The following is a 144,179-nucleotide window of genomic DNA, read 5'->3' on the forward strand; positions in this document are numbered from 1 at the left end:
TATCATAAATGATTATTAAACTACTGAAAATAAATTCCCAGCTAATATCAAAAAATAACACAACTGCAACTTCACTTATAAAATACGGAAAGAAATGCGCAACACAATGAACACAATATTTTTGGACCAGTTCTATAGATGAGAAATTATATTAAACTTCAAAAAATTAAGAGATACAAAATTCCTTGCCTCTTACTGGCAGAATTCCAATAACCTCCTAATTTATCCTGCTGATATTCCCCACTGCTATTCCCACACTAACACTGCGCCCTTGCTAACATTACAAGACTGTTTGCTAACACTGCAAATGTTTCTCCAAACTTCATGTTCTCCAAATGCCCCCCAGACCTCCTTTTATACTACTCCTGTTGGTAAACCAACGACTGAGATTGATTTACAATTGACGGTTGAGATTAAAACAACTTAACAACCCTAACCAAGTCGATTTCTAGTTGTTTCCATAAGTGGTCAATTAATTAACAAATATTTGTCTCTAATCTAACCAATTAGTTAGCAAAACAATTACTTGCTAAATAATAGCAAATGGACAAACAGCTGTCCAAAGCTAACAAAACTAATATGTATTACAGGCACATGTAATTGGTGTCATTGGTGTCACTAGTGTTATTGGTTCCACTACTGCTATGCCAGTAGAAGGTGTATGACTTGTTTTCTGCCATCAAACATTCAATTATTATGAACACATTAGTTTTACACACTTATCAGGTAGACCATGGCCATATTTGGCTTAAAAAGTCCAAAGTTGCACTCAGTAGTGGAACAAGGCTTGAGATCTTTTTATAAGAGAGCAAAGATGTAAGTTTCAAAGGTCCTATTAGGCATCGACAGAGCCCCCTTGGAAATCAAAAACTTGATGAGATTTCCATTATATGATAGAGCATTCTCCACATTCGCATTAGGCTAGTCAAGATCTCTCACTGAAGTACACACTATTTTTGCCACTACAATATCGACATCTAGAAACCCTAGCAACTTCATAGCCAATTGACCGGAAAACATGTTTTTGTAGGTGATTCTAGTATTTTTGCCAAACATTCTAGGATTTGACTTAAACAGAGCATAGCCCAAGATCTTATCTGTGTACCTTAAGTAGGGGTACGGATTAACCATGAAAGGAGCACTCATGGTTCTAAGAAAGTTCAGCAATGGTTTAATAATAACACTATCATACCCATTGCAAAAATGACCATGACAGGGTTGTTTGATGCCCTTTCTCTGTTGGTTCTTGTTTCTCTTTCAGCTTGAATAAATTTTCATCCCTCCTTTATTTCATAAAAATGACCAATGGAAGTTGGCTCAAAGGCAACCAAAATACCTAGAGAATGAGGAGTTGAAACCTTTATCTATTTGTCTAGGAAGATCCAACCATAGCCAATCCACACTTGTTCTGTTGGTGCAAGATTTCCACATTGGCGCTTAGCACAGTCTGAAATTCATAATGTTTTCAATGTTGTTTCTTCTTTTTCAACATAAGACTGCTAGATTGTTTGAACAATCCCGTCAAAGTCTTTTTCGGAGAGAAGCCTATCAGCTTAACTAGAAGCAAAAATAATATTCTTTGAGGGAGAGTCAAGAAAATATAAATTCCATTGTCAGATTTTGAAAGTTTGAGAGTAACAAGAACATACTAGATGCAATCTTGATTAAGAAAAAAGTTAGGACATGAGATAGAGAAAAGTTATAGAACTAGAGATATGTCAAGACATACACTTGAATTTTTAGCTACAAAGATAGATGAAAAAGAACCGAGCTTTAAGGCTAGAGAAACTCCAAAAAACAAGATAAATCAGAGTGATCATGCTTTTTCTCCTAAGATTGAGGATAAGAAGAAATCAAAAGATAAGATTGATGGTAGTGGAGAGTTCAAGATCATTAATAAGTCTACATGATCTCCATCTACTTGGGAAGATCAATCAATAAGGTAGAATTATTTCTTTCATGGTTATAATTATTCATAAAGAGCTTGGTTGTAGAAAAAAGGTCTAAGAGGAGTGTTACTCGGATAATTTACCCAAGAAGTTAAAAGAAATCTTAGTTTAGGAATGATAGTAAATTTAAAATGCAAAAACCTTCTCTCTCTATGTATTAAAATTTTTCTCTCACCATGTACTCAAACCATCTCTCTCTACGTACTAAAAAATTCTCTCTCCGTGTACTCAAACCATCTCTCTCTACATACTAAATTTTTTATCTCTCTATGTACAAAAATTGACTCTCTTTCTATCAACCTTAACTTTTTGAGAGTTACGGTTAGAAAGTTAGAGCTTGAGAGTTATGGTTAGAAAGTTAGAGTTTGAGAGTTATGGCTAAAAGGTTAGAGCTTGAGAGTTATGGTTAGAAAGTTAGAGTTTGAGAGTTAAGAGTTGTAAAAGTTTGAGTTGGTTACGAACTATCTTCAAGGTAGTCCAAACTCTAACTTTTTGATTGGTTATGAACTTGAAAAGTTGGTTATGCTAGAATAGATTATAATTTTTTGAATCTCATTGTAATAGGGGACTTTTTGGACTTTGAAATAAGGGAACACTTATGCTAAAATTTTGATGAGAAGACAAATTTTGGAAAGTATGTACAAATTTTTTCTTTGAAATTGAAAATGTCTATTATGTTCTTGGTGCAAGAAAATAAAATGAGAAATGTGTTTGAGTTCTTTTTCTAAAGTCTAGCTTCTTGAAGCATAAAGCTATTGATTCTTTCTGTAGTGAATATTTTCATGGTATAGTGTGAATGTTTATGAATAATGAATCAACATGGTTATAATGATCATTTTCAAGCATAGTTCTTGATTGTCTTTATTGTCAAATTATGTTAATTCAAGAATGATGTGAAGTCATATGCCACATTCATCATCAATAACTTTCTATCTATCTTTTGAATTTTAATTCATTTACATTGAAAATCAAATACACCCATCATACGAGGGAGCTGCCCCTCTTAAATGTAGAGGAAGATTGTAATGTGGTACTGATCGATTGCAATCTCTCCAATTGTTGGTACTGTTGTCACTATTCACAGGGAGAACAGGGTCAATTTCAGTAGTAACTTCACAGTGAAAAATTTGTTTACCAATAGATTTTTGGCGACTCTACAAGGGATTCGAACAAGAAAGATTAATTAGTCGCTTGTAATGAAGCAAGATGGTATTGTCACATGAGAATGTGTTTCCAGTTCTACAACCAAATCTTGGCTTCCAGGACACACAAGAAGACATTATTTCAAATTTGAACACTCTAGCCTAGAGGTGTAGACGAAGTGCTCAACAATACCATTAGGTGAATTGAGTTCTAGAAGAAGAAGAAGAATTCGGGGAAATCTTGTGAAGATCTCCTATTGGTCAAAACATTTTGGTTGTTGAAAGAATAGTTGCTATTCTAAGAAGAGATAGGCAAAATCTTTGGTCACATCCAAGACCAAGTGAATAATAATTAGTAACATGGTTGGTAAAAGGTACCTTCCCTGGAATGAAGGTTGGGGGCTCCATTTTAAAGATTGATTATTAGCTACTTTATGTAAAAGTGGAAATTTAGAACCATGGCTTGGTACAAGTGAAAAGTTGAAAGTGAGAATGATACTGACAGTGATGATGAATACTTCTCATATCCCAAGAAACAGATTCGTGACGAGCCTATACAAGTTGATCTCTTGAAGAATTTCTTTGGTGGCAAGAGGCTAGATCCTAGAATGGCTCATGCCTACTTGCTACAAATTTTTCTAAAGATCGAAGAAGATGATGGAAAAGATTATGGGTTTCTTTCTCATGATCATGAGTCTTTATTTGAAAAATGTTCAACATATGAAGATAAAGAAGGTCTTTTCAAAAAATGTCTTTCATTTAAATCAATGATGAAGAATAATAAAAATGTCTCTCTGCACTAGAAAAGATTCATCCATCTTTGCTCCAGACTTTGCAAAAGATAGATGAAGAAGATGGTAAAGATAATCAATTTTTCTCTCACAAGCTCAAATCATTTTCACAAATAAGTTCCACATGCCATTATAAGGAAGCATTTGATCAGAAAAATGATTCATGTGAATCGAGGATGGATAATGGTGGTCAAAAAATTGTCCCAACACTTGCACCTATTTCTCATCAAAATCATACTTCCATTGATCCCAACCATGTTGAGTTTTTAAAAAGCTTCTATGACAATGCACACCTGGATCCTGACAAAGTACATCCTTCTTTACTTCAAACACTACAAGAACTTGAGAAAGAAGACCCATGCAAGAATTATTTTCTTGGTAACATGACATCTCCCAATCCAAATGTTAGAAAGGACTCATCTAAATCTTCATGCATGAAAAAAGATAGGGATTCTATGTCTAATCAAGGAGATTGTTAAGAAATGGAGTCTATAGGAGAAGAAGGGTCTACTAATGTATCAAGACATCACTGTGAAAATTTCATAACCTAGGAGAAAGTATTCAATCATCTTGATCCTAATGAGAAATAAAAAGAAATATCAAAATCTCAAGAAACTACACAACATATGATTGAAGATGGGGGAAATGTGGATCAAGGTGACTTTAATAGTGCTTTTATTCCTACTTGGCACCTTAATGTTTTAGATGATGACTTCCTATGTGGAGAAAATCTTCCTATTAAATCTTCCATGACCATTCAAGGTTATGAAACTATTGAAAACATCAATACTTTAGATGTTATGGCACAATTTGAAACCACTACCATTGATGAAGATAAAAACACCAATGAACCTCTACAAATATCCACTTTCCCTATGGAAATGGAGACCTTTACATTTGATGACATTGATGAACTTGTGATTAAAAGATTAGTTGGTGAAAAAGCTAAAAATCAGCTTCAAGGAGAAGAAGATGAATCATCTAGCCTTCATTTTTTATCATGCACACTACAAGAACATCAACCTTTCACATTTCATGAAAGATGTCATGGAGAAGAATCAATGATTCAAAAAGACATAGATATCATTAAACATGTTGAAAATGAAAGCTATATGGATATGATGACAAGTTCATCTGATCCAATGGAAGTGCAATTAAAATCCTATGGATCATTCAAAGGTCAAAGAAATCCTCTTTTTGAGCCTTCTCATCAAATAGGAAATCCTATGTCAAAGAACTTCTATGAGAAGAAAAACCATGATAAAAAAAAGTAATGAGTTAGCATGGGATCTCATGGAGGAATCTAATGAAGGAAACCCTTATGATGTTTTTATCTCAAGTTTGTTCTCAAAAGGTTTGGATGGTAATTTCCACTGTGGAGAAAGTCTCTACTTTAATCCTTTGTTTCTAGAAAAATATCTATTGATGGTTCTCAAGTAGGTATTCAAAGAAAAGGTCCAATGGATATAGCTCCACAAGTTGCTTCACGTCACAAATTGTATGAAGGCAATCCAATACGAAGTTTGGTATATCCTAGCCTTAACTATCAGAAGGCCCTTTAGATAGAGAATTTTGATATTAATGGGATGAAATTTGAAGTTATGGCTTGCAATTTTGAAGATGATATAAATGTAACTTAGAAGTGCCTAAAGATTCAAGATGATCTTTTGGAAGATGAGGAAGAAGAAATGAAACATAGGAAGATTCAATCCAACATGGATGTGCATCTAAGTTGGAATAATTTTACAGAAGATTTAACCATAATCATGCCCATGGAATAGGGAGAGTGTCTTATATCTAAAATGAGTTTAGGACTTTATGATGACTAATCACTAGAAATTAAAGTAGAGGGCTTGCCAAGTAGAGGAGAAGATCAGAGATGCATTCAGAAACTTTAGAATTTAATTCTACAATTCTTTCAAGATGAGATCATTGATGACATGTGACAGGAAGAAGGTTGGATATATAAGTTGGAGATTTTTAATGAGGCATGGTTATTGGATATATTCCCTTGTCCAAAGCAATGGAGCTTGTTAGGAATCTAAAATTCAGAATCCAAGGAGCAAGCCTACATTTGAGTTTGTTGGAACTTGGGAGTTGCCACTTATTAAGTTGCCATGGCATTTATTTTCCTCATCTTGTGAATGGATTTGCATGATTCATCTAGAGCTAAATCTATTAGAGGTAGGGGTTTCCTACCATGTACATATGTTAGTTAGGAGTTTTTGTTGTGCCTTTCCCTCCCTTTTGTTTGGCTTGTGTTCCCAATTTTGGTGTGCTCAGTCCCTTTTCATGTAATTATCTCCTTTTTCGGGTGACTCTATGGCCCTTGTGATAAAGCAATGCTCTTGTTTTAGTCTAGGTTCATTCAACTTCCTGCATAGTCCTTGTCCCCAGTTAGAGCCAACTGTTAACCTGATAATTTACCCAAGAAGTTAAAAGAAATTTTAGTTCAGGAATGAGAGTAAGTTTAGAATGCAAAAACCTTCTCTCTTTACATACTAAAACCTTCTCTCCCCCTGTACTAAAATGTCATGTCCCCTTTTCAAATAATTAAAAAATAATAATCTTTGCTAAGACAGGCAGGCCCAAGAAAGTGAAGTTTCGAAAAAAGGGAGTTAATCTTTGGAAACCGTTGGACTAATAAATGATAATTATTATTAAAATATGTTTCATTAACCTCTCTTGGACGTGAGTTACAGTTATGCCCTTTTTAAAGAGGTTTGGAGGCATTTTGGGGGGGATTCCAGACTTGATTTTCGCTCATTCTTTGTTATTCTTCAGAGGCTGTCAAACCTGTGGAGAAGGAGACCCAAGAACGGGAGTTTGCAGGTTTCCAGGGAGACCCAAGAACGGGAGTTTGCAGGTTTCCAAGAAGGCTAAGGATGGGATTTTGAAGCCATTCCATGTGCATGCTCATACAGAGTTTGCCTTTGTGCTGAACAGTGTAGATTCGTGGGTTATTGGGTGTGTTTTTTGCATGAGTTTGGTGTTTTCAGTTGAGCATTGCATATCAGTTTTGGTTGCTGCTGTATTTCAGACTTTAAGCTGTTAAAATAGAGCTGAATATATGTATTGGGACGTGATTAAACTTCTGAGATAGTTTATTAGTGTTTTTGTGGTGTTTCCGGGCATTTTGTGTTAATTTCGGGAGCCCGATGAGCATAGTTTTTGTCCTACATTTGTGAGCTGTTGTGTAAAGGCTATATAGATCTAGAAACATCATTTTGTAGGCTGTTATGCTGCTGAAATTTCTGTAAAAATTTTCACTTTCAGATTTATTAATAACAGGTGAAGCTGTGAAGCTTTTTGGCACTATTTTCGGCATACCCGATTTGGGGTTTTTTGAAAAATTTGGTGGATCTTTGTGATATTAGTTGTTTGATCTTAAAGATCTGATTAAAGGTTGGAAATATCATGTAAAATCAGAAAAGGGGACATTTCAGTGGTATCAGAGCCATGATCTTGCCAGCCTGAGGGTTTGTAGAAGTTTGCAGGTCAGTTTTGACAACTACCCAGATCTTGCATTTCAGTTTTGAGAACTACCCAAATCTTGCATGTCATAATTTATGATTGCATGTTGCTTCTAATCAGATGCATGTCAAAATTTATGGTTTCATGCTACTTCTAATCATTTTCATGTTAGTTCTTGGTGAATTTGGTGGTTGTAGAAGTTTGCATTTCAGTTTTGACAAGTACCCAGATCTTGCATGTCAGTTTTGACAACTACCCAGATCTTGCATGTCATAATTTGGTGGTTGCATGTTGCTTCTAATCAGTTGCATGTCCAAATCTATGGTTTCATACTACTTCTAATCATTTTCATGTTAGTTCTTGGTAAATTTGGTGGTTGTAGAAGTTTGCATGTCAGTTTTGACAACTACCCAGATTTTGCATGTCAGTTTTGACAACTACCCAGATCTTGCATGTCATAATTTGGTGGTTGCATGTTGCTTCTAATCAGTTGCATGTCCAAATCTATGGTTTCATGCTACTTCTAATCATTTGCATGTTAGTTCTTGGTGTTTGAAGAAGTTATATCCTATTGGGGTTACACTCTACTTTATCCAGAATGGACAGGTATAGTACAGAGTCTCAGAGGGAACGATCTTGGACAATTGATAGCCAGAGTCAAAATAGTAGAAAGGATGGTTATTTAGACATTCGAGATAAACTTATGAAAATAAGCCATGACATGTCTAAACAGTTGGTTGAGCACCACCGTATAATGAATGACATATTATCTGACCCAGCTAAGGTGGATAAGTTGACTGGATTTCTATTTGGCAGATTTTCTCACAGGACAGATGATACAATTCCCAAGAACTTGCATGAGGAGTTTGAGAAACTAGCTGATAGCCAGGTAGAGGTCTCAGATTCTACTTTGCCACAGGAGGCGGTGGGAAAGGATATTACACAGATTGATAGTAACAGTCAACTTGATACTCAAATTGAGACAATTGTTTACATGTTGTCAAAGGGTGATGCCACAGGTATTCAGGATGGTATAGTTACAACAGGCAGTGACTATAGTGTAGTGGGTTCAGATGATGATTATGAGGATGTTGTTGTGCAGGATGGTGAGATACCTGGTAGAGATGAGCAGACATTGAGCATTCATGACTTTGTTGAGAAAGAGTACCAGGTGCAGTTAGATGCTTCATCACATGAGGTTGAGGCAGGTAGTACTTCACATGATTTATCCCGCCAGCTGAAGGTGAGTGAAGATAGTATTGTGACTTCATTACCTTATCATGACAGGTATGTGGAGTTAGTTGGTATTGGTCATATTACTCAGGTGAGGAGTTTGCTTGAGTTACCAGTTGATTCTAGTTTACGGATATGGACTCGAGATTGTTATATTGGTGTTTGGGATTCAGTTGACTGGAGATCTTTAACACTTTTTGGTAGCAGTGTTTGTTTGGGTGCTATCATGGATTTGATTAGCAGATTACACGGTATTGTCTTTTCTTGTGCTAGTATCTTGTCTGATGTTGGTATTAGTTTTTATACACCGATGTTGGGCTTTGTTCATATATCCAGTCGACCATACTTGTTGGAATGTGTTGATGATCTTTCATATTTGGCAGTGTGTACAGATGAGTCCCAGGATCATATTGGCATTGATGACATCCAGGAGGATGTAGTGGGAAATTTTGAAGACTTAGTTTCTTTGGGTACAGAGGAGTTGGACAGCAGTGCTACAGTTTTTGATACTTTGTATGTTGATATGAGCTTTAGAGTTGATTCACAGGACATGGATGGTAATACTCTAGAGACTAGTAACTTTGAGGATACTCCTTTAGACAGTGCATCAAAGGAGGTTTGTAGGAGACAGTCAAGCCAATGCCATCATGTGTCTAATCAGTTGAGAGTTAGTGACTGAGACATTGCTATCACTTGCCAACATTTTGATGCTGCTCGTCAGTTATTAGCAGTTTATGGATGGGGTTCTCCTACTAGTGATGAGCAGGAAGGAAGTTATCTTTCCTTGACAGAGATCCACTCTTTATGGGAGGCTATTCGGATTTTGAGACATAATTATATGCAATTGGTAGCTGACAGAGATTATCTTATGGAGTGGGGTAGTACACCATATGATGCATTGTTGGCCAAGGAAGATGAGGTGAGTGAGCTTACTGAGCAGCTTGAGGTGACTTATGAGATTCTTGAGAGTACACAGTTGGCTTTCAAGGAGTCACAATTTCATTTGGCTAAGGTGACCATGGAGTTAGAGTGACTACAGTCTTTATCTAATTCTATACAGTCACAAGCTATGGTGTTTGGTGATTCGAGGATGTCCATGGCTGAGATTGTCAGAGATAGTGGAGATGGGGATGCATCCATCCTTGAACTAACATTGGCATATCAGGTTCATTCCCACTAGAGTCAAGTTTAGTTGAGTTGGGTATTGTAGCAGATTATTGTATGCTTGACAGGGTGGTGGCCTCTAGTACTGAAGGCACAGAGACTAGAGATGTATCAAAGGTCATGTGTGATGTTGGTGAGTCGACAATTGGCATGGTTCCTGCTAGTAATACTACTCCTTTGGTGATATCTTTGGAGGTAGTAGTCAGTTCCAACATGGTTGATGATCAATTGCAGTTAGTTTCATCTAGATTACAGTCTGAGCCACTGACTGAGATTGGCACATTCTATCGGCATTACACTGTGAGGTACGCTCATCAATTTACCTTTGATGACCATGTTGATGAGATTATGATATAGAGATGTACTTTGGTTCCTAGTGCTTATCATCAGTTATGGAATAGTTTGATGCCTCAAGATGAGAGTTGTGATGGGTACAACATGGCGACAGGTTCTGTAGTTGATAGCTTGATAATACATGACTTAGAGCAGGAGTTTTGGAGTGATGCTTTAGCAAGTGTTGTTATTGATTCTACTCCTTTGGCTATGACATCTCCTGACTTAGCTAGTGATCAGTCACAGTGGGTTGTATCACTTGTTCATGGTGAGCTGTTGACTAAGGTTGGTTTTTTTAATCAACATTATATTGCAGGGTATGTACATCAATTAACAATTGATCCTTATGCTGAGGAGTTGATGGCAGGAAAATTTGGTTTGGGTTCCATTTCTTGTTGTTTATCTTATGATGGCTTTTCACCATCCGGGGTGCATGGGAGTTATGGTTATGAGATAGTGGCCAATAATCTACAGAGTTGTGTTGACTGCAGGAGTTGTACAGTGTGTGGATTCTCCATACTTGGTATAGTTTCATTTGAGAGCATTCACCATTGTTGCAGAGTTGGATTGTACATTCCATATAGGCCAGTGGAATGCATTGATGGTATTTACTATGTTGGTAGTCCACTTTACTTGGGTTTTGATATTCTAAGAGTTTCTGTCTCATGGGTTTTTGACTGTGGTAATAGTGATTTTGAAGTTTTCTTGAGCTATAATTGCTAGTTTGATTATGAATTCCTCTTGGTCATATTGCAGAGGATCTTGCAGGAGTCTGTGTTAATTGGTAGTAGTATAGTTCATGACTACATTTGGGATCCAGGAGGATTGATTGGTCTATTGTTCAGCCATTGCTTAAGGACAAGCAATGTTTGGGAGGGGAGGACTTGTCATGTCCCCTTTTCAAATAATTAAAAAATAATAATCTTTGCTAAGGCAGGCAGGCCCAAGAAAGTGAAGTTTCGGAAAAAGGGAGTTAATCTTTGGAAACCGTTGGACTAATAAATGATAATTATTATTAAAATATGTTTCATTAACCTCTCTTGGACGTGAGTTACATTTATGCCCTTTTTAAAGAGGTTTGGAGGCATTTTGGGGGGGATTCCAGACTTGATTTTCGCTCATTCTTTGTTATTCTTCAGAGGCTGTCAAACCTGTGGAGAAGGAGACCCAAGAACGGGAGTTTGCAGGTTTCTAGGGAGACCCAAGAATGGGAGTTTGAAAGTTTCCAGGAAGGCTAAGGATGGGAGTTTGAAGCCATTCCATGTGCATGCTCATACAGAGTTTGCCTTTGTGCTGAACAGTGTAGATTCGTGGGTTTTTGGGTGTGTTTTTTGCATGAGTTTGGTGTTTTCAGTTGAGCATTGCATATCAGTTTTGGTTGCTGCTGTATTTCAGACTTTAAGCTATTAAAATAGAGCTGAATATATGTATTGGGACATGATTAAACTTCTGAGATAGTTTATTAGTGTTTTTGTGGTATTTTCGGGCATTTTGTGTTAATTTCGGGAGCCCGATGAGCATAGTTTTTGTCCTACATTTGTGAGCTGTTGTGTAAAGGCTATATAGATCTGGAAACGTCATTTTGTAGGCTGTTATGCTGCTAAACTTTCTGTAAAAATTTCCACTTTCAGATTTATTAATAACAGGTGAAGCTGTGAAGCTTTTTGGCACTATTTTCGGCATACCCGATTTGGGGTTTCTTAAGAAATTTGGTGGATCTTTGTGATATCAGTTGTTTGATCTTAAAGATCTGATTAAAGGTTGGAAATATCATACAAAATCAGAAAAGGGACATTTCAGGCTGAAATGTCCCTTTTCTGATTTTGTATGATATTTCCAACCTTTAATCAGATCTTTAAGATCAAACAACTGATATCACAAAGATCCACCAAATTTCTTAAGAAACCCCAAATCGGGTATGCCGAAAATAGTGCCAAAAAGCTTCACAGCTTCACCTGTTATTAATAAATCTGAAAGTAGACATTTTTACAAAAGTTTGAGCAGCATAATAGCCTATAAAATGTCATTTCCAGATCTATATAGCCTTTACAAAACAGCTCACAAATGTAGGACAAAAACTATGCTCATCGGGCTCCCGAAATTAACACAAAAATGCTCGGAAACACCACAAAAACACTAATAAACTATCTCAAAAGTTTAATCACGTCCCAATACATATATTCAGCTCTATTTTAACAGCTTAAAGTCTGAAATACAGTAGCAACCAAAACTGATATGAAATGCTCAACTGAAAACACCAAACTCATGCAAAAAACCACACCCAAAAACCCACAAATCTACACTGTTTAGCACAAAGGCAAACTCTGTATGAGCATGCACATGGAATAGCTTCAAACTCCCATCCTTAGCCTTCCTGGAAACCTGCAAACTCCCATTCTTGGGTCTCCCTAGAAACCTGCAAACTCCCGTTCTTGGGTCTCCTTCTCCACAGGTTTGGCAGCCTCTGAAGAATAACAAAGAATGAGCAAAAATCAAATTCTGGAATGAGCCCAAAATGCCTCCAAACCCCTTAAAAAAAGGCATAACTATAACTCACGTCCAAGAGAGGTTAATGAAACATATTTTAATAATAATTTTCATTTATTAGTCCAACAGTGTCCAAAGATTAACCCCCTTTTTCTGAAACTTCACTTTCTTGGGCCTGCTTGCCTTAGCAAAGATTATTATTTTTTTAATTATTTGAAAAGGGGACATGACAAGTCCTCCCCTCCCAAACATTGCTTATCCTCAAGCAATGGCTGAACAATAAACCAATCAATCCACCTGGATCCCAAATGTAGTCATGAACTATACTACTACCAATTAACACAGGCTCATGGTAAATACCATCAATGCATCCCACTGGCCTATACGGAATGTAAAATCTAACTCTGCAACAATGGTGAATGCTCTCGAATGAAACTGTACCAAGTATGGAGAATCCACACACTATACAACTCCTGCAGTCAACAGAACTCTGCAAATCACCGACCACTATCTCATAACCATAACTCCCATGCACTGCTGATGGTGAAAAGATATTACAAGATAAAGAGTAAAAAATGGAATCCAAACCAAATTTTCCTGCCATCAAATCCTCAAAACAAGGATCAAATGCTAATTGATGTACATACCCTGCAATATAATGTTGATTAAAAAAACCAACCTCAATCAATAGCTCACCATGAACAAGTGATACAACCCACTGTGACTGATCACTAGCTAAGTCAGGAGATGTCATAGCCAAAGGAGTAGAATCAACAACAACACCCACTGAAGCATCACTCCCAAAATCCTGCTCTAAGTCACATATTATCAAGTTGTCAACTGCAAAACCTATCACCATGTCATGCCCATCACAACTCTCATCTTGAGGCATCAAACTATCCCATAACTGATGATAAGAACTAGGAACCAAAGTACATCTCTGTATCATCATCTCATCAACATGGTCATCAAAGATAAATCGATGAGCGTACCTCACAGTGTAATGCCGATAGAATTTTCCAATCTCAGTAAGTGGCTTAGATTGTAATCTAGATGAAACTAACTGCAATTGATCATTAACCATGTTGGAACTGACTACTACCTCTGAAGATATCACCAAGGGAGTAGTATTACTAGCAGGAACGATGCTAACTGCCGACTCACCAACATCACACATGATCTTTGATACATCTCTAGTCTTTGTGCCATCAGTACTAGAGGCCACCACCATGTCAGGCATACAACAATTTGCTACAACACCCAGCTCAACTGAACTTGACTCTAGTGGGAATGAACCTGATATGCCAATGTTAGTATCAAGGATGGATGCATCCACATCTCCATTGTCTCTGAAAATCTCGGCCATGGACATCCTTGGATCACCAAACACCATAGCTTGTGACTGTATAGAATTAGGTAAAGAATGTAGTCGCTCTAACTCCATAGTCAGCTTAGCCAAATGAAATTGTGACTCCTTGAAAGCCAACTGTGTACTCTCAAGAATTTAATAAGTCACCTCAAGTTGCTCAGTAAGCTCACTCACCTCATCTTCCTTGGCCAACAATGCATCATATGCTGTACTACCCCACTCCATAAGATAATCTCTGTCGGCTACCAACTGCATATAATTCTGTCTCAAAATCCAAATAGCCTCCCATAAAGAGTGGATCTCTGTCAAGGAAAGATAACTGCCTTCCTTCTCATCACTAGTAGGAGAACCCCATCCATAAACTTCTAACAACTGACGAGTAGCATCGAAATGCTGGCAAGTGATAGCAATGTCTCAGTCACTAACTCTCAACTGATTAGACACATGATGGCACTAGCTTGACTGTCTCCTACAAACCTCCTCTGATGCACTGTCTAAAGGAGTATCCTCAAAGTTACTAGTCTCTAGAGTATTACCATCCATGTCCTGTGAATCAACTTTAAAGCTCATATCAACATACAGAGTATCAAAAACTGTAGCACTGCTGTCCAACTCCTCTGTACCCAAAGAAACTAAGTCTTCAAAATTGCCCACTGTATCCTCCTGGATGTCATCAATGCCGATATGATCTTGGGACTCATCTGTACACACTGCCAAATATGAAAGATCATCAACACATTCCAACAAGTATGGTCGACTGGATATATGAACAAAGCCCAACACTGGTGTATAAAAACTAATACCAACATCGGACAAGCTGCTAGCACAAGAAAAGACAACACCATGCAATCTGCTAATCAAATCCATGATAGCACCCAAACAAACACTGCTACCAAAAAGTGTTAAAGATCTCCTATCAACTGAATCCCAAATGCCAATATAACAATCTTGAGTCCATATCTGTAAACTAGAATCAGTTGGTAACTCAAGCAAAATCCTCACTTGAGTAATATGACCAATACCAAATAACTCCACATACCTATCATGATGAGATAATGAATTCAAAATACTATCTTCACTCACCTTTAGCTGGTGGGATAAATCATGTGAAGTACTACCTGCCTCAACCTCATGTGATGAAGCATCTAACTGTGTCTGGTACTCTTTCTTAGCAAAGTCATGAATGCTCAATGTCTGCTCATCTCTACTAGGTATCTCACCATCCTGCACAACAACATCCTCATAATCATCATCTGAACCCACTACACTGTAGTCATTGCCTGTTGTAACTATACCATCTTGAATACTTGTGGCATCACCCTTTGACGACCTGTAAACAATTGTCTCAATTTGAGTATCAAGTTGACCGTTACTATCAATCTGTGTAATATCCTTTCCCACCACCTCCTGTGGCAAAGTAGAATCTAAGACCTCTACCTGGCTATCAGCTAGTTTCTCAAACTCCTCATGCAAGTTCTTGAGAATTGTATCATCTGTCCTGTGAGAAAATCTGCCAAATAGAAATCCAGTCAACTTATCCACCTTAGCTGGGTCAGATAACATGTCATTCATTATACGGTGGTGCTCAACCAACTGTTTAGACATGTCATGGCTTATTTTCATAAGTTTATCTCGAATGTCTAAATAACCATCCTTTCTACTATTTTGACTCTGGCTATCAATTGTCCAAGATCGTTCCCTCTGAGACTCTGTACTATACCTGTCCATTCTGAATAAAGTAGAGTGTAACCCCAATAGGATATAACTTCTTCAAACACCAAGAACTAACATGAAAATGATTAGAAGTAGCATGCAACCATAGATTTGGACATGCAACTGATTAGAAGCAACATGCAACCACCAAATTATGACATGCAAGATCTGGGTAGTTGTCAAAACTGACATGCAAGATTTGGGTAGTTGTCAAAACTGACATGCAAACTTCTACAACCACCAAATTCACCAAGAACTAACATGAAAATGATTAGAAGTAGCATGAAACCATAGATTTGGACATGCAACTGATTAGAAGCATGCAACCACCAAATTATGACATGCAAGATCTGGGTAGTTGTCAACAAGATTTGGGTACTTGTCAAAACTGAAATGCAAACTTCTACAACCACCAAATTCACCAAGAACTAACAGGAAAATGATTAGAAGTAGCATGCAACCATAAATTTTGACATGCAGCTGATTAGAAGCAACATGCAATCATAAATTATGACATGCAAGATTTGGGTAGTTCTCAAAACTGAAATGCAAGATCTGGGTAGTTGTCAAAACTGACCTGCAAACTTCTACAAACCCTCAGGCTGGCAAGATCATGGCTCTGATACCACTGAAATGTCCCTTTTCTGATTTTGTATGATATTTCCAACCTTTAATCAGATCTTTAAGATCAAACAACTGATATCACAAAGATCCACCAAATTTCTTAAGAAACCCCAAATCGGGTATGTCGAAAATAGTGCCAAAAAGCTTCACAACTTCACCTGTTATTAATAAATCTGAAAGTAGACATTTTTACAGAAATTTGAGCAGCATAACAGCCTATAAAATGTGATTTCCAGATCTATATAGCCTTTACAAAACAGCTCACAAATGTAGGACAAAAACTATTCTCATCGGGCTCCTGAAATTAACACAAAAATGCCCAAAAACACCACAAAAACACTAATAAACTATCTCAGAAGTTTAATCAGGTCCCAATACATATATTCAGTTCTATTTTAACAGCTTAAAGTCTGAAATACAGCAGCAACCAAAACTGATATGAAATGCTCAACTGAAAACACCAAACTCATGCAAAAAACCACACCCAAAAACCCACAAATCTACACTGTTCAGCACAAAGGAAAACTCTGTATGAGCATGCACATGGAATGGCTTCAAAATCCTGTCCTTAGCCTTTCTAGAAACCTGCAAACTCCCGTTCTTGGGTCTCCTTCTCCACAGGTTTGGCAGCCTCTGAAGAATAACAAAGAATGAGCAAAAATCAAGTTCTGGAATGAGCCCAAAATGCCTCCAAACCCCTTAAAAAATGGCATAACTGTAACTCACGTCCAAGAGAGGTTAATGAAACATATTTTAATAATAATTTTCATTTATTAGTCCAACAGTGTCCAAAGATTAACCCCCTTTTTCTGAAACTTCACTTTCTTGGGCCTGCCTGCCTTAGCAAAGATTATTATTTTTTAAATTATTTTCGCTCTTGTTTTAGTCTAGGTTCATTCAACTTCCTGCATAGTCCTTGTCCCCAGTTAGAGCCAGCTGTTAACCTGATAATTTACCCAAGAAGTTAAAAGAAATTTTTGTTCGAGAATGAGAGTAAGTTTAGAATGCAAAAACCTTCTCTCTTTACGTACTAAAACCTTCTCTCCCCCTATACTAAAACCTTCTCTCTTTATGTACTAAAAGTTTTCTCTCACCACGTACTCAAACCATCTCTCTCTATGTACTAAATATTTCTCTCTCTAGGTACTCAAATCATCTCTCTCTAAGTACTAAAACTCTTATCTCTCTATGTACTAAAATTTATTCTCTTTCTATCAACCTTAACTTTTTGAGAGTTATAGTTAGAAAGTTAGAGTTTGAGATGTACAATTAGAAAGTTAGAGTTTGAGAGTTACAGTTATAAATTTAGAGCTTGAGAGTTACAGTTAGAAAGTTAGAGTTTGAGAGTTACGATTAGAAAGTTAGAATTTGAGAGTTAAGGTTAGAAAGTTAGAGTTTGAGTGTTAGAGTTGTAAAAGTTTGAGTTGGTTACAAACTATCTTTAGGGTAGTCCAAACTCAACTTTTTGATTGATTATGAACCTGAAAAGTTGGTTATGCTAGAATAGATTATAAATTTTTGAATCTCATTGTAATAGGAAACTTTTTAGACTTTGGAATAAGGGAACACTTATGCTAAAATTTTGATGAGAAGACAAAGTTGAAAAGTATGTACAAATTTTGTCTTTGAAATTGAAAATCTTTGTTATGTTCTTGGTGCAAGAAAATAAAACAAGAAATGTGTTGGGGTTCTTTTTCTAAAATCGAGATTATTGTAGCATAAAACTATTGATTCTTTCTGTAGTAAATATTTTCATGGTATTGTGTAGATGTTTATGAATCACAAATCAACATGTGGTGATAATGATCATTTTCAAGTGTAGTTCTTGATTGTCTTTTGTAAGAATTTTGTATAGCTCTGATACCATGTAAGAATTTGGTATAGCTTTGATACTATGTAAGAATTTTTCTATGGCAAGAATGAAATGCCAAGATCTAGAAGCTCAAGAGATAGCACAAGAGAGACAAAATATGATTAAATGAGAATGGATTAATCAAATAATTGGATGAATACAACATAGAAGTACCTTGTATATAAAGGCAACTGATATGTCTAGGAGTCATACAAGAGATAAGCATAACAACTAAACACATGTCCACCAAGAGTGGATTATCCTCCATTGTTCATGAATGTATATGCAACAATGAGAGGATATAAATACAAAGGTGTATCTCATAAAGAGATGTAGTAGACAACATGTGCTCAATTGGAGTGCAAACTACTATGTTGTCAACATGACAACTCATATGAATATGCAAACTCCTAGGTGTCTACATGACAACTAATATGCTAATGCATTAACCTAAGTAAACTTAAGTGTAAATAGTAAATACTTATTTGCACCAACAACTTTATTGTTAGATTATGTTAATTCAAGTAAGTTGTGAAGTTGTGTGGTGCATTCGTTATTAATAGATTCCTATTTATCTTTTAGATTTTAATTCATTTATGTTGGAAAATCAAATACACCCATAATACAAGGGATTTTCCCCTCTTAAATGAAGAGGAAGATTGTAATGTGGTAGTGATCGATTGCAATCTCTCCAACTATCGGCATGGTTTTCACTATTCACAGGGCGAACAGAGTCAATTTTAATAGTAATTTCATAGTGACAAATCTATTTAGCAACAAGGAGTCAATCTGCATTGTCTAGAAAAATGATTTTAGTGTGTCACAAGTGTTATCATTTCGGTCACATGGTAAGAGTAAGAATAACAAAAAGTGAAAGCCCTTATAGATGGAGATGTAGAAATCACAATGTTATATGCTAGAGGTGCAAAAATTATGGGCATATAACTCAATCATTCAATTATGTTAATGTAGAAAAATGTTAAAAATACAAGACAAAGGAAATCAAGAACATACATAGATTTACAATAGTGCGGAGACAAAAACACAATCAAGATGATGAAAGAGAACAAAAATAGGAAACCATGATATTTGAAGATAGTCTGAGTAAAAAAAAATCTAATGAAATGTCTAGAGATGTCAAGGATTCAAGACAATGAATGTAAATGGCAGTGTAAAAATTAACGACTTGATCAATACTTTGAAAGGAACATTAATGAAAATGCTTTTCTTCTCTTCTATAAACAACAAATGTACACATGAATTTGTTGTAGTAGTAGATTGAGTTAGTGATGTTGATGTACTATATATAATAACCATACTTTTTTTTGAGGAGACTTGCATACTACTAAGTATTATCAATTAGAGTGCTATTTCCAACATGACATTTTGACAAACACTTAGCAAATGTACAACAATAAATAAGAAAAGTTTGGACCTCCTTATTTTTTGATAAAATATTGATTTTGCAATAGAAATGTTTATATACAATTTCTTTATAGGCTACAAAAAATATTCAAACTGGTATTTCACAATTACAATGCCTAAAATGAACAATATGATGGAAGGAACCTGGACATAGATGTCATAGTGATCTACAGATGAAATGACAACCTCCCAACTTTTAACCAACGAGAGTGAACAAGAAACTCAATGCAACACTATTCATGTATTGTAGAAACACTATTCATGAAATTGTAGCAAAAACACTATTCACACATACTATAGCAAAACATTATTCACTTGAACTGTAGCAAAATCACTATTCACGCGCATTGTAGAAAAACACTATTCATGGCTACAAGCAACTTCTAACCTGAACCATAGAGCTCTCTTAAACTATGTGCGAACTCACCAATAAATCCCACTATGTTTCTTGAAAGAAAACACTCAGTAATCCTCCTGATTGTGTCTTTCAACAACGAAGAGAATGCTAGCAAAGAGGGATTTTGTCCTCTAGGCTCAACAATTAGATTTTCCAGAAATCCAATAGCATAATAGTAATGTCATCCAAGCATACCCCAACTCATTCTAGCCAAGAGAATATAAAGGCCTCCAAGAAGTTGACTTCATTTGTTGATGGAGAAGCATCCTAGGTTGCATTGCTATCCTACATGTTTTCAATTTTTTTAGTTTCTACCGAGTTGCAATTTTGCCTTTGCTAAGTTCTCAGTGGTGTCGAGTGTTTAGTGGATGCCGAGATCCCTGGTTGATGCTAAGTTTACAGTTGTTGTTGAGTGTTCCTTTAGACGCCGAGTTCATGTGGTTGTCGAGTTTGTGTGGTTGTCGAGTTCTTGTGGATGTTGAGTGTCAGTATTCTATGGAGCCTTCATTTTCTAAGTTGTTTGTGTGTGGTTTTCTATTAAGGTTGACCTTTACATTTAATTTAGTGTTAGATATCTATTGAGGGCCGACTTTTGGCTTAGCCCAACATTTAATTTGAGAGTTTATTTAGTTGTATTTGCAATAGGCCATCTTGCAGCCATGCATGTATTTGAGAGACCTTGGTTAGAGTCTTTGGAGAGAGAATTTATTGTGTAGGAGTAGAATGCAAAGTTGGATCATCAAAGATTGTAATTGAATTGATACATGATCATAATCCAGAAGGCCTTACAGTTGTGCATGTAAGAGATCTTTGAATGCATATATGAATGAAGTCATTTTCTTCCTCTATCTCTTAAGTTGTTTGTTTTATTGTTATTTCCACTGTGTTGACTCTATGCAGGCAATTTGAATAGATGGGTGTGCCTATGACCCTAGTTATTTGTCCTCCCTACATCATGTGGTATCAGAGTAGAGGTTCATCCTTGTGGAGATTAGATTGTGTAGAACCCTAAGTGAATTTGGGTTGTGGGGTAGCAGATTTGAGGATTTGACCTACAACTTACAGAGGGTTACAATCTTGTAGGAACCTAATTTATAAAGATGGTTCAAGGTAGAGAAAATGTTGATAATGCAATATTAGATACATTGATACAAATTGTAGCCAGATTAGATGTTGTGGAGAGCACCCAGAGGAGAGGAGCACATCTTGATGATGTAAGTGATGATGAAACAATAGCACTAGACCCTAATCTAGAACCTATAAAAGATGAAGATGAGGCAAGGTTGTTGAGAGTATTGTCTAGAGAAAATTCAAAGCCTTTTGTAGAAGTTGTTCCTTATGATGGGAAATTGGATACCAATGCTCTGTTGGTTTGGATCTCTGAAATGGAGAAGTTCTTTGAGTATGAAAACACTCTTGATAATAGGATGGTGAAGATTGTAGTTACTAGACTGAAAGGACATTTCATTGTGGTGAGAGCATTTGCAAATTGATAGACAAAGGAGAGGAAAGGAAAATATCAAAACTTGGGTAAAAATGGTGAACAAGGTAAAGAACAAAATCCTTCCTGCTGATTACCAAATTAATGTGTTGAGAAAGATGCAAAATTTAAGACAAAGAGATATGACTATGAAGGAGTATACTGATGAATTCTATAGATTGGACATCAGATCTAGACATGTGAATGATGATGTTGAGAAAATGGAAAGGTATCTAAATTGATTGAGATCTAGAATTCAAGATGAGATAAGTTTTGTGAAATCGAAAAGTGTGGAAGAAGCATATCAATATGCTTTGAAAGCTAAGGAGATCTTCGCAAAGAAGCATGAACAAAGACAAAGAGGTAAAGGTGGTAGATTCCAGAAGGGTAGAGGTAGATCTTATGGAGAAGGTGGCAAATCTAATAGTTTTGTGCAAGATAAAGAGAAATTCGAATGGAAGAATGATGATAAAGGCAAGACTGAGTGGAAAGGTGGTGATTCCTACGGAGGAGGTATTGATTGTTATCAAGGAAGAGGTAGTTCTTATTCTAGAGGTGGTTTTCATGGTAATTGTTTTAGATGTGGTAAAGAAGGGCATAGATCCTTTGAGTGTAGATCTTATGAAAGTGGGAAAGGTAACAAAAATGTTGTGATTCAAGGAAACATTGAGGGTTCACCAAGTGGATTTGAGGCTGGTGAAAATCTAATGGTAAGAACAACCTTATGTAATAAGGGAAGTGATGAGGAACCTATCCTAAGGAGAAGCCTTTTCAAAACTAGATGTAAGATGGCTAGAAATGTTGCAACATAATCATTGATAGTGGAAGTTCTACAAATTTGGCATCAGAAGAGCTGGTTACAAAGTTGCAGTTGAAGAGGCTAAAGCATCCTAAACTCTATCTTGTTTCATGAATCAAGGATGAACATAAGATATTGGTAAGTGAAAAATGTATTGTGAAGTTCAAGATTGGACATTATTTTGATAAAGTTTTGTGTGATATTATGCCTATGGATTGTTGTCATATTTTGTTGGGTAGACCTTGGAAACATGATAGATATGCTATACATGATGGAAGATTGAATCAATATACTCTTTGGGTGAATGGGAAGAAACAAATATTGCTACCTTTGATTGAAAGTTTAGATGAGTTTAATTGTACTACTGTGAGAATTTGCATGGTTAATGGAAAACAATTTAAAACAGAGATGAAGAAGAATCAAGTCTTTTTTGCTATAATTTTGAAGAGACCGAGTTGTGCCAATAGCAACCGAGTGCCAGTTAGTGGTGACTAAGTGACAGCTGGTAGTATTGATCGAGTGCTAGAAGAAATTGGAAGTTTTTTGAATGAGTATAAATATATTGTTGTAAAGGATATACCTGATGGTTTACCTCCAATGAGAAGTATAAGTCATTGTATGGATTTGATTCCTAGAGATAGTTTTTTGAATAAAGCACCATATAGATTGACACCTATAGAGAATGAAGAACTTAACAGACAATTGCATGAGTTATTGCAGAAGGTTTGATCAGAGAGAGTTTAAGTCCAAGTGATGTACCTGCTATATTACCACTAAAAAGAATGGAGAATGGAGAATGGAGAATGTGTACTAATTCCAGAGCTATCAACAAGATCACAATGAAATATAGGTTTCCTATGCAGAGGATGGATGGCATAATGGACTATTTGAGTGGAGAAATGTATTTTACCAAGATTGATTTAAAGAGTGGCTATCATCATATCAAAATCAGAGAAGGTTATGAGTGGAAGACTACTTTTAAGACAAAAGATGGTTTGTATGAATGGTTGGTTATGCTTTTTGGTTTGACTAATGTGTCTAGTACTTTCATGAGGTTGATGAATGAAGTTCTTAAAAGATTCTTAGGTAAGTTTGTAATTGTTTATTTGGATGAAATTTTGATAGTTAGTAAGACTAAGGAAGAACATGTTGAGCATGTTAGACAAGTATTGCAAAGATTGAAACAAGAGAAGTTGATGATTAATCTGAAAAAGTGTTCTTTTATGCAAGAAGAGATTGTGTACTTGAAATTTGTGATTTTAGATGATGGCTTGAAGATGGATTCTAAGAAGGTAAAAGCAATTTTGGAATGGCCTACACCTAAGAATGTGGGTGAGGTTAGATCATTTCATGGTTTGGCTAGTTTTTGTAGGGAGTTTATAAGAAATGAGAGGAGATAAAAAGGAATTCAAGTGGACACATGGAGCTGATAAGAGTTTTGAGACTTTGAAAAAAAAGGTTGCTGAATTTTCTGTACTAGCTTTTCTTAATTTCAATAAGGTATTTCAAGTTGAATTCAATGCAAGTGGTAATGCAATAGGAGTTGTATTGAGTCAAGAAGGTAAACCAGTTGCTTTCTTTAGTGAAAAGTTGAATGATGCAAAAAGGAAATATTCTATCTATGATCAAGAATTTTATGCTATTGTTTAAGCCTTGAAAAAGTGGAGACATTATTTGATTCCGAAGGAGTTTGTGTTGTATAGTATTTGGGAAGTCAACATAAATTGAATCAAATACATATGAAGTGGGTTGAGTATTTGTAGAGTTTTACATTTGTGATTAAGTATAAGAGTGAAGTTACTAATAGAGTTGCTGATGCATTGAGTAGAAGATGTTCTTTTTTGACTAAAATGAAGGTTGAAGTTCTTAGTTTTGATGACATGAAAGAGTTGTATGATACTGACCCTATTTTTCTAAGGCATGGAGAGAGTGTAGAGAACCAAATTTAATAGATCACATAAGTAAGTATGATTAATATTTCATTCAAGAAGGTATGTTGTTCAAAGGAATTCAGTTATGTATCCCTAGAAGTTCCATGAGAGTTAACTTGATTAAGGAAAAATAGTGGTGGATTGGCTAGACATTTTTTATAAGACATTGCATTTTCTAAAGGATAAGTATTGTTGGCCACAAATGTATAAGGATGTTCAAAAATTTGTAAGGAGTTGTGGAGTTTGTCAAGTTGCAAAAGGAGTAAGTTAGAAGACTAGTTTGCATATACCTATTACTGTTCTTGAGAAACCTTGGAGTGACATTACTATGGATTTTGTTCCTAGATTGCCTAAAACAGTAAAAAGGTATGATTCTATATTTTTTGTTGTGGATAGATTTTCTAAGATGGATCATTTTATACCTTGTAAGAAGACATTAGATACTGAGCATGTTGCTAAACATTTCTTCAAAGAGATTGTGAGGTTGCATGGATTACCAAGAAGTATTATTTCAAATAGAGACAATAAGTTTGTTGGTTATTTTTGGAAGAATTTGTGGAAAAAGATGGGTACTGAGTTGAATTTTAGTTCTACATTCCATCCACAGATAGATGGATAGACAAAGGTTGTCAATAGAAGCTTCGGTAATTTGTTGAGATGTTTAGTTGGAGATAAGCTAAGTAATTGGGAGATAGTACTAGCACAAGCTGAGTTTGCATATAATAATTTTGTGAATAGTAGTACATGGAAGACACCTTTTGAGATTGTTATAGGAATGCAACCTAGAGGAGTATCAAATTTGAGGGATGTTGTTAATGAAGAGAAGAGAAGTGTTGCAGGGGAAGAATTTGTTGATTTTATGAAGTCTTTGCATAAGAAAGTAAAATTGAGAATGGAATAAAGTAATGATGTATAAGGAGAATGCTGACAAGTCTAGAAGACATCATGTTTTTGACATTGGTGATGAGGTGACAGTTCATTTTAAGAAAGAAAGATTTATTGTTGGACCATATAGTAAGCTAAAAATGAAGAAGTTTGGACCTTGTAAGATCTTGAAGAAGTCTGATAGTAGTAATGCATATGAAGTTGAGTTATTTGATGACATGGATATATTTTCTATATTCAATGTTGCTGATTTATAAAAATATCATGAGTCAGAAGATGAAGTAGATGTGTCAGATGATTATCCTAAGAAGAATATTGAAGAAGTTGAATAGATACTAGAGCAAAGAGTTGGTAAGAGCACAAGAGAAAAGGACTACTATGAGTATTTGGTAAAATGGAAAAATAGGCCTAGTGAAGATGCTACATGGATTTCTTAATCTGAGCTAGATTCAGCTCAGGTTCTGACACTTACATGATTCAGGAGAATCATTTTTTTCTACCTTGGTTGTCTAATAAAGGAGCATCCTGGGTCACTCTGCTATCCTATATATTTTCAATTTTCCTAGTTTCTACCAAGTTGTGATTCTACCTTTTCTGAATTCTTAGTGGGTGCCAAGTGTTTAGTGAAGGTCAAGCTCCATGTTTGATGCCAAGTTTACAATTGCTACTGAGTGTTCCTTTGGATGTCGAATTCATGTGGTAGTCGAGTTTGTGTGTTTGCCAAGTTCATTTGGATGTCAAGTGTTAGTATTTCATGGAGCCTTTGATTGCCAAGTTGTCTGTGTGCAATTTTCTATTGAGGCTGACCTTTGCATTTAATTTAGTGTTAGATATCTATTGTGAGCGAACTCATGGCTTAGCCTAGTATTTAATATGAGATTTTATTTAGTTGTATTTACAAAAATCTAACTTGTGGTGATGCATGTATTTAAGAGACTTTGGTTAGAGTCTTTGGAGAGAGAATTTAGAGAGTAGGAGCAGAATGCAAAGTTGGATCATCAAAGATTGTAATTGAATTGATACATGGCCATAACCTAGAAGGCCTTACAACTGGGCATGTAATAGATCTTTGGATGCATATATGAATGAAGGAATTTTCTTCCTCTATCTCCTGAGTTGTTTATTTTGTTGTGTTATATGTGTAGATGACTTGAATAGTTGGGTGTGCTTGTGGCCCTAGTTATTTTTCCTCACTGCGTCATTTGCATAATAAATGTGTGATAAATGAGAAACACCTTTTTAAAACAACTTTATAATAAAGTGACTTAATTGATAATCCTTTTATTTAATTATCACTTTATAAAAAAGTAAGTTAAAAATCATATAAGAGTCAAACTCAAAATACCATGTATGATAGCTTGTCAGAAAGAGCTCAACAAAATATACCAACCTAAACAGCAAAAATTTCCATATCATTTGACACCCACTGACTTACTAAAAATTGTAAAACTTGGAAATACTAGCACATGAGCTCCCTAATCACTTCGTTAGCTATAGAAGCTCCTGTCATAGGCTAATCCATTGACCCTAATGATCACATTAAGTAGGGGATATTACTATCTGTCCCCCTTGAAATTGATTGTCCTCAAGCAATCTTAGTTCTAGATTCTACAATACCTTCTCTTTTTCCCAAGTAGCATCCTCCTCTGGTAGGTTTCTCCACTTATCCAAGTATTCCTTAACTACCCTATTCCTAAGAGTCCTCTCTCTGGTATCCAAAATAGTTTCAGGGACCAACACAAGCTTACCCTCCTCATCCAATAGTGGAAAATCTACATAAGGCACAATTCATTGACCAATGGCTTTCTTAAGTCTCGACACATGAAACACATTATGTACTTGACTACCCACCGAAAGGTCAATCTCATAGGTGACCTTGTCCACTCTAGGAATCACTCTGTAGGGACAATAAAACCTAGGCTTCAACTTCTCGGCTTCTCTCTTCTTGAGAGATGACTATCTATATGGTTGTAGCCTCAAGTAAATCATATACCCCACCTCAAAATTATCCTCTATAGTGTTGATCAACATACAACTTCTGTTGATTTTGAGCCTGATGTATGTTCTCCCTGAGCACTCTCTGGATATCCTAACTATCGTGCAATAAGCCTTTGGCATTGGGCACTCTGTTGTCTCCCAAAACTAAATCAATTAAGCTAGGTGCTTCATAACCATACAATGTTATGAAAGGAGTCATCCTGATGGACATATGATAAGTGGTATTATAACACTACTTTCCCATATGCATCCATCTGACCCAAACTCTTTATTGTGCACTCACGTAGTTCCTCAAATACCCCTCCACCCATTTATTCATAATCTATGTCTACCCATATGTCTATGGATGGTAACTAGTGTTGGGTGTAAGATGTGTACCACACAACCTAAATAATTCCTTCCAAAAAAAACTCATAAATTTACTATCCTTGTCACTAACTATGAATCTAGGTAGTTCATGTAACCAAAATATCTCTTTGAAGAAAAGATTTGCCACCTGTATTGTTGTACATGTTGATGGAATAAAAAAGAAGTGAGTGATTTTTGTCAAGCAGTCTACCACCACATAGATGCAATCTCTCCCCTGTACTCATGGTAATCTAGTGATAAAATCCATCAAAATATTTTCTCATTTCCTGTCGGGAATGGACAAGGACTAAAGCAACCCTGCAGGAAAATTGTGGTCTCCCTTATTTTTCTGACACACTGCACACTTTCTCACATATCTTTGTGTATCATCCTTGATTCCCCTACAGGTGAATCTCTCACGAAATTTCCTATAAGTTTTGAAGACCCTAGGATGTTGAGCTGTAAGTGCATTATGAAATGTCTGCAAGATCTCCTCTCTAAACTGTGACAAAGGAATCAAATAAATCCTATTCTAAAATTTGATCAACATATCCAACACTACATACCTATCATCCTGAATGGTCCCTTCAACTATCTTAGAAGCCCAATCATCTACTACATACTCCACTACAATTTGATCTCTCCAATCTCCTAAAACTTTTGCCAGAGCACATAAGTGAGGTCACCGAGATAAGCCTCACCACATTTTTCTTACCTTTGACAAACTCTATGTCAAAGTCATAAGATTGTAACTTGGTAACCCATTTCTACTATCCGTCATTAAGATCACACTAACCCATGAAGTATTTAATACTATCATGATTAGTCTTGATAATAAAACACCCACTTACCAAAAAGATCAAAATTTGGCCAACGCATGCATTATGGCCAATATTTCCCTATCGTGATAGAATAGCTCCTCTCAACTCCTTAGAGTTTCCTACTCTTGAATGCAATGGGGTGTCTCTCCTAATACTTCCCCTATCCCATCTCCTAAAGCATCACACTAAAGCTCAAATGGTTTCATAAAATCAAGTAGAGATAGAATCAGAGAAGATGACATCACCTATATGAAGTGGTGAAAGCATCTTTGCATTGCCTTTGTCCATGTGAAGGCCCTCTTCTTGGTGAGATTTGTCAAAGGTGCAAAAAATTGCATGAATCCCCTAAAAAACATCGTATAAAAACCATATAAACCAAAGAACCCCTTGTGTTGTGTGAGGTTTGTGAGAGTAGACCAATCCACAATAGCTCTTATCTTTGCAGGATCAACCCGAATACCATCTACACTAATGATATGCCCAAGGTAAAGGAACTCAATCATGCCAAACTCATATTTATATTCCTTAGCATACAATGATTCTCTCTCTAGAATAGATAACACCTCCTCCAGATGTTGTAAGTGCTCCTCCCAAGTCTTACTGAAGACCAAGATGTCATCAAAGAAGATCAAGATGAATTTCCTCATCTACCTCCTGAATAGCTATTTCATATAACTCTAAAATTTAGTAGGTGCATTGGTTAGCCCAAATGACATAACCATAAATTCAAAGTGGTCATGGTGACATCAAAAGGTTATCTTCTAGATGTCCTCTTCTCTCATATGAATCTGATGGCTATATTTGAATCGTAAATCAATTATGGTGAAGACGCATGCTCCATGTAGCTCATCAATCAACTCATCAATCTTAGGAATGGGATACCTATTTTTAGTTGTTTTCTTATTTAGTTCCTTGTAATCAATGCACATGTGCATTGTCCCATCCTTCTTTTTTACCAAAAATACTACCGAAGAAAAAGGGCTTTTGCTAGGCCTAATGTGCCCCATCCTTAACCACTCCTTAATTGCCTTCTCTATCTCATCCTTATGTTTCTTAAAATGATGTTAGGGAGTAATCATAGCTAGTTTGTGTCCCTCATCAAGCTCAATAACATGTTCTATCTCCTTGTTAGGAGGAACCCCACACAAATCTTGCCAAATACTTTATCATGCTTGTGAAGTATCTCTTGGATATCTGGTGGATGACTCTTCACCTGTGAATCCCTTAAAGTTGGCATAGTGAAACATTCTGCCACCTACTCTATGTCATCATGCCAAAAAAGTCTTTGCATTCTCCTTAAGGATATTAATTTACAGCTCCCACCTGAAAGTCCTCTAAGTACAACAGTTCTACCCTCATGCTAGAATCTCATCTCTAATTTTTCTAAGTTGAGTGTGAACTCAACTAGCAAGGCCATCCATGTCATGTTGAAATTGACATCATAATATCCCATGTCTACTACATAGAACTCATCCTCCAACTCATAGCCATCTCCAAACCTTGTGTGAAGATTAGATATCTTTCGAGTGCATAATAATTTGTCCCCATTATCTACCATTACTCTAAACCCAACATGCTCGCTAGTCTATAAACCTCTCTTGGCTACCAATTGTGCATCTATGAAATTATATGTAGCCCTAGTATTAATGAGTGAGATAAATTTTTGCTCCTGGATATTACCCGCAACCTTAAATTTTATTTCCTTTTGAGCCCCTGTTAAATGTACCAACAAACTCATTCTCAAGAATGTTGCTCTCCTATGCAGTGCTACTTTAATCCAAATCAAAGTGTTGATCCTCCCCCTCTAACTATGAATCCTTTGCTAAGAAATACTCCATTTGATTTACCTTAGCCTTGAGAGGGAACTTATGGGATAAGTCTTAGGGCTCTCTACAATGAAAACATAGCTTCTTCCTCCTTAACTCATTCATAGTGTTATTGTCCAACTTATTACCCCTTTTTGGTTTAGCATCCTTGTGAAAGTGTTTTTTGTCCTTCTCCTTATCTTTCTTCATATGTGAATCCCTATGCTAAAGTCTGCTCCTAAAAGAAGAAGGTGCTAAGTCATGAGCCTTTTAGTGACCTCTTGTAATGTAGCTAGGTCATGCCCCTTAACCCAACCTCTCAAGGGATCTAAGAGTTCATCCATAAAAAATGATACTAATATCCTCTCTGAAATATTTGTGATGAATACAACTAACCTTTAAAATTCATGGATATACATCTCAACTAATCTCCATTGCTTGAGCTATGATAACTCCTTAAACTGTAACTTGGGATCTTTTGTATCAAATCTCTCTATGAGTTTCTCAGTGAACTCATAGGATGTGATCTAATTATGCCCTAAGGTTACCATTCTATGGTGCCACCACTCATGTGCTGGACCATCCAAATGAATAGTGGCATACTTGATAGCCTCCTCCTTAGGTATATGATTCAACTAAAAGTATGTATCTACCTTCTACACCCAAGCTTGTGTAGTCATCTTCCTTGAAGCATCGTAATAAGGTAAATAAAGTTTTTCAACTTTCTTTCTCAACTCATTTTTTATTCCTCCATCCCACTCTAGGCATGTGTCTCATCCTCAATTCCATATAATCTTTGAGGGAAATATCCACCTAAAAATTTGGTCTACAAGCCTTCTAGTCCCTCCCAAACTGATCCTACAACTTGATAATTTATGATTCATTTATTGGTTGAACCAGATCTCTGTGTGGGGAAGTGGGTAGAAGAGATCTTTAGCTCACTGCCCGAGATGGGCATGCAATGTGTCTAAATTTATTAGCCTCATTCCTATTTTTCCATGTCCATTATTATTACCATTAATGTTATTTTTAGGGCCATTTTTGTTGCCTTGACCTTCATTATTAACATTTCTCCATTGTTATTGTTTCCATTTTTTGCATCATTTGGATTAATGTCGAGGCTCATCTATCTAGCCATAAGTTGCAACATCATGTCCATTTTCCTATTCTGCTCTTACTACATACACTGCCCCTACTATAATGTATCCAATATTTATCTAAACATTACCTCCCCTTGATCTGTACTAGTATTGCTTCTCCACCTAGTCCCATATTCTTATCATCTTGGTCACCCATATTGTTGTCCCAATCAAAGAATATCTTCTCTACGTATGTATGATTGGATTCTATATCTGCTTGCATGGATGAACTAGACTGTTTGCTCTACAAGATTGAAATCCTATTTTTTCTTACTCTGGTATTGTAGAAGTTTTAAGGTCCCTGTCACATACTCAAACAAACTTTGTTAACCTGATTTTAGCATTTTGACATTTCATCAAATACTTTTCCCTCTCCCTTGTTGTTCTGAATTTCTTGTTATGCCTCCATAGGATGGCCGTTAAAGTAATGAGATATTTTCTTATTAATTAAATCATTTTGATTTAATTATTAAGTTTCTTATTATCTCTAGTTTACTTAAGCTAAACTTTAGGTATATAATAATTAATTATATTATTAATTATTATCATGCAACCTAGGTTTTACCCTATTAGGGTTTTGATCTCCTTTTATAAGGATTGATCTCTTTGTAATTTTATTCGTCCACTTTTGATAATAGCAATTTCTCTTTTTGCTCATCAAGAATGTCTCATCTCTGAAATTGGCAATTCCAGCCTCCATAGCTTTTTTCTTTTCTCTTCTGTGACAAGTGTTTGCATGTAGGAGCTTCTTGGGAGCTGCAGGGTTGATATTTCATCAACTTCGACATGGTATCAAAGCTCTAGATCTTCATGCCGCTATTTTGTTTATGAGAAGTTTGGCTTGGCTTTCATATTTGTGTTTTTTCTTTCAAAGGGTTTCATTCTTCAAAAATAAATTTATATTAAATTTGGGGTGTCCCCATTTTTTGGTGCACTTTGAGCCCAAATGGACATTATTGTTGAGCTCAGAGCCTCCAAAACCCCTTATTTTCATATAAAATTTGTCCAATTTGGGCACAATTGGAATTTGAGGCAAAATTTTTGCTCCCACATTAGACACATTTCTCGAGGTGATGATTCTCTAATTTTTTGTCACATTTTCCAAGGCAAATTTTTTTTGATTTTTGGCAAGAATTTAGAGATATTTCTTAAATAAAGATTTTGACACATTTCTTGAGGCAATGATTTTCTTAAATTTGGCATGTAAATCAAGATTTTTCAAACATTGAGATTTTTGGCATGTTTCCTGAGGCGATGATTTTGTGATTTTTGTCACAAAAATTGAGATTTTTTTACATGCAAATCAAGATTTTTGGGCATGCAAATCTAGATAGTTTTGATACAAAAATGTCACGCTTACCAAGGCAATATCTATTACTGGTAGACACACTTTTCAAGGTATTTTGCATGGATCCCAACGTGGTATTTTTTGTTTTTTTTTCAAGCTTTTTTTACTTGCATGTGGTTTTTTGGCCGTAACTTGCTCATTCGAACTTCATTTTTTGATCCGAAAGAAGCACCAAAAAATATGATTTTGAGGTTGTCATGATGGTGCTATTTATTTAAATTTTTGATGTTGTTTTCTTGTCTATTTTTCTGTCAAAGTCAAAAGTTCTATTTTGCACTCCAAGAGACATATTTTGAGACATTCCATTTCCCAGATTCTGCTTCAGGCACATTCCATTCAATTTTTTTCTTTTCTACATTTTGATGGATATCTTAGTTGTTTTAGGTCTAGGGATCAATTTTTTTGTTTCAGATGATTTTTCATGGGTTGTACTATCTATTGCATCAACCTTATGTTTTTTTACTATCATTGTTGACATCCTTTTGTAGTATTTTTGTAAATGCACTGAGATAAAGTGCCACTCTATTGCATTTCAGGATCTTTCCCATCTTTGTGTTTTGTTGTACTTGCACTACATTATAAAGTGCTTTGGCGGGTTTCATTTTGGCCATATTCACCATCTTCCTTTGTCAAGTGAGTGTTCCTTCTATGACATTAGCCTCATGATGTGTTGATGACACATGCCATTATAGGTGTTTGTACTTCTTTTGCACTTTTGATGTTCTAGGTTCTTTTTTTCTATAGGAGATATTGCATTCAGTTTTACTATTCATATCTTACCTCTCAAAATTATAGGGGTTATGTTGGTTCTATTGCTTTCTTGGTTTGATGGAGTGAGCTATGTATTTAGTATTTGGTCCTATGTACTAGGTGATTGCAGTGGCTGGATACCTATGCACTTCAGTGAGATGGATCATTTACCATATATACATTCTTTCATTCCTATTTTTGGAGACCCTTTCATCTTTGATTGATTAGCTCTTCAAACTTAGTCTTCTCTACATAGTTGTATTCTATATAGTGGAGGTTCTTCAGATCAACAGTTTGGCAGTGTTTGTAGCTTCATGCTTTAGTGGTATTCTTCATGATTATCTTTTGTTCCTATCTTCTAGAACATTCTTTCCATCTCTTTTTGGAGTAGGGTTTTTCCCATGTGGTTTTCTCTATTTCTCCTCTTTACAAAGATTTGGTTGTGCTTGAGTACTTCATTAGGCCTTGTTGTCAGGACCCAATTTGCTTTCAACACTAGTTTCTAAGCTTTTAGCTACTCCCTAAGCTTATCTTAGGGGGGGTGTTAGAGTAATAAGATATTACCTTATTAATTAAATTATTTTGATTTAATTATTAAGTTTCTTATTATCTCTAGTTTACTTAAGCTAAACTTTAGGTATACAATAATTAATTATTTCATTAATTATTATCATGCAGCCTAGGTTTTACCATGTTAGGGTTTTGATCTCCTTTTATAAGGATTGATCTCTTTGTAATTTTATTCATTCACTTTTGATAATAGCAATTTCTCTTTTTGCTCGTCAAGAATGTCTTATCTCTAGATCTGGCAATTTTAGCCTCTATAGCTTTTTTCTTTTCTCTTCTGTGATAGGTGTTTGCATGTAGGTGATTCTTGGGAGTCGTAGGGTTGATATTTCATCAAATTCAACAATGCAAGGACACCCTGGATCTGATAGGTCATTGTAATAATTGCGCTTCTTTTTATTTTTTAGGAGACTTGTATACTACTAAGTATTATCAATTAAAGTGCTATTTTCAACATGGAATTTTGATAAACACTTAGCAAATGTACAACAATAAATAAGCAAAGTTTGGACCTCTGTATTTGCTAATAAAACATTGATTTCGCAATAGAAGTGTTTATATACAATTGTCTTATAGGTTGCAACAAATATTCAGATTGGTATTTAACAATTACAATGCCTAAAATGAACAATACGATGGAAGAAACCTGGAAGTAGATGTCATAGTGATCTGTAGATGAAATGACAGCCTCCCAACCTTTAACTAGTAAGAATGAACAAGAAACTCAATGCAACACTATTTGCATACTGTAGCAGCACTATTCACGACATTGTAGCAAAAATACTATTCATGTGCACTATATAAAAAATACTATTCACATGCACTATAGAAAAAACACTATTTACATGCACTGTAGAAAAGCACTATTCATGGTTGCTAGTAACTTTTGACCTAAAATTTAGAGCCCTCTTAAACTATGTGTGAACATGCCAATAAATCCCATTGTGTTTCGTGAATGAAAACACCCGATAATCCTCTTGATTGTGTCTTTAAACAACAAAGAGAATGCTAGCAAAGAGGGATTTCATTCTCTAAGCTCAATAATTAGATTTCCCATAAATCCAATAGTTAATAGTAATATCATCCAAGCATACCCCAACTCATTCAAGCTAAGAGAATATAAAGTCCTCTAAGAAGTCGACTTCATTTACATAAGCAATGTGGAATAAATGGGAAACACCTTTTTAAAACAACTTTATAATAAAGTGACTTAATTGATAAGTCTTTTATTTAATTATCACTTTATAAAAAAGCAAATTAACTTCGGCATTAAAATCATATAAGAGTAGAACTCAGAATACCATGTATGATATCTCATTGGAAAGAGCTCAACCAAATCCTCCAAGTCAAACAATAGAAATTTCCATATCATGCCACTCCCACTGACTTACTAAAAATAGTAACTCCTAAAAATACTTCAAAATTAACTCCCTAATCACTTCATTAGCCTATGCAAGCTCTTTTCATAGGCTAATCTATTGACCTTGATGGTCACATTAAGAAGGGGACATTACATGTACTATCATCAATATTTTGGAGTTCGTTGATATAGTTTTAACAATTATTACTTATAAGTAATGTTTAGTGTTACGTGTTGCTTGTTTAAGTCACATAGATCAACAATGAGCAGTATTAGTGCCTAAGATCATAGTATTATTGATAGTATGTGTTCCATTTGTAGAAATGTCTACATCAAATCTAGGGGATCACTTGTTAGGAAGAGATGGCTTGATTCAATTCCTAATTCTTTTTTTTAGATTGGTGCCAGTGGTATTGCTTGTTCAGGTGTATGACATAATCCAAACTTTTGACAATCTATATCAAAATGTATCATGCTAAATAAGGTATAGAGAAATCAAGAGCTAAGGTTATATTATGATTCACAACTCTTTTGTGATAGTGTCCTCTAGTCAAGGGGAGTGTAATGTTCCTTGAATTTTAAATAATTATTTTAAAGAGACACATTATTGTTTTGGAGACTAGAGGCATAAATATAAGCCATTTTATATATAGAGAAGAGAGAGGCATTGCAAAGTAGAACCATGCAGAGAAGACAATAATAAGCAACAAAATAAAGGTAATGTTAAAGATAGTAAGACCCATTGAAAAAATTGATCAAGTGATTGTCAAACATTGATTAAACAATGATGTCTCCATGAGAAACAAAGTTTTAATGAAGCACATCAAGAAACTTCCTGATGCTCTTTCTTATTCATTGGACATATCACTTTGAATTTATTCATGTTTGATAGTTTGGTTGAAGTTGTCTCGTGTAGCATAATAGGGCCCAATTGTTGATATGGTTTATATAGATTATCATGGTGTAAAACTTAAACTTGGTATGAGATTAGTCTAATAGTGTTTGATTGATTGATATTTGAGCTTTCAACATTTGAAAGAAAGTGAAAATCAATAGAGTATTGATGTTTAAAGTTTATCTTTGTGTTTATGTAGAATTACATGTGCAACATATTACAACAGGTGTCTTGACAGTGTTGAGGTATGAAATTATTTAATAGTACAATTGGTATTAGTAGTATACATAAAGTTGCAATGGGTTTTGAGTGCATACTTGTTCGATTTTGAGTCCACTTTGAATTGACAGGAGAAAAATAAGGAGCAATTGTGGTAAAAAAATGTACAATCTATATTTTTGTAGAGGGAATCAAAATGTGCTTCAAAGGTTAATTAATAGGAACACATAGAGAAGTCACAATTGTAGTGCACAAATAAATGAAAATTAATATGATGAAAGGTAAATGGTAGCATCAAAATAGTCATGAAGAGTGATGACATTGAAGACATTTTTAGGAAAAAGAGCATGTATACACTTTGTTGAAAAACATAGATCAAGATGTTGTCACATGGACCAAAGATCAAAACCATTCCTTGAAAGGAAGATAGAAATAATTTTATGAAGGAATATTTTTCTTGGCATTTTCTTGTCATTGATGTCAGCAAAGGTGTTTATTGGTAGAGATTACAAACATTGCTTAATCAATTTCTTATTAAAGAAGATGTGGTAGAAGGACAAGTGTATGTGCTTATGCAACACTAACATTATGTATTTATTTTAAGTAAAAAATTGGGTTGATGAATGATCAAATTTGGGACATGTTGAAAAATACAAATGAATACATATATGAGACAATGACCTAGTGCTTTACGTGGATGACATTGTTGTGGTGAGTAAAGTAGTCAAAACTTCATCATTGAAATGAATAATATTGAAAGAAATTAAATATACATTTTTTAATGAGGTTACATGATATAAGCTTCTGCTATATATTTCTTCTCATCAAATAAAAATACAACTTGATCAAAAAGGCCACTAAGAAAATCATAGTTTTCAAGTGTAAAATGTGTTTATAGTGACTTAGTTAATGTTTGTGATCATAAAGGTGAAATAATATGATTATTGAAAAAAGAGTTAGTGAAAGATAAAATTGATTACATATATCTTTGATGTGTTCCTTCACATTTGGGGTGTGATGTATAACAATATGTATTGTAAGTTTTTCAATGTTGTCCTTATGGCAATAGGAGCATAGAAATGTGCAATATGAACTTCAATAGATTAGCATATTGTTGACAAAAAATCTATTATTATTTTTAAGCTAATAGGCTTATTCTTAGGAGACTTTTCATTAGATTATTTTGATATTTCGATGTTGTCAGATGCTTGGAAAGGAGAAAATGTAAGTAGATAAAAGAAACAATGTTGATAGTTTCTTTCTAGAAAATGTGAAAGTCGTTCATTGATGTGGTTGACATTTCCATGCTATCTAGTTAAAGCCACGATAGTGATATCCAAAACATGGAAGGCAAGGTCTTTTAACCTTGGTTTCTATAGATTAAAATACTATTTGTTTTGTAGAAATAAAATTGATTATTCAATTTTTTTTGAAATATACAACTATTTAACAAGACAAAAGTATGGTAATATGATAGCATATAGCGTTAGCAAGGACAAGATATTGTTAGGAAGAATACTTGTGGAAAATGCCTTCCAAATGCCACCTCACAGGGGGAATATAAAAGATTATAAATACTTTAGAACATTGAGATGCACAGGAAAAATGAGAACATTGAAAAACAATATTCATACAAGATTAACACAAAAGACCATATTTAATGTGGGAAACCCTTTCAGGAAAAACTCACCACCCAAATACGCTCGAGAAACTTTGTATTATAGTAAACAATTTACATACAACAAACTCTAGTTTTTCGATAGGCTCACAGGCTCATATTGCCTTTAAAATCAACCTGACTTTCCTAGCCATATAGCCTAATGAATCCCACATACATTTATACACTCTATAATTTGTTATGGAATTTGGTACATTAACTATCAAATAAAAAAAAGGGTAACTAACAATCTTGACAGTCCCAATACTTACTCCTCTAGACGGTAGTCCCTTCAACATCAGATCACTCCCTTTGGCCTCTGAAACTCCATTTGGCATGGGATCACTCCCTTCGGCATCAGGGCCTTAGACACTCCCTTCGGGCCTTGACCACTTGTACCAAATTTGGTGTACTACTTAAGCATACTAAGACGTCACTATGCACATGCCATTCATCATATTAAATACATTTGATAGTATCTCCTACACAGTGACCTTACTTTCACTGCATGGTGATCTCTTCCACCGGTGTCACCATATGGTAACTCACCTCCACTATACAATATTGTGGACCCACCATACGATACTTTGTCATTCCAACAATCTCCCACTTGATGAAGTACAAAGTTAAGACCAAGATAAGAATATTGATCATCAAGATATCCAAGTCTCTAACCAAGACTCAACTAAGAAAATTCTCCTCAATCCATATCAAATGAATGCCTCTGGGACTTCCTTCACCAACCATTCCAACAAACACATCTCTAATCACAAGAGAAAACATCACCATCCTCTCTAAGTATTCATTAGCACCTGTAACTATCAATCAATGCCAACTCCAAATGTAATATTGTAATATCATTAAGTATCCAACAAATGATCATTACACTCAATACAAAGAAATGAAACCAAGATCAATGTCAAAGTTCCAAACATGGCCTCAAGAACCTAAACATGACAACATGATCTAAACCATCTCAAAAAAAGAGATAACATGCTCCAAATGAACATACCATAACCTACACCTTTATCAAAGACTCAGTTGAGCCCTCAAGATGTCAACATCTTCAATCACATGAAGATTAACATCTCCAAATAGTACTTCAACAAATGTGAAAAGATCCTTTTGCCACATCAAAATCTCATGCCTTCAACATCTACAATACCAATGAAGATTAATTACTTTGTCATTGCCAACAACTCCCACTAAACCACGGTGTTGAGTTACACATGACATCCACATCACCACCAATAACTCCCACTATACAATGGTACCAAGTCACACATGGCATCATGACAAACATATTCCATATGAATATTGAAATACTCTAACCTAGTCATCATCAGATGAGCGATTAGCCAAAGAAACACTGCTTGCATCTTCATCATCATTTTGAGAAGACTCAAAATTAGAAGAACTCTCCATTTTCTTCTTCTTTTTCAACTCTTTCCAATCCTTTCAGATATGACCAATCTACTTGCAATTCCAACACTTCATTTTGGGATTCTTCCCATAACATTCAAGCTTCATATCCTTCTTTATTTTTTTCTTCACTTTTCCTTGAATGATGAGAGCCTTCTTAGCCACTTGAGAAGATTTCCTCTACATCTTCTCTTTCAAAAGTGCAATAGCCACTTTTATCCATTTTTAATCAAGTGGTAGTATTTCCAATGACCATCACAAGATGATCCCATGAATCAAGTAATGAGCATAGCAGTAGCAAGCAACACTGATCTTCACTAACAGATACACCAATAGATGTCAATTGTGCAATCACCATATTGAACACATTTAAATGATCTACCATAATTTTTCCTCCATCCATCTTCAAAGAGTACACCTTCTTTCTCAGGAATAGCTTATTTACCAAGGATTTTCCCTAATATATATCTCTCAACTGTTGTGATTTCATAACACATGCCCCATTTTGATTAGAAATGAGGACCCCATACTTTATTTTTTGGTCTTTTAGAACCTTAGTCTAGGGCTCAACTCTTTTTAGGTTTATCTGGTGTCTTAGTTTATGTTCGAGTCCTGACTGGAAAACCCAATTGTCAAAAATCAAAATTTTGAGAAGAGACAAGTCTTTTACAAAATAAGAGGCACACTAATGCACCTCAACTGGTGCACTAGTGCACCAAAGTTCATCAAAGGAGGCATTTCACCTTGTAGATGCGTAGCAGTGTAGTTGTGCACCTACGCAACACTAAAGTTGCTAGCATATAAAACCCCCCACATCCTTCTCCTTGCCATCATTGTTCATTTGCTCATCTTCTCTAGCTTCTAGCCACAACACCGCACTTTTCTAGGTGCACCTTCCAGCCCATTCCTCCCTGCTTAATACTACAAAACACACATAAGAAAAGATTAAAAAACCTAAATTTAAGGTGTGCAGTAGCACACTTAATTAGGTGCACCTACTATGCACCTTCACAATGAAGAAACCTTTAAAAAACCTTTAAAAACTCTAAAAACATAACAAAAACACAAAAATCTAAGGTTGGCATCAGCACACCTAATTAGGTGCACAACATATTAAAAGATTACAAATCATAAGAGGTGCACTAGGTGCCCCTCTGAGGTGCGCAAGGTGTGCCCTTTTTTTTCGCATTTTAGAAATAAATTGTGTTTTTTAGGTGTTTTCATCAATAGGGTTTTTTTGGGTTTCTCCACGTCGTTATTAGGGTGTGTTTTAATTAATATTTTCAACTCCTCAAACTAATGTTTTCTTCCCTGTGTAGATAAAAAAAGGCATCCTCAACTTGTCGGGGTCATAACTTTTGACTAAGAGCTCAGAATTTAGAACCGTTTACATCATTGGAAAGAAGAACTGAAGATCTAATTTTAGTCCCTAAAATAGCGAGCCTTTAGCTACCTAATTTTAGGGACCGATGCAAGTTTCAACTTGATATTTTGAGTAGAAGACCTCTGAAAGAGCCAATTAAAAGGACATAGAAAAACTTGTAAAAAAGTATGAAAAAGTTTCAAACATTTGATCATTTTGTATAATTCTAATCACTTGGTCTCTAATTGGGAAGAATTGGGTAGTTAGAGAGAAGAAAGAATCAAGAAATTTACACTGAAGATCAAAGATACATAGGTTAGATATGTGAACCAAAATAGGTTCTTCATCTTATGCAACCATTAATGACAAGATTTAGCTCAAGTTCCTTGGGATTTTAGAAGTAGAAGGAGTTCAGGTCTATGAAATTTTTTTGCTATAAATAGGGTATAAATCATCAAAAGGATCAAATTAAGTACACAAAAGTGATCTAAAACCCCATTTGAGCAAAACCCAGAAACTGTTTTCAAAAATGAGAACTTTGATTTTTTGTTGATTTGAGCACCTTGCACAAATTTCATCGAGGTGCCCACAGTTGTAGGTGTGCAAGTTCATAGGTGTGTAGGTTCATAGGTGCACATTTTCATAAGTGTTCTGGAAGTCTTTGAAGAGGTGCGCAGGTGTGCAGGTGAGATGGTGCACTTTTTGAGAGGTGTGCCAACAGTTAACTACTAGTTTCAAAAATAGAGCTTTCCATGCATCTAAAACACATTCTGACGGTAGTTTAACTTCGATAGATGCCCAGTGAAGGATCAACTTCTATTTTTGACACTTCTAGACACCTCTACTTTGACTAAAGGCTTTCTTATTCTTTTTCTCTCATAAATTCTTTGTCCTATGACATGTAAAGGCTCATGCATCCAATTAATGAATGTAAAATGGATGGAGTCCTACTAAACACCAGTTAGATTCTTAGTTTGTATATAATTAGTTTGTTTTATTAAATTAAAAGCATTTTATTGCATGAAAATATCTCTCACTCTAAACAAAAATTGAGGAGATGATTTCTTATAAATACTCCATTGTAATATATAATTAGGGTCGTCATTATTTTGCAATAAAATTATGCTTTTGGTGCTTGCATTTGGAGTGTAGTAATTCTTGCCTGAATGTGTCATTGTTTTGTGAATCTTGTTCATGGAATTGTGATTAACCCAAAGGTTTATTGCTTTGTTTTTGGTTGTGCGATTCATTAGTTCTGGTGTTTGCTATGGTTTTGACAAATTTTGACTTTTCATCTCGCATGAGCACACTTTCCATGGCCTTGTGATTTGATGAAGGGTGAAACATCATATGATCAATAAGTTTTCTCATTGACAATTGCATCAGTGGAACCAGGGAAGTGCTACTCCTTCTTTCATTGGTTATTTACCGATCTCTTTGAAAGCTTAATTCACAGACGTGTCATTCTCCATAACTTATGTCCATTAGGAATTTTCAATTTCATGTTATTTGCTTTGCTAACTCCCTTTGTTAGAATAGGAATTCATACTAGTTGCATTGTTAGGTTGCATTCATAAAAAAACATAGTTCTTTTTCTGTGTATTATTTTGAAGTAGCATGCAGATTCTTCATCTCATCCGAAATCAAAATGAACCAGCAAAAGCCTCTTTGTGAAAAATCACATTTATCTTCAACTAAATGAATTCTAGTAGGTTGCAAGATCAACCCAAAACCTTGGAGTTGATTCACAAAATCAACTTTTCAAGAGAGGAGTTCACAAGAATTCCTACCGCTTAGCATCATGCATAATGACAGTTCAACAGAAGTGGTGCTAGAAGGAGGGCCTAAAAACCATTCAGATTGGAAAACCCAAGTTGGTATTTGAAAATTCTACAAAAAAAAAAAATTACTCTAGAAAATTATGAAGTGGAGAAAAAATTCTAACTCTGGAGAATTCTGAAGTTGGAAAAAAATTTAACTCTAGAAAATTTTGAAGTTGAAAAAAATAATCTAACTCTAAAAAATTTTGAAGTTGGAAAAAAATCTAACTCTAGAAAATTCTAAAGTTGGAAAAAATAAATCTAACTCTGGAAAATTCTGAAGTTGAAAAAAAAACTAACTCTAGAAAATTCTAAAGTTGAAGAAAAATTCCAACTCTGGAAAATTGTCACTTGAAGAATTTTTGGATTTTTGGCTCTTGTCACCATGGTGCGCAGGTGTGCAAGGTGTGTTATTTTAAGAAAGTGTTCTTCTTTAGAGGTACATTTTTCCAAAATAAACACAAGTTTATAGAACTTAGTCACTTTCACAAGCATCACAGTGATAAAGGGATACCAAGAACTCTACCCATTCACATTACACATTCCATCATCATCATTTTCTTTACCTTCTACTTCACACATTTCCATCATTATGCACCATGCCTTTCTTCAATGCCCAAAGTTCACCTTTGAACCTAACTAGACCATTACATGACTTGCCCAAAAATCCTGAAAAGTTTTGCCCATGGTTCATCTATGGAGAATCATGAATAGTAGAAGATCATCTTAAATTTTTTAAAAAGATCTGTAAACAAAACCAGATTCAACATATGGACATGGTATGCTACCTTTTCCCTTACACTTTGGGGGAAATATCGTTCAATCGGTACCTCAATCTACTACTAGCATCAATAAGGGATTAAAACTCTTTTGAGATCAAGTTTCTGGAACAATTCAAGATCTATATTGATCCAGCTCTCCTACATCATCAATTCATCTCAATTGAGAGGGATCCCCACAAGAGTATTTCACAGTTTAATCATTGCTTCTATAGGATTTACCAAAGAATGGAGTTTCCATACACTATACCACAAGAGGGTGTCATCCAAATCTATTTTGGAATAATGGATTCATTAACTTCTATTTTTCTAAGAAGGCTCCCACCCAAAGACATTGATACCATTGAAAAGGTCTTCAAAGAGGCTGTTATATTCACAAATTAGGTTATTGTTGCTCTAATGTCAAGAATTACATATTTAGGGTATGAGTCCCAAAAGGCAGCTACATCTGTTGAAGTAGAAAGCAATATGGCTAGAGAGGTTAAGGCCATGAAGGAGACGATGTCTCTTTTAGCTAGTGAACTTGTGAGAATAAAATTGAATTCCTCAAGAAACCAAGGCAATCATCCAAGACAACTTTCTGCCCAAAACAATTATTCTCAAAATCATAGTGGAAATTTTGGCCTTTACAGTAATATCAACAATGAGAATAACAGTATTAGAGTTATGAGACTAAGTGAAAATGGATATAGGTATAACCATGTTTTAGATCAACCTCCCCAAATCATGGAGGAACAACCTTTGCAGTTTAGTGCAATGATGTTTGAATCATATGATAAATCTACAGAAGGACAAAATGATGAAGATGATCAAGAGGAGTTTGTGTTCCCATTCAATGAAGAAATTCTTCCAAGTGTTGATGTTTCAATAAGTGTGGATATGCCAAGAAAATTTGAGGACACAAAAAATTTTGAAGTTCCAAAACTCCATGGAGTTGCAAAAAGTGATGGAAGTGTAGAAGATATCGAGGTTGGTGAGAATTTTGAATCAAGAGGTCATCAAGAAACCAATGCTTCCTATTGTGAGATTGATTTCCCATTGAATAATGATAAGATAGCTCCCTCAAAACAAGATATGTCATTAGAAGAGATGGATAGAGTGCTCAATTTTCTCTCAAGCTTAACTGAGGAAATGTCTATTTGTGGGTATTCTGCACGTATATCAAACCATGCAATAACTAATTCATGTAGAATCCATCCATTTGGGTTCCATTTAGAAGAAAGTTGTCCTAATTTCTTGTTAGCTTGGGAGATAGCAATGGAGGGAAAGTATGATTTTGAACAAGTTTCTTTGGGATATGATGAAGAAAACATCTTGGTCGGTGATAGTAATGAATCCTATAGTTTGAAATGAAGGCTAGTGATTGATTTTTCTAGTTTGAAGGAACCTAAAGTGTTTCCATGTGTATGTGAAGTTGTGTATCATGAGATAAGATTGCCAGAAAGAGAAATTACAATGTGTGACCGTACCCCTATGCTGGGGGACTCGCTAGATTAGGTGATATCTTTCCATTATCCCTTTGATGATTTTTAATTTGAATATGATGCTAAAGGTAAGAGAACTTGTTTGTGGATTAATCATGGTCATGGAGAGCTACCGCAACTTCTGATTTTGTGTGATTTGTGCTCAAAATTTGAACCAAGATCGTCCAAATTTTATTTTTCTAAGTACAAAGACAAATTAGCTTTTCCTAGGACTATATGGGGTGGTTCATTAGTATTGCACATCATGAGAAATATACTAACAACCACCCCATGTTCTTATTATTCAAGGTTTTCTGTAGATAATTTTTTGTTTTTGTTTTTGTTTTTTTTTGTTTTTCTTAGTCTTTTAGCCTTTCTAATTAGGTGTTAGTTTTCTTTGAGTCGAGTCTTTTTGTTTGGACTTCGTTTCTTTTTCTTTTTTAGTCATGTTAGTCTGGGGGTTAGGTGCACTCAAGATTTTATCTTGACGTATCTCATTAAACCACTTTTTGGTTTTTACTTTTGGGAAGAGGTATTTCTTTGTCAAAATATTTTAATGATTATGTGTCTTATACCCACTGAAGAATGGATGTCACTTGCAGTAATAGGGGAATTTTGGTCTTGAATTCAAAATTGTAGATCAAAAAATTCTCAACACTTTGCAAATTTAAAGATCGATTATCTTAGGTGTTTTTGAACTAAGGATGAAAGCAACAAGGGATAGTCCAAACCCCACTGGTTCAAATGGAAGGATTTCTCGAAGGAATTGCTAAGATTGTTGTTTGGTGTGAGAGTTTCTAAATAATTCTTTAAAAGAGGAATGCAAGGGATGTTCACTAAAAGATCAAATCCAAGAAATGACACCAATGTCTTGGCCACACAATCTAAGCATGGTCAGGATATAGAAAGAGAATTTTTAAAAAAGGAAAGAAAGGTGTTAAGAATGAATGATTCTACAAAGTTTGAGAAAGGTGATCTGATTATAGGGATATGCATTAAATGAGCTATCTAGTTTTAAAACCATTGCTTCATTCAAATAATAAAATAATGACATTATGAGCTACATGGAGAAAGTATCCAAAGGTTTCTTAGGACTTCAAATGAAAAAGTGAAAACCCACCAAGAGCCCTCAGAATTGATTCTCTCATTTTGTCAGACAAATGATCGATAAACAACTTTTGTGAAGATTCCTGACGAATGAGCTGGATGGGGTGGAAGATTGTTTCCAAGTTGTCAAAAGCTTTTGATAGACCACGTCCTAAGATTTCAAAGGAAATAAATACTCTAAACACACACTAAACTTGGAGATTCAAGATTCTGAGGTTTTGACTGCAAAATGACTTGAAATACGCTTGGAGTATTCATGATTCAGTTGTTCTTGGGTACATGTCAGAGAAATGTTTGCTAATGAAGAAATGTCTTTGTCATTTCTTCCTTTTTTGTTGGGGCTATTTGTTATAGTTTCACAACACATGCCCCATTTTTATTAGAAATGGGGACCCCATACTTTATTTTTTGGTCTTTTAGAACCCTAGTCTGGGGTTCAAGTCTTTTTTAGGGTTTATCTAGTGTCTTAGCTTATGTTTGAGTCCCAACTGGAAAACCTAGTTGTCAAAAATCAAAATTCTAAGAAGAGACAAATCTTTTACAAAATAAGAGGTGCACTAGCGCACCTCAAGTGGTGCACTAGTGTGCCAAATTTCATTAAAGGAGGCATTTCACCTTCGTAGATGTGCAACAACATAACACTAAAGTTGCCAATGTATAAAACCCCCTACACCCTTCTCCTTGCCATCGTTCTTCATTTTCTCATCGTCTCTAGCTTCTAGCCACAACACCAAACCTGTCTAGGTATGCCTTCCATCCCATTCCTCCCTGCTTAACACTGCAAAAAAAACACAAGAAAACATTAAAAAAACCTAAATTTAAGGTGTGCAAAAACCTTTAAAAAAACCTTAAGAAACTCTAAAAACATAACAAAAACACAAAAATCTAAGGTGCACATCAGCACACCTAATTAGGTGTGATGCTACACACCCATATTAAAATATTGCAAATCATAAGAGGTGCACCAGGTGCCCCTCTGAGGTGCACCCTTTTTTTTTGCATTTCAGGGATAAATTGAGTTTTTTAGGTGTTTTCATCAATAGGGTTTTTTTGGGTTTCTCCATGTTATTATTAGGGTTTGTTTTAATTAATATTTTCAACTCTTCAAACTAATGTTTGCTTCTTTGTGTAGATAAAAGAGGCATCCTCAACTTGTCGGGGTCATAACTTTTGATTGAGAGCTCAGAATTTAGAACCGTTTACACTGTTGGAAAGAAGAACTGAAGATCTAATTTTAGTCCCTAAAATAGCAAGCCTTCGACTACCAAGTTTTAAGGATTGATGAAAGTTTTAAACCTGATATTTTGAGCAAAAAACCTCTGAAAAAGATAGAAAAACTTGTAAAAAAGTATGAAAAAGTTTCAAACATTTGATCATTTTGGATTATCCAGATCACTTGGTCTCTAATTGGGAAGGATCAAACAGTCAAAGAGAAGAAAGAATCAAGAAATTTACACTGAAGATCAAAGATACAGAGGTTGGATATATGAACCAAAATAGGTTCTTCATCTTATGCAACCATTAATGACAAGATTCAACTCAGGTACTTTGGGATTTTAGAAGCATAAGGATTTCGGGTCTATGAATTTTTTTGGCTATAAAGATGGCATAAATCATCAAAAGGATCAAAGTAAGTACACAAAAGTGATCTAAAACCCCATTTGAGCAAAACCCAAAAACTATTTTCAAAACTGAGAACTTTGATTTTTTGTTGATTTGAGCACCTTGCACAAATTTCATTGAGGTGCATAGGTCCACAGGTGCACATTTTCATAAGTGTTTCAGAATTTTTTGAAGAGGTGCGTAGGTGAGTTGGTATACTTTTTCAGAGGTGCACCAACAGTTAACTACTAGTTCCAAAAATAGAGCTTTCCATGCATCAGAAACGCATTTTAATGATAGTTTAACTTCAACAAACGCATAGTGAAGGATCAACTTCTATTTTTGACACTTCTAGACACCTCTACTTTGACTAAAGGGTTTCTTATTCTTTTTCTCTCATAAATTATTTTTCCTATGACATGTAAAGGTTTATGCATCCAATTAATGAATATAAAATGGATGGAGTTCTACTAAGCACGAGTTAGATTCTTAGTATGTATATAATTAGTTTTTTTAAATTAAATTAAAAGTATTTTATTGCATGAAAATATCTCTCACTCTCAACACAAATTGAGGAGACGATTTCTTATAAATACTCCATTGTAATATGTAATTAGGGTCACCATTATTTTGCAATAAAATTATGCTTTTGGTGCTCACATTTGGAGTGTAGTAATTCTTGCCCAAATGTGTCATTGTTTTGTGAATCTTGTTCATAGAATTGTGATTGAGCCAAGGTTTATTGCTTTGTCTCTAGTTGTGTGATTCATTAGTTCTGGTGTTTGTTATGGTTTTGACAAATTCTGCTGTGTAACTAGCTTGAGAAGAAATCATTGAATTCTGCCTACATAACTTTTTGTCTCGCACGAGTGCACTTTTTGTGGCCTTGTGATTTGATGAAGGGTGAAACATCATACAATCACTAATTTTTCTCACTGATGATTGCATTAGTGGAATCAAGGAAGCATCACTCCTTTCATTGGTTATTTATTGATCTCTTTGAAAGCTTAATTCACAAACGTGTCGTTCTCCATAACTTATGTTTGTTAGGAATTTTCAATTTCATGTTATTTTCTTTAAAGTTTTTTATTTTCTTTGCTAACTCCCTTTGTTAGAATAGGAATTCATACTAGTTACATTCATAAAAAACATAAAAATACAAAAACATAGTTTTTTATCTGTGTATTATTTTGAAGCAGCATGCAGATTTGTCATATCATCCGAAATCAAAATGAACCAGCAAAGGCCTCCTTGTGAACAATCACATTTATCTTCAATTGAACAGATTCTAGTAGGTCATGAGATGAACTCAAAACCTTGTAGTTGGTTCACAAAATCAGCTTTTCAAGAGAGGAGTTCGCAAGAATTCCTATCGTTTAGCATCGTGCATAACAATAGCTCAACACCAACTTATTCCATAGAGAATGTGTAGTTTTCTCCTCATGAATATTCAATAGAATGAAATCCAAAAGACATAGCCTTATCAGTCCTTTGGCCTTTTGTTGTGTCCTTGTTACCAAACACAACAACCCATAGATTATGATCAACCAATATATTTTCAATTTTAAGTTTCCACAACTCAAAGTTCATACCACTAAACTTTTGAATCTTTACTCTCCCTAAACCCACCATCTCAATTACTAGATAAATACTTTCCAAATTCCCACTGGAACTAAATTGACATAGAAAATGACCCTACCCAAAAGGGATAACCCAGGCTCTGATACCACTTGTTAGGAAAGGTACTTGCAGAAAATGCCTTCCAAATGCCAATTCATAGGGGAAATATAAAAGATTGTAAATATACTTTAGAACATTGAGATGAACATGAAAAATGAGAACATTGAAGAAAAAAAATATTCACATAAGATAAACACAAAATACCATATTTAATGTGGGAAACCCTTTTGGGAAAAACTCATCACCCAAAACCCCTTGAGAAACTTTGAATTACAATAAATAATTTACATACAATAAACTCTCATTTTTGGACAAGATCATAGGCTCATATTTCCTTTACAATCAAGCTAAATTTCATAGCCATATAGCCTAATGAATTACGTAGATATTTATACACTCTACAACTCATTATACAAGGCCAATTTCATGAAGTTTTTAGTAAACAAAGTTACATTACTAAGAAGCCTAAAATGAAAAAATCGGTGGAAATTGACCTTGTTGATTCTAAATAAGAGAATGATGGTGGTTGTAGGACCTTGTTCATGAAACTTGACATTCTCTTTAAAGAAAAAATATTCTATATGTATTGCATCTAATGTCTTTCTACATGGTATGAAATGAGCCATCTTAGAAAATCTATCAACAAAAAAGAAAGATAGAATTATTAGCTTTTTGATTTCTACGTAATCCAAGAACAAAATCCATATTGATGTCTTCCCAACGTTTTCTAGGAATAAACAATAGTTTGTACAATCCCACATTCTAACTTGTTCCTTTTGCAACTTGACAAATTCTACAACTTCTTATTTCAAATTTCTAAACATCTTTTAACATCTATGGCTTAAAGTATCTCACAGAGATTAAACTCATTGTTTTATCAATTCCAGAAAAATTTGCAAGTCCTCCATTATGTTTATCCTTTGTTATGATATCCATCATTTATCTTCTTGGTATACACAACCATTTGAACAACATGTCTTCTTAAATAAAATAATCAATGTACCTATTTTGATGATCCATTATTTGTATTTTACAAGATTTCCATTGTTATACAAAATCAATATCAGTTGTATACAAAGTCTTCAAACTATCAAGACCAAGTACCTCAACCTTCATTTCTTTTAGAACATTCTTCTTCTTCTTAATGCATTTGTAACTTTGTTTAACTAATAAAGCCTATGTTTCAACACAAATATAAAAATTTGCAAGTACTTTGTTATCTAGTGTGGGGCTTGATCAATCCCCAATTGGGAGATTGTTAGTTTGTGGTGACTGATCATGGAAATATTGTACATACTCCATAATTCTTTGGGGTTCAAGCCCTATTTTATCGCAAATATTTTAGCAATAATTTTGGGCTAACATGTTATAATTAACTATAGCCCTAAAGTGAAAAAAATGCTTGTTTAAAAGGGCTTAGGGTTAGGAATTGTTTCATAAGATACGATGTAAAAATTGCTTTTTGCGGTGGTATTGAGCTATAAGGGATTACATATTGTAATCAGGTTGTAATCACTGGATCATAATAATATTGGACTTGTTGTTTGGTGTACATAGCCCATGGTTTGGGTGAACCACGTTAAATCTTGGTTTCTTGTGTTCTCTTCTATGTGATTTATTATTTTTTGATATTGGTTATATTTGCATGTAATTTTTATTTTTGTTTGTGGTTAATCCTAACAAGTGGTATCCAAGCCAGGTTGTTTTTTTAGTTATCCTATGCAAGAAAGTTTCACAGTTGAGTGGGAGTGATGGAAGATGAGGGTAAGCTGAAGGTTGACAAGTTTAATGGGCGAAACTTTCCATTATGAAAGATGCAAATGGAAGACTATTTCTATTAGAATGAGTTATGGAAGACGCTAGAAGGAAATACCAAGAACCAGGGAACTATGACAAATGAGGACTGTGATCTTTTAGACAGAAAGGAATTTGGAAGCATTTGATTATGTCTGGCACCATTGGTGACATTTAATATTATGAAAGCAAAGACAACAAATGAATTGATGGAAACCCTAGTGAAATTGTATGAAAATCCCTCTGCTTCAAATAAAGTATTTCTCATGAAGCATTTATTTAATATGAAAATGGCAGAAGGTGGATCTATTGTAGATTATTTAAATGAGTTTAATACTATTTCTAGTTAGTTATCTTTATAGGTATTAATTTTGATGAAGAAATTAGGGCTCTCTTGATTTTGTGTTCTTTGCATGAGAGCTAGAATGACTTGGTAATGGCTATGAGAAATTCCATTTCTGGATCTAATACTCTAAAATATGATGATGTGATTAGTGTTATTTTGAGTGAGGAAAAACGTAGGAAAACCTCAGGTGGATCTACATAAGGAAGTGCTTTGAATGCACAAAGTAAAGGTAGAATGACTAATAGAGGAAATAATTTTAGAAATTGTAGAAAATCAAGAGGAAAATCAAAGGTGAAGAGGTCTCAATCTAGAGGACCGAGAGTTTGTTAGTAATGTGGAAAACCAAGGCATAAGAAGAAAGATTGTTGAACTTGAAAGAACAATGAAGGAGATAAACCAGAAGGGAACAAAGAGGAAAATTTGATAAGTAACAAATCTGAAGAGGATTCTTTTCTTCTTTCTTTAGAAAGTGTTGATGATTCATGGGTTTTAGATTCTAGTGCTTTATTTCATGTTACACCTCATAGAGGTTATTTTATTGATTATGTCCAAGGGCATTTTGGGCATGTTTATTTGGGGGATAATGAACCTTTTTAGATTGTTGGAAAGGGAAAGTTAATATTAAGTTACAGAATAGGAATCATTGGCTACTACATGAGGTAAGACATGTTGCAAGGCTAAGTAGAAATTTAATTTCAACAGGGCAACTCGGTGATGGGGGTTGTGTAGTTTCTTTTAATGATAGAAACTAGAAGGTTTCAAAAGGTTCCCTTGAAGTAGAAAAATGTGTGAAAGTAGACACCTTATATCTTTGTACAAGTCATACTGTTCCTTCCACTTTGATTGTTTTAAAGAAAAATGAATGTTTAGGAACAATTACTGCAGTTGAGTAGGGATAAAAAATAGCTACTGTAGATTCTGATACAATGTTGTGGCACAAAAGACTTGGGCACATAAGTGAGAAAGCTATGAAATGAATTTATTCAAAGAAATTTCTACCAATTCTAAAATGTGTTAATATGGACTTTTGTGAAAATTGTGTGTATGGAAAATAAAAGAGAGTGAGTTTTGTGAAGACTAGGTAGGAAAAGAAAAATGAGAAATTTGAGCTTGTGCATACAAATGTATGGGAACCAACTCAGGTATCTTCCCTCTGTGGCTCTCATTATGTTGTTAGATTTATTGATGATGTAACTAGAAAAGTATGAGTTTATTTCCTTAAATAAAATATGATGTATTTCAAACTTTTAAGAAATGGAAATGCTTGGTTGAAAATGAGACTAGTAAGAAATTAAAATGTCTTAGATATGATAATGGTGGTGAGTATTGTAGTCATGAATTTGAAGATTATTGCTCCACTAATGGTATTCATAAACAAAAAATTGTTCCAAGGACTCCATGGGAAAATGGAGTAGCTGAATGCATGAACAAGACTATAATGGAGTGTGCAAGGAGCACGAGGTTACATGCTAGGTTTCCCTTAAAGATGTAGGTGGAGGCTATCACTACTATTGTATATTTGATTAACAGAGGTCCCTTTACTCCTTTGGGATGTGGTATTCCAAAGGAAGCATGGACTAGTAAGAAAGTGGGTTATTCTTTTCTTAGAACCTTCAGTTGTGAAACATATGCTCATATAGATTCTAAAAATAAAATCAATCTAAAAGATAACTCAAAGAAATGTGTATTTTTTGGATATGACATTGATGAATTTTGTTATAGAATTTGGAATTTTAAAAATCATAAAATTGTAAGAAGTAGGGATGTTATATTCAATGAGAAAGTGTTGTACAAAGATTTGTTGTAGCAACATGAGAAGAAAGAAGATGATTATGTAGTGCTAGATGATACTACAAAAGATGATGTTACAACACTTCCTCATGATGCACAAAAATTGCAACAACAAATACCACACACACCAGTGAATATTAGATGATAAACAAGGCTATGTAGACCTCAAGAAATATTTTTTTCCCTCTTTGTATTCTATTTATTTATTGATGCTAGTAAATTAGATTTTTATGATGAAGCTATGTTGGTGGATACTAAGATTTAATGGGAGTTTGGTAAGGAAGACGAAATGGACTCCTTGCTGAAATATAAGACTTGGGATTTATGTAAGTTTCCTGGAAGTAAATGGGCTTTATAGAATAAATGAGTTTACAACATTGAAAGAAGAGGATGAAGGTAAGAAAATATTTAAAGCCAGGTTAGTGGTAAAAGGATTTGCATAGAAAAAAAGGCATTGATTTTGATGAGATATTCCCTCCTATTGTTAAAATGACTTCTATTCATACTGTTTTAAGTATTGTGGCTAATGAAGATTTTGATTTGGAGTAGCTTGATGTTAAAACAACCTTCCTTCATGGTGATTTGGATGAAGATATGTATGGCAGAGCCATAGGGATTTGAGGTCAAAGGTAAGGAGAACTTAAAGTGCAAATTGACAAAAGATTTATATGGCTTGAAGCAAGCACCGTGGCAATGGTATCTGAAATTTATCAGTTTTATGCATGAGCATGGATATAGTAGGTGTCATTTAGATCATTGTGTTTATTTTAAGAGGTTGGATGATGACAACTACATTATTTTATGTTTATATGTTCATGATATGCTTATAGTTGGATCTAACATTGATCACATTAAGGGGCTAAAATGCCAATTAGCACATGCATTTGCTATGAAGGATTTGAGGGTAGCAAAAAAAATCCTTGGTATGAAGATTTGTAAAAATAGGAAGAATAGGAAATTGACATTATCTCAAGTTGATTATATTGCAAAGGCGTTGCAACATTTCTCTATGGAGAATGCTAAAGATGTTAGCACAACATTACCTAGTCATTTGAAGTTGACTAGGAAGATGTATCCAAAGACACAAGAAGAGAAGGATAAGATATCCAAGGTACTTTATGCTTTAGTTTTAGGAAGCTTGATGTATTCTATGGTATATATATGGCCAGATATTGCACATGCAATGGGAGTCCTTAGTAGGTATATGAGTCATCTAGGACTTGAGCATTGGAATGCAATTAAATGGATTCTCAGATATTTGAGAGGAACATCTAGTAAGTGTCTACATTTTGGTGGCTCTACTACTGATTTACAAGGATATGTTGACTCATATTTGGTAGGGGATATTAATACTAGGTGGAGTACTATAGGTTATGTATTTACTATTGGTGGGGCAACAATCAGATGGGTTTTTAGGTTACAGAAGGTGAACACTTTATCCACTATAGAGGCAGAGTATGTCGCTGCTACAGAGGTAGCCAAGGAGATGATATGGCTTCAATTATTCTTGAAAGAATTGGGGCACCCTCAAAAGGATAATTATTTGTTTATAGATAGTCAGAGTGCCACTCATCTTGCAAAGAATTCAGCTATGCATTCAAAGACAAAACACATTAAGTTGCAGTACCATTTTACTCGAACAATTTTGGATGATGGACAATTAAAGCTAGAAAAGATAAATATAGATGAAAAACTAGTAGATATGTTTACAAAGGTAGTGACAAGAGAGAAGTTGAACTCCTCTTTACCTTCAATTGGTCTTCTAGACTAAATAGACTAAAAAAATAACTGAGTCTAGGATGGTTTGATCTAGTGGGAGCCCCATGTGGTAGAGATATTGCTAGAGGATCAATCTCCAAGTGGGAGATTGTTTTCTAGTGTGGAGACTGATCCATCCAAAAGTGGGAGATTGTTAGTTTGTGTTGACTAATCAAGGAAGCATTGTACATACTTCATAATTCTTTGGGGTTTGGGCCCTATTTTATCACAATTTTTTTGTCAATAATTTTGGTTCGACATATTATAATTAACTATAACCCTAAAGTGGCAAAAATACTTGTATAAAAGGGATTATGGTTAGGGATTGTTTCATAAGGTGTAGTGGTATTGAGCTATAAGGGATTACAGATTGTAATCAAGTTGTAATCACTGAATTGTAATAATATTGGACTTGTTGTTTGGTGGGTGTAGCCTAGGGTTGGGGTGAACCATGTTAAATCTTAATTAGTGTCTTGTTTTCACTTTTGTGTAATTTATTATTTTCTAATATTGGTTATATTTACATGTAATTGTTATTTCTGTCTGTGGTTAATCCTAAAACACTGAACCCATTTCATATGTTTCTAATTCAACATATTATAACTATCCAAGTATTACAAGGATTTATGATTGGTATACAAAACAAATTCCTTAGGCATCAAATAATGTCCCCATTTCTTCAAAGCTTGAACAATAGCACAAAACTACTGGTCATAAACTAAGTATTTCTTCTTATCATAATTCAATTTATCATTATAAAAGAAATAGGTTTACCTTCTTGGATCAAAATGGCTCTAGCTGCATTTTGACTTGCTTCACAATCAACATGAATCAACTTAATAAAATTATGCAAATTTAAAATAGATGATTCATTGACCTTTTGTTTTAGGTTCTCAAAGATTTTATCTTCTCAATGTGTCCACTTAAATTATTTTTTATCATCTCTCATTATTTTTTAAATCACATTATGAATCAAAATAATTGTTTTGATGAGCTTCCCATAGAAACTAGTCAATCCATGAAAAGATCTAACTTCACCAACACTCTCTAGTGTAGAACAATCCAAAACAACCTTTATTTTCTCAAGATCCATCTTTAATCCATCAACTAAAATAAAAAAAACCAATATAGACTGTGTCCTCTTTTAGAAAAGAATACTTCTTCAAGTCAATCAACATCATCTCCTTCTTTAGCCTCTATAACACTTGTCTCATGTGTATCAAATGATCTTCTTCAATCTTACTAAATACCATAATATCATCAAGGTAAAAATTTATAAACTTCTCCAAGAAATCTTTTTGAACTTCATTCATTAGCCTCATGAAAGTACTATGTGCATTAGTTAAACCAAAATGCATAACCTACCCTTCATACAAACCTTCATTTTTCTTGAAGTCTTCTACTCATCTCCTTCTCTAGTTTTGATCTAATGATCACCAATCTTCAAATCAATATTAGTGAAAGGCTTTTCTCCACTCAAAGTAACCATGATATTAACCATCCTTAGAAAAAGAATCCTATACTATATTGTGATCCTATTTATATCTCTCGAATAAGTACACATTCTCTATTCTATACTCTTCTTATCTTCCAATACTGTGGGTACCATACAAGGACCCCAACATTCTCTGATCAAACCATTCTACATCAATTCTTGAAATGTTTTATTCAACTCTTCATTTTTTGTAGGTGTCAATATATATTGTGTTTTGTTGGGAAAACTAGCTCCAAGTATAAGATCCATATAATGATTGATACTTCTAACTAGTGTTAATCCATTAGGTATATTATGTGAGACAAAATTTTAGAAATCTATAATGCCCCACTCAAGAATGTAAGAGAAATTAACTTACTATGTTACAATAGTCTACCAAAAAATTATTTTTAAAGGTTTGTACAAATAAGATAACAATGTAGAAGCAATATACACACGCACATCAAGTACACAAGCAGTAAAAAATATAATTTCCATTCCTCAAGGGTTCCTTCATGTTGAGTCACATTTCAGAAAGTTTTATTAATTAGTTTAAATCTTAACAACAATGCCCACAATCATAAATGAATAACAAATACATAATCTCATAAGCAAATGCATAAATACAACTTGTATGATAAAGAACATCCAAATAACAAAATCCACTACACATATCATAGAGTATGTAATAAATACAAGTACATCAAATATAATATATCAACCCCTAGGATCTCAAAATACAAGATACATAGATACAACATCTGAATAGAAATCTTTAGGATGAGAGCAAGAATGATAAAGGTATGACTGCATCAATGAACATCCAACATTGATGCCAATTCATGGAGGACCCAAATCATAAGAAGTCACTACCTCTTGACCATATGGTCACCTAATCAATCTCACACTTCCACTGTGCATGGGAGATAATGTGCGACCTACATACATATATCAAATCATTAAATCAATCCTAGGAAAGGAATCTTAATGACCAAATCCACCTCAAGGATACACAAACTATTGATAAATAAATAGAACCAAATTTGAATAGATACTCAACCAATTCCAACACTACATACCAAAGTCAACAAAAGCTACCAAGTATAAATCAAGTATTGAAATCAAAGAGATACAACACTAAAAGAAAACCACTTCCAACTAAAATGCCAAGTGTCAAATGAATAATAACCAACAAATAAATAACTATCTTCAATGAATGTGTACCACCCATAATAATTAAGATCCAATAATGAGTATCAACAATAAATACATTCAACAAGAGACACTATTAGAGGAATAAATTAAAAAAGCATGAAGGAGAATCAGATTGCATATTACAAAGTGTCATCACATGGTCAAACTACTTGAGTTACCCTACAATGGTCTCTCACTAGGCCTCAGAACCTCAAGTGTTGAGTTACCCTAGATTGGTCACTCTCGATCCCAAACCCTCAATGTTACACATGTGAAACTAGAATACCCTCTCATGAAAATGAGGAAAACTAGTCATATCTCTCACTAGGCATCATCTCATTTTTTTCCTTAGCCTATACAAACACTAAAGGCATGGGCAGTGCAATATCTATAAGTTATCTCTTTAATGTGTGTCTCAATATTTTAATTACTATTTTATCACTTATTAAACAACTTACAATGAGTTACCCTAGTAGCCACTTTGAGCCCCGACCCTCATTGCAAGCCACTCCCACATAAATGCACCTAGACAACCTTCCCAAAGCTCAAACACTATAATTGTGTCATATACCACAAAAGCCATAATGATCAAACTCAATTCCTTGAAACGCAACCCACAAATTAATAATTAATTCTCAAAACCCAAGTTAACTTAAATACTCATTAAAGATAAAACTCATAAACGTAAATCTCAATTTGAATCATAAAATACATCATGTCATCTAATCTAATAATCATAAAATAAATCTCAAAAGCCTCTAATGCACATCCTAGTTTGGCCAACTATACAAGGCACATAAAACCACCATGAAATAAATATCACAAGACTTTAAAAAAATAAAAAAAATACATAGTTTTCAACCATGTGGTTTAATTTCATCATTTATATGTTTAGATTGAGCCATAAGGATTTTTTTAGCAATAAAGTAAGAATATACGTATTTACATAAATTGTCAAGCTAATATACTTATTTAAATGAATAAGTATTTAAATGTCAAATCTCTTTGTGCATATAAAATGTTATGCAATATTATCATGTTATTAATTTAAATAATCTTAAATTATAAATGACTTATCTTGATAGATTAAATATTAATATCAATTTCATTTTTAAAATATTAATCTAACTTCTATTTAAGTCCAATATCAATAATTATTTTTCATTTAACTCATAATGCAACTATAAATAAATCAAACTTGAAATTATAATTATAATTAAATTATTTATAATTTCCCTCATAATACTAAATATTCATAACTAGATGATTACATAGTGAACTTCATCACAACTTCTCTTAAAATATAACAAAATTATATATATAAACTTCCCACTTGCATTAATAAGTATATAATCACTTATATGCAACTAATAGTTTAACTAGACTTGAGAAATTATTAATACTAACATCCACTTTACAAATAAATGAGTAACATTTATTTCTCTTGAAATTAATAAATAATATTTTTTTCCATTTTTAAAAACTTATTATTAATTTCCAAAATTAATAAATAATAATAAAAGATTAACAATTTTTTAGATTTGGGATTCACAATGACAAGATTTATTAGTGTTGATACATAGTCTCTCTAGATGCAGTCTTTCTTCTTCTACATCTTTTTTTGTATCACGCAATGACTAGAATTTTTCTTTTTTGGTTCTTTTCTTTGGGAGCCATTTTTGAACTAGTTATTATTAATATAAATATCAAGTTTTACAAAAATAAATAAAAACAACAATAATAATAAAGTTCTTTTTAAAATCTGAAAAATCAAATTATATATTTTTAAAATAATAATAAGCATACAATTATATTTTCACACGTCTATGATCTTACTATTTTATAATATTTTACTAAACATTTTTATTTTTAAAGTTTGTACATCATAAGATAAAAATGCGGAAGCAATATACACACACATCAAGTTGATCACACAAGCAATTACAAATACACTTTCCATTCGCCAAGGGTTCCTTAATGTCGAGTCACATTTAAGAAAGCTTTTAAAACTAGTTTTAATCTTAAGCACAATGCCTTCAATCATAAATGAAAAAAAATGCATAATCTCATGAGAAAATACATAAATATAACTAATATGATAAATAACATTTAGATAACAAAATCCACTATACATGTCATAGGATATGTAATAATAAATACAAGTACATCAAATACAATACATCAACCCATTGGATCTCAAAATACAAGAAACATAAATACATAGATACAACATATAAATAGGAATCTCCAAGATGAGAACAAGAATGATAAATGTACAATTGCATCAATGAACATCCAACATCGGTGCCAATCTATGGGAGACCTAAATGGTAAGAAGTCAGTACCTCCCAACCAAATGGTTATCTAATCAGGCTCCCACTCCCATCGTGCAAGGGAAATAATGTATGATCCACATACAAACACAAAATCATAAAATTAATCCCAGGAAAGGAATCCTAAAAGTCAAATCTACTTCAAGGGTACACAAACTTTTGATAAAGAAAGATGACCAAATTCAAACAAACACTCAACCAATTCCAATAGTACATACCAAGGTAAAAAAAAAAAAAGTATAAATCAAGTATTGAAATAAAAAAAATACAACACTGAAAAGAAATAATTTTCAAATCAAATTCCAAGTGTCTAAAGAACAAGAACCAACAAATAAATAATTATCTTCAACAAATGTCCACAACCCATAATAATTAATATAAAATAATGAGTATAAACTCACAATAAATGCATCCAACAAGTACACCACTAGAGGCAAAAATAAAAAACCATGAAGGATAATTAGGTTATATACTTGAGAGTGTCATCATATGGTCAAAATACTTGAGTTACCTTGGATTGGTCTCTCACTAGACCCCAGACCCTTAAGCATTGAGTTACCATGGACTAGTCACTCTGGACTGTGTAACCTCAATGTGACACAAGCAGAACTAGAATACCCTCTCATGAAAATGAGGAAAATTAGTCATACCTCTCACTAGGTATCATCACATTCCCATCCTTAACCTATACAAGCACTCAAGGCATGGGTGATGCAATATATCTAACTTATTTTTTTAATGTGTGTCTAAATATTTTGCAATGAGTTACCTTGGCAGCCACTTTGGGCCTTGAATCCCATTACAATATTTTCCCATATAAATGCAGCTAGAGAACCTTCCCAAAGTTCACAACCCATACTTGTGTCCCATACCACAAAAGCCTTAATGATCAAAATCGGTTCCATAATAGCCAACCTGAAAAATAATAGTTGGTTCTCAAAATCCAAGTTAACATAAATTCTCATTAAAGAAGAAACTTATTAATATAAATCTCAACTTGAGTCATAAAATACATCATGACATCTAGTCAAATAATCATTAAAGAAATCAAAAAAGCTTTTGGTGCATATCTTAGTTTGGAAAACTATATAAGTCACATAAACCATCGTGAAATAAATATCATGATAATTTAAACAAAACATAATAAGCATGTAGCTTTCATTCATATGGATTAATTTCCCCATTTTCTATGTTTAGATTGAGCCATAAGGATGTATTTAGCAATAAAGTAAGAATATACTTGTTTACATAATTTTTTCTAATGATAGCCAATCTTCAAATCAATATTGGTGAAATGCTTTTCTCCACTCAAACAATCCATAATATTATCCACCGTCAGAAATAGAAACCTATACTATATTGTGATCCTATTTATTTCTCTCAAATAGGTATACATTCTCCCTTCTACACTCTTCTTAGGTTCCAATATTGTAGGTACCACACAAGGACTCAAATATTATTCAATCAAACTTATTCTGCATCATTCTTGGAATTATTTATTCAACTCTTCATTTTTCGTAGCTGCCATCTATGTTGTGTTTTGTTAGGAAAATTAGCCCCAAGTATAATATCCATATAATGACTAATACTTCTAACTTGTGTTAATCCATTAGGTACATTATGTGAGACAATATTTTAGAAATTTGTAATGCCCTGCTCGAGAACCTAAGAGAAATTAACCTACTATACTAAAATATTCTACCAAACATCTTTTTTTTAAGTTTGTACTATAAGACCTCACGTAGCTAAACACTCAAGAAATCTTATTTATTGAATATGAATCATAGTAATTAAATTAAAATGGCTCTATATTGGTTGTGAGACTATTTCATTAGATGAGTTCTTATATTTACATGCATGCATCTTCTTCAATTATGATAGATGTAATACCTTTTTTTTTCATTTATATTTGTTGTTGACAAATATCAACCAATGATCATGTATGCACACATGTAATTTTGATATGATTTAGATCTAAGACTATATAGATTGACAAATAAATAAATTGCAACTATAATTATTAGAAATCAGATAACTACTATGAATTAAATTATTATTTTCTAATTCTATTGAGGTTTTGTGATGTAGACAACATAACGTGAAAATAAATTCAAGGGAGACAACAATACCAAATCAAATGCCTCAAAGAAAAGGGGGTTGTAAAATTAATATTTTTATGAATAGAAATGGAATATATATATGTATGTATGTGTGTGTGTGTGTGTGTGTGTGTGTGTGTGTGTGTGTGTGTGTGTGTGTGTGTGTGTGTGTATCATGCATATATCTATACATCCATGTATATATATATATATACATATACATATGCATATATATACATACATACATCTATACATATACATATACATATACATATACATATGCATATACATATATATATGTATATGTATATATGTATGTATGTATATATATATATATATATAGAGTCTAGGGCATGGAAACCCATATATATATATATATATATATATATATATGGGTTTCCATGCCCTAGACTCTCTATGGCTTAGAACTATATATATATATATATATATATATATATATATATATATATATATATATATATGGAAACCCTTGTTCTATGCCCTAGATTCTCTATGGCTTAGAACTATGTGTGTGTGTAGTTCTAAGCCATAGAGAGTCTAGGGCATGAAAACCCTTGTCTTATGTTTAAACTCGTATAGATTTTTTTATGGGTCATTAACTGATGTTGTTTGGTCAATTTTATGGATTCTTGTACAAAAATAGGTCCCTAGGGTCAATACCTTGGGGTTGTGGACCTTTACAACATGTGATATTGTCCTTAGGACTTGATATGGCCCTTCCAAAAGTCACTTTCTTGAAGGTGACGAGTTAGGACCTTGGGGAAGTTGTTTTAGTATGTAATTCCTATATATCTTGTGAAGATTGAAGAAAAGGTCATTGCCCACTTCTCCTTTTGGAGAACCTTTGTTTTGTGGAAGAATATGACCTTTGTCTTGTGGAAGAAGATGCTATAGTTAGAAATCAAGAATGGAGGATCTTTCATATAGATGTGGAGGTCAAGATAATGCATCTCCCTATAGAGATAAGTCATTCCTCTCTTCATATGCTTTGTTTTGGCACTAATCTCTTATCTATGCATGGTTCTATGGGTAGTTTTTGTTTAGAGAGAATGATAGAGATATTTCTATTGTAAGAAGTAATATGATATAACAAAAATAGCTCTCACCATTAATCATAATGGTACACCATATCTTTACTTTCTTGGGGGTTGGTTGAACCTTTGAGGTCTCATGATACTATTTGGATAAGAGGAGAGTATGAATTGTTTTTATGTCTTTTTATATTTTTAACATTCAAAACTAGATGATAATTAAGGAAATAGTTTGCAAAGTTTCAATATAATCCATTAACATTTTTTTTCATACCCATCTTAAGTCCTAGCTTAATTTTATTTTTTACACCTTTTTATAGATTATTATTGTGTGACAAAAGAGTGAGTTTAGCTCTAATGTTATTTTGAATGACATATCCCTTTTGTATTCATATGCATAAGTGGCTTAAAATTTCATTGTTTTAATTAAATTCCAAGTCAAGTAAGAATGTGTATTGTTTTAATTAAATTACAAGTCAAGTAAGAATGTGTAGCATTGCTATTAATTTATCTCTCTATTTTCATATCAAATTGATTTAAAATAAAAATGGAGAGAGATTTTAATTAGTTTGTTTTAAAATATTGTGTTAGAATAATTTTAGCAAACATAACATGTAGGAAAATGAGTTTTCTTTCCCTTTTTAGCCATATTTGATAGAGTAATGAAAAATTATTTTTATTCTTGTACCATAGTATTTTTTGGAAAGTATGTTGAGTCCACGTCCATATAAGCATAATATTTAAGAAATATAGTGTGTTATTTGTTAGGATTAACTATGGACATAAATAACAGTTACATGCAAATGTAACCAATATCATAAAATAATAACTTGCATAGAAAAGAACACAAGACACAAGGATTTAGTGTGGTTCATCTAATCCTTGGACTACATCCACCAATAGCAAGTCCATTATTATTATTGTCTAGTGATTATGATCCACAATCCCTTACAACTCAATATCGCCACAAGAAGCTACAATCTCATTATACATTATGAAATCCCTAACACTAAACCATTTAATGCAAAAAATTGCCACTTAAAAATATTAGAGCTAGAATAAGTTATCCAATAGAAAAATAATAGCCAATGCTTTTTACAATAGTAGGTCATTTTTGGCTTTAGGGGTGCTACCCCCAAAAACCCCTGTGGGGGCATTGCTCCATCAACCCCACCTTGTACTGTAACAAGGAGTGCACCTTGGGTGCTACCCCAAGACCTCTCAAGGGGAACTACCCCTTGAACCCATCTTGGGGATGCTACCTCCAAACCCCCATAGAAATAATCTAGGGGGAAATCGTGCAAAAAAAACCTCTGAGTCTAATTAGAATCCACATCACAAAAATATCCCACTCGAAGAATGATCAGACTCCACAATAATAACCTCCCACTTGGAGATTGATTATAACACTGCTAAAACTAGAGCTCTCATTGGAGTATCAAACCATCCTAGACTCTACTATTCTTTTATTCTATTCAGTCGAGAAGACCAACCAAAGATGAAGAGGAGTACAGTTTCTCCCTTGTTACTACCTTGGTAAACATATCTGCTAGATTATCGTCAATATGTATCTTCTACATCTTTAATTGTCCATCATCCAAAATTGATCAAATGAAATGGTACCACAATTGTATGTGTTTTGTCTTTGAATGTAGAGAAATATTTTTTCCAAGAGGAATGACACTATGGCTATCTGTGAATAAATAATTATCCCTCTATGGGTGTCCTGATTCTTTCATGAAAAATTTAAGCCATGTCATCTCTTTGGTTACCTCTATAGCAACAAAATACTCTACCTTTGTAGTAGATAAAGAATTCACCGTCTTTAATTGAGAAACTCAAGTCACTACTACCCCACCAACAGTAAATACATAACCTGTAGTAATCTGTCTAGTATCAATATTCCCTACCAAATCTGAGTCAACATAGCCTTATAAGTCGATAGTAGAGCCCTCAAAATGTAAACACTTACTGGATGTTCCTCTCAAATATATGAGAATCCATTTGACCCCACAAGGGGTGCTACCCCTTGACCTCATCTTATGGGTGCTACCCTCAAACCCTAGTAGAAATAATCTGGGGGAAAATCATGTCAAATAAACTTCTGAGTTTGATTAGGCTCCACATCACAACTCTAGTACTTAATATTCTCCATAAAAAAATATGTTAGAGCCACAAGAAATTTTAGGAATAAATAATAATGTCAATAACATTCTTCTTTCACTTAGTAATAATTAGTCAGAATTAGAAAAAATATACAACTTCTCCATGATAAAAATAAAACTTTAGATAGATATATAGAAAGATGCACAACCTTTCATTATTCTATTAGTCTTGCATAGTTCTAAAATGCTCATGCTCCTAAGGTTATCTAGTATATTGATATTTTTATGATTGATCCACCTTGATTGAGAAAGCCATACATAGTTAATACCAAATCCACAAGATGAATCTCTCACCACTAAATGGGCCTAGGTAAAATTATTTTTAAAAAATTAACACATCATCTTAGTTGCATCAATGATACAAACTATATAAAATGTCCACAGAAATTACAAAGCTACAATATACATATACTTTAGATCTACAACTAACGCCATGACATTTATTGACTATTTTGACACATATAATAGTAATCTATATAAATAAAATTATAGAAATAAACATTGATGTTGCATGTATACAATTCAATAAGTCAGTTTGTTGATATATTGTAGGCGTAATTGCAGTATAATAAATCCTCCATCCACATATTTTGTACAAATATTTTCCTAATACTTTATATCATTCCATAAAGATGAAATCTGAAATGTTAAGCCTTTATGCCCAAAAAGCTAGAAAAAATGTAAAACCCCCCAACTTGTCCTATGTAGATATAGCAACAGTCTCTCCTAGGCTATTTGCAAAATGTTTAAGCTAGTGAGAATTTATTCTACAATACATAGAAGGGGTGGATGATTTTATTTGTGTCATATCAATTGTATCATTCCAAAATCTGCTTTGGAATATATTTTAATTGCTATTTTCTTACATGGTTGAAAATTTTGGGACATAGGTTTACTCAAGGATGCATTGTGAGTTGATTATGACATTCAATCCCAATTGGAAAATTAATAGAATAAAAATGAATTAGTAGTTAAAAAAATAGAGAGATTTAATATACACATAATCTAATACACCTAGAATTTAAATCCATTGTTCTATCATTTGGTGAATTGTCTCTCACATTTATCAAATCTACATTATGAGCTTTCATGTTGCAATGATAGATTTGAAAAGGAATTATGTTTTATCTTTCAAATAATTTAGATATGGTAATAGAGGGAAAAAAAGAGTATCAATGCATATAAAGACATCACATATGCTTAGTTTCTATTTCATCGATTGCTTGCAAAAATTACTCAAAAGAAAAATGTATAGATGTGTCATTCTAGTGAAAAGAACAAATGTGAAACCATATTGCACAAATTTTGAACAATACTACATAAATGTGCCAAAGTACAACAAAAATATGTAGCATTACTAAATAGATACACAACAATACTGAATAGATGTGTAGTTTTAATATTTATTAACCAGTTTGATGTCCTTAGGTTTTCATGTTTCTAAATGTTATTTTGAATCACATGAGGCATGCCAAATTTTTATGTGGTGTATAACGTGTATTTATCATCTATAACTCTTGTAAAGACATATTCTTGTGAATTTTGTTCTTTATGGTTACTTATATGATTGAGTTAGGGTTCTAGGTTAACTTAGGGGAATAAAACCCTAAAAAGTTCAGTAGACCTATACATGCTTGCCCTATATGCGATTATGGTTAGATTTCCTAGGTGAGTGGCTCACCATAGGTTCTAGGGCCTATAAGTGATCACTAGATGATCCTACGTGATAGAGACTAGGGCCTTGAGTAGGTTGGCTCTACATGCGAGCTTTGTAATCAAATGAAAACATTAATTAAAATGAATAGGTTTTGATATAAGATTACTTAGGATAATTGGATAATATAGTTGCATATTTATTGTTGGAGTACTAAGGGCTAGTTGATATTCTATAAAAGGTGTGTGTGTGAAAGGGCGGTCTTTATCTTGGGAGGTTGATCTTAACATTATAGGAATGTGTGATGACACTCATCTAAAAGTGGTCTAATCCCTTACTCTTTCTTTGCCCTTGGTTGTTCATGATGTTGTATTTTTCATGCTATTTATGATGCTCTAGGAAGGGTTAAAAAAACCCTTATTTCTCCTTAGAACCTATGTGGATCATGGTCTAATGTCCTAGCTTGGGGGAGTAGACCATTTATGGTTTCATGTGGTTGGGTGGTAAAATATTTTGAGATATTGTTTATGTTTCAAGCATGGCATAGATTAAGATGAATATTTCGTTATATTATATAATTATTGATGTAAAATGTATTGTAAACCATAAACGAGGCATATTGAGTGTATCTATGTAATTTAAATGAAATTGATGTAATGTGGGAGGGTATTGTAGGAAAAAGGGAACTAAGGGAGAAGTAGTTGTATTAAAAATTTATACAATGACATTTAAGTAAACTCTCTCTCTCTCTCTCTCTCTCTCTCTCTCTCTCTCTCTCTCTCTCTCTCTCTCTCTCTCTCTCTCTCTCTCTCATACACACACACAAAGGTTATTCCTATGTAAAATTTCTATTTGTTGAAGCTTTATAATTTTAGTAAGTTGATTTTATGTGCTCATATTGTTCTAATCTCATGTGTACAGCTTCATCTTAGACATATCAGCCTACCAGATGATTTTTGATTACCATATCATATGTAATAGTGTAGTTATTGTAGATATCTGGTATGAATTTTGGCTATCCAAACTTCAAGCTTAGTGATGAAGGCCTAAATGAATTCAAAATAAGGTCAAACCTCGACTAATGTATACTTGTGCAATCCACTGTTGTGAAACTTTAGTTGTTGTTTTTGAAAAGGGGTTATAATAGCCTATTGGGTCAACAATTTGTTAGGTATCATCTCTAGAAGTGGGCCTTCTAAAAATATAATTTGTAAATTGTCATGACCCAATTATATGTAAAAAGTGTAATAAAATAATAAAATATTTGGTTGGTAAAACTCAAGAGTTAGGGCTTAGTGTCTAGAACCTTCCCAAGTAGTGAAAATGCTTATATAAGGAAGGCCTAAAGATTGTCTAGGGTAGTTATGGGTGATAGTTCCAGCTCTGTTTTGTAGATTGTTGTACGGAAGGTGCCCATGAGGGTTTGCATATTATAATTCTAAATTTTGAAAATTCACACATGGAGATAATAAGAAGCCATATTTTATTCTCTCAATTTGTTTTTATGTCAATATTTATGTTGTTTGGTTGTGGTATTAGGGGGTGCACTCTCTCTCTCTCATTGAAAATAATCTAAGGAAAACATGCTTTTATTGAAAGTTTATCATGTTAAAGAAAGTTCTTGTGGAATGAAATAAAATATTCTTAAAGTAAGAAATATAGTGTTAAGATGTAATAAATCAATTATTGGGAACAATTACTTGTTTAAGATTGAATATTTACTTTAAATTATTTTATAAGAAATTAATGTTGTAGAAGTTAAACTTAAGGTTAAGTTTCTCTTATTGTATAAGTAATGAAGTTATAATGTTTAAAGGCTATTAAGTGAATGGTGATTTAAGCCACTTAAAAATTACAAGTTACTTGTTAATTAGATGGTTTATATACACATAAATTATGAATTGATAGTTAGTAATGTTGTTGAGAAAAATGTTAGCAAATATGTTAGGACTCTTGCATCTAGAGTTAGGTAAACAATGCAAGGGGAAAACAATTTCAAAAATAAAATTAACATTTAATCTTTCTCCCCTAGGTTCCTTGGTAGGGTGTGATAGATTTGATACCCTATTATGTAGTGCCTAAACTTTTTGAGGGCATAAAAAACTACTACAACTTCCTTTTAAGTGACAATACAATTGAATTCATCTCCCAAGATATTATTTCTTACATAGTAGATGACATGATCAAGAGAACCTTCCTCCCATCCTAATATTACCCCTATGGAATATTCTAAAGCATCAACATGAATATGGAATGAAAATGACCAATTTGATCCCTTCAACATGGATCTTGAATTGAAGATGCTTTAAGGGTGTCAAAATCTTCATCAGAGTATGATGTTCTTTCAAACTTAAATTCTTTCTTAAGAAGATTATATAATGGTGTCAAAATATGACTAAAATATTTAATTAATCTCCTATAGTATCCTACATGTCCTAAGAAACTTGTGACTTCCTTCTACTTAGTAGGGATATAAATCTTAGATATTACCTCAATATATATCTACTTGAATTCCAACTATAGAGATATATTGTCTCAAGACCACCCTTATTACATCACCATGAACCAATTTTAATTATTTAAAGATAAAATATGATCTTCACATCTCTACAAGACTTTTTCTAAGTTGACGTGTGATTCTTAAAAAGTTAATCCATAGGTAGTAAAGTCATCCATGTAGATCTCCATACAATCAAAGAAAATATCAAAAAATATGTTAATGACTTCCCTTTGAAACATTGGTTGATCAATATAGATACCAAATGGAAAAATAGAATATGAAAGGTTCCCTAGAGACAAGTAAATATAGTCTTATATTGGTCCTTTGGAATAATCATAAAATGATTATAGCCACTAAATTCATCTAAGAATCAAAATTATTCCTTTCTTCCCAAATCATCTAGGACTTAGTCTATGAAGGGAAGAGAGAAGTGATCCTTTATTTATTGCAACAATGATTTCTCTACAATTTGTACATATACACCCATTGAATATCAAATATAGGACAAATGAAACCCATATTCAACAACTTCCATTATCATATTTTGACTATCTCTTTAAGAGTAGGATTAATCCTTCTATGGGTTTTCCTTGCTATTTTAACTCTTCACTAATATATATCCTATGAGTTCATAGCTTAGGATCTAATACACTCATATCAATATAGTATCATTCAAAATCTTGTTGATGAGTAGGAAGTAAGGTGAGAATGGATTATCGTTGTGATTTAGTTAAATATTTTTTTAATGTTTGGATATTTTCTAGGGGTAACTTTAAGTTGTGTTGTAAAATCCACCATAGTAAATTCACTCAGAGAAGATGGTTGCACTTCATGTGCCAATAGAGTATGTAAATACTAAATGCGTGTAGGAAAGTATGGTTAATAACAAGGTAAAGAATAGTATGCAGTGGGCATGGTGTAGTTTCATAAGACTGGTGGGCTGCTCCATAGTGATTTTGAATAATGGAAAACATGATAATTCTTCTTGTGTAGAAATGAATAGTTCTGTTTTCATCACCATAAAATACTTGGAAAAGTTAACTTTATCCTCTTCTTCTCCAATTTCTAGCTATAAGGATTTCTCTTCATCAAGGCGAGGTTGTGCAAGAGAATAGAAATAAATCTTTGTAGTGGAAGGATCATTAGAAATAGTCATATTTTCTTACTTGCATGTTATAAATGCATCTATAGTAACAAGCCAAGGTCTTCCAAGTACAATTGGATAACCTCCCAATGTTTCTTTGGGTGAGAGGATCACAAAATCAGTATCATATTCTCAAGAATCAAGAATAACAACCAAATTTTTTATCCTACCATCAAGCTTAAAAATTTGAATTATTTTCAAGATACATAATTATAGGAGTAGCTCTTGAGCTTTTGATATCAAGTTGCAACATGATATCTTTAGTCATAAAATGGAAGACTTCTCCTAAGTCAACTAAATAATTCATAACCTTAACCCTATTAATAGTAATGTAAACTACTATATTGCTTGGATCAAAATATTTAGGAATGGAGGCATTCTCAAGCATCAAATGAGATAATCTACCTAGTTCATGGATAGTTTTACAATCTTTCTTCTTTCTTCCTAGATTCTTCAAACAAGCCCCCTTGATTTACTTACTATAGATAGAAAATTCTTTTATAGCTTCAATAGGGGTATTTTAACACAAATTTATTTCAAGTTGTCAATAATGTCAAAACTAGAATCATCCTATGGAATAATATTTTATTATAAAGTCTATGAAGAAATGGAGAAATTTTATAAGGTAACTTAGAATTTTAACATTATTATACTAGAATTGGTTCAACAAATGGATCAATAGATTTCTGCTGGGTCATTTTAGATGGTGTAGGAAGAGTAGTGTTTGAGCTAAGATCTATATCATTAATCCTTATGGTGTTGTATGTTGTTGATTGATGTAAGGAAATTAACTTTATGTTTCAAGAATTTTTTATTGGGGTTAGGTACTAGTTGTACTAGTAGATGTATAGGTTTTATCAAGGGTGCATTTATTATGGGAGGAGGGTTTGGTATCATTAAAGCTAGTTTCCAAGGTTTCTTTAGAAAACCAAATGATTGGTTAAGCCATCATTGACCACCCATTTATTAAGGTCAAATAAAAATCGAGGGGGGTGTGAACCACTATTGCAACACTTATACATAATTTATTATTTTTACCATAACTTCAAATAATAACTAAAATGATAAATCATAACAATAAACCATACAAAATAAAGAAACTCATAACACCATTATTTGTTCCCAAGGAAACCCTGGATAAGGGAAAACTCTAGTGGAGATGATAGCCACAACATAATGAACTAGTATAAAAGTGTCATTATACTGAAGTTGTTTCCAAAAGTGGATCAATAGATTCCTTTTGGATCATGTCCTCTAAAGGTATCTCTATGGTTATAGATTTAGATGGTGTTGGAATGAATAGTTGTGTTTGATCTAAGATGGATATCATTAAACCTTATGGTGTATGTTTGTTGTTGATTTAGATATGAGGGAATACAATTTATGCTTCAAGGCTTTTCTATTGGGATTAGGTACTAGTTGTGTTGGCACTTGTATAGGTTTTACCAAAAGTGCATTTGTTGTCAAAGGAGGGTTTGATAACATTAAAGCTAGTTGCCAAGGTTTCTTTGGGAAACTGAATGTTGGTTAGGCCATCACTGATCACCCCGTTAATGGGATAAAGAAACACTAGGGGATGAACCAATATTGCAATACTTATAAGTAATTTAATCTTTTTCGCATAAAACCAAACAATAACTGAAATGATAAAGTATAACAGTAAACCATAAAGAGTAAAGAAAATCATAACATCATTATTTATTCTTGAGAAAACCTAGGAGCATAAAAAACCTGAGTGGAGATGATACCCACAAGATAATAAACTAGTATAAAGGTGTCCTTGTTAGGAAACCTAACCCTATGAGGAGTTGATACAATACTTCTACTACATAAGTACTTGTTAAAGAAATACACTTTATTAAAGGTCTATAACCTTGTAATAATTTTATGCAAACAAAAGGAAGCTTACTGCTCAAAGGATGAATGATAAATCCACCCTTGAGGACTCATTGTCCATTACATGAAATATTACAAATTCTTTTGGCTATACCCAATGAATTGTAAATAGCATCACAATGTATAACTAGTTCAAGTGTAATCTCACATCTACTTTGCTATGACAACTAATATCAAGGATGATTCATCAATACCATTCCATATACTTGTAAGACATAATATATTCCTTTATTATTCCATAGCTATTTATTTATGTCAACTTCACTAGAACTTAATAAAACATGATTGTACCCATATCAAAACACAAGATAAATTATGTTATTTAAGAGTTAATACCTTGGATGTTATCCCTTCAATTCTAAGTAATTTAATTGTCAATCTGATTCAATTTACTAAGACAATTTTCTTGAATGTCAAAATTTCTTTGTCTCTATTGCCTTCCTAGACCTATACCATTTCACAATACCAAACTTTTTTTGCATCACATATCAAAACCACCAATCATAATAGTAGATAAAATACATCATATCCTTGTAATTACAAATCAATTTGATCATTCCTCTTTAGTTGTTTTCCAAAAATGTCCAACTATACATCGTGAGTCCTTCCTTGAATTAGACATATTTTTCTTATCTAACTTTTCATGACTACTAATCATACCCGAGAGATATGTTTCCATCAATGATAACATATATATGGTCTCATGACATACATTTTCCAACAATCTTCCCTTTTGTCATGGCGATAGTGAAAAAAAACTATGTCCGATAGTAAAAACCAAAAAGTTTTTATAAGGTGTTTTTGCACTTCTCCCCCTTGCTACATGATATATAATACTTTATTTCTATACAAAATTCTTCACTATATCTCTCCTCCTTTGACATAAATGGCAAAGGAGAGAGAAAAAAATCTAAGCATATAAGTACATATCAAAATTTTGCATCAAGGAAAACTTATCTCCATAAAATTTTACCTTCAAGGATTGGAAATCAATGTCCCAAGTCTTCTTCAAATATTACACAACCTAAATTTATCTACAACACATATGTGACTATCTATGGGACCAAAAGATGCATAGGATTTATGTGTTATCTCTAGCACTTCAACCTCCTTTTGCAAAACTTTTATTTTAGGAGTAATGAGACTCCTCAACTTATAAAACCTCTAATGATTCTCCTCTTCTCAATTTTAAGCATATTAATCTTATCCATAAACTTTAATAATTCCTCATCAAAGTTAGAGATAACTTGGGTTGATAACTCATAATTGTTTAAAGGCTTTTCTAAGCTCTCCTCATTTTCTCTAATAAGTTTCTCTAAATTTGCTACATACTTAGTAGATCTTATACATTGAATATATATATATATATATATATATATATATATATATATATATATATATATATATATATATATATATATATATATATATATATATATATATATATATATATATATATATATATATATATATATATATATATATATTTCCCTTTCTATAATGCATGCTTTAACATCCTCTATATGTCCATCTATTAGTTTGGTATTAGTGACAATGGATTAGCATTCCCAAGTAAACCTTTTGGCCTTATATTCTATGTTTTCCTCCAACAATACTACATGCTCAACTAATCTAAAGTGAACATCAAAATCATCAATAACTTTTTCCAAGTTCTCCACTACATCACCATCTTGGAACACATAAATAATGTATAATAATTTGTTCAATGTGTCGAAATTGAGAGATCAATTACCTTCAGTTAGTTATGAGATTGACAATCAAGAGTTATCCCTCATAGCATTAGGAGGACTACCAAATTCTTGGGAGTCATTTGTACAAGGTATAAGTGCAAGATCTAAAATTCCAAAATTAGATCAATTAAGATCTGATTGTCTTCAAGAAGAGTCGAGACTAATGACTAAAGGAAAAAAAAGACTATAGATGAAGACATGCATGCTTAACACCAACTCTCATAAGAAGGATAAGAAGAAGAACTCTAGAAGGAAAATAAACTTTCATGGAAAAGGATCTTCAAAATAGAAGAAAGACCTGTCAAAAAATTAATGTTTTAGATGTGATCAATATGGACATTATGCACTAAATTGCCCCGATCGATCAAAACTTCAAGCATCATTTTCCAAAATTAGTAAATCAAATGAAGATCAATATCTTGAGAAGTATGCCTTCTACTCAGCCTTGTCTGGTCAAATATAAACCAAGTCCAACACTTGGATAGTTGACAATGGATCTTCAAAACACATTACTAGATATCAAGATAATCTAGAAAGTATACAAATAGAAACAGATGAAGAGTTACAATTGGGGATGATTCTGCACATTTTGTAAAAGGAATTGGGACCTGCACCATAAAATTAAGATTAGGAAAATCTATTTAGCTTTCTGGAGTTCTATATGTACCCAATATTAAAAGGAACTTAATATCTATATCAACACTTGAAGATGATGGTTACAAAGTTACATTTATGGAAGGTAAAGTACTAGCATGGGAAAATAACTCAACTATAAAGAAGGCTCAAACTATAGTAGTAAGACAAGGACTGTTATATGAACTTTTCACTAAGACAAATCATGCACTTGTTCATGAGACCTCAGATTCAAATGAAATCTGGCATCAAAGATTAGGTCATATCAACTTGCATGCCCTAACATCTATGGGGAAGTTGGTAACTAGAATGCCCAAATTAAGTCAAATTCAAAAATGAATCTTGTAGAGGTTGTGCCTTGAGGAAAAACATAAAAAAATGATTTCCTAATTTTAAGAAAAACTAAATATGTGTTATAACTAGTATACTCTAACCTATGTGGATCCATGTCAATACCATCCTTAGGAGGATTTTTGTACTATGTGATATTTGTTGATAAAATTTTCAGGAAGACATGGATATACTTTCTTAAGTGCAAAGAATCTGAAGAGATTCTTACAAAATTTAAAGAATTCAAAACTATCACTAAAAATTCCTCAGGAAAGAAAATTAAAGTTCTAAGAATAGATAATGAGAAAGAATACACTTTAGAAATATTTAAAGAATTATGAAAACTTGTTGGGATTAAGGGGGAGTTTATAGTTCCTACAACTCACAACAAAATGGAGTTGCTAAAAGAAAAAGAAAAAAGAACTATCATAGAAGCTTCTAGGGCTATGATATATGATCAAAACTTGAGAATGTCATTTTGGGTTGAAGCATCTAATCCATCAGTCTATATTCAAAATAGATGTCCTCACTCACATCCGAAAAACAAAACTCCTGAAGAATCCTTTTCAAGTATAAAACTTGACATTGTCCATTTGAGGATATCTGGATGTCTTGTGTATGTTCATGTACCTAAGGAGAAAAGGAAAAATTTAGAACCCACTGGAAGGAAAGGAATCCTTATTGGTTTTAGCGAAATAGTAAAGGGTTACATAATCTACATACCTAGACAAAAAAAAATAGAACTCAGTAGAGATGTCATCTTTGACGAAGACATCTCTTTCAAAAGAGCCAAAATTTCAAATGAACTGGATATAGATGATTCACCTCGTTCCTTAGAAGAGGTTCCTACTCTTGAGATTTAGAGGGAGTACCCTAAAGAGACTTCAAATGAAAATGAGATCCTTCCCAAGACTCAAGAAGAGAGCTATGAGAATAATTCTAAGAGGCCACTTTGGGAAAGAAAAATAATAAAGGAAGGAGATGAATTTGCAACACCTACAAGGACATTTAGAGAAAGAAAATGACCTCACAAATTAACATACAATGCCTTCATGTGTGAGATTCCAAACTCTAAACCTTCTAATGCTTCTGAAGCTCTCAAGCACCAAGTTTGGAAAGATTCGATGATAGAAGAATATTAGTCAATGCTAAAGAATGATGTTTGGTACATGGTTCCTAGACCTAAAGGAAAATATATTGTTTCATCAAGATGGCTCTTCAAAGTTAAGTATGATACATATGGTAGCATTGAAAAACATAAAGCCCATTTTGTAGCTAGAGGATTCTCTCAAAAGGAAGGAGTAGACTTTGAAGAAACTTTTGCTCCAGTTGCTAGGTAGACCTTAGTCAAAGCTATAATAGCCATTGTAGTTGCTAAAGGTTGGAAAATTCATCAAATAGATGTGACAACTACCTTTCTAAATGGAACTACTGAGGAAGAAGTTTACTTAGAGAAACTTGAAGGGTTTGTGACTCATGATGTTGCTTCTTATGTGTGTAAATTAAAAAAAAAGCTCTGTATGGACTCAAACAGGCTCCCCAAGCCTCGTATGAAAGGATGATGTTGATCCAAATCTTTATTTTAAAGTAACTAAAGGTGATATGTTGATTATAATCCTTCATGTTGATGACCTTTTGATTACAGGAGAAGACCACCTCATTAATCAGTGTAAAAAAGAATTGACTTCTGAATTTGACATGGACTTAGGGATTCTTCATTACTTCCTTGGATTGAAAGTTCGTTAGAAGTCAAGAAACGTCTTTCTAAATCAAAAGAAGTATACAATTGATATTCTGAAATAATTTAGAATGTGGAATTGTTGACCTATGTCAACACCTATGGAAGCCAATTTACACAAGCTAAAGGAAGCAACTACCGAGTCTAGACTTATTGATCCCACTTTATACAAACAAATAATTGGGTCTCTGATCTATACCTTGTGAATACTCAAACGAATATATGCTATGTTGTGAATGTGTTGATTCAATTCATGTGTGAACCTCAAGAAATACATCTTGTTCCTTTGAAGCATATATTAAGATATCTTCAAGGCTCTTTTGGGTATGAACTTAAATATGAGAACACCAGCTTGGAGTTACATTGATATACTGATTCCGATTGGGCAAAAAGTGTAAATGACCAGAAAAGCACATCAGGATGTTGTTTCACTTTAGGATCAACTATGATCTCATGGATTTCTAGGAAGCAATCTTTAGTCACTCAGAGTTCAACCATGGCAGAACACATTGCAACAACAATGGGAGCGAGAAGTAGTGTGGCTTTGAAAATTGCTTGCGAGTTTATTTTGTGATCCTCTGAAACCTACCATTATTCATTGTGATAACTAAAGTTGCATTAAGTTATCTGCGAATCTGATATTTCATGATATGTCAGAGCATATAAAAATCCCTTACCACTACATAAGAAACATGGTGGAAAGAAGAGCTATTTAATTGGAATATATTAATACAAGTGATAAAATAGTTGATATTCTCACCAAGCCTCTTCCAAAGGTGAAAGTTGATCATTTCAGAAAAAAACTTGGTATGGTTGAAATGTGAGTTAGTGAGATTGAGTCTCAACATTGTAAATCTTATATTAATATAAATAAAGATGTTTAAATTGTTAACTCTTTTTTCATATGTGTGACTCTATGACTTATGGGCCTATACTATGTACATTATTAAAAGATGGTGATCTTTTATAATGAAATGTTGACTCTAAACATTATAAGGTGACAACTTTATAATGGTTAGATTACTATCATGATGAATATCATGTGACTTGATATTTATGGACAAGTCATGATAGTTAAAAGGGCATATTGATAGATATCATGTCATGTGATATCTATAAAAGATCATTATGTTCTATTATCATGGTGGATATTATGAGACATAATATCTATGGATATACCATGATCTCTTATGGTAGACATCATGAGACTTGATGTTCTTAAGCATATCACAAGTTAGGTGATATCACTTCTCAAAATAAGGAGAGCTTATTGATATATGTGTGCATGTGTGTACTTTATCTTCCTACCTAAGAGGGAGTGTTAAAGTCTATAGCTTTAGTTACACAAGATTGGTAATTGATATCAGAATCTATATATATGTGTGTGTATATATATCTATATCAATATGATTACATACTAGTATGTGTTTTATATATATATATATATGTATGTATGTATGTATGTATGTATGTATGTATGTATGTATGTATGTATGTATATGTGTGTGTGTGTGTGTGTGTGTGTGTGTGTGTGTGTGTGTGTCTATATATATATATATATATATATATATATATATATATATATCGAATTATATTGATTCTATATTTCTTGATCTTTATAGTATAACTAGTATCATACATATATATCTTGATTGTATCATAGTGGTATCTCTTATATACGGATCCTTGTTTTGAATAAATATTGATTTGAATGCTTCAAATCGAGCTACGATCAACACCATTTGGTTACTGATATCATTATCGATGGTAAACATATAATTGGTGATTATTACTTGTTAATTCTGATCTAGTATGATCGTGAATGGTCATGTCTCCATTCAAAGACATGCCCATTCACTATCACAACTTTTCATGATATATAAATATTCAATTTTCTCGATCTTGCTAAGTATCAAAATCTATTAATACAAGGAAAATCTTAAGGAGAGTAAATCAAACTTGAAGAATATCATGATATATACAATCTAAACCAATACATTGTCATTCAAACCTACAATCCAATAGATCAACTATCAGTATTATTCTAAAATCTGATTGAAACTTTACATTTCTTAATGATTTTGTGCCTTTCCTCACAAGTAATCAATGTACAACTATCATCATCATCATTAATCATCATCATCCTTGTTCTTCTCAAGGTCCTTAGCCACACATGGTTTGTCTAAATCATCCTTAATTGTTACACCCTTAGACTATGGTACTTGTGCGCCCTTATAATATATTTACATCAATACTTTAGAAATTGAATTCCCAATCTCATTGCTAATTTCTTCATATGTTCATGTCATTATCTTAATTACTCTCATGTTTATCCCATCTTATCCTTAGCTTTCTTAAGGATTGTGTGCCTTTCTCATAAGTAATCAATGTACAAATCTCATTTAGGGTTTTTTCCCTAGTTCTATGATATTCCAAAGCCTTTTCTTTACATGTCTAATTTATTAAATAGCTCATTAGGTATACTATCCTCTATAGATCTATTGAATTCTTCTTAAAATTCAACAAATAGTTAATCACTAAGTCCTCTATCATCTTCTTCTCATTAGGAATGTATCTATCATAGTACTTGATAAACTCAATATTCAATCCTATTCACAATCTTTCTTGTGTCTAGATTCCATTTTGTCTTCTCATTAATTTTCTCTTTTCTTTGGTCTTTGACTTTTTCTCTTTGAGTTCTTCTACCTTGAGAGGCGATTCAATCTTCTTGCAATTCTTAGGATCTACTCCCTTAGCAATAGAGTTGGGTCCCAATGTCCTAGTAGGTCATGCATTTTTCTCAACAATTACAAAATTGTGAGTACAATTATACATCTTTATACCTACAATTGTATCCAAGGCCTCATACTATTATTTAGTGAAATAAAAATGGCTACATTTCTAAATCTTTACTATATAACAAGTAGATTATGGTCAAATTAGCAAAAATAAAATTTAATTCTTGAGTCAATGACCCCAACACATTAAAAATTAAGGAATGTGAAAACAATGCATATTTCTCTTTTATGGTTTGATAATTATATCAATACAAAAATGACTTATCTAATTATTTTTAAATAAATACGTATATAGATTTTAAAACATTTTTCAAGCTTAAAAAATTAAATATACAAATAAATATCTTAATCAAAACTATTTTAAAAAATAAAATAAGGAGCATATTTATTAATTTGTTCTCATTTTAAACTTTTGAGTTATATGGTATATAACTATAATAACTATATTAATTTTAATTTATTTTTTAAAATTCACTTTTGACCATAAATTTATCTTTATTTGTAATGTCATCATGCATGTCATGTGAAGTAACTTAAATTTTTAAAACATTATTTCCAAATAAATTAAATAAATGTTTATTGTAGCACGGAACACCCCATAGCAACAAAACACATACATTTCATAATGTTGCCCTAAATATTTTTAAAACATTTTAATTATATACTAAAATATTGATGCCTATATAAAAATATATCACATGTGAAATAGTCAAATGTTAAAATTTATTATGATGGGAGTTTATAATTATCTTTTACAAGGGTAATTAATGATTATTCATTGTACATAATGTTAGTATGTGAGATTTCTATTTTATTTTTATTTTTTTAATTTGAAATTCTTGAGTTGTATGGTATATAAATACAATAACTAGGAAAATATAACACAATTTATTTGTTGAGTTTTTAAAGTTTACCTTTGAGTTCAAACTTATCTTTATATTAAAGTTACATATTCACAAAAAGGGACTATTCATAAATAATAATAAAATCTTTATATTTATAATGTCGTTGTGTAACTTCAATTTTTAAATCTTTTTTTCTAATTAATATTATTTATTCAAATATTCTCCACTAATGAGGCCCAAAGGTGGAAGCTAAAATGATCTCACCTAACTGAACCTAAGACAACCATGGTCTCTCCTAAGTGGAACTAAGAAAAACCATTGCCCAACACAACATTGCACAAAACAACAAGGCATTGCACAAAACACCACATAGCAACACATCCCATACCTTTTATATTGTTGGCCATAAATATTTTAACATAATTTTAAATATATCACTCATATATTGATTGCTATATAAAAAATATATCACCTCTCAAATAGTCATATGTTGAAATTTATCACGACAAAAGTTATTGGAAGACAAACTGGGTGAATACAATTGTCATGTGAATTACATTCATAATGGGAGTTTATAATTATCTTTTAAATGTGAGATCATTTATGAGAGAGGTCAAAATTCAATTTATTTTCATTTTAAATTCTTGAGTTATATGGTCTATAATTATAACAAGTCCCACATAGTGGCATGTATTTGTCATAACTTATAATAGCTTAATTAGATAAAGTAGTAAAGTTAAAAATTTGATATAATTTTATTAATATTTAATTAAAATTATAAAATTTGATTAATTTTTAATTTTTGAAAATTATACTTTTACATTAAAAATGTAATTTTTAATTTAGAAAATAATATTTTAAATAAAAATATATAATTAAATATAAATGTCATCGTACTATTATAACTAATTAAGTTGTATCTTAAAATATTAATATTTTATTTAAACAAAAAAATATTATTCATAAAATATAATCACAAATTATTATAAAAGAAAAACATGTTATTAAAATAATTGTATAATATAGTAACATATTATTGATTTAATAGTTTTACATAACAAAATATTTTAACATTCTAAAATATCAGTTCCTCAAAATCCGCTCCTATAAGACCAAAATTTATAAGCTAATGAAATTCAAGTAAAATAAATTTAAAAAATTAAAAAATTAAAAATCTTATAAATAAGCATTACAAAAATTAAAATGAAAAATATTTACATCTAATTGGTTGAGATAGAAAAGTTTAATAACTAGTTAAGTACAACTGATTGCAATAGTATAGCCTATGACAAATACAATAACTTTATTTTCTAAAATTCACCTTTGTGCTCAAACTTATCTTTATTTTTATAAAATGTCATGCATATAAATAAAGTTTTTCTTAGCTTCAAGAATATTATTTATTTATAATATTCTTTACTAGCGAGGCCAACCACATGAAGGTGGAAGCTAAAATGGTCTCACCTAATTGGACCTAAGACAACCATGGTTTCTCCTAAGTGGACCTAAGACAAACCATTACCCAACATGACATTGCACAAAACAACACGACAAAACATAGCACAAAATATTATATATTGTTGGCCATAAACATTTTAACATACTTTTTAATATATTACTCAAATATTGATAGCTATAGAAACATATATCATATGTCAAATTGTCATATGTTGAAATTTATTGTGACAAAAGTTATTGGTTGAAAATTAGTAGTCATATGTTGAAATTTATTATGACAAAAGTAATTGGTTGAAAATTAAGTCTTATGTTGAAATTTATTGTGACAAAAGTTCATGTGAATTGCATTCATAATGGGAGTTTATAATTACCTTTCAAATGTTGTTTTATAAGGGTAATTTATGATTACTCATTGTGCACCATGTTAGTATGTGAGAGGTCAAAGTATTTGATATTTCATTAAGGTGATATATTTTGTCCATTATGATCAGTTTTATGCAATGGTTTTTTTTTAATGACTGCAATGACTTATGTTATTGGCAAGTGATAAACTTATTTATTTTTAAAAAAAAAGTGAAATAAAAAGTAAACATTAAACAAAAATAAATAAAAATGCAAGGGACAAGAGGCATACCTTAAAGAATGACATTGGCCTATTGATCATTCTTTAAGCTGCCAAAAAACAAGACCTTAAGGAATGGCCATGGCCAATGACCACTCCTTTCAGTCTTTGAAAGAGGGTTTTAACCCCTTCCAATAACTTGTTTTTATTAAACATTGTATTTTAACATTTTACAAAACTTGGTCAGTACAACTGACCAGAATATTATTAAAGAAATGTTAGTGCCCAACCCCTTCCTTTGGGGTTCTAAATTCACACCAGCAGCTTCACTCCTCCTTGATACTGATTAGCAACCAATGCTGATAATTAACAGCAATTTTTTTTGCTTGAATGCTATGTAAACCTGTCACCAAGTCATTATCAATTTAAGAATAAATCAATCACCACTGGATTTGAAAACATTGTGAGTTCCACCATGCAGTAAAATGGCCAAAGTGTAGAAATCAATAATGCATCTAGAAAAATAAATTTAGAATGTTGAAAGATTCTCAATGGTCGAAATTTTTTAATTTGAAGATAGACATCAGAGTAAAACTCTTTATATTTCTATAAAAACAGTATGCCCTATTTGATTTCCACCATTTCTAGAAGTGATATAATTTTGCGACTGTCTGCCATTTAATATTTATCGACACAATTCTAGACTTGTGTATCTCATTCTCCTCAAAAACTTTCTTTTTAAAATAGAGCAGAGGTAGATAATTAAAGCAAATGGTTAAAGAACATCAGGTACTTAAACATACCGAGCCTTTGTCTTTGTCAAAACTTCACTGGTTTCACCTTCTCAACCCATGTGCAATCCTGATATAGCTATAGATTTTGTTCATTGTCAGTAACGGTATTAAATAATATAGTTCCAAATTCTAGAAAGGGGAAATATATTAGAGCTCAATAATTTTTAGAACTTAAATTCTGAGAAATACAAAATTCACAAACCTAGACTCCCCCATTCTAGCATATTTTTTGGCGTCTCCTCTGCAAGAACATGAAAATTAAACATTGAGTCAATATATTAGAAATTAAAACACACATTCCCCAGAAATGTAAAATCAAGCTAAATTTTTATTCTGAAGTAGGATGAATATGAAGATAACACTATCATATGTTGTAGGAAGCACCATATTGTGATGATTAGAAAGAACACTGAGTAGTCACAAATTATAGTATAGGAGTGTCAATTTGGTAGCAGTCCAGTTTGGAGACGAAAACAACAATATTGTAGAGTAGTTTAGAAATTAGATGGTATTTCTATTCATGGAGAACAACATTATATCGATGGACAATTAAAAATTTAAAGGTACTGTACAAAAAAAGTGACTGTAGTTGATTTTTACCTCTTCAGGATGAACAGTCATGATAGGAAATCATAAGTCAACAATTTAGCAACTAGCAAAGCTTACTAGACATATTTAAACCTATGAAAAATTTAACTATTGCAGTTATTGATTATTAATCTCCTATCATAAACGATTATTAAATTGCTGAAAATAAATTCCCAGCTAATATCGAAAAAAAAACACAACTGCAACTTCACTTATAAAATACGGAAAGAAATGCGCAACACAATGAACACAATATTTTCGAACAAATTGTCCCTGGAAAAACCCCTAAGGGAAAACCAGTTCTATAGATGAGGAATTATATTAAACTTCAGCAAATCAAGAGATACAAAAATTCCTTGCCTCTCACTGGCAAAATTTCGACAACCTCCTAATTTATCCCGTTGATATTCCCCACTGCTATATCCACGCTAACACTGCGCCCTTGCTAACACTGCAAACATTTCTCTAAACTTCATGTTCTCCAAATGCCCCCCTGACCTCCTTTTATACTACTCTTGTTGGTAAACCAATGGTCGAGATTGATTTACAATCGACGGTTGAGATTAAAACAACTTAACAACCCTAACCAAGTCGGTTTCTAGTTGTTTCCAAAAGTGGTCAATTAATTAACAAATATTTGTTTCTAATCTAACCAATTAGTTAGCAAAACAATTACTTGCTAAATAATAGCAAATGGACAAACAGCTATCCAAAGCTAACAAAACTAACACTCCCTCTTAGCAAGGAAGTTGTTCTGCAGGACACCTAACTTATCTCTGAAGAAGATAAATTTTGCCTTCCCAATGCCTTAGTCAGAATGTCTGCTACCTGCTCCTCTGTAGGTATGTACTGTAGCTGAACAACTCCCCTTTGTACACAATCTTTGATGAAGTGATATCTAATATCTATATGTTTAGACCTATCATGAAACACTGGATTCTCAGACAACTTGATGCAACTCTAATTGTCACAATGTATCACAGTAGTCTCAACCTTCTGACCAAACAAGGCTACTTAACAACTTTCGAAGCCATATAGCTTCACATGTCGCCATGCTAGCTGCTATGTATTTTGCTTCTATTGAACTTAGAGCCACAGACTTCTGCTTCCTGCTAAACCAAGATACAACTCCTGATCCCAAGTTGAAACAACACCCTGAAGTGCTCCTTTTGTCTGTTGTACTTCCTACCCAATATCCATCAGTATAGCCTATCAACCTGATACCTTCACCTCGAACATATTTGATCCCATACTCGACTGTACCATGCAAGTAACGTAGCACATGCTTAGCCGCTATCCAACGCATTCTCTTTGGTTCAACCATGAATTGACTAAGAGAGTTTGCTACAAATGCTATATCTGGTCTAGTGTGGACCAAATACATAAGTGAACCAATCAACTGTCTATATAAAGTGGGATCTACATCTTTCTCCTTAGTTGTATCTACCTTCCTCCAATTCGTGATCATGGGTGTAGACATGGCTTTGCAATCCTCCATCTCGAATTTCTTCAAGATTTCAATGCAATATTTCCCTTGACCAAGGAAAATCTCCCCATCTGTCTGCCACACTTCCATGCCTAGAAAGTAGTGCATAAGTCCTAAATCCTTCATCTCGAATTCTTCTGCAAGGTTCCTCTTGCAATCCACTATGAGCCCTAGTGAACCTGTAAGAAATAGGTCGTCCACATAAAGAACAAGAATGAGAATCTCACCCCCAACAATCAAGTAGTAGAGGTTAGCATCTGCTTCACTCTTCACAAAGCCCATTTTTTGCAAGTACGTATCAATACGCTCATACCATGCTCTAGGAGCCTACTTGAGTCCGTGCAATGCTTTCTTCAATTTGCACACGTGGGTCTCTTTGTTGTGTGCTACAAAGCCTTCTGGTTGTTCTATGTATACCTCCTCCTTCAACTCACCATTAAGGAATGCTGTCTTGACATCCATTTGATTGATTTTCCATCCCATCTGTGCTGCAAGTGAGATTACAGCTCGTATAGAAGTATACCTGGCAACATGAGCAAATGTCTCCTCATAGTCTATTCCCTCATTCTGAGAGAACCCTTTTTCCACGAACCTCGCCTTGTATTTCTCGATGCTACCGTCTGCACCATGCTTTATCTTATAGATCTAGCGTGATCCAACTACAGCCCTATCTGTTGGTCTAGGTACTACTTCCCACACATCATTCTGCATTATTGAAGAATATTCCTCAACCATAACATCTCGCCATACCTGATGTTCTGCAGCTTCTTGATAGCTAGAAGGTTCACTATCTACCAAATGACTAACTAATGCCACATAGTCATTGAACTTGGCTAGTTGTCTTCGTTGTCTAGTACTCTTCCTAGGAGCTCCCACAAACTCCTGAGTATCCCTTTGTGTATCTGGAACCACATGGTTCCCGCTGCCAACTATAGAGGATGAAAAGTCAACCTCTAAGTCTTCTAGATGCATTTCCTGTTGCACCTGTTGCTCCATACTCTGTGAATCTTCACATACTGAGTTTACACTCGTACTGGTAACTGTACTTGAGCTTTATTGCTCTTGACTTGGTCTTGGAGCTTTTCTTGGTTGCTCACTCTGATCATCTGTTGGCAAATCTCTGGATCTCCTGAATGCTTTGTCTTCCATGAACTTGACATCCCGTCTGACAATAATTATTTTAGTCCCCGGAATGAAAATCCTGTATGCCTTTGAGGTCTCATTGTACCCAACAAAGTACCCCCTCTCTGCAGTCTGATCTAACTTTGTACGTGTATCTCCAGGAATATGGCAATATGCCAAACTCCCGAATATCCTAAAGTGACTAACATCTGGCTTCTTCCCTATGAAAGCCTCCTCTGGTGTCATCTTCCCTAGCACCTTGTGTGGAACTCTATTTTGAATGTAGATTGTTGTATTACACGCCTCTACCCATAAGTAACGGGGCATGTCCTGGTCATGTAGCATGGCTCTTGCTGCCTCCGATATAGAATAGTTCTTCCTCTCAACAACTCCATTCTGCTATGGATTGTAAGGAACAGTCCATTCTCTCTTGATTCCTTCTCTGGTGCAGAATTCCTGGAAAACATTTCCTTTGTACTCGCCTCCATTGTTTGACCGAAGAACCTTTATCTTCTTTCCTGTTGAGTTCTTCACAAGAGCCTTGAACTCTTGGAATCGACTGAAAATCTCATCCTTAGTCTTCAAGAAGTATATCCAGGTCTTTCTAGAGAAATCATCAATAAAAGTAACATAGTACTCATATCCTCTGAGAGATTTCGTCGACATCGGTCCACAAACATCTGAATGTACTAGATCAAGAACACACTTAGATCTGGTGTCACTCCTTGGAAAGGATGCTTTCGCGAACTTTCCCAACACACATCCCTTACATACATCGTCATGCTCTGTGCTTACCTTTGGAACACCTGTCACCATCTCACGAAGCAATCTAAGTGCTCCATGATGAATATGGCCCATCCTCCTATGCCATAGCTCTCCAAGATCTCTAGGATTACTGTTGCTCATAAGTGCCTTAGGAGTATCAAACTGCAATCTATAAAGGCGACCACTCCTAACTCCAATAGTTATGGGTGATTTTCAATCCTTGTGCTTAATCAACACATTTGTCCCTCTAAAGAGTACATTATACCCCCTATCCTGAAGAACAAATAGAGAAATCAAATTCATACCTAAGCCTGGCACATATAACACATCATGAAGTGGAATTATCTTTCCATTCTCCCTCTGAAACTAAACAATCCCTTTCCCAATAGGGTTGAGTTTGGACAAGTTTCCCATAGAAATCTGGATGTCAGTGTTCTCCTCCTTGTAACTGGAGAAGTACTCTCTAACTCCTATCATATGAAATGACACTCCACTATCTATATACCAAACACACTATGAGGTTGAGCTAACCATACAAGCTATGAGTGCAAACTCATCTTCCATTCTACTAGAGAGTTCTTCTGCACTTGCTGAAGCTGCCACCTGCTTCTTACCCTTCTTCCTCTCTGGGCAATCACTGACATAGTGGCCAAACTTGTGACATCCAAAGCACTTGACCTTAGAAAGGTCCTTCTTCTTCTTTTCACTTTGTGAATTTGATCCTTTGCTAGATCCCTTCTTTGCTTTCCCTTTACCCGCTAGGGCAACGTTCTCTTGTTCCACCTCATTTTTCTGACTCTTGTTGGCCCCATTAACTAGACTTAATCTAAACTCCTCCTAAGTAAAATCAGTCTATAGTCGATCCCAACTCGATAAAGTATCTCGTCCACTGACAACTTGAACAAAAACACTCCATTGTTTAGTAAACCCATTTAGGGCTATTCTCACTAGCTCGTCATCACTAGGGCTATCTCCAACAGTTGCTAACTCATCCTTGACAAGTCTGAGCCTGGTGAGGTAACTTGTGACGTCTTCTCCCTGATTCATCTGGGTACTCTTTAGCTTCTCTCTGAGAATCAACTTCCTGTTGGTGGTAGCATTCTGGTATAGATTTAGAATGGCGTCCCACATCTTCTTTGCCGTATCTAGCTTTGAGATATGTGGAACAATATGATCCTTGACACCATCAAGGATAATCCTCCTCGCTTTGGCATCGTCCTTTCTATATGTTGCAAGTTGGGTTGCATCCGTTGGTATAGGTACAACACTAGTAGCATAATCCTTGATACCATTCTCTTCCAACAATAAAAAAATTCTGGCCTTCCAAACACCAAAATTTGAGGCACCATCCAATCTATCCTGATCTCTCAAACCAGCTGAAGCCATCTCAAGGGTTTAAAGCAATAATAAATCTAAAGAGATCAAAATTTCTTTCCTAGGGAAAAACTCTTCTACCCTTAACAACGCTCTGATACCATGTGAAAAATTTAACTATTGCAGTTACTAATTATTAATCTCCTATCATAAACGATTATTAAATTGCTGAAAATAAATTCCCAACTAATATCGAAAAATAACACAACTGCAACTTCAGTTATAAAATACGGAAAGAAATGCGCAACACAATGAACACAATATTTTCGGACAAATTGTCCCTGGAAAAACCCCTAAGGGAAAACCAATTCTACAGATGAGGAATTATATTAAACTTCAGCAAATCAAGAGCTACAAAAATTCCTTGCCTCTCACTGGCAGAATTCCGACAACCTCCTAATTTATCCCGCTGATATTCCCCACTGCTATTCTCACGCTAACACTGCGCCCTTGCTAACACTGCAAGACTGTTTGCTAACACTGCAAACGTTTATCTAAACTTCATGTTCTCCAAATGCCCCCCTGACCTCCTTTTATACTACTCCTATTGGTAAACCAACGGCTGAGATTGATTTACAATCGACGGTTGAGATTAAAACAACTTAACAACCCTAACCAAGTCGATTTCTAGTTGTTTCCAAAAGTGGTCAATTAATTAACAAATATTTGTTTCTAATCTAACCAATTAGTTAGCAAAACAATTACTTGCTAAATAATAGCAAATGGACAAACAGCTGTCCAAAGCTAACAAAACTAACAATTTAAACCCTTATTATCATCAAAACTTAGAATCTTTTACCATCAAAGTGAAGATGCGCTATGCAAGAAAGTCAGTGAGAAAACATCTAAATGAGTTCTACAGTTTGTTGCTTTGATGAGATTTACTGTGAGAGATTTGAAGAATACAGAAAAAAAAACTCAAGCATGGTTGGATTATCAAGTTGATTACAGATTTGACAGCCAATCTTAAATCTAAGATGAAGTGCCCAAATAATCTTAATTAACTTGCAAGATGAAATCTAAAGAACAAAACTATGGCCTACACCCTTAGTTAGAATAGCCATTGACAAACGTTTTCTGTTAAATTTCATTTAAGTCTATTAAAAGAGCGAGGGCAGTAATGAAGATGGAGGGGAAGATGATTGTCAAATGATTGTCAAACAGTTGCATCCTTCAAGGATATGCGGGTATTTGACATTGATGTCAGGCCTCTTTATTTTCTACATTGACATTTCGTCAAGTAGTTTACAAGCAATTTTGAATATGATACCACGGACTCAATTCCTTATGATCACACTCTGAAGATGAGCCTCAATCGCTCAAGCAGAAAATAATTTCTCCCTCCGTTATAGCTCATTCTCAGGAATCTGTAAAAGAGATTGAATCCGAATCCTTGGTTGTATCGTTGATCAATCAAAGTCAGTCTACCAATTTGTTCGGGTATACCAATTACTGGTTTAAGATGCATCTCAAAGATTTCCAATCGGGCCTGAATTGCTATGACACGTTATATTCATAATATCTATGGCCGCCACCACATATGGCAGAGGGCTATGAATGGGGACAGGTTTACAAAGTAAATAGGTCCAATCACAAGAACGTTGGGGTTTTGCAATTACCGTGATGGTCATTATTGACAAACAGTTAGTGTTTCTTGTGTGTGGGCACTCAAGCAACCAAAATTCTTAAGCAATCAAAATTCCCTGTAAACTCAAGCATAGAGCCATCAAGATGGGCTCATCACCAAAACCGTCCATACTCATTTCTAGAAAGATACAGCTACAATTGTTATGCAAAAGACACTAACATCTATGTGCTGCAGCTGAATTCGGCAGAAAAATTCCACAATACCTTAATGACGATGAAAAGAAGACTTATGATGCAACAAAGAGAAAAGCTTCTGGTGATTCTGCAAAGGATCGCATCTCTCTAGAAAGATGCAGCAACAATTTTTATGCAAAAGATACTAACATTTATGTGCTACAGCCCTTAAACATGCCAATAAGATCCCATCATAGAAACAAACTAAATGTAGGGACAATATATATTTACTGTTGAAAATGTTAGCAAGCCGATCTCGACTATATTTAGTACTGGAGTACCCAAACCCAAATGAAATACGTAGTAGTAAAATACAACCCGAAGCTAAAGATGAGATGAACCTAATGTATTCATGTCAGTCTAGAACCTAATGTATTCATAAGGGGTCAGGCTAGAAGAACCATGAAATGTTATGAATATCTGAAAAATCTGATAAAATCTTTTACAAGGTCAAATGATAGGGGCACTCAAGATTCCATGTTAACCCAATCAATCAAAATGCTCAGAACAGAGCCATCAAATTGCCCATCAGAGAAACCTTCCAAGCAATCAAAATGTTGTGAATGTCTGAAAAATCTGATGGAATCTTTTACAAGGTCGTGTAAGAGTGGACACTCCTAATTCCTGATAAGATTGTAATGCAGAGCAAGAAGAAATTGATCAAATAGTCTTCAGGATTTTCAAAAAAGATAAAAGAAGATCACAAACATAGTTACAAATGAATAAAGTCAAAATGTGAAGCAAGATAAAGTGACAGAGAACACAATTGCCATTTATGCTTATCTAAAAGAATGCATATGACAGTTTCAGACCAAGAGATGCTACATACAAAAGACATGTATTTCATATGGCAGAGGAAGTATGATCTACATAAAAAATATGAATAAATACGATTTTACAACAATCGATTTGGCAAGCAGACAGCAGAGAAAAATGAGTTTCTGATTTTTAACTGTGTGTACCCCACTGCATAGAAGTATCTCCCTTAACCTCAATTTCAATCTTTCTCCTTGTCAACTTTGAAGATATATTCAATTTGATAGTTAGAAATTATAAGTCAGCAATGCAGCATGCCCTGAAGCATACATTTTCTAATATACCGCTGATGAATATCAGCCTTCTATTGCCTACTTGGGATAATAAGATGGTTTGCAATCTAAATTGCTTTCTGATTCTATTCTCAAAGAATGATATATCAGTAATAGTTTCACAACTTAAGGATATAAGGAACAGCTGGAATACAAAACTGAAAAAGAAAGATAAACTAGGGTTTACAGCTTCGAGGGTAGAAAAAAAACTTTATATAATAAGTAAAGTTTGAAAGAAAAATTACCTAGAAAAATAACTTTTCATCAGTTGCCGCTTCATCTGCTCTGCATCTTCATCTGTCCTCCATTTGCTCTGCCTTTGCCTTTGCCCAACCTTAAGTAAAACCAAAACAGAACAATTCGCAGACCAAAAAACTAACAAATCACAAAAATACAAGAACACAAAACCGGAAAAGAAAAAAATACAGACAAATAAACCAAAACAACAGAACAAACAAACCAAAAAAGAAGGAATCACAGATGAAAAAATATATCAAAGTAATAGATCAGAACAATCGAAGAAAAAAATATCAAATCAAAGACAATCCAGCGTGCACGCTGTACAAAACCTTGAGAAAGAAATTGAAAAATCTAAAGAGAATTAAAAGAAGGAAATCATAGGGAAACCCTGTAGAAAGTTCTTCGAGAGTCATTTAAAAATCTTGAAAATCCTATTAAATAGGAAATTCTCACGCCAACGGTCGTATCAACGTTCATATGCGGAAATTCAGGTTTTATTCCGGAACAAGGCTCATGTTTTTCTTTTAAAGAATGTGCAACTAATTTCAAAATTTTAAATTTCAAATGAAATCTAAATATCGGGTGCCTAAATTTCGCTATACTAAACGAAATCACGTTATATAAAACCTGACGAAGAAATTGAAAAATCGAAAGAGAATTAAAAGAAGAAATCCAAGGGAAACCCTATTTAAAAATATTGGAAATCCTATCAACGTTCAAATTGCGGAATTTCAGGCATTTTTCCTGGAACAAGGCTCCATTTTTCTTCGGATTCCTCTCTATTAGCCATATTTTAGCTATACCATATATACCTTACATCTCATTGAAGATTATGTAGCGATTTGAGAAAGTAGTTTGGCCATTATAGTATGGCAAGTGTAAGCTATACAAGAGGAGTACCTGATATTTTAAGTTGTATAAGGATGTTGTTTGCTATTCAAATGTGAGTTAGTAATTTTTAGAATGTTATAGATATTTGAATTTAATATTAAATAATTTAGTAAGATTTTATTGTAAAATTTAAATTTGTATATTTATTTGGATGAAAAAGTTTAAAATCAAATTTGTTCTCAAATTCTTATTTTTATTGGATGACTCCTTTATTACTAGTATTTAACTTCAAAGATATCCACATTAAAAGAATTGACACCCTTGCTTAAATTCTCATATTTCAACCTATGTCATTTGACAATGGTAAGAAATCAATAGGGTATACTTCTCTATTTTGTTATCATATGATCAAGTGAAATACTTAGATATTACCAAAGTCATGTTAGTATTTCTTTTTATCGACTCTAACATTAGATTAATGTGTTGGCTTTTGCTTAAGCCTACTTTTCAATCAAATGATCTACACATAAGGGTATTACTATATTAATTTTTGAGATTGTTGTTAGATTTATGTTAATAAAGTAGAATTTATGTTAGGTCACCTTGTCGATTTCCTTGGTTTTAGATTTTTTGGGGGAGTAGGTTAAGGAATGCTTCAAAATAAATTTATGGTAGTGTAACAAGTGAAAGGTCCATTTCCCCTTCTAGTGCCCTTCGTCTACCTCCAATTTAGCTTTGATCCACTATTATGGTTACAACTTATTAGATCGTATTTTTCACACATGATTTGATTTGAGTATTTTATTACACATGATTCTCAAATAGCACCATCATATGATATTTATAGTTGTACTAGATTAATAGACATACCTTGTCCATGTGCTTTTATGTGTCATAATTACATTATGTGCAATGAACCATGCTTAGGTCCACTTGGAGAGTGTAGTTAGTCTTCTACACACACACACACACACACACACACACACATGATGTCTTTCATATGTCATCTTTTGTAGTTACAGTAAAAAGATCTAAAGTACAAGTCAATGCATCAAGTATAAGAGAAAAAATAGAGGCATCAAGCGGTAGATTAAGTAGATGAAAGACCAATATTTCTTTCAAATATATATATTTTTATTACATTATGTATTATTTTGGATTTAATACTATAAATTATTAATTCTAATTTAGCTAAGTGGGATAATAATCAATGATATGAAGGGATCTTTTGAAATTTCATCATTGGTAGGCATCAAAGGGTACATTAAGTAGAATCAAGACCAATCTTTCTTTCAAGGGTATATTTAAAAAAAATAAAATTAGTGTATTCTTTTTGGATTCAATATTGTCAATGATTAATGTTAATTTATCTAAGTGGGATAATATTCAATGATATAAAAGGATCTTTTAAATTTTCACCATGGTAGGCATCAAGGGGTAGATAAAGTAGAAGCAAGGCAAATCTTTCTTTCAAGGATAATTTTATTTATTTCATTATGTACTCTTTTTGGATTCAATATTATAAATTATTAATGCTAATTTATCTTTAAGTGGGATAATAATCAATTATATAAGAGGATCCTTTAAGATTTCACTCAATTTGCCCTAGATTTGATGGTATGCATTTTTCTACATAGCTAACCCTTTTTATTATACGCATTTCAATTTTGTGGCCTTCTATATTCATTTATATATTGATGTATTTATTTTATTAAATATATTTAGAAAATAGAAACACAAAGTCAAGGTAAGTATTTCTCTCTCTAGGGCATGTGCACAAAGATGGGGGACCAAAAATATGACAAACTTTTTTGGACCCTAAAATGTATTGCACGATATTGTGCACACATGTTATGGCTTGGATTTTCTAAGCCTAAACTAAGCCATAATGTGAATGTGCTATAGCGGTAAGTGCTATGGTGTGTGTGCATTGCATGTGCTATAGTGTGCATTGCCTATATTTAATATAAAATTCCAATAGCCGCAAAAGACATTACTTTCATAACTATTATGCATTCAAAAGCTCACTAACACTAATTTATGCTTGAAGTGCAAGGCACATTTTTAAGAATGCAGAAAAATGATTGTGTTATATGCATAGACTTCAAGTTTGCAAATGCTACATGGTATGAAGTTTTGTTGAAGTTAGAGAATGTGTCTAGGAGGGTTGGAGATTGAGTTTTTTGATTGAACATTACTTCCTATACATCAAAAGGAACTGGCTAAAAAATAAGAGCTTCTCTTCATTCACTTTGCAAAGTGAAAGCATGTCAAGAAAAAAATTAATCGCATCATCATTATGATATCAATGAAATATGTTGAAACCTATGACCCCTTTTGACGTATTCGAACAAACCAAATAGGTCGCTAGGGGTCCTAGGGCCCCTAGGGACATATGTTGTCATGAAATGCATTGAAAGGGGCCATAGGTTAACCTTATGACCCATTTTGACCCATTCAAACCAACCAAATGGGTTCCTAGGGGTCCTAGGGTCCCTAGGGACATATGTTTCCATGAAATGCATCGAATATGTTTCCATGAAATGCATCGAAAGGGGTCATAGGTTAACCTATGACCCCTTTCGACACATTTGAACCAACCAAATAGGTCCCTAGGGGCCCTAGGGACATATGTTGTCATGAAATGTGTCTAAAGGGGTCATAGGTTAACCTATGACCCATTTTGATGTCCCTAAGGGTCTGAGGGCCCTTAGCGACATACATTGTCATGAAATGCATCAAAAGGGATCATATGTTAACCTATGACCCTTTTTGACGCATTTGAACCAACCAAATGGGTCCCTAGGGGTCTTAGGGCCCCTAGGGACATATGTTGTCATGAAATACATCAAAATGGATCATAGGTTAACCTATGACCCCTTTCAACGCATTCAAACCAACCAAATAGGTTTCTAGGGGTCCTAGGGTCCCTACAGACATATGTTGTCATGCAATGAGTCAAAAAGGATCATAGCTTAACCTATGACCCCTTTCATCGTTCCTAGGGGTCCTAGGGTCCCTAGGAACATATGTTATCATGAAATGCATTGAAAGGTGTCATAGGTTAACCTAAGACCCCTTTTGACATGTTCAAACCAACCAAATAAGTCCCTAGGGGTCGTAGCGCCCCTAGGGACATATGTTGTCATGAAATGCATCAAAGGGGGTCATACGTTAACCTACGAACCCATTTGGTGCATTTGAACCAACCAAATCGATCCCTAGGGGTTGTAGAGCCCCTAGGGACATATTGTGTCATGAAATGCATTGAAAGGGTTCATAGGTTATCGTATGACCCCTTTCGATGCATTCGAACCAACCAAATGGGTCCTTAGGGGCCACATCGAAAGGGGTCATAGGTTAACCTATGACGGCTTCTGACACATTCGAACCAACCAAATGGGTACCTAGGATTCTTAGGGTCCCTAGGGACATATGTTGTAATGGAATGTGTTGGTCTGATTTTTCACAAGGCAGAGATTGAATAAAATTTTGGTGAAAAATCAATTAGGTCCTTATTTCTTACAAATTAGGGTTGCAAACTTTATGATTTTTTGTCATTATGCCCTATTATTGCTCTGTGTTGTTTAAATTCTTTATAATTTCTTAAGGTTTGTTATCAAAGCAATTACCAAAATACCCTGGATAAAAAGGACCCTGAATTTCTTGTTAAGTTTTCAAAAGGTTTGGAAAAGCACTCAAATCTGCCCATTTACGGTCTCACGGTGCAGGGTTGAGCGGGTTAGCGCAAAGGGTTTGAAAAGCCATTCCTGGGCATACGCTTAAAGTGATTTGCAAGTGAGCATAAAGGTTTTAAAGAGAGATATTATATTGTTTTACGTAGTTACAGGTGAGCCTTTAAGCGAGTAAGCAAAAATATGTTGGGTCTTGATCTACGTGCTTACGATCTAGGGGATAGTGTAAAAGCCTAATACTTTGCACAATGAAAAGGCCTAAAGTCCTTTACGGTCTTACGTATGAAAGGGACTCATAAGATCAAATGTGTTGATTAGTGATGTTTACATGCCTTCACTTTGCGAGACGTGTGGACAACTGTAAAGGCTATATTATGATATGAGTTGTCAAATGGGCCCTGATGTAAGAAAATCTGGTAATGACACATCATGTGTAACAGATGGGCCAGGAACAAGTGATTCCTCAAAAATGAGTTGTGCAGATTAAACGACATGGTGGCATCTTGCTGAGCATTTATAAGCCAAAAATTTTGAATCTGTCATAACACACTATATCGCTAGCCGAAAAGTTAGTATTTTTGTTGGTAGCAATGTAACGACTTGCCTAAAAAAAAAAACACGATAGGCCCAAGGACATGTGATGTCACTAAAGGTTTAAGATTATATGTGTGTGTGTGTGTGTGTGTGTGTGTGTGTGTGTGTGATTACATGTTAAACTAGCTCAACGCCAATGGTAACTTGGACCCATTCCCCATGCATAAAATATGCAAAGAATTCTAATCGTCAGATCAAGCATGGATCAACGGTAGTCGCTAACTCACAGTGGAAAGATGTGCGAAAGTTATGTATAGCAAGGAAGCGAGTGAGGGACCCACCATTTTTCTCTTAAGGGTTGTATCAAATGTCTGCCACAGGATCAAAGCAAAATCAATGGTTATCGCTAGCTCACTATGGAAAGGTGCTCGAAGGTTCTGTATAGCGAGGTAGCAAGTTGATGACATGTGTCCTCAGTCATTCGTGGGCCTAGTTTTAAATGCCAACATTAGAGGAAAGGTACAAATGGAGTTAGTTTATTGGTTTGACTGCTAGCGTGCTAATAAGAAAATTGAGTCGTGCCATGTTGCATGCCACATGTGCTTAGCTGGAAATATTTGTGCTACGGGCGCGAAAACCTCAGAAATAAATGCAGTAGTCAAGTGGGTCAGAGCACGAGGGTTGAGAAGAGTCATTTTATTGGTCCAAGTGGATGATGCGAGCATAAAATGTAGAATTGTTTCACACCGTTGATCCTGTCCTAATCAATGGAGGGTGCTTGCCCATATTGAGAACTTGTAGGAAGTTAAAATAATGCAGGCAAGTGGTTTGCAGACATGTGTCCATGGTGATGTCACTATTCCTAGCTCAAAAGGATTAGAGGATATAAGTAGAGTCACTATTGATCTATCTAGATTAACGGCTGGCGCAATCCCACAATATGGAGATGATCGTTCAATAAGGAAAGAGGAAATGCACCAGCTTGACACGTCGAAAGAATGATTCAAGTATTCATTTTCTCAGGAGGTGATATGGGACCCGCTTGCGTGGAGGTTTCTAGGAGGCATAGACTCACATGGAGACTTCCTATTGGTTGGAACGATTGACTAGGCCTTAGTCAACTATAAATTTGTGTAGTCGTTGATCTTGTCTTGATCAATGATTGACGCTTACCTGCTATTTTAAGATGCAAGAAATTTAAGCAATGCAGGTAAGAGGTAATGTGACACGTGGCCCCACTCCTAAGGACATAAAGCTTATTTCTTGTTTGAATTAAGGTTGTCTAATCTGGTGAAATCGACGGATGAGATTTGAAATTCTAATGCAACTTGAGAAAAAATGGCTAATGGAAGTTAATTTGGTTCACAGCTCGTTCATGTGATTTCAATGCTCGAATATAATTCACGATCTCACCATTATTTGAACCACCAAATTGCAAGAAATTAACAGAGCATAAAGAAGTTTCAGAGCCAGGGCATAGAGATTTTATCCAACGATCAAGAGAGTTGCAGCAGGAATTATACAGAGAAGAGGTGCAAATTTAATGTTGCATATGAAATTACAATCAGATTTAGATATTCATCTAATTTGACTTCTCCAACAATTTTAAGGGTGATTTGATTGTCTTTAATCTAGTTGGGAGCAATAAAATGTTTTTGGCAACAACACATGTTGATTTTCATGACAAAGCAGAAGTGACATGTTGAGATCAGATTTTTGGAGCCTCAGTACAGTTTGATGATTTCTTGATATTTCTCCATGGGATATTTTGCTAATTGTTAAAGGGGATATATCAAATATTTTGGGCTTCATTTATGGTTTTCAATTGCAAGTAGATGAGGAAGTTCAATTTCAAAAACTCCAGATTGAAGACTCTTTTAGTGGGACAGATGTCAATTTCTAATTGCCATTCCCTTAAGATCTTCTCTCCTATATATCTTCCTTTTCTACTTGTTGTAAGGGTTCCAATTTTTAGGACTTGTGAGACCACAAGGTTGGCTCCTTTTTTTAGAGTTGTCATACCAATTTTCTTAGTGTTTTTTCTATTATGAACATCATTATTGTATATCTTTTGAAGCATTTTCATATTACATAGTCATTCTTCGTGTATTTTCTAAGTTTTGATATGTAGATGGTGTATTATTTTCAAAGAAATTAATGCAAGAACTTCACCTTTCTTAGTTTCATTCTGATTCTCATCTCCTTCTTCTGTTATTTGTACTGTGTTGTGTTTGAGAAAAAATAGCTTGAACTCAGTTGCAATCCCTTAAGGTTGTATATCAAAATAGATTTGATGTTGGAACAAAGAGCCAAGTAAATGCTTGTTTATACTGATAGGGTTACAGGTTACACTAGAAGGATATTATCATAAGTACGAGAGTTGTTATGAAGATTGATGTCTGTTTGCAAGTCAAATAGATAGATCATATGCCTAAATATATGAGTATATTTTAGGTATCCATCTACATGTTAAGGTTTAGTTGATGCCCAATGGATAAGGGACTGGTCAACTTGAAGGATACATGTTCTCTATTGTTGCATACTTGGATGATGTTGAGATACAAATCTTAATCAAATATATTTCCTTTTGTGTTTAAGAGTTAAAAGAGTTTTCCCTCACTTAGTTTATCAGGTTCATGTGCTCTGTTATCAACTATTTCACCCATGAATGCTTGCATAAACATAGAAGATTAAGGGATTTTATCTATTTTCCAGATTTAGTTATATACCTTTACACTAGTACCATATAAAGAATCTGAGGTCCACCCACCTAGGTCTAATAGAGCCTGAAGAAGAAGACGGATTTATCCTTATAGTTGGCCCAAGACTGCAGTGAAGTGCATCCATCATAGGAATTTGCTAACCTTAGATGTATTGGTCTAATTTCTTGGTTATTTCCAAAACTATTAAATCAGGAGCCAACAAAATGGTGACTCTGCTGGGGAACAAACACGCTATGTTGTTGAAAACCAGTATATCATTTAAGATCGTGTTTTCCTTGGGTAGAGTTTGAAGTAAGCATTTCATGCTAAAGTTTCCCATGGTTTTGGAAAGATATTTGCACTTTGCCTAGATTATTAGTGAAGTGGTTTTGATCTATCTAGAAATTATTCCCATTTTGGTAGAGTGGTGGCAACTCAAAAGGTTTTAACTAGTGTCAAGATCCAAGGAATTTATTGTTTCAAAATATGGAAAAAAAAATACACGGGAAAATGTGAGGAAAAATCTGGGAATCAAGTTACAAACTAATCTCCCTCCTAGAGGAAGACAGAACTGGGCTGTGAAGGGGAATTAGATGCAGAAAGGAAGCTATTCACAGGAGCAACTAGTAGGGAAAGATAATATTCGCCATTCTAATCTTGAAGGAATGCCTTCCTCCAAAGGTTTGAGATCTCATCCAATTTTGTTTGATGATGATTTCTATAATACCCCTGAAATGATATGTCAAGAAAAGGTTGTGCAACCACATACATTTGGTCTTGAGGATAGGACTAGTAAAAAAATTTTCAGTGTAATACAAACCCTTTCATGTTAGATTATTCTCCTAAAAAGGTGAGACCTAGACACTTAGAACCTGAAAGTTTTAATGATGAGAAAACATCTGGGTTTGAATTCACTATCCCTGATCCTAATGGGAATGAAATTTTGAAAGCACAGCTTACTGAGCAAGAGGCTATAAATAGGAGATTTCAAAAGGAAAGGGAAGAAAATATTATGAAGGCTTATGAAGAAAAGAAAGAATTACTTAGGTGAATCACTGCTATGAAGAAGAAAAATGAGATAGCAGCTAGTGCCTGGTAGCCTGAGATTGTGGGACAAGTTGAACAACTTAAGAGGCAAGAGCAAAATTTACTGGAGATCTAGAAAATGAATCTAGAAGGATGTGTAATACAAAAAATTAGGAACTATACTGCTCTAGAAATTGATAACAATAGAGTAAAGAATGTGGAACTTGTTGTAGGTGCTAAGGACAAGGGAAAGAAAAAGGAGATTGGTATTAAGATCAATGAACCAGTGAAGACAGTTCAAGTCCATGATTCCATCTCACTTTTTGATATTGAATTGGAAAAGAGAAGAAATGAAAGGGATTCTTTAGCCAAGAGATTGGAGATTATAGAAAGTGAGGCTGCTATAGCTAAGATGAACAATAAGATCAAATTCTTGGAAATTACCAAGAAGCAGTGTGCAACTATGCCTAAAGATGATGATGGATCTAATTATGCGAATCAAAATACTACTAAGGTACCTTTTTCTTTCTTTTCTTCATCTTTACATAAAGTATATCTTAACAAATCTATTGGTGATGCTAGCACTAGTAATATTATGAGTAATACTAAGAAAGAAAATGCTAATCACCCCAAGATTAATTTACAAAGGAGACTTGTTCAATTAGAAGGCTATAGGAAAATATGTTTTGATGGAATCCCTAGTTTTCCAAATCCTATCCCACAAGAAATGAGGAAAAGATTGCCTAAATTTGATGGAAATAATGGGTATGTGCAGGATTATGGTGTACCAAACTATGGCCTTAAGTGGTAGTGAAAAATCAGCAAATTAGGTTTATGTCAACTTGACACATAATTTTGAAGTGGTTATGGACTTTATATCAAAAAGTTGTAAGAAAATAATCTTTAAGAAATTGAATTTAGTTTCTAAACTACTAGGCCTTATCAGGAGAAAAAAAATAATTAATTAGTCAAAAGTTTGAATTTTAATGCAGTACTAAGAAAATCTTAGGGCGAAAATAAAAAGTAGGTGTATGTCTGACCACCTTAATCAAAATCAAATCATAATATTTTTTTAATATAATTATAGATATGAAAAGTAGACTCATTCTTGGATGTGATGCATATTTTTTGGTATTTTTATTCCAAATAAATAATTAAATTTGAATTTTCTACCAAAAATTTTCGAAAAAAAAAGTCTCGTGTCTGACCACCCTAACTAATAGAAAATTTTACCAATTTTTTTTTTCTTATACTAGGCGAAGTATAGAATGTGACGCAACTTTTAGATTTAAAAAATGTTATACCATTTGAAAGTTATAGCTATTTTTCAATCAGTATGTCAATCAACACTTTACAATAATCTTCATTGATAATTAACTAATAAATACTTATCAAACTTAGAATTTGACAAAAATTATATTGATGGAATCTAGAGAACGATATTAAAAAACTCTTTTCGTTTCATTCAATTTCGATCAAAATAACATTGTCAGACGGCTACCCAAAGTCTGAGTATCACTAAAACCCTCTTTAAACACGTCTTTTGGGTTGACCGGGTAGGCTTGGTAAATACCAAGCCTAATTGGATATCCGATTCAAAATCGAATATCTGATCTCAAATCGGATATCCGATATGCTCTGGGTGGAAAATTTCAAATCCTAACCCATTTTAGAGAAAAAATTAGGTTTAAACGTTATAACTTATGATTTATAAATTATTTCACTTATATTACTATGTAAAGACGTATTTTAATATATTATATATATATAATAACGTAATGTAAAGATATAAGATATAATCTAGTAATATATAATAATATATTATGTTAATCTTATTACAACCTATAAATATAATTTATATTATTATTATTTTTACTAAATATAATAACGTAATTTATATATATATAAAATACTTATTATATATTATTATATTAATATGTATTATTAATATATATATATAATAACGTAATATTTTTATTAAATATAATATGTATTATATATTATTATATTAATATGTATAATAATATAATATATATATATATAATAATGTAATATATTAAATATAAATATATAATATGTATTATATATATTATTATATTAATATGTATGTTATTAATATATATATATATAAACGTAATATTTTTATTAAATATAATAACGTAATATATATATATATAATTATATTAATATTTATGTTATTAATATATATGAGTCAAAGGGGGTCATAGGTCAACCATTGACCCCCTTTGACGCATTAAACGATGACATATGTCCCTAGGGGTCCTAGGACCCTTAAGGACATATTACAATGGTTAATATGGGTCAAAGGTGGTCATAGGGTGACCTATGACCCCTTTTGACCCATTAAATGAGAACATATGTCCCTATGGGTCCTAGGACCCCAAGGGACATATCTGAATCGTTCATATGGGTCAAAGGGGGTCATAGGGTGATCTATGACCCCCTTTGACCCATTAAATAATGACATATGTCTCTAGGGGTCCTAGGACCTCTAAGGACATATTTGAATGGGTAATATGGGTCAAAAGGGGTCATAGGTCTCTTTGACCCATTAAATAATGACATATGTCCCTAGGGGTCCTACGACCCCTAAGGACATATTCAAATGGGTACTATGGGTCAAAGGGGGTCATAGGGTAACCTATCACCCTCTTTGACCCATTAAATGACAACATATGTCTTTAGGGGTCCTAGAACCCCTAAGGACATATTTGAATGGGTAATATGGGTTAAAGGGGGTCATAGGGTGACCTATGACCCCCTTTGACCCATTAAACGATGACATATGCCCTAACAGTCCTAGGATCCCTAAGGACATATTCAAATCATTCATATGGGTCAAAGGGGGCCATAGGGTGACCTATGACCCCCTTTGACCCATTAGAGGATGACATATGTCCCTAGGGTTCCTAAGACCCCTAAGGACATATTTGAATCATTCATATGGGTCAAAGAGGGTCATAGGTCACCCTATGACCCCCTTTGACCCATTAAATGATGACATATGTTCCTAGGGGTCCTAGGACCCCTACAGACATATTCAAATGGGTAATATGGGTCAAAGGGGGTCATAAGGTGACCTATGACCTTCTTTGACCCATTAAATGATGACATATGTCCCTAGGGCTTCTAGGACCCCTAAAGACATATTCGAATGGGTCATATGGGTCAAAGGGGGTTATAGAGTGACCTATGACCCCCTTTGACCCATTAAATGATGACATATGTCTCTAGGGGCCCTAGTACCCCTAGGGACATATTCAAATTGTTCATATGTGTCAAAGGGGGTCATAAGTGACCTATGACCCCCTTTGACCCATTAAATGATGACATATGTCGCTAAGGGTCCTAGAACCCCTAGGGACATATTAGAATCGTTCATATGGGTCACCCTATGACCCCCTTTGACCCATTAAACAATGACATATGTCTCTAGGGGTCCTAGGACCCCTAGGGGCATATTCAAATCATTCATATGGGTCAAAGGGGGTCATAGGGTGACCTATGACCTTTTTGACCCATTAAACAATGACATATGTCTCTAGGGGTCCTCGAACCCATAAGGACATATTCAAATGGGTAATATGGGTCAAAGGGGGTCATAGGTCCCTTTGGCCCATTAAATGATGACATATGTCTCTGGGGGTTCTACGACCCCTAGGGACATATTCGAATGGGTACTATGGGTCAAAGGGGATCATAGGATGACCTATCACCCTCTTTGACCCACTAAATGATGACATATGTCTCTAGGGGTCCTAGAACCCCTAAGGACATATTCAAATGGATAATATGGGTAAAAGGGGGTCATAGGGTGACCTATGACCCACTTTGACGCATTAAATGATGACATATGTCCCTAGGAGTCCTAGGACCCCTAATGACATATTTGAATTGTTCATATGGGTCAAAGGGGGCCATAGGGTGACCTATGACCCCCTTTGACCCATTAAAGGATGACATATGTCCTTAGGGGTCCTAGGACCCCTAGGGACATATTCAAATTGTTCATATGGGTCAAAAGGGGTCATAGATCACCCTATGACCCGCTTTGACTCATTAAATGACAACATATCTCCCTACGGGTCCTAGGACCCCTACAGACATATTCAAATGGGTAATATGGGTCAAAAGGGGTCACAGAGTGACCTATGACCCTCTTTGACCCATTAAATGATGACATATGTCTCTAGAGGTCCTAGGACCCCTAGGGACATATTCGAATCATTCATATGGGTCAAAGGGGGTCATAGGGTGACCTACGATCCCCTTTGACCCATTAAAAGACGAAATATGTCCCTAGGGACATATTCGAATCGTTAAGGTTATATATTAATAACATATATTAATAATAGAACTCATAAAAATAATAATATATATTATGTTATTAGATTTAATAAAAATATAGGAAAAACAATAATAATATAAATTATATTTATAGATTATAATAAGAATAACATAATTTTTTATTATATATTAATAGATAATATGTTATATCTTTACCTTTAAACGTCGTTATATATATATATATATATATATATATATATATATATATATATATATATATATATATATATATATATATATATGTTATATCCTATTATATATCGCTATATACTAAGGAATATACTATTAACATAGTATATATATATAATATATTATGTATATATATAATATATACTATATAAATATAAGAACAAATATATTACCCACTTACATATATATATATATATATATATATATATATATATATATATATATATATATATATATATATATATATATATATATATATACACCCACAAATATAAAAAATAAATATATAAATATATATTCATATATTTCTTAATATAAATATAAATTTAAAAATAAATACATATATGTATTTATATAAAGAAAATATAAATACATAAACATATGTATTTATATTAATAAATACATATATACAAATATTTAATTAATATCACAAACTATTTTTCCCTCCAAAATTTCATGTGGGACATATTGGATATCCAATTTGAAATCGGATATCCAATTTTGGATTGGAAATCCGATTTCAAATCGGATATCCGATTTTACTGGCATCAAATTCCAACTTATTTGTTGTCCCTGCAGACCCGACAACATCACTTTTTGACCTTTTTTTCACGGGTTTTATAAAAAGTCACGTTTTGGGGCCCAACCAATCAAAAAAAATTTGAAAATACAACCTTAGGTGTCCGATATTGTCATCTGAATGGGGAGCAACAGTTGTCGAAAGGCTAAACGCAAAAGAAAGTTATCCAATGAAGACATTGTGGCATATACGGAAAGGGACAAAATGGGACACTGAAGAAAAAGATAAAGTATGATAAATATTAGTCAAGTTGATGATGAATTAGTCGAAGGTGAAATCATAGAGTTAGATAATGAATATGTACAGTTGGAGAATGAAAATGTACCTATTGAAAACAATAATGCCGAAATTGACAATTTAGAGAATGAAAATTTCGAGGATGAAATGCTACCAAGTCATAATCCAAATTGCATAATTGACCATGTCGAACATGACAATGCATAGGAATCTAATGCACAAGAACCTTACATATCTCCTAATTATAATCGAAATGAGGGTTCTAGAATACCAAAATGGATAATTGAAATTGATGAAATGATTATTACCAATTTGGAAGGAAAAAAATAAAAAAGAACCATTTGGTTATGGGCTACAAGACTATATAACATGTTCTTCGGCAATAAGACAGTGGTGGAGCAATGTCAGCTTTTCATGCACTTATTAAAGATGTAAAAGATGAGACCTATGCTTTCCAAATTGAAGATTCGTGTCAATAAAAAGTTGGAAAGAAATGCCATTATTGTGAAGAATCTTTTCAGTGCTCTCAATAGCATTGGAAAAAATAGCAGGGAGAAGGATAACATAGCTGCTCAAAGGGTTATTACAACCTCTTTGGTAAGTCATCATTTGAGAAAGGGTAGATATATGAGACAAACTTCTATTGATTTGAATCTAAATCGTACTACTTTGAGAAGAGCACTTAGTCGACGAGAGAAAATTGATGATCCTCTTCAAAATGAAATATGGGCATTTGGTGGGAGACTTCCACGTATTGATAAGAAGCTATCTGATGATGTGAAGGAAGAAATTACATAGTTTTAGCACTATAACTCATGGGTATCACCCAATGCTAAAGACGTGTTAAAGTTGAGAATTGGCATCAGAGACCGCACGCCACATCCTAAACAGTATTTGGAGGTAAGTCAAACTATGGTGTTCAAACAATTTAGAGAGAGTCATCCAAGTCTTCATATATCACAAAGGGCTTTTGAATCTTTAAAGCCATTTTATTGTTTGCCACTCAAAATTTGAAATACATGTTGTTGCAAATATCATGTTGAGTTTTCTATGCACCATGAACTATTACGCTCCATCTGTTCTACTTTGCATACTAAAGAAATGTTGGAGGATTGTGGGGCTAGTGGGCTTCCAAAATCATCAAGAGACTTGCTAGATCAACTTTTATGTCATAGAGTTGATGGTTGTTTCTTTTATAGAAATACTTGCTTAAATGAGAAGTGTTCAGAATGTGGTGGTTTATCCAAGTTTGACACATGTTTCCATGAGGGGTGCGAACAAGATCTTGGAAAGATAATAGTGAAAAAAAAGATAGATGAAATGGTGAAATACACATTGTAGAGTAGGGGTGAGAGCTCTAGATGTGAATTGGTTGGAAAAGATATCAGTGTGGCTAGTTTTATTTCAGATTTCAAAGAAAATCTTCTCTACAAGTATGCAAGACATAGTCACAGGTCTCAGTGGTTGGATCAACAATTTAGAATGTGTAAGGATACTTTTTCCATTGGCACTATTGTATCAGTTGTTGATTTTGCTGAGAACTAGACATTGCAACCTAAAAATGAGACACAATCTCAGTATTACAACTCCATTCAGATTTCTATTTTCGTTCACATAACATATAGACATGCCCCTGATAGTGCGAAAGATAATCAAAAGATTATTAGAGAGTATCATTTTTATATGAGTGATCATAGATCTCACTCGCACGAGTTTGTGCAACATTGTTTCGAGAATTATTTTGATTTCTTACATGAGCATGCAATTGCTATGGATAGACATATCATTTGGTCAGATAACTATATAGGTCAATTCAAGAATGCTCGCACGTTTTATTGGTTGTGTAGGATGCATGTAGAGAGAGGGGTGCCTCATATTTGGAGTTTTTTTGAGTCCGGCCATGGAAAAGGGGAACATGATGGAGCAGGGGCATGCGTGAAGAGAGCTCTAGTTAAGGAGCAACTGAAGGTTTCAACAATAGAGCTTCTTGATGCTCGTAGCATTGTTGATTGGTGTAGTTTAGCATTATCACAGGGGGGACTCTTGATTCAGTGGTACATAGGTTCTTTTGGTTGGTTGAGGAAGGGTCCATAGCTAATAGATCAAATTGTGCTACAGTGAGAGACTCATAAAAAATGCATTCATTCTGGAGCTCTGATTCTAGTACATGGACCATTTGGACACGAAAGCTAGCTTGCTTTTGTCCTAGTTGTTTTCAGTGTGATTGGGATCACTGTGAGTCAAGTTAGTGGGTGGACACATGGGCTCCACATTATCTTACTCCATTGTCTATCATACCCTCTATCAGAAATGATGACATGGAAAGTTCACTTGAGCATAAACATCTATCAAATCTACTTCAGCCAGGACATGTCTTTGCATTGGTTGCACTATAGGGGAATGATGAGAAATCCAATTATTGGTTAGCACATTATGTAAGAGGTAAAAAAAAATTGCACAACCGATCACAGATGATGATGGATTCATATATCCTACTAATTCAATGGTTGTTGCTAGAACATGGCTACAGACATACATGCTTAGAAAGAACAAAATTCGTGCATTCGAAGACTATTAGAAGCACAAAATAATTCTCATATATTTGCATCTTATTATAGCAACAAATGTAAAGTTGTTGAAGCATCAAGGAAGACCAAAAGTAAAAGAACTTTTTACTATTGCTAATGCTAATCATGAAGCCCTGTTGGAGACCCTAAAACAGAGAGAGGACCCTACTGGAACACTCGACTAGGTATATTTACTTCTTATGTTATTTTCTTCATAATGATTCAATGAACTGATAATTATCTTGTTTAATACAATAAGTTACTAATTTTTTTATTGATATTGGAATGTAGGTACATCATAAAGAGTTGGGGAGTGGGGTGTGGTCTTTGAGAGAATTCATAAGATTTATGATGTATTATGATGTAAAATGTGAACTTTTTTTGTATATGATTTTTGTAATAACGAAAAAGATAGGTTAAATTAGTTGCACATTGTAATTTGTATTTTGGTAGGTTCTTTGTAAGGAATTATAAGAGGAAGATATTGAACAAGTTCTTGCAAATCATATTTGCATGTGATACAAGTCTATAAGGACAATTTTAAGAGCATTTATAACTATATGAAAGATAATTGCTTGCGGATATCTTATTACAAGTTTGGCTTTTTTCTTATTTGACATAGAGGTGACATTATGATTATTAAAACTATTTTTATCAAACTAATCAAATAAGAGAAATCTAGGAAATAGATGAACAATTAGAATACTTGATTTCTTAAAATATAATTTGGGGAATGTGTCAATAAGTTTGAATACTCATTCGCAATGAGGCATTGAAAGAAAAAGTGATTTTATGATTACAAGTACATGTAAGCCTTTTACTACAAGTCTTATCAATGCATTTCATTATTTTTTATGGTGTGAGGTTTCCATTGTATATTTTACTTATTATTTTTACTTTTGTAATGGATATAAGACCCCATGGTGCAACTATAAACCTGTTTTTTAGGCGGTCTAGGTGTTTATAACAATATTAGGGTCCCTAGGAATTTGTGGAATCTATTTACAAACAAATTTGCAATAAAAATTGTAACTCCTAACAGAAAAATCCTCATTATGCCTATTTTGAGGGAGGTTGTCATATTTGCATTGAATTGGGTGCATGTGGTTTTGGGTCGTACTTGTGGAAGGTAAGTCTAGAAACCTTTTGTAGTGTTTTGGGTCCTATGAGAATGCAATTTGAGCTTTGACTCTATCTTAAATTGGAAATTATGTTATGACGGGTGTTATATACTCATCTTATAGGTAAATTATGTGGAATTTATTTTGTGAAAATGAACTATGGGTCATGTGTTGATGAAACATGAAAGTTTGTGAAGGTATTTAATCCAAATGTTTATGCTAAAATGTTATTAGACATTGATACTCAATAGTCACTTACATGTACATGTAAGTTCAGGTGGGAGTTCCTTAGAAAGGTGTTAATTTATTCTATTGGGTGAGTTATGAATTGATAAAATAGAGGTGGTGAGAAAATTGTAAGATCTGCTAGTTGATGTTTACCATCATATATATATATATATATATATATATATATATATATACATGCTATATGCATATGGTTTCTAGGACATGAAAGAAGCATTAATAAAATAGTAGATGCAAATTGTATTAGGTCAAGAAGTGGTTCCACGGTTGAAATTATGTATGATTTTTAATTTTTCAAGTGAACCATTATGTTAGCCGTGATATGATAAAATTAGTTGTTGATTGTTAAATTACAATGTTTTACTATTTTATGAATTCGACTATCTTGACAGAGATGCATAGCAAAGGATATGAGGATTTTACTGGATAATTGACTTTTACAAGTTTATGTTCACCTTACTTTATATCCAACCTAAATAGTTACTATATACTAAAATCTATTGGGCTCATGATTAGCACCGAAAAAGAGGCATATCATATTCTATACTAAAATTCAAAGGAAAAAACAATCTTGAAATCATAAAGTAGGGTATCTAGATGGAGAAAAAGAAAAGGAGAGAAAATCCAAATGAAAGAGTGACCAGAATTTTCACTCCTACTAGAAAAAACTTATCAAAATTCTCACCCAAAAACCATATTCATGTCCTTCATAAATAGGGAAACCTTGAAATTGTTTACATGCTACACACACTCCCTAAATCCTCTCCTTGAGTTCTTAAAATTGTCATCTATTTATTCACATGACTCTCCCATTTTGGTATGAGCAAGGTAATGCTCAATTTTAACAACAAGACAACCCTTAGTTGACTTGAGAGGCCTTCCTAAAGTTGGTTTTCCAAGATGGACAAAAATCAACTTTTGGAAGCATGACCTTGGTTAGAAAACCTTTCATTTTTGTGCAAAGACTTTTTTCCTTTATAAAGCCATTTTTATAGTTTCCAAACTTAGAAGTTGTAAGGGTTTGGGAAGAGTGACCAATGAGATCTCACACTTTCACCAAGAGGATTATAGGAAATGTGTGGATCTCTTTTAGGGGTTTTCTCCATAGTTGGAAAAATCATTGCCCACTCTCCAACTTTGGGAGACAAGCTTAGGAGTTAAAGAATATTGGAGAATTGGAAGGGAGCTCTTCATCAACCATCTTTCCATAACTTGGACCAAGGTTGGTTCTCTTCTTATGTTGTGTAACTGATGTTCTTACTACAAAATTGATATTGTAAATGTTGTTGCTTTCCTATAATGGGTAGTTTGGATGACATTTGTTTGTCATTATTTTTCCTTATGTGTTTTTGTGGTTTTTTTTTTCCTGTCAATTGTTATGGGTGTTGTTTTCTTCTGTGTGTTTTTATGGGTGTTCAAGGCATCACTCACCCTTGGGAGGGAAGTAGTGGCCTTATGAGTGAAGGGGCTAGTTGGGCCATCCCATAAGTGTAGAGTCTCTTCCCTTGGAGGGAAGAGGGAAAAAGAACGAAGTATGGTCTCCATGTGCCACAACTTATTTTACACTTGGGGTGACAAGGGGAGAATTTGTGAAAAGAATTATATGTGCATCTTGAAGCCTTGTGAAGGCATGGCATTGTTTTTTTGGAATTTGAAGCCTTACGAAGGCATGATACTTGGTGATTTTTCGGCTTCTCCACTTGGGTTTGGCACACCTTCACTCTATTTATTGGGCCCTTAGAGTGGTTTATTGTGCAAGCTTGATAAAATGGTGTTTATTGTTGTTTTGTTGAAGCAGTCCATTATTGACAATTGTAGGTCATTGTGAGGCTTGCGAATGAAAATGGCATTTCTTGGTTTGTTTATATTCTTGTGTGTATCTTATTTTATTTTGTGTGTGGTGTGTGTGTACCCTAGTTTGGTATTTAGTTCTCCTATCTCCTTGAAGGTTGTGTAGGAGTTGGCTTGATCCTTTCTTCCATTTTGCTATCTTTGCATCATCCATGGTTAAGGAGTTTGATGCAGAACCAAGGAGGTAACAACAATAACTTCACAAAGTTGAATGATTTCATAAGGTTTTCTAGACTTCTTCAAGGCACCTAATGGCTTCACATGCACACTTTTGGAATATACCTCCAGATGTGTTGAAACTTGAAGATGATGTTTGGAACATGTTAGATAGGCTAGAACAAACCTATTAAAGCCTAAAAACATCCTACAGTTGACTGTTTGTGAGATTTGCCTATTAGGACCTAAAAGGGTCACTAGGAATACAACCACAATCTTGCTCATTTTGGGTGGTTACTTGGATCCATCACCCTATCCTCTACACTAGAAAGATTGTTAATCAATCACATACCAACCATATCTCATCAAAAATAAATAAATCAAGTAACGCATACATGAGGTATGCACAATCACTAACCATTCTATGCACTTTTTTATCACATCAATACATGGAACACTAGTGCAAAGAACCTAATCATTTTTCTTGTCTTGATGTAATAAGGTCTAGGGATAGATCTAATGATCTTCCTGTGACCATCCACATTTGTAATGGACACAAGACCCCATTGTGCAACTATAAGCCTTGGCCATCAATTTGTCCAATAAAGTGGATTTTTGATAAATTCCATGTTTTTTAGGTAAGTCTAGATTTTTAGAACATTATTAGGGTCCCTAGGAGTTTGTAGAGTCCATTTGCAAACAAATTTGTAATAAAACTTGTCTTAGTGCAAAAATTGCAAAAATTGCAAAAAGTTGCTTAGCAACTTTTGCAATTTTCTTGACAACTTTTCAAAATCTAACTTCTAACGGCTAGAACCATTTGAATCATCAGTTCCATTAGCTCTAGGTGGGTGGGTGAACCCTAGTGAAACCCTTGTTTTGGCCACAGAGACCATCCATCATCCGTGGGCACCTCGTACTGAGGAGTCTCCAAGGTGCTCTAAGTGCGTTTCGAGGTTGATCTTTCGAGGGTCATAACTTAGAGCTCATGAGGGCTATCGATGAACTATCAAATTCTATAGGATAGCGATGCTAAGGCCTAAAATATCCTATCTCATTTTTGAGAGATCACATTCCATTTGGATTCGACACAACGATCTCGCTTGATGCCAAAACTCGCAGTGTGCCTCAGTTCATAGGTGCACCACAGCGTAACTTTGAAACCGCTGATCTTGGCATCGAATCGTCAGCGCCATTAGCTTTGGGCGGGTGGGTGAACCCTAGTGACACCCTTTTTCTAGCCATGGAGACCATCCATCATCCGTGGGCACCCTATATGGAGGAGTCTCCAAGGTGCTCTAAGTGCGTTTCGAGGTCGATCTTCCGAGGGTCATAACTTGGAGCTCGTGAGGGCTATTGATGAACTATCAAATGCTACAAGATGATGATTCTGAGGCCTTAAATAACCTATCTCATTTTTGAGAGATCACATTCCATTTGGATTCGGCACAACGATCTCGCTCGATGCCAAAACTCGCAGTGTGCCTCAGTTCATAGGTGCACCACAGCGTAACTTTGAAACCGTTGATCTTGGCATTGAATCATCAGGGCCATTAGCTCCAGGTGGGCAGGTGAACCCTAGTGACACCCTTGTTCTGGCCACAGAGACCATCCATCATCCATGGGCACCCTGTACTGAGGAGTCTCCAAGGTGCTCTAACTATGTTTCGAGGTTGATCTTCCAAGGGTCATAACTCAGAGCTCGTGAGGGCTATTGATGAACTGTCAAATGCTAAAAGATGGTGATGCTGAGGCCTAACATAACCTATCTCATTTTCAAGAGATCACATTCTTTTTGGATTTGGCATAGCGATCTCGCTCGATGCCAAAACTTGTAGTGTGCCTCAGTTCATAGGTGCACCATAGCGTAACTTTGGAACCGTTGATCTTGGCATCGAATCGTTAGCACCATTAGCTCCGAGTGGGGGGGGTGAACCCTTGTGACACCCTTGTTTTGGCCACAAAGACCATCCATTGTCCACGGGCACCCTGTACTGAGGAGTCTCCAAGGTGCTCTAAGTGTGTTTCAAGGTCGATCTTTCGAGGGTCATAACTTGGAGCTCGTGAGGACTATTGATGAACCATTGAATGCTACAGGATGGTGATGTTGAGGCCTAAAATAACTCAGAGCTCATGAGGGCTATCAATGAACCATCCAATCACATCTCTTAAGTTGATATATTTTGAGGTTTTGTTGAAATTGAAAAGTTGTAGTATGAGGATAGTAACAAAGTGAAGTGCTAGTCATCAAAGATTATGAATCTATGAATGAATTAGTGGTTGAGAATAGAATCCATGGTTGAGGAGTGGAGTTTTTAACTGTGTTGAGATTAGATTTGAAGCCAAGATTTTGTTTCAAGGTTGAAGGTGGAGTTTAAACTTAGATTTGGGGTTATCTAAACCTTGTGTAGGATGTTAACAAGTGTGTTTATGTTATGATAGCACTTCAAATTATACATTGCATCCAAATTTGATAATAAAGGTTGTTAAAATGCTATTAAAAAATTATTGCATTTGAATCGAATATAACAAACATAATCAAAATTAATGATATTCCATAAACATGAACAATACACATGATCCACGATAAATTGAACATTACTAGATACTAAATTAATATGTATATCATTGTGCACATAAATGACAAAAATATATATCAAAATACATGTATCCATAGACAAAATTTTACACAAATGTATATCAAAGATCATGTATCCATAGACAAAGTACTCAAATATATATCAAAATACATAAATCCATATACAAAATGTGGCTGATCATGTCATCAAAATGTGTATAATATCAATGTTTGTGTATACAATGTGGCATATGCCATCTCAAAATGTCTCATGATGCATCCTATGACAACTATACTATCCTAGGGTGCTGGTGGATGATCAAAATACAACCTCTTCGCTGCACTAGGTGGATTGGATGCCTCCTACATAAACAAAAAAGGAAAACCAAAAGTTAGACTACTAAATTTATATGATTGTTTATATCTAACATTGAATTACTCAAATGCATAATGATCTTTTTTTTAATGAAGGTTTATACTATAAATTTTTTATAATAAATACCTCTCTCATTGACCTCCTGTGCCGGTCAGGAGTCCTCTCGTATGCCATCGGCAATGATGGTACCTCGCTGATTGTGGGCTGCATATGTTCAAATATGTTTGTCAGATCAATCTACAATTTAAACTATAAAATTATAACTCATCAATGATAAATTTATAACATATTTAATAATGAATTCAAACTAAAACTTACTATTGTAAGCTCTGCCTGAGGAGAGAGTGGCTGCATCATCAAATCTACATAACTCTCCCGTCGGACCTCATGTGCACTAGGAGTCTCCTATGAGATACAAAATAGTAGTTATTAATATCACAAAAATTAGTTTTGAATTTATTTATGAAGATAAGTGATGTAGGAGCATCCCATGCTCATCAGGGGAAAATTGAAGATCCAAGGCATTACAAAGGTCATGGAGCATCTCTTGAAGTCAATTAGGCAATCCTTGCACCAATTATTGCTCATGGAAGCATAAAAAGTTATAATGTTGGACTCATATGTGGAAAAAAGTTGTAATTGGGCATGAGATAGGATTTTAGGATTTCATATGGTTGATGAGTCATTTTATAGGTTCATGTAGATTTTCATGATCATATCTTGTCATTAGACAAGTCAAAACATTCAATAAGCCCATTAAAAGCATAGTTTAATAGTTAGAAATTTGAATAGTAACGATTATGTGTTTTTTGGAGGGAAACTCCATAATTTAAATTTTATGAAGATTTAACAAATGAAACTGATTGGAGGTGGTTGAGGGGGTTACTAACCATCCCTTGAAGCTTATAAATTGTGATTGTACGACCTGGAGGGTCAGATTTGTAGGGATTGTCTCAGAAAATTGAATGAAAGTGCTTGGTTTTCAAGAGCAACTTGAAGAATCCTTTGTTTTGTAAGTTCTTTTTGATATTGGAATGAGTGGTAATATCATATTAGATATGTAAATGCATGGTGAATGCTGAAGGAGAAGTTCTAGAATTGTGTTTTAGGGTTTGAACAAGTGGGCCCTGGTTTTTAAGCCATTTTAAGGAGGGTTTTGAAGTTTGGGTGTTTAGGAGTGTGACCAAGACCTATAATCTTGAAAATCCTTTGATTTAGATCATTAATAGAGACTATGAAAAATGATTAAGTCAGATTACAAGTTTGAAGGGTACTTGCTTTGTAAAAGTGGTATAATTAGGCCTAATTCTGAGACAAATTGCCCTGTTCTGTACAATCTTTCCAAAGGAATGATATTTGATTTTTGGATATTCTATAAAACTCAAAAAAGGTATCTGAAAAGCTAGTTCATTTTCTTTTTTTTTTGGAAATTTTGGGAGAAAAATTAAGAAAACAGGGTCTGCTAATCCAAAGAAGTGAATAGCCTAGTAAAGGGCAAAACTGGTCTCTTTTGTATCTATTGAAGATTTGTGGGTTTGGAAACCTTAGAAACACGTTGGTTGAAGATTTTAAAGGTGTGTAGAGGTGGAGGGAACACTTGGTGAATGTAAATCCAAGTTTGGAGTCTTTGGTGGCATTGTGTGCATTTGGGAACATCATTGAAACATAGGGGTTGGGTCCATATTATGCTTGAATTTGCAAGTTTGTGGTTAGATCCTCCATCCTCTACATCAAATGGTATCAAAGCATCAACAAGGTCTTTTGGGAGTAGATAAGTTGTAGGTTTCATCATAATAGGAGTCTTTGTCATTCTTAGTGTGCTGGTCCCTTTATTGAAGCCTTGGAGTGTCTAATTCCTCCTTGTGTGTCCCAGAGTTGAAAGGTACATAAGTGGTGTCCAGAGATTTCTTGGTGAGGAAAGATAGAGAATTAGTGAGTTGGCCCTTGGGAAGGAAGAAAACTTGTTGTGAAAATGCCTCCTAAAAATCAAATGGCTAGAGAACTTGAAGAATTGAGAGAAGAGTTGGCAAGAGAGAAAAGAGAGAGGAGAGAACTTGAAGCATCTAGAGTGAGGGAAGAAAGACAAATGAGAAGAGAGAGGCTGCAACTTATTGAAATTATATAATCCTTAGAAAAGGAAAGGCAAGAACCTAGAGGAGAAGAGGTTAGAGGAAGAAATCATGGAGAGAACCATGAAGAAGAAGAGGTTGGTAATGCAAGGCAAGAGCATGAGACAACAGATGATCCTGAAGAAAGGATATTTATGAGAATCATTAAGGTAGTAAAAGGTAATGGTGGGAAGAACCATATTGATTTGCCAATATACCAGGGTAAAATGGATAGTGAAGAAGTGCTAGGGTGGATAGAGGCCATTGAGAACTACATTGATCTTGAAGACATAGAGGCAGATAAGAAGGTAAAAGTAGCAAAAGAAAGACTAAGAGGAAAAAAACTCACTTGGTGGACTAGTGTTTAGAATGAGAGAGAGGAAAGGTGGTGCAGGGCACCTAACCTATGTGGCAGGGGGGAACAAGTATCTATGTTTTCGGACACCTTGCCACTCCATGAAAGCGAGGATTCAAGTAGATTAGGAAGTTGGAATAAAGGTTTGGTCCATATTTTACAAGTTGGTCTATGTTTTTTAATAAAGGAAAATGTAAGGCCCATGAGCATTTTGGTGTGGTTATAAACCAAATGACTCCATGGGACCAAAAGGCCTTAGAATAGGGTATTTAGAGTCTAAACAATATTAGCAAAAAGTGGTTGTTTGTTTGTTTTATGGTTGGGAATGCCTATATGGTTGTTCCAACGGTCATGTAGACCTTTATATATGTCATATGTGATCTCAGTTGAAAGGGGGAGATCAGAGTGTATGGTGGTTTGGAGAAAAAACAATAAAAACTTCAATTTTCTAAAAATTTATTGGTAATCACTTGGTTGTTACACTGGTACGGATCCATATGGAAATTTTATGATTGCTAAGTGTATGAAATAGTTGTAGTGATCAGTTAGGAAACTTTTGGTTTTGGTTTGACTCAAAAAGGAGTTGGGGTTTAAAAGTTATCTACATTTTAGTAGAAGGTGGTCTGAAAAGCCTTGTTTCCTAGACCCTTACACAAATGCATCCCTAACTTGCATTCCCACCAGTGGCACCCTCTGAAACTGAGGGATATACAAGTTAGGAGACTATGAAATATAATGCCAAAGGTTGGAGGCTTGGAGAGAAGGACAACTATTTTTCAAAGTCGGCCCTAGGTCAAGCAAGCCCATGTGCTTGACTGGTTTTTGCAAGGTAATTGGTGACCATCATGGTTGCAGGCACTTCTGATCAGTTTGAGTGCTGGAGTTGGATGCATTGAGTGTATTGGAGATTTCCTTAAGTGTCTTCGGTCTTGGGAACCCACCTTGCCCATTCTTCCTTGAAGCCCTAGCCTAACTTGATCAACTAGGCCTAGGTACCAAGAAGCAGTTTGGAGGGTGTTGGAGCAAGATCAGTCCAAAAGCTTTTGGATTCTTAGTAGGTGCCAAGAAGGGTGTTTGGACCTATGGAGAAGTCCCTATGCTATTAAGGGATACTGGGAGAAAAGTGCAAAGAAGCTAATTGGAAGGCTACAAGGTGTGTTGAGAGTTTGGTGGAACTAAACAAATTGATGATTTTGGGTTGGAACAGTATGTTCATGATTCTCTCCATTTCTAGTGACAGTTGGTGAGGCTTTTGAAGTTGGATTTCCTTGTTTGGCTTGGAGGTTGAGTATACCCGGAGTGGGTAAGAGGACTTGTGAGAAGTCCTAGAATCCTAAGTTGGATTGTGATAGCCATTTATTGGCTTGTGGAAGGTAGTTGCTACAGACTCTGCATCAAAAGGGGATTGAATAAGATTTCAGATTGGGAGAGAATGAAGACCATGGTGAGAAATTAATTATTGCCGTCTGATTTAGCAATCCAAATAAAGATAAGAAGGAACAATTTGAAATAGAGGGATATGGATGTCATGTCCTATATCGAGCAATTCCATACCCTGAGTATTAGGGGAGGACTGGAAGATTAAGATGAGAAGGTGGCTAGATACATTAATGGCGTCAAGTACAATATTCAAGATGAAATAGGATTGAATGTACCAAGGACATTTGGAGAATTTTTTCAGTTGGCAATCCGGGTAGAGGAGAAGTTGAAAAGAAAGAATGAGAGGCAAGCAAATCAAAGAGGACATGGAACAATGAGAGGAAGAGGTGTAAGAAGTCAGTTTGACACTTCAAAAAATCAATACAAAGATAAAGGAAAAGAGATTACATATGAGACAAGATGAAGTTTCAGGGGAGTAAGATTTGGAAGTGGAAGAGGTAATAATATTTTCACAGGTAAATGCTTCACATGTGGAGGAGTAGGCAATCAATCCTACAAGTTCCCTGAGAAAGGTGTGGATTTCAGGAAGGAGGAGAGGAGAGTCACCTTGACCCAAGGAGAAGAGGAAGAAAAGAAGTACGATAATGCAGACCCTGAACTTGAAGGAGAATCTTTGATGGTGAGAAGAGGACCACAAATGCAACAGAAAAAAGAGACCAGACCATCCATTTTTAGGACAAATTGCATGAGCCATGGTAAGATTTGTAAGATGCTAATAGATTCTGGTTCCTTTGATAATTTAGTGTCTTATGAAATGGTAAATAAACTAGGATTGAAGAAGTATCCTATTGATAGACCATATAGGGCATCTTGGGTCAGTGATGCACAAAATATTGTTGTAAGGGAGCAAGCAATAGTGGATTTCTCTATAGGAGAATATAAATATCAAGTTATATTCGATGTCATTCTAATGACATGCTGCCATGTAATCCTTGGAAGGCCTTGGCAAGCTTCAAGGAACACTATTCATTTTGGCTCATCAAATGTTTATATAGTACACAAAGATGGTGTGAAGTTTAAGCTAAATCCTTTGACTGGTCATGATGAGGAAAGAGTTATTTGTTTTGGCAAGAAAGAGTTTGTGGAGTTGCAAGAGCAGAGGGAAGTAAACATGATATGATAGATCTACCACTGAAGCCATCTCTTTTGGTTATGAAGGATGAGATTGTTCAAGACAATACTCTGAATTCTGCTTACAAGTAGACAGTGAAAGAAAAAGGAGTGATGATAGGAATAGTATGGTGTCCTTTGGTGACAAGAGTGAACAAATAAGTGAACATATCCATGGAGGATAAGAGACAAGGTCAGCATGACCTCAGACAACAAGTTATTCAACCTTTGTCAAGGATAAAACTTGATTGTTCACAATTAGCAGGCAGTCAGGTTACCATGACTGGTAACAAGGATCCAATGCTTTTTATTTCTAATGATTTGTATGCAGGTGTGTAGGGTAATACATTGCAGGTGTAAAGTTGCAAACATCCCTCTAGAAGGATGGGAGGAAAGAAGATAGTACCCCTTAACTCTTGGGACAAGAGTTTTTTTGAAGGTGGGGTGTTTGGTGCAGGGGCACCTATTAAATCATCTAAGAGAGCCTTGGTACCAGATGAAGATAGAGGATCAAAGACATCATTGATTTTTAATTGGGATATATTAAAACCAATAATGGAATTATGTAATAAAAAATGCACTTTGAAAGACAACAGTCATAAAAGTCCTAGTAAGGACCTAAGGGCAACATGATGTAAAATGGCCAAAAGAGCCATATGGGGTAGTCTTAGGATAGTTTCATACTTAGTTGCATTTAATAAATCCATATGACCAATTTTGAGTCAATGGAATAGTTTAGAAAGTTAGGGAATGCATAAAAACTATAGTTTGAAATTTGAATTTCAAATTCAAACGGTCATATTAGTTTTGGAGGGAAAGTAGTAATTTGGTATTTGTTTGATTAAATAAATCTTTGTAACCAACTTGGTCGGTTGGACAGGTGCATATAAGCCTATTTAAGTTGTAATGAACATATGCAAGACATGAATCATTATTGGTATGGAAAAAATCACAGAAATTGTATGAAACAACAATCATACTTTCCTCTATATCAATAAGAAAAATAAAAAATAAATGATACTTATACATACAATGGGGCTCTCTGTGCACATGGAAATCCCTGATGATCTAGGATGCCGAATCTGTATAGGCTCATCGCTAGTAGCCACACCCTATATACAATAAATAATGTAATTAAATGGGATTACCACAAACATTTTACAAGAATGCATCGATATTTAATCAAATAGAAAACATCTAATTACCTTTCCTTTGTCAGTGCATGTTGGCTCACCCCGTGCACTTTGTCCCCCTGGGGCAAGTGGTATCTGCAAGATAAAAGAAAGATTAGCAACCATATATGCTACAATATCAAATAGAAAAAAAAATGTGAACACAACATAGTGTACCATAGATGTCTCAAGGCCAAATGAATTGGCCGAGAGTGTAACATCGTCTATCTATCTGAGCTCCTCCTTGGTCATCAACTAAACATGAATGAAGATCACATACATGTACAAGTCAGTATGGCCTAAAAATTAAAATTACTCTATTATAAAAATTAACTTTAAATCGCATATGTCATAACAAAAAAATGTATACACATATCGACACCAAAGAAGTCCATGCCTCTGCATTCCCCTCCTCTCTCGCATCAAGGTCTATAGCCTCTGCACGTGCATCTGGTGTATCCTCATCTAATACAAAATGATACTCAGGAAGATCACCTATGGGACCTAGGAAAATATTCTTACATGTAATGCAAGTGTGAGACACACAAATGTGTGATGAGCTAGCCGATGATGAACTGGCACCAACATCATCAACACGAGGAGGTAGGACTGACCTAGCCTGAGATATCATTAGGCTACTCAGCCTATGAATGGATGTGATGGTCTGAGAGCTAGCCTCTGCCATAATATCTGGATGCTACACTCGAGGAGGGGGGGAGATAGTAGTGGGGGGGACAAAAGTGCCAAGTTTCTTCCACTGAGAAGAGGGTCTATCCTGAGGAGCTCCTAGTCCTAAGTCCATGTTGGGCTTCATGCTCCAATAGTTCACTTTAAGTTTCAACACAATTTCTACATATAATTTTCTAAGGAAATAAAATGGTATGTCTAAATTTCCATGTGGAGGGCTATCAAAGACCATCCACCAACGATCCCAAAAATTTGCATGTATGGCATCATTTGTGCACCATTTAATCGATAGTTTGGTTTTTTTTGGGTCAACTGGTATACCCATTTTTGGGTTAGCAAAAAGGCTAGCCAAATCATCTTTGGTTATGTTGAGGGCTGCGACCTCATCATAATCCAAACCATCATCAAACATCTGGTGCATTTCATCATGCCAACGAAGAGTGACATTTTTTTGGTTCGTAAGGGTTTCAATGTTATCCACTATGGTGTTTAACGTGGATAACATAGGAGCCAATGCAGATACATTATTATATGTTCTATGCAAACCTCTCAACTCGGTGAGATTTTCATTTATCAAATCCTCGATTTGAGGAGGGTTTTGAGGAGGTAGAGGATCATTTGGTGGACGATTTTGTGGGGGTACTAGATCATTTGGTGGTGGGTTACGAGGAATATTATTCCCTACCTCAATGTCATCATTCTGATCAACCATTCCTATTGAATTGCAAAACGTAATATATATTTAAAAAAATCTAAATTTTAACCATTTTTGTCAAAAAAACCCTAGATTCAACTAAAACAAACAAGATCATCCTAAAATCTATTAAATTTAGGTTAAAAATGAGTTGGGAAAAAAAAAAAAACCTAAATATCTGATATCCGATCTCGTATTTGATATCCGATGGATAATGGTAATACTGGCCCCAAATTCATGTGAAATGAGGGCCCGCAGGTCTGTGCTTTTATTTTATCCTATGCGTAGGTATCAAATATTCGATATAACATCGATATGGCTGCAATAACATATAATGAATATAATATATATAATATAACATATAATATATAACATATAACATATAATATATATTACATTATATTACATTTTATATATTTTTATATTATATTTTATATATATTATAGTAATTTACTATATATTATAATATAAAATATTATATTATATAATAATATAATTATTATATTATATTATTATAGTGTATTATATTATATTATTATAATTTATAATATATTACACTTTTTTATTATATATTATATTATAAGATATTACTTTTTATTATTATATTATATCTTATATATATATTATATTACATTACTATATATTATAATATATTAAATATAATTATAATATAATACATTATAATATTATTATTATAGTATAATATTATACGATTATAATATAATAATAATAATAATATTATATTATAGTATAATAATTATTATAATAATAATATTATAATATAATAGTATGATATATTATTTAATAATAATAATATTATTTAATAATTATAATATTATTTAATATGATATATTATTTAATATTAATATTAAATATTATTATATTAAATAATAATAATATCATGTAGTAAATATTAATATTAAATAATATATCATATTAAATAATATATCATACTATTATATAATAATAATAATAATAATTATAATAATATTAAATAATAATAATAATAGCGGTATAATATTATTACTCTAATTATCAGATATCTGGTCACATGTCGGATATCCGATAAGGCTCGGCCTTACCTTCCAGGTTTGGTTCCTAGATAGGTGAAAAAAAGTCAGAGCAGATTTTGAAGCGCTTTTAGGCGTCTTCAAACTCTTTTTTTTTCACATCGCCACTTTTTGGCACACCATGATCCTACACATACCCTAATGTTGTTTCTTGTGAGGACCATTTGAGGAGTTTTCTTGATATGATGAGTGATTATGAGGTTGAAGTTGAAGATGTCGTTATGAAGTTGTTTGTTCAGTCATTAACAAAATATGCTAGAGAATGGTTCAAGAGACTTCTTGAATTATCTATTGTTGATTGGAAAGATATGGAGTATTGTTTCAAAGAGCAATATGGTGACAAGAAAAATCAAAGCTATATCTTGAGTGAATTTAATAATATTAAAAGGTTGCCTAATGAATCTGTCATTGAGTTTAACACTAGATTTCAAAAAAGGATGTACAAGCTAATGCAAGCCATCCGAATTGATGACAAGGTATTTCTGATTACTTATTTGAATGCTTTTGATGGTAAAATGGCATATCGACTTAGGGATAAAGAGCTTAGGACCTTAAGAGATGCTTTCAGGATTGCCATTAATATAGAAAATAATTTGAGGATTTCAAGGAGATTAGAAAGAAAAAGAGATGATCCTAGGTTATTTGGGAATAAGGGAAATAGAAAGGAAGAAAATAAGACCATAGGAGGAAAAAAGCAAGAGCCTAGTGAAATGAGTCAGATTCTAAATGCTATAAAAGGTTTGAACCTTCCTCAAATGAAGAATGATAGGAACCCCACTGATAATAGGGTCCCTTATCAATCAAATTTCAATAGACAAAATAGGCTGCAAAATTTCCCTTACAATACTACCTGGAGGGATGGTCAGCCTAGTGTCCCTTCTCCTAAGAGCAAAAACAACAAGGTGACCCCTGATCCTTTGTCAAAAAATTCTGTAAATTTGGTAGATGATCCTGAGTTTGTTGCTGAACCTACATGGTATTTTGCATGTCAATTACCCCATTCCCCTGAATCTTGTGCAGTAGCATTCTCATTCCCAGGAAATTAGACTACAGTAGAAAACTATCATGAGCATGAAGAAAATAATGATGATGTAGGATGCAATATGTTTGAATTACATTATTCTAACTATGAAGACTATGACAAAGATGTATATGACGAAAGACAGTTTCAAAATGTCATACAAAAACAAGTATTTTCTGTTGAAAATGAGGTGGAGGACAATGTGTGTAACATGGTAAATGCAAAGGAAGAAGTAACACTGAGAAAACCTTCTAGGGAAGAGATTGATCAAATTACTATTATTATGATAGCTCAGGTTTAGACTAGAAACATGACTTAGAGAGATGAAAGTAATAAGGTAGCTAGTATCTTCATAAAAGGGGCTGATCCTAAGAAGGGGGAAATTGTGAAACCTAAAGAAGCTTCGACTGTGAAGGTTAAAATTACTAATAGAAGGTGGGAACAAAAGAAAGGAGGAAATCCTAAAGATGTGGAGTTCTCAAATAATATCCCTAGAAAAATAGATGAGAATGTATCAAAGATCATCACAAAACATGATAAGAATCATCAAAATGCTCTGAACATTTTGGATAAACAAGATGAGAAAAGGAATGTGACTAATGGTGATCCTCTTGGTTCTTCTATAGATATGCTTGCTATTTTGTCTGAGATTACTGTTAAGGTTCCATTGTCTGAATTGCTAAGAATCCCCGAAGACCAAAATAAAGCTATAGCATGGTTGGGAAATACTGATATAATGGTAAGTCAGGATTGTAATGAAAATCACAGTTCCAAAGAAAGCAGTAAAGAAGAAGTAAAGGAAAATGGAGCTGAAGGAGTTGTCTCTCAAATTCCTCAAATGTTTTGGATAATTCTATAAATCAGTTTTTGGGAAATGTTGAACCATTTTTCTTAAGTATTATAGTAAATGGTAAAACATTAAAAAATTGCATAATTGATTCTGGTGCTCCCAACACTATGATGCCTTTCAAAATAATGAAGGAATTAGGCTTAAAAGTGGATACAACTCAAGGAAGATTTTGTGCTATGGATAAAAGAGAAGTGACAGTCATAGGCACTATAAACTCTTTGCCACATAGATTAACAACTTGCCCTAACAAAGAATTTACTATGAGTGTATTAGTTGTTGACATTCCACCTTAGTATGGCATGCTATTATCAAGAAAATGGAGTGCTACTATGGGTGGGAGTCTACAGTGTGATTTGTCATTTGCTACTTTTAATATTGAGGGGAATTTGATAAAGGTCAATAGGGAGCCTAAGAGTATATACATGATCGAGGAAGATGTAGGAGACAATATGACAAATTTTGTGGATACAGATATTAATGCATTTAGAGCTGAGGTCCTGACTTTGAAAGAATCTAAGCATAAGTCTTAGATGGAAATGGAAGTTGACACAAAAATAGACAAGGGTGATTTATGGACTGTGTTTTTTGATGGTGCATGTTGCAAAGATGGATCTAGTGTAGGCATTTTGTTGATATCTCCAACATGGGTAACATACAAATTCTTCTTTACTTTAAGTTTCCCTTGTACTAAAAATATAGCAGAATATGAGGCTTTGTTGTTAGGTCTTAGATTAGCTCATAAGCATGGGATAAAGTGTTTACGTGTTGTAGGAGATTTTGAATTGGTGGTATCCCAGGTAAGAAATGCTTATGTGTCAAAGAATAAAAGATTGAACAGTATAGAAATGCAGTATGGGACATGGTTGAATGTTTTGATGCATTTGGAAGGATAGGAAAAATAATAAAATGGTAGATTTACTGGCAAACATAACAATAAAATCAGATGATATCACATTTGTTGGTGTGTCTAAAATTAAGATTCAAACTAGACCTTCTATCCCTGATAATGTTCAAAAATGGCAAGTGTTTCAAGATGATAAGAATATTCTAAGATTTTTGAATTGTGAGGAGATGTTGTCAGGACAAGAAATTGATTGTGCAGCTTATGTAGAAAATGTAGATGGAAAAGATATAGTATTTGGGTAGGAGGTTGTACAATTGAAGACAAACAAAATTCCAAAGGGTCTAGTTATTTTAGAAACTATTTTTGACAACCAAGATAGGACACAAATGGACACTAATGGATATAATGCCAAGGATTTAGAAGAGGTGAACTTGGAAACCCATGAAACACCTAAAAAGGTATATATTGGTAAGAAATTACCTCCTAAAATTAGGAAAGATTTAATAAACCTGCTAAGGAAATATAGACATGTGTTTGCATGGTCATATGATGATCTGAAGGCCTATAGGGAAGATCTTTTTGAACATGAAGTCCCTTTGAAACCAGATGCTAAGCCTTTCAGACAAAAACAAAGGCAAATAAACCCAACCTTGGCTCCCAAAATGCAAGAAGAATTGATGAAGTTGAAAGATGTTGGGATCATAAAGCCTATCAGACATTCTTATTCGATATCCAATTTAGTTCCTATTAGGAAGAAAAATGGAGACATAAGGTTATGTGTTGACTTTAGAAATCTCAATATATCTTCCTTAACAGATAATTATGGTTTGCCAAATATGGAAGCCATGTTGCAAAGGGTCACTGGTTCAGAATTGATGTCCATGATGGATGGGTTCTTAGGATATAATCAAGTAGTTGTCAAAGAATCAGAATAGTTTAAGACTTCTTTCATTAGTCCATGGGGTACTTATGTTTATGTCAAGATGCCTTTTGGGCTTACTAATGCTGGAGCTACTTTTCAAAGGGCTATGGATGTGGCTTTTGCTGATATTATTGACAAATTTTTGGCTATGTATCAAGATGACCTTACTGCTTATTCCAAGAATGAAAATGATCATTGCATGCACCTAGAAAAGGTATTTATCAGAGCCCTTAAATATGGAATATCTTTAAATCCAAGGAAATGTAACTTTGGTTTCACTAAAGGAAAATTGTTAGGACATCTAATTGGCAAGCATGGAGTAAGGATTGACCCTGAAAGGGTAGAAGCAATAGATATGATTTAGAAACCCAAGAGTGTTAAAGGCATTCAGTCATTCTTTGGACAGATCAATTTTCTTAGGAGATTTGTGACAAATTTTATAGAGATTAGTAGGCCTATATCAAGAATGCTAAAGAGGGGATCTGAGATAAAATGGGATGGTGGGCCCAGTATTGCATTTCAAAAGATTAATTAAGCTATTAAAGATGCCCCTGTTCTTAGAGCTCCTGATTATGACAAACCAATGCATATATTTTCTTTTGCCTCATTTCACACTATTGCTGCAGTACTGTTACAAAAAAATGAAGAAGGTTATGAGTAGCCTATTGCATTCTTCAACAAGTCTTTGCAAGCAGTAGAACTCAAGTATGACACCAATCAAAAATATGCATATACACTGGTAAAAGGGGTGAAAGCTTTTAGATGTTACTTAATGGGAGCTACTATCATTGCTTTTGTTCCTATTGCTGCTGTGAAGGACATCTTTTCACAACAAGAGGTATCTGTAAGGAGATGTAGATGGATTAATAGAATACAAGAGTTTAACATTGATATTCAGATTACTAAGTTGGTTAAGGGTCAAGGTTTGGCTAAATTAATCAACTTGATGATAGTTGCAAGGAGAATATTTGTGATATGGATATCTCTGACTAGTAGAAAGACATAATTTATTATTTATAAAACATGAAATCTCCATCAGAGCTAACAAATAACCAGAAAAGATCCCTCAAGTTGCAAGCTATAAGGTATGTTATAGTGCAAGGTCAATTATGGTAGAGGAATATGGAAGGGGTACTTTTGAAATGTGTAGATGAAAATGAATCTAAAAGGATCCTAAAAGATATGCATGAAGGTGTATGTGGTGGTCACTATATGGCTAAAACTACTGCTCATAAGATTCTGAGGGCTGGGTTTTGGTGTCCAAAACTTTTTAAAGATGCTCATAACTTTGTGAAATTATGTGATACTTGTCAAAGATTCAGTGGGAAGTTGAAGTTTTTTGGAAATCTACCCTTAAGACCTACTGAGGTACAAACACCTTTCAAACAATGGGGAATTGATTTTATAGGTGAAATAACAAATAAGTCCAGTGGAGGTCATTCTTGGATCATGGTGGCTACTGATTATTTCACCAAGTGGGTTGAGGCAATCCCTACTAGGAAAGCAACAAGCAAGGTGGTGATTAATTTCATCTTGAATAATATTATAATTAGGTTTGGATGTCCTCAGAGGATTGTAATTGATAATGCCATGTGTTTCAGATCAGATGAATATAAAGATTTTTGTAAAAAGTATGGCATTACAGAATACACATCATCACCCTACCACCCTCAAGGTAATGGTTAGGCTGAATCTAGTAATAAGAGTATATTGAAAATAATCAAGAGGATTTTAGGTGAAAACAAGAAGGCCTGGGATTCAAAGTTGCCATTAGCCCTATGGGCTAACATGGTTACTGTGAAAAAGGCTATTGGATGTGCCCCATTTGATCTAGTTTATGGTATACAGGCCAGACTTCCACAAAATAACCTAAAGGAGATGTATAAATTTATTCAACTATATGAAGATGCCATCATTGATGAGATGCAACTTAGAATGGATGATATATTGCAACTAGAAGAAACAAGGAGAGAATTTGTTGTTTAAAATGCCAAGTTACAATCACAAATGAAGCATTTATATGACAAAAGAGCCAGTAATAGGAAATTTGAAATAGGTGACATGGTACTGATGTGGAATGCTAGATTGGAAGATAAAGGAAAGCATGGTGAATTTGACCCAATCTGGCTTGGCCCATATAACATTTGTGATAAAAATGGAAAAGATTCATATTTTCTAAAGGATTTAACTGGAGGTATTCTTGAATTGCCAGTTCATGGACAATTCTTGAAGAGGTACTTTTCTTAAAAGTATCTATTTTCCATGAACAATAGTTTTAGGGTTCTTGATTTTCCTGTACATTCTGTATATTTTGTAAATCCCTGTAAATAGTCTCTCGGTACAGTTTGGTTTCTTGTTTCTTGTTTCTATGTGTTGCTCTATGCTCTCTGAAAAAGTTGTCATCTCTTTACCAAGTATGTGGTCTGCTCCTCCATAGATTCTGAATTCTTCGATAGACTCAAGTAGTCTATCATCCCTAGACAGAACTGCTGTTGGTTTGATTTTTCACAGGGTAGAGATTGAATAAAATTTTGGTGAAAAATAAATTAGGTCCTTATTTCTTCCAAACTAGGGTTGCAAACTTTATGATTTTTTTTCATTATGCCCTATTATTGCTCTGTGTTGTTTAAATTCTTTCTAATTTCTTAAGGTTTGTTATCAAAGAAATTACCAAAATACCCTGGATAAAAAGGACCTTGAATTTCTTGTTAAGTTTTCAAAAGGTTTGGAAAAGCACTCAAATCTACCCCTTTACAGTCTCACAGTGTAGGGTTGAGCGGGTGAGCACAAAGGGTTTGAAAAGGCATTCTCGGGCATACGCTTAAAGTGATTTGCGAGTGAGCACAAAAGTTTTAAAGGGAGATATTATATTGTTTTACATGGTTACAGGTGAGCCTTTAAGCAAGTAAGAGGAAATATGTTGGGTCTTGATTTATGCACTTACTATCTAGGGGATAGCGTAAGAGCATAATACTTTGTACAATGAAAAATCATAAAGTCCTTTACAATCTTACTTATGAAAGGGACTCGTAAGACCAAATGTGTTGATCAGTGATGTTTATGTGCCTTCACTTTGCAAGACATGTAGACAATTGTAAAGACTATATTATGATATGAATTATCAAATGGGCCCTGATTCAAGCAAATCCAGTAATGACGCATCACGTGTAACAGATGGGCCCTGAACAAGTGATTCATTAGAAATGAGTTGTGCAGATTAAATGACACGGTGGCATCCTGCTGAGCATTTATAAGCCAAAATTTTTGAATTTGTCAGAATGTGCTATATCGCTAGTCAAAAAGTTAGTAGTATTTTTGCTAGTAGCAATGTAGCAACCTGCCTAAAAATAACAAACACGGCAGGGCTAAAGACATGTGATGTCACTAAAGGATTAAGATAATATATATATATGTGATTACATGTTAAACTAGCTCAACGCCAATGGTAACTTGGAACCATTACCAATGCATAAAATATGCAAAGAATTTTGATCGTTAGATCAAGCATGCATCAACAGTACTCGCTAACTTTCTATAGAAAGATGTGCAAAAGTTATGTATAGTGAGGTAGCGAGTGAGGGACCCACCATTGTTCTCTTAAGGGTTGTATCAAATGTCTACCATAGGATCAATGCAAAATCAATGGTTATCGCTAGCTCGCTATGGAAAGGTGCTCAAAGGTTATGTATAGTAAGATAGTGAGTTGATGACATGTGTCCTCAGTCATTTGTGGGCCTAGTTTTAAATTCTAGCATTAGAGGAAAGGTACAAATGGAGTTATTTTATTGGTTTGATTGTCATCGTGCTAAGAAGAAAACTGAGTCGTGCCATGCTGCATGCCACATGTGCCTAGCTAGAAATATTTGTGCAACAGGCATGGAAACCTTAGAAATAAATGCAATAGTTAGGTGGGTCAGAGCATGAGGGTTGAGAAGAGTCATTTTATTGGTCCAAGTGGATGATGTGAGCATAAAATGTAGAATTGTTTCACACCGTTGATCCTGTCCTGATCAATGGAGGGCGCTTACCCGCATTGAGAACCTGTAGGAAGTTTAAATAATGTGGGCAAGTGATTTGTAGAAACGTGTCCATGGTGATGTCACTATTCCCAACTCAAAAGGATTAGAGGATATAAACAATGTCATTGTTGATCTGTCTAGATCAACTGCTTGCGCAATCACGCAATATGGAGATGTCAGGTATTCATTCACTCAGGAGGTGATATGGGACCCACTTGCATGGAAGTTTTCAGGAGGCACATACTTACATGGAGACTTCCTATTGGTTAGAATGGTTGACTTGGCCTTAGTCAACTGTAAATTTGTGTAGTCATTGATCTTGTCTTGATCAACGATTGGCGCTTACCCGCTATTTTAAGATACAAGAAATTTAAGCAATGCGGGTAAGCAGTAATGCGACACATGGCTCCACTCCTAAGGACATAAAGCTTATTTCTTCTTTGAATTAAGGTTTTCTGATCTGGTGAAATCGATAGATGAGATTTGAAATTCTAATGCAACTTGAGAAAAAATGGCTAATGGAAGTTAATTTGGTTTAGAGCTCATTCCTGTGATTTCAATGCTTGAATATAATTCACGATCTTGCCATTATTTGAACCACCGAATTACAAGAAATTAACATAGCATAAAGAAGTTTTAGAGCTAGGGCACAGAGATTTTATCTAGCGATCAAGAGAGTTGTAGCAGGAATTATACAGAGAGAAGGTGCAAATTTAATGTTGCAGATGAAATTGCAATCAGATTTAGATATTCATCTGATTTAAATTCTCCAGCAATTTTAATGGTGATTTGATTGTCTTTGATGTAGTTGGGAGCAATAAAATGTTTTTGGCAACACCACATGTTGATTTTCATGGCAAAGCAACAGTGACATGTTGAGATCATATTTTTGGAGCCTCAATATAGTTTGATGATTTCTTGATATTTCTCCATGGGATATTTTGCTAATTGTTAAAGGGGATATATCAGATATTTTGGGGTTCATTTATGGTTTTCAATTGCAAGTAGATGAGGAAGTTCAATTTCAACAACTCCAGATTGAAGACTCTTTCAGTGGGACAGATGTCAAGTTCAGATTGCCATTGTAGAAAGATCTTCTCTCCTATATATCTTCCTTTTCTACTTGTTGTAAGGGTTCCAATTTTTAGGACTTGTGAGACCACAAGGTTGGCTCCAGTTTTTAGAGTTGTGATACCAAATTTCTTAGTGTTTTTTCTGTTATGAACATCAATATTGTATATCTTTTGAAGCATTTTTGTATTACACAGTCATTCTTCGTGTATTTTCTAAGTTTTGATATGAAGGTGTATTATTTTCAAGGAAATTAATTCAAGAGCTTCACCTTTCTTAGCTTCATTCTGATTCTCATCTCCTTCTTCTATTATCTATAATGTTTTGTGTTTGAGAAAAAAGAGCTTGAACTCAGTTGCAATCCCTTAAGGTTGTATATCAGAATAGATTTGTTGTTGGAACAAAGAGCCAAGTAAATGCTTGTTTATATTGATAGGGTTATAGGTTACACTAGAAGGATATTATCATAAGTACGAGAGTTGTTATGAAGATTGATGTCTATTTGCAATTCAAATAGATAGATCATATGCCTAAATATATGAGTATATTTTAGGTATCCATTTGCATGTTAAGGTTTAGTTGGTGCCCAATGGATAAGGGACTGGTTAGCTTGAAGGATACATGTTCTCTATTGTTGCATACCTGGATCATGTTGAGATACAAATCTTAATCAAATATATTTCCTTTTGTGTTTAGAAGTTAAAATAATTTTCCCTCACTTAGTTTATCAGGTTCATGTGCTCTATTATCAGCTATTTCAACCATGAATTCTTGCATAAACATAGAAGATTCAGGGATTTTATCAATTTTCCAGATTTAGTTGTGCCTTTAAACTGGTACCATATAAAGAATCCGAGGTCCACCTACCTAGGTTTAACAGAGCTTGAAGAAGAAGAAGGATTTATCCTTATAGTTGGCCCAAGACTGCAGTCAAGTGCATTCATCATAGGAATTTTCTAAACATAGATGTATTGGTTTATTTTCTTGGTTATTTCCAAAACTGTTAAATTAGGAGCCAACAAAATGCATTGAAAAGGGTCATAGGTTATCGTATGACTCCTTTCGATGCATTCCAACCAAAAAAATGGGTCCCTAGAGGTCCTAAGGCCCCTAGGGACATATGTTGTCATGAAATGTATCGAAAGGGGTCATAGGTTAACCTATGACCCCTTTCGAAGTATTCAAACCAACCAAATGGGTCCCTATGGGTCCTAGGGCCCCTAAGAACATATGTTGTCATGAAATGCATCGAAAGGGGTCATAGGTTAATCTATCACCCCTTTCAACATTTTTGAACCAACCAAATAGGTCCCTAGGGGTTGTAGGGCCCTTAGGGACATATGTTTTCATGAAATGCATCAAAAGGGGTTATAAATTAACCTATGATCACTTTTGATGCATTCAAACCAACCAAATGGGTCCCTAGGGGTTTTAGGGATGCTAGGGACATATGTTGTCATGAAATGCATCAAAATGTGTCATAGGTTAACCTATAGCTCCTTTTGATGCATTTGAACTAACCAAATAAGTCCCTAGGGGTCCTAGGGGCCCTAGGGACATATGTTGTCATCAAATGCATCAAAAGGGGTCATAGGTTAACCTATAACCCCTTTCAACTCATTTGAACCAAGCAAATAGGTCCCAAGGGGTCCTAGGGCCCCTAGGGGCATATGTTGTCATGAAATATGTCAAAAGGGGTCATAGGTTTACCTATGACTTCTTTCAACACATTCGAACCAACAAAATAGGTCCCTAGGGATCCTAGGGCCCCTACAGCCATATGTTGTCATGAAATATGTCAAAAGGGGTCATAGGTTAACCTATGGCCCCTTTCGATGCATTTGAACCAAGAAAATGGGTCCCTAGGGGTCCTATGGCCCCTTGGGACATATGTTGTTCTAAATGGTTTGAAAGGGGTCATATATTAACCTATGACCCCTTTCGTTGCATTTAAACCAACCAAATGGGTCCCTAGGGGTCCTAGGGCCCCTAAGCACATATGTTGTCATGAAATGCATCAAAAGGGGTCATAGGTTATCATATGACCCCTTTCGATGCATTCCAACCAACTAAATGGTCCCTAGGGGTCCTAGGACCCTTAGATATGTTGTCATGAAATGCATCGAAAGGGTTCATATGTTATCTTATGACCTCTTTTGATGCATTTGAACCAACATCTAGGGCCCCAAGGGTCATATGTTGTCATGAAATGTGTCATAAGGTAACCTATGACCCCTTTCAATGCATTCAAACCAACCAAATGGGTCCCTAGGGGTCCTAGGGCCGCTAGGGACATATGTTGTCATAAAATGCATCGAAAGGGGTCATTGACCCCTTTCTATGCATTCAAACCAACCAAACAGGTACCTAGGGGTCCTAAGGTCCCTAGGGACATACTTTGTCATGAAATGCATTGAAAGGGGTCATAGGTTATCCTATGTCCCCTTTCAATGCATTCGAACCAACCAAATGGCTCCCTAGGGGTCCTAGGGCCACTAGGGACATATGTTGACATGAAATTCATCAAAAGTGGTCATAGGTTAACCTATGACCCCTTTTAACACATTCAAACCAACCAAATGTGTCTCTAGGGGTCCTAGGGCCCCTTGGGACATATGGTTTATGAAATGCATTGAAAGGGGCATAGGTTAACCTATGACCCCTTTCGATGCATTCAAACCAACCAAATTGGCCCCTAGGGGTAATAGGGCCCCTATGTTGGAAATATAGATGGAGTAACTAAGAGGGGGGTGAATCAGATATTGCAAAAAAAAATCCACAGATCCCTTAGATGTCTAATAAAACTAGTTACTGCTCTCACTCGGTAAACATATAGAAGAATGTTGTAACTTGGTAGATGCAGTGTATGTTAACTTTAATGGATCTTTAAACATTCACAGTGATTAACATGCAACCATAAAAGGAATAACATGAACACATGAGATATCAGATTTAACGTGGAAACCCAATATGGGAAAAACCACGAAGTAACTAGCTACTGATTTTCACTCTTCTAAAGTGAGCCTTGTTAGAAGCCAACCTTGTTAGAGGTTACAAAAGACACTGTTAGGTGTGACCTTGTTAGAGGATTTAATCACCCTATAAGGAGTGGCCTTACAAAAGGACTTTAGAACAATTCAATAGAACTATCACCTTGTTAGAGGATTTACAAATGGCTGTTAAACCAACTCTATTAAGAGATTTAGAAATCACTACTACAATGGTGAGAAAGAAACAATGAAATGACCTGAATGAGATGCAACTGAATTGCTGACATAGATCTTTGTTCTACTTCACTAGATCCTTCCTAATCAAATAAAACTTTGCTACTCTTCAAGGATATCTGACCATCTTTTGAAGTTCACTCACACTTTCCTCTTCAAACAATCAATACACTTGCATGCTCGCTCATCACTCTTTAGAATTCTCAACTTGATCTTTGATATATACCTTTCAAATTATCAAGTCAGCCAAATTACAACTTATAATTACCAATAATCATTACCTTAGTTGGCTACAATAATACTTCAAACAATTAAACTTTATTTCAAAAATTAACAAAATCCTTCATTGTCTGACCTTGCTCAGTAAACACTCTTCCTAAACTAATTTCATATGTTAACCAATAGAGGCTCAGTTAACACTGTGAATTCTACAAAATCCCTTGAAGACTAAGTGAACTCAGTAAACACTAACTTTCCTTTGTTAACTATGTGAGCTTGGTTAACACTACTTTCTACCACAAAATCCTTTGAAGCTCGAGTGAGCTCAATAGACACTATTTCCACAGAGTAATTTCCATGAATGCTTGGTAGACATCGAGAATTTTTTTGCTAACCAACTGAGCTCGGTAGACACTAATAATTTATTTGCTGACCAACTGAGCTCAATAGACACTGATTGATAACTGGTATGACATTTGTGTAACATCAAAGACAACACACAATTCGACAATTGTACCCAACAATCTCCCTCTTTGGCATTGATGGCAACACAACATGTCATAGCACAATAAAATTTGAAAAGAATTCTTTTATGACAGAAAGTTTTATCCCTCTTAGATTTTATGCCATAAATTTCTCTAATGTAGTAATCTCCCTTTGTGAAGGAATTACATAGCCTCACACAAAAAAATCTCCCTTAAACAAATTCAAATTTCAAGAAAGATATGACAGTAAACTCTCCCTCTTTGACAACACATGCCAAAGACAACACATACCAAAATGAGTAACAATGTACCTTGAGTATTGATTCATATGCAATGTTCCCATGACTATGCTGCACCAACTGATAGATCTTCAACTTGGTTCCTATTGATGCATCACTAAAACTTTATTTTAGTGAGCTTTAGATAGGGGAATGACCCCTAACTTACCTCTTAGATACAAGAATGCATCCTTGGGTAATGGCTTGGTGAATATGTCAGTAATCTATTCTTTTGTATGGACATATTCCAATCTGATCTCCTTATCCTGCACCAATTCTCTGACAAAGTGGTATTTTATTGCAATGTGCTTGGTTTTGGAATGCATCACTAGATTCTTAGATATGTTAATTGCACTTGTATTATCACAAAACATAAAAATTGGCTCTTTGATCTCAACCTTCATGCCTTCCAACAACTATTTAAACCAAACAATGTTAGAATAGTTCATTGTTGCTGCAACATACTCTGCTTCTACTATAGATTGGGATGTGCAATTTTTCTTTTTTCTTGTCCAAGATACCAACCATTTGCCAAGAAAGAATACTTCGCCACTTGTACTCTTTTTTTGATCAATGTTTCCTGCCCAATCAGCATCAGCAAATACTTTCAAGTCCAGATTTCCTCAAAATTTATACTATAATCCATAGTTTTCAATGCCTTTCAAGTATCTTAAGATCCTTTTGATTGCCATCATGTGATTTTCTCTGGGTTTTGCTAAAAATCTTGCCACTATACCAACTGCAAGAGCAATATCAGGCCTTGTATGAACTACATACTATAATTTTCTAATCATTGATTTATATAAGGTCTGATCTACCTCTTTTGAATCATCATCTTTTGTAAGCTTTAGTCTAGTACACATGGGAGTTCCAACTAGTGTAGAATCTTCCATACCAAACTTCTTGAGTATCTCCTTGATATACTTAGACTGAGTGATGTATTACCATTCTTGCTCTACTGAACTTGAAGACCAACAAAGAAATTAATCTCACCAAACATTGACATTTCAAATTCTTTGTTCATTTGCTCTTAAAAATCTTTGCATAGATCATCATCCTATAAATAAAATATCATCCACAAATATTTCTACCAAAACAATCTTGTTATCTCATCCTTCCTTGATATAAAAGCTATTGTTATCATTAGTTCTCTAAAAACCAATCTGAATAAGGTAGTTATGAAATCTCTCATACCATGTTCTAGGGGCTTGTTTCAGGCCATACAATGCTTTGTGTAATTTGCAGACCATGTCCTTTTTGTGTAGATCAACAAAACCTTTAGGTTGCTCAATGTAGACTTCTTCATCAAGAATACCATTGAGAAATGTAGATTTGAGATCCATTTGATATACCTTAAATCCTTTGTATGCTACATATGCTAATAAGGTCTTGACACCTTCCAATCTTGCAACAAAAGTAAAAGTCTCTCCATAATCAATTCCTTCCTCTTGAGAGTAGCCTTTACATACCAATCTAGCTTTATTTCTTGATACCTTACCATCTTCATTCAACTTATTCCTAAATACCCATTTTGTTCCAATCACATTTTTATCTTTAGGCCTAGGTATAAGAGTCCAAGTTTTGTTCTTCTCTATTTGCTCTATCTCTTCATTCATAGCCTCAATCCAACTTTCATTTTCCAATGCATCTTTGACATTTCTAGGTTCAAAATTAGTAAGTAAACCAGTACCTTTTAGCTTACTTCTTGTCATAGTACCTTTTGATTTGTCTCCAATTATATGATCTGGTGCATGATGTCTCCTGACATAATTGGCCAATACAAGTTCCTTGCCTCTTGAATGAATTGCATTGTTATCCTCTTGCACTTCAACTTTAGGTTCTAGCTATTTTGATTCAGTAGGCATTGGCTTAGTAGCTTTAGAATGTGACTTGGGTTCCTGCAATTTGGTTTGAACTTCTTACAACTTGGTTTGAACTTTTTGCAACTCAGTGACTAAAGACTCAAGAGTTGTAGTTTCTTGATTGACAGATGTGTCTAGCAATGTATCAAGTTCAATGAAAAAAATATCCTATAATCTTCTAGTTCCTTTTTACTTTCTTCTTTAGTCCTTTTTGCAAACTTATCAACTTTCACATGTGCACTTTCTATGATTTTGTGAGTAGACAAGTTTAAGCATCTATATGTCTTACTCTTGCAAGAATATCTCAAAAATATACCTTCATCGCCCTTCACATAAAATTTTCCTTTTCTAGATTCTTTCAAAATCTAACATTTACTTCTAAATACTTTCAGATAACTTACATTGGGTTTATAGCCATACCATAACTCATAGGGGATTTTTAATGAGTCCTTTGTTAGCTGTACTCAGTTCAAGGTATGAATTGCTGTCCTGATAGCTTCCTTCTAGTATTTGATAGAAATGTTCTTTTCAATCATTAGAGTCCTTACACAATCCATGATAGATCTCTTCCTCCTTTTAGCTATTCCATTCTACTCTGGAGTTCCAAGAGCTGATACCTATCTTTTGATTCCTCTTTCAATGCAAAACTTATTGAATTCATGGGAGATGAATTCACCACCTCTATCTAATCTCAAACATTTAGCCTTTTCCCTGTTTCCTTTTCTACTCTGGCTAAATACCATTTTAATTTCTTAAATGCTTCTGAATTCTCTCTCAGATACATAATAATCATCATTTTAGAGTAGTCATCAACAAAAAGAATGAAATTTTTTTCTCCAGTATAGTTTTCAATTCCAATATGTCCACACAAATCAGTATGCACAATTTTCAAAATATATTTAGACTGATAGTTTTTACTTTTAAAACTAGTCTTTCCCATCTTACCAATCTGACAATTCTTGCATAGACCAACATCAGGTTTCTTTATACTAGGAATGCCTCTTACTTTTTTGAATTTACTTATCTTCACCAAGTTATCAAAATTCACATGACATAACCTTATGTGCCATAACCAACTTTATTTAACTTGAGCTATAAAACATGAGCACTCACCAAGATCAAGATAAAACAAGTTACCTTTTGTTTGTATGCCTTATCCAATCGGCTTTCCTTTGTCATCTAGTAGTCTTGCCTTTCCATGCATGAATTCCATCTTGAATCCAATATTGATTAACTGTGCCACACTCAATAGATTATGTTTTAGTCCTTCAACCAAATAGGCATCATTATATACAAGTTCTTTGGTCAATGAGATTCGGTCTCTTCCTTTTATACAACAAGGTTCATTATTTCCAAACCTTACACTACCACCATCATAGTCTTCAGGATGTTTAAACTTTTTTTTGTCACTAGTCATATGATGTGAACAACCATTGTCTATGATCCATGCATTATTTTTGCTCACATGAGAGATAAGTGCCATCTTATCTTCCTTATCATTATCAGATTCATCTTTTACAACAATGTAAACAATTTCATCTTCACTATTATCAAAATCCTTAGAGTCCTTAGCCATAACGCATGTTTTCTTACTTTTTTCCTTGAATGATTTGAAATATTTCTTGTTATTGCACTTATGACATTTCTTCTCATCCTTTTTTTTCTTATTTGGGCACCTAGCTACAATATGACCAATTTCTTCACATGAAAAATAAATTAGGGGAACGTTACCTTTGTATTTTTTTTTGCCTCGAGAATATTTCCTTGCAAGTAGAGCCTCAACAACTTCAAGATCATTGTCAGAACTTATTGTTGATTCTTCTTCACTTTTTGACTAAGTGTCCTTTATTTTCTTCCCTTTTTCCTTGAGTGAAAGCTTGGCTTCAAATGTAGATTCAATGTTCTTAGAAGCTGGAACGTAATTGTCATAGTTATCTAGCTCAAATGTTGTCAACCTTCCTACTATGGCATCCAAATTTATCTTATGATTTGCTTCACATCTTCTTTCTTGAATTGTAGTTATTCTAATTGCATAAATGGGAAGCAATGTTCTAAGAGCTTTACTTACAACTATTTCCTCCTTAATGTCTCCTCCAAAAGCTTTGATTGCACTGACACTTGCTTTGACCCTTTCAACACATTTGGCAATGTTCTCATCCTCTCTCATTCTCATCTAATCAAATTGTCCTCTTAGACTTTCTACTTTGGCTCTCCTTACATTGTCATCACCTCCATAGATATCTTTTAGCTTATTCCACATAGCAAAGGCAATTTTACAGTCCTTGATATCATCAAATTCTTCATAGCTTAGGGCAAATGCAATGTCTATCATCATGGTGTTATTAGTCTTGTTCAAAGTAATGTCGTTAACTGATAATGTGCCAGAAGTAGTTGTGTATTCTTTGTCAAGGTATTTCAATCTTGTATCTCCAATGGAAGCTAGATGAAGTCTCATAAGTCCTTGCCATGCTAGAAAGTTATCCCTATTAAGGCTTGGAATTCCTCTCTTGTAAGATATCCTAATCTTTAGCTTAGGTCCTTGAAACCCTTCCTGTAAGCACCAAAAGCTCTGATAACAATTGTTGAAAATATAGATGGAGTAACTGAGAGTGGGAGCGGGTGAATCATTTACTACAAAAACAAATCCACAGATCCCTTAGATGTTTGATAAAACTAGTTACTACTATCACTCGGTAAACATACAAAAAAATGATGTAACTTAGTAGATGCAGTGTATGTTAACTTTAATGGATCTTTAAATATTCACAATGATTAACATGCAACCATAAAAAGAATAACATGAACACATGAGACATCAAATTTAACATGAAAACTCAATATGGGAAAAACCACCAAGTAACTAGCTACTAATTTTCACTCTTCTAAAGTGAGCCTTGTTAGGAGCCAACCTTGTTAGAGGTTACAAAACACACTATTAGGTGTGACCTTATTAGATGATTTAATCAACTTATAAGGAGTGGCCTTGCAAAAGGACTTTAGAACAATTCAATGGAACTGACACCTTATTAAAGGATTTACAAATGGTTGTTAAGCCAAGTCTATTACAAGATAACAATGAAATAACTTGAATGAGATGAAACTGAATTGTTGATATAGATCTCTATTCTACTTCACTAGATCCTTCATGATTAAATAAAACTTTGCTACTCCTTAAGGATATCTAACCATCCTTTAAAGTGTGCTCACACTTTCCTCTTCAAACAATCAATACACTTGCATTCTCGCTCATCACTCTTTAGAATTCTCAATTTGACTATTGATATATACCTTTTAGATTATCAAGTCAGCCCAATTGCAACTTAAAATTACCAATAATCATTACCTCAATTGGCTACAATCAATACTTCAAACAATTAAACTTTATTTCACAAATTAACAAAATTCTTCATTGGCTAACCCTGCTCGGTAAACACTATTCCTGAACTAATTTTCTATGTTAACCAATAGAGGCTTGGTTTACACTACGAACTTTACAAAATCCTTCGGAGACCAACTAAACTCAGTAAACACTAAATTTCCTTCGTTAACCATGTGAGCTCAGTTAGCACTACTTTCTACCAAAAAATCCTTTGACACTCGAGTGAGCTCGATAAACACTATTTCCATAGAGTAATTTCCAAGAATGCTCAGTACACATGAAGAATTGCTTTGTTGACCAACTGAGCTATATAGACACTGACTAATAACTAGTATGACATTTGTGTAACATCAAAGACAACACACAATTGGACAATTGTATCCAACATCTTTGGGACATATGTTGTCATGAAATGTGTCAAAAGGGGTTAGAGGTTAACCTATAACCCCTTTCGATGCATTCAAACCAACCAAATGGGTCCCTAGGTGTCCTAGGACCCCTAGGGATATATGTTGTCTTGAAATGCATCGAAAGGGCTCATTGGTTATCCTATGATCCCTTTCGACGCATTTAAACCAACCAAATGGGTCCCTATATATATTAATATATTATATTTATAGTTCATAATAATAATAATAACAATAATAATTTGATAATTATAGTAAAAATATAATAATGTAATATAATAATTATTTATATATTAATATATTATATTTATAGGTCATAATAATAATAATAATATATATTACTATATTATATTTAATAATTATAGTAAAAATCATAATAATATAATATAATAATCATATATATATATATATTAATATATTATATTTATAGGTCATAATAATAATAACAATAATAATATATATTACTATATTATATTTAATAATAATAGTAAAAATCATAATAATGTAATATAATAATAATATATAATAATCATATATAAAAATAATTATATATATATTAATCATATATAATAATCAAATTTGTTCACATTGCCCACACTTTCCAAATTTTGACTTCCCTCCAAAATTTGTGCATCTATTTTGGGTACCTGATATCATATCTGACATTCGATTTGGGATCGGATTTATGATATGGGATCGGGTACCCAAAATACTTGCATGCTTTTTCCAACATATTCTCTATCACTATAGACCCAAGAATCACATTTTTTGAGGGCCATTTTCACAGAATTGGAGAAAACTAATTTTTTGGGGCCCATACAATCGGAAAAGGTTCTATAATGTATGATTAGGTGTCTGATATTATTTTCTGAATGGGGAGTAGTAGTCGTTGAAAGGCTAAATGCAAAAGGAAGGTATCCAATGAAGACATTATAGCATATAGGGAAAGGGGCAAGTTAAATCACCGAAGAAAGAGACAAGGTATGTTAAATGTGAGTTAAGTTGACACTGTATTGATTGAAGGTGAAATCAAAATCAAATAATGAATATGTGGAGTTGGGGAATGAAAATGTACCAATTGATAACAATAATGTCAGGATTGAAAGTTTAGAGAATGAAAATTTGGAGAATGAAAATTTAGAGAATGAAATTTTACTAGTTCATAATGTAAATTACATGATTGACCATTTAAAAAATGACAATGCACAAGAACGTTACATATCTCCTAATTATAATCAACATGAAGGTTCTAGAACACCAAAATGAATAACTAAAATTGATGAAACTATTATTACCAATTTGGAAGGGAAAAAATTAGAAAGAACCATTCCGTTATGGGCTTCGAGACTATATAAGATGTTTTTCGACAACAAGATAGTGGTGGAGCAATGCCAAGTTTTTATGCACTTATTAAGGATGCAAAAGATGAGACCTATGATTTCCAAATTGAAGATTTGTGTCAATAAAAAAATGGAAAGAAATACCATTATTGTGAAGAAGCTTTTCAGTGCTCTCAATAGCATTGGGAAAAATAGTAGGGAGAAGAATAAGAGAATTGCTTGAAGGGTTATTACAACCTCTTTGGTAAGTCATCATTTGAGAAAGGGTAGATATATGAGACAAAATTGTATTGACTTGAACCTAAATCATACTACTTTGAGAAGAGCACTTAGTAGACAAGAGAGAATTGATGATCCTCTTCAAAATGAAAAATGAGCTTTTGGTGGGAGACTTTCATGTTTTGATAAGAAGCTATTCGATGATGTAAAGGAAGAAATTACACAACTTTGACACTCTAGCTCAAGAGTATCACCCAATGCTAAAGATGTGTTAAAGCTGAGGATTGGCATCAAAGACCACACACCACATCCTAACAGTATTTGGAGGTAAGTCAAACTATGTTGTTCAAACAATTTAGAGAGTCATCAAAGATTGCATATATCACAAAAGGCTTTTGAATATTTGAAGCCATTTTATTGTGTGCTACTTTAAATTCAAAATAGATGTTGTTGCAAATATCATGTCAAGTTTTCTATGCACCATGAACTATTACGTTACATTTTTTCTACTTTGCATAGTAAAGAAATATTGGAGAATTGTGGTGCTAGTAGTCTTCCAAAA

The 144,179-nt window shown here is 34.0% G+C and overlaps 1 long non-coding RNA gene and 1 pseudogene across 1 annotated transcript; both read right to left on the reverse strand.

Annotated features, from left to right (window-relative positions):
• Nucleotides 1-574: 574 nt before the first annotated feature.
• LOC149529223 (glucan endo-1,3-beta-glucosidase 7-like) lies at nt 575-60,786 on the reverse strand (annotated as a pseudogene).
• A 21,899-nt stretch (nt 60,787-82,685) lies between these two features.
• Nucleotides 82,686-92,187, reverse strand: LOC149529224 (uncharacterized). Its single transcript, XR_016358951.1, has 4 exons — nt 91,790-92,187; nt 83,503-83,541; nt 83,310-83,367; nt 82,686-82,909 (listed from the first exon to the last, which is right to left on the reverse strand). It is a non-coding gene; the product is annotated as an uncharacterized LOC149529224 (long non-coding RNA).
• Nucleotides 92,188-144,179: the final 51,992 nt, after the last annotated feature.

The sequence above is a fragment of the Cupressus sempervirens genome, chromosome 11 (assembly GCF_028749045.1).
Source record: "Cupressus sempervirens isolate cs-2001-9-10 chromosome 11, ASM2874904v1, whole genome shotgun sequence".
NCBI lineage: Eukaryota > Viridiplantae > Streptophyta > Pinopsida > Cupressales > Cupressaceae > Cupressus > Cupressus sempervirens.